Source organism: Diadema antillarum, unplaced genomic scaffold (assembly GCF_040938485.1).
Source record: "Diadema antillarum isolate AM-2024a unplaced genomic scaffold, OU_Dant_1.0 scf00000205, whole genome shotgun sequence".
NCBI lineage: Eukaryota > Metazoa > Echinodermata > Echinoidea > Diadematoida > Diadematidae > Diadema > Diadema antillarum.
The window spans coordinates 2,196,510-2,328,702 of NW_027271094.1; the positions used below are offsets into that span (position 1 = coordinate 2,196,510).

The 132,193-nt window shown below is 39.1% G+C and overlaps 4 protein-coding genes across 4 annotated transcripts; 3 read left to right on the forward strand and 1 right to left on the reverse strand.

Moving 5' to 3' along the window:
* Positions 1–6,875: 6,875 nt before the first annotated feature.
* On the forward strand, positions 6,876–41,765 carry LOC139724013 (TELO2-interacting protein 1 homolog). The gene is made up of 27 exons (XM_071635212.1): positions 6,876–7,244; positions 7,840–8,060; positions 8,271–8,410; positions 9,446–9,521; positions 11,389–11,528; positions 13,219–13,337; positions 14,053–14,064; positions 15,177–15,460; positions 15,893–16,101; positions 19,047–19,103; positions 19,797–19,922; positions 22,020–22,145; positions 24,048–24,297; positions 24,969–25,185; positions 25,747–25,832; positions 27,692–27,742; positions 30,181–30,303; positions 31,100–31,142; positions 32,144–32,277; positions 33,000–33,204; positions 33,908–34,013; positions 35,447–35,529; positions 36,237–36,352; positions 37,186–37,273; positions 39,027–39,113; positions 39,707–39,829; positions 41,492–41,765. Exons 2-27 carry the CDS (start codon positions 7,873–7,875, stop codon positions 41,552–41,554), a joined length of 3,252 nt encoding a protein of 1,083 aa, XP_071491313.1. The 5' UTR covers positions 6,876–7,244; positions 7,840–7,872; the 3' UTR covers positions 41,555–41,765.
* Positions 41,766–47,708: 5,943 nt separating this feature from the next.
* Positions 47,709–57,830, reverse strand: LOC139724014 (protein RER1-like). Its single transcript, XM_071635213.1, has 7 exons — positions 57,650–57,830; positions 54,034–54,129; positions 53,080–53,184; positions 52,332–52,431; positions 51,593–51,677; positions 50,502–50,637; positions 47,709–49,354 (listed from the first exon to the last, which is right to left on the reverse strand). Exons 2-7 carry the CDS (start codon positions 54,115–54,117, stop codon positions 49,262–49,264), a joined length of 603 nt encoding a protein of 200 aa, XP_071491314.1. The 5' UTR covers positions 54,118–54,129; positions 57,650–57,830; the 3' UTR covers positions 47,709–49,261.
* Positions 57,831–59,860: 2,030 nt separating this feature from the next.
* Positions 59,861–76,075, forward strand: LOC139724015 (alpha-enolase-like). The gene is made up of 14 exons (XM_071635214.1): positions 59,861–59,932; positions 62,335–62,441; positions 65,381–65,476; positions 66,373–66,431; positions 66,772–66,841; positions 67,268–67,401; positions 68,108–68,183; positions 68,767–68,856; positions 69,531–69,587; positions 71,541–71,686; positions 72,288–72,342; positions 74,330–74,531; positions 75,227–75,394; positions 75,942–76,075. Exons 2-14 carry the CDS (start codon positions 62,354–62,356, stop codon positions 76,009–76,011), a joined length of 1,311 nt encoding a protein of 436 aa, XP_071491315.1. The 5' UTR covers positions 59,861–59,932; positions 62,335–62,353; the 3' UTR covers positions 76,012–76,075.
* Positions 76,076–95,026: 18,951 nt separating this feature from the next.
* Positions 95,027–117,861, forward strand: LOC139724044 (mesenchyme-specific cell surface glycoprotein-like). The gene is made up of 13 exons (XM_071635242.1): positions 95,027–95,420; positions 101,688–101,906; positions 102,440–102,580; positions 107,598–107,837; positions 108,611–108,782; positions 109,390–109,534; positions 110,757–110,871; positions 112,056–112,256; positions 113,490–113,552; positions 114,179–114,444; positions 115,070–115,287; positions 117,083–117,207; positions 117,755–117,861. Exons 1-13 carry the CDS (start codon positions 95,219–95,221, stop codon positions 117,859–117,861), a joined length of 2,214 nt encoding a protein of 737 aa, XP_071491343.1. The 5' UTR covers positions 95,027–95,218.
* Positions 117,862–132,193: the final 14,332 nt, after the last annotated feature.

Genomic DNA, 132,193 nt, shown 5'->3' on the forward strand with positions numbered 1-132,193 from the left:
GATATCACGATTTGGCCATTATACCGAGGGCCTAGGCCCTAGAAACCCTTGGGTGCTCCTTGTTGTGGGAGCGTTGGGTCTGGTCGCAGTTAGCTTAGAGCCATGTGTACTACAAGAACAAGTAAATTTAACTGCTATACACTACAACTTAACCCCGAAGACCGCGTCGCAAGACTTCGTGTGGCGGCTGTAGCAGTTAACTACCTACTGACTCAGAGTCGGACTGTATCACACTACAGTATGTAAATTGCACGTGTAAGATACTTAGTCTTAGAGCACTGGCGCCACTCACTGCGACCAGCAGACCGAACACTCCCACAACTCAACTGTGTGAAGGACAGAGCTACCAAGTCTCACGCATTGTGAGTGAGACTCAAGTATTTGCTAATTAAGGGTCTGTCTCACGATCTCACGCATGACACCCATTTTTCATACGCATTGGGAGCATAACTTAAAGGATTATAGTGAGAGCTGCAATTGAAGGCATATTTCCCTTTTGTCTTTCAAAATAAGTAAAAAATAGTCACTTAAGTATGCACCAGCTTGCACCATTAAGAGCTAAAAATGGAAAAAGCTCCCTACCGTGGGAGAGCGGACACCCCCCTCCCCTCGCTCAGTCGCTTCGCTCACACACGTGTGCGCGTGTCGAGATGTGCCGAGTCATGAAAATCTCACTCATAAAATTTTTTTGACCTTGGCATCTATGGAAGGAGCGCTCCGGCCTGGGTCTAAACAGTGTTAGAATTAACGTTAGAATCATTAGTTATTATGGATGAGTTGAACCTCCAAGTGGTTGCGCAAGTGTAGAGGTACAAGGTCTAACAATTTTTTATGCAATTTACGTTATCACTTCATAAATTTCTATTTCTAGTACTAGTAAGTATTCTACAGAAAACTCATTCACTGCAGACTGCCCACTACCGGTACAGCGTCCGCATGATGAATAGCTTTTTTTAAACACTTTACTAATGTTAGAACGTAATTTTACATGTAGTGTATAAACATGGTTAACTCAATAACTGATTGAATCTAGATTTTATATCACTACCAGTATATTAGCTGGCAACCAGGGCTAAAGCCAAGTAAGGGCATGATTGATGGTTAATAGCTTCAAAAGAAAAAAAAATGAAAAGGATAAGAAATACCTTCTAGTGCAGTACCGGTAGGTACTAATTTAGTATCGGTAGGCCTACTACCGGTGATAAATTTACTCCAAGTAGTAAATAATTGGTCCATACTTCAACTTAAGAGTAAGATATTTGCTTCATTCTGTCAGTCAGTAACTTGTAAGTTGTAGCCTCTTTTGTGACTTACAGTTTGCCAACTGTTGATTATGTGCATGCCATGCTCATAAAACATGTCATCAAACAAAAGATACATTTTCTTCTCTCTTTTGTTTAACCAAATATAGCAGGAGTTCATACACAAGTTGTACACTACACGTACGTAATACTTCGTACCTGATCGGAACCAAAAGTTCTTGCACTTCCAGATGTTTGCTGGAAAGTTTCCATCTAAAAGCTGCAGCACTCGAGCAGCAGAGTGAACATCAAGTATGGAGGATAGTGACGAAGAAGTAGCTGTATACGATGTTGTTGATGTGGACAACATCGGACCTTGTGTTACGAGTGCAGTAAGAGCTTTCCGACAATATTGTGGAGCAATCGGGGCAGACTTCATATCAGCCGAGACGGATATGACAGAGGAAGATCTTTGCAACATTCTGGTGGCATTTTACCGTGACGTGCGCAGAAAGAACGGAGAACTCTATGCAAAGGGCTCGTTATTGACTCTGCGTCAGAGCTTGAAGAGACATTTTGAAAGAGTCCGTGGCATGAATATCATCGCAGATGAACAGTTTAGAAGTGCCAATGAATCTTTCCAGGCAACGGTGCAGGATCTTGAGGCTGCAGGTAGCGGCACTCCAGTTCTGAAGCGTCCCATACCTCTGGAGGATGTTGAAAAGCTTCAGGAGGTCTTGACCCAAGATATGGACAACCCTAAGGGCTTACAGAATAAGGTGTTTTTTGATGTACTGCTCCACCTGTCCTTGGGCACGCAAGGGCGGGAAAACCTGCGATTCGTCACCAAGTCAGACTTTGCTGTTGGTGTACATCCAGTGAGTGGACGGATATTTGTCTATTACGTGAATTCTCGTCGCGAAATTCTTCGTGCAGGCAAGTCAAAGATGTATCAGACACACCGCCCTGATTGTCCAGTAGCCTCATACCTTGCTTATACATCACATTTGCACCCGTCCACTGATGCATTCTTCCAGCGTCCAAAGTCGGTCATCTCCTGCGATGAAATGGTGTGGTACGAAACTGCCACCGTGGGCCGGACTGCTCTGGCGATGAAAATGCAAACCATTTCCAGTGCGGCTGGGATCTCAAGGACCTACTCCAATCACAACCTGCGTGCCACATGCCTCAGTGACTTCCAAGAGCCTAACTGTGATGGAGAAGAGACTGGTGTTGTTGGACAGAAAGCTGAGCGTGCATTCAGAACTATACGTCCTGTTCCTGCTGACAGCAGCAACACATCCAGGCAGATGGCTGGAGGAAAGAAAAGGAAAAGAAGTGCCTCTCTGCACCAAGTCTCAGCGGGTGACACGCAAGATCCTACACTTTTCCATGATGAGCTATCTCCACCGCAAACAGTGTCAGAATCCAGTGAAGAATACTTAAAAGGTACCTCTGGACGTGGCGCTAGTGAAAGCCCTGCCAGTAGCAGAGGAGGGCATGCATATGAAACCAGTTTGAGCTCTCCTAGTCCTAGTGGAGCGATCAGCGCTGTGATCCCTGCGGATATATCCGGCAGGCAGAGGATATCAGACGCAGTGGCCATGAATGATGCTGCTACTTCGGTTTGTACAACCAATAGCTCCATAGTGTGGCAATCGGCCGACATCTCTGTTCAGAGTGGTGCAACTGACTTCAAAGCAAGAATGGTCAATCCTGTACCTCAAACCAACTCAGGCTTTACAAGAGGCTGTACCAATCAGTTTGTTTGCCCATCCATTCCCCTCGTAGATGATGTATTGCCCGTTGCACCCGGTGCTGCGGGGGTGAAAGACCCGGTCCATGCAACTCCAGAAAATGCAAACAACATCAGTGAGCCTGCTGCTGCCACATACAGCATGCCACAGAACGATGCTCGCGATTCCACAGCAGACCCAAACAAATCATTTTACATTGTTTCTAACAAGCATGGAGCTCGAGGAACTGTTATAAATGAGTTCCACTTCCACAATTGCACTGTTCACATTTACAATAATTCAAAGTCAGAGCAAATGTAATTTAGCTAAAGTACAAGGTATTAACTGTCTTGGGGAGGTATCAATGTATTCATTCTGATTTTAAGGGGTATACGTCGTAACTGTAATGCTCTATATGTTAGTCTTCAACTACAAATTAGCTCATCTTACGAGCTGCATACATGCTCATACACACACATGCACACACAAAAGACTCAGCAATTAAACTCTGCATGAAGCTTGTGTGCCAATGTCCCATATAATACTAAGTAATGTTGAGGATTGTTTTCACTCAAGTGACTCCAGTAGAAAACTTTCTATCCCCATTTACATGTATTTGTACTCCTAATACTTTTTTTCTTTAGTAACACAGTTTTCCAAAAATATCTAATTCGACCTACTTTACCAAAACCATATTCTGGTGCTAGAGGTGAATGGCATGGCAGATGTAAGACTGTTGTTTCATAATTTAAAGCAATTACTCTGTGATTGTATTGATGAGATATGGACTACATTGTATACATGGGGCGTAAGAGGATGCAAGGATGTTGGAGATGTGTACATATGGGTCAATCCACGTCAAATCATCCAATTTTCGGAAAAGTTGTCACCCGACCCCCTCCGATTTTCTTTAAAATCACACCAAATGTTCCCCTAAGTGTCTGACGGAAAATCCCAAAATATTTTGCCCCAAGGTCAATTGGTTGCTAAGATACAGCCTCACATAGCAACCGGTGCGCATTCAAAAAAATTAGTTAAAAGAAAATTAGGCATTTTTGATTGATTGTGGTGGCATGGATATTTATGCAAAAGTGTTCATTTTCAGGAAATTGAGAGAACTTTATAGTCTTTGCAAGAAAAACTGACTGTGACGCGAAATTGACTTTTCGTTAACGTGCACGAGGTCACCGAAAATGGTGTTAAATGTTAATTTCCAAAATTTTGATGCATATTTAGAGGCTAATATCTTCCACATTTCATCACCTTAGGTTCTAATATATTATGCTGTTGAAGGCTTTGACTTGCTCAGTAATTTTGAAAAAAATTGGCGCATTCATACCCACCGTTTTTTACGGAGAGCGCCCTCAAAGTTGACAAAAATGAAAAATGTGCCAAATTCAAGGTCGCGGATCACCCTTCGTCCCACCTAGGAATGGCACCAATTTTTGTGTATTGATAGACATTTACCTATATTATCTTGGGTTACCAAAGAAATTTTGCTCCCGAAATGTTCAGTGGCAAATTTACCCTACTGAAAATGGTCGTAAATGGCCAAATTCCCATGTAATATCACATATTGGGTTTAGAGGACATTTCAAATGTCCAGGCTTTCAAGATAAAAAGGCCTAGCCCTGTGATATTTGCAGTAGGGATAGTCTGTTATACATATTTTAGTAATATACACCACAAAACACTTTCATTACATAATAATGACCTTGAAATTTAATCCAAATTTTGATAAAAATAATAAATTGCTCCATTTTCCTCATTGCACTGCATACAATATTATGTAATACGTGTTTTGTAACACTTTTCACAGAGCAATATTTCAAGAATTATAAAAGCTGACAGCCTACCACATTAAGGTTCTAAAGTATTTGTGCTCTTCTTTCAGATTTTGTGTCAATTTGATCATGAATGTTATACCCTTGACCTTGAAGTGCTTCTAAAAATAGCTGTAAATTTGTTAACTACAAACCTACACACATGACAGGTGTATTATGGCATGCTATATCTTGTGATTCTTTCACAAACACAAAAGCTTTTTATGGTGTAAATGTATATACTGGAATTAATCTATACATGCTTGCAAGATATGTTACAATCAATTACTTTGTTCTGATAATGACCCTCGATTTATGACCTTCAAAATCATGAGAAATGCCTATTCCTCTCCATAAAGACCTGTATTTAAGTACGTAATAATAGTTGATAATTATGGACATTGCGCCCAACATAATAAGACTCTTATTCTAGCCTGTGAAACGCACATTAAAAGGACTGAGAGTCTTCTTTTTCGGGGGATTTGTTCTGTACCTTATGAAAACTTCCAAAATCATTTCAATTCTTATGTATTTTCTTGTTTTTGGAATTTCTTATGTATTTCTTTGTTTTTCTATTTTCTACATCATAACCATTTTTTTTTTTATTGGAAATTGTCACAGCCCACTTTTCTAACATAACTACAATAGAATTAATCAATCAAAGTGATAGATAGTAAAAATGGTCAAGTTTTTATGAGTTTCACCACAAAGCACTGTTTTCCATAGGAAATGCACACAAAATCACAAAATATTACTGTCCCCTTTTTTGATTGAAATTGAGGGTCATTGTCAGAACAAAGTAATTAATTGTAACATATCTTGCAAGCATATATAGATTAATTCCAGTATATACATTTACACCATAAAAAGCTTTTGTGTTTGTGAAAGAATCACAGCTTAGTATAGCATGCCATAATACACCTTTCATGATTGTGTGTAGGTTTGTAGTTAACAAATTTACAGCTATTTTTAGAAGCACTTCAAGGTCAAGGGTATAACATTCATGATCAAATTGACACAAAATCTGAAAGAAGAGCACAAATACCTTAGAACCTTAATGTGGTAGGCTGTCAGCTTTCATAATTCTTGAAATATTGCTCTGTGAAAAGTGTTACAAAACATGTATTACATAATATTGTATGCAGAGCAATGAGGAAAATGGAGCAATTTATTGTTTTTATCAAAATTTGGATTAAATTTCAAGGTCATTATTATGTAATGAAAGTGTTTTGTGGTGTATATTACTAAAATATGTATAACAGACTATCCCTACTGCAAATAACACAGGGCTAGGCCTTTTTATCTTGAAAGCCTGGACATTTGAAATGTCCTCTAAACCCAATATGTGATATTACATGGGAATTTGGTCATTTACGACCATTTTCGGTAGGGTAAATTTGCCACTGAACATTTCGGGAGCAAAATTTCTTTGGTAACCCAAGATAATATAGGTAAATGTCTATCAATACACAAAAATTGGTGCCATTCCTAGGTGGGACGAAGGATGATCCGTGACCTTGAATTTGGCACATTTTTCATTTTTGTCAACTTTGAGGGCGCTCTCCGTAAAAACGGTGGGTATGAATGCCCCGATTTTTGTCAAAATTACTGAGCAAGTCAAAGCCTTCAACAGCATAATATATTAGAACCTAAGGTGATGAAATGTGGAAGATATTAGCCTCTAAATATGCATCAAAATTTTGGAAATTAACATTTAACACCATTTTCGGTGACCTCGTGCACGTTAACGAAAAGTCAATTTCGCGTCACAGTCAGTTTTTCTTGCAAAGACTATAAAGTTCTCTCAATTTCCTGAAAATGAACACTTTTGCATAAATATCCATGCCACCACAATCAATCAAAAATGCCTAATTTTCTTTTAACTAATTTTTTTGAATGCGCACCGGTTGCTATGTGAGGCTGTATCTTAGCAACCAATTGACCTTGGGGCAAAATATTTTGGGATTTTCCGTCAGACACTTTGGGGAACATTTGGTGCGATTTTAAAGAAAATCGGAGGGGGTCGGGTGACAAGCACTGGATGATTTGACATGGATTGACCCATATAACTTTTTCTCCCACCTGGAGTGCAAAAAAAGTCCATGGTTGTTTGCACTATAGCTGGATATCAATAGCTGGGAATCATGTGTACAGGTTTTTTTCGTGGTCAGAGTAATTTACATACAATACCTGTGGAGTGTAGCATGGCAGGTTGTAAAGTGAGCGACACGTTTAGGCATCTTTAAATCGCGTTTGGAGTTCTCTCGCTCGTCTGCAACTATTCTGCTTTGTGCTGATTGTATATGAGGAAAGGCGCAATGGCCAGTTAGGATACAAAGACATTCGTATGTGAAGAATTTGCCTCGGAGTGCCGACGGTCAAATGTTGTCTCTGCTTGACGTTTCCCGTTATTCACAGATCCACACAGATTCCAGGAGGTACAGGTGAGCTCCCTTAACTGTTACAGTTTGATGCTTTTTTCACTGCATTTTTGTTATCCTATGTCTGTGTCACTGATTGCATGGTGGCAAAATGAGATACAGTTTTTTTTTAAGTTATCTACCATATCCTCGATTTAAGCAAAGTGCGAATTGTATATTATACATGTACATGGTATTTTCATGTTTTTACAGTGATTTTGCATGTTTGCTGTGTTCCCTGTTTACCTTGTTTGATGACATCTTCTTTTTTTTTGTTCAAGCATGTAATGGTTGACTATATATATGCTTAAAACAAACCATAAATCTAAGGTTTGCCCAACATATCCCTGAAATAAAAAATAGCAGCCTCGCAGATATGGATTCAACAAGTTTATTTACAATATAAATGGAGTTGCACACTGCTTAGAATGTGAGCTTTCCTGATTTGAGGGGTTTATTTTGCCTGTTGAGTTCTGTATAACGCATTTAATATATCTCCCAGATTGCTCTTTGGAATCTTTTGTTTTTGATGTATGAATATTTGCAACCTGCAATTGTGGCCTGGTTGCAATGAAGTGCTGTACAACAATGCCAAAACAATTCTTGTCATTGAATGCAGGTCATTTGATTGGCAGTCTGCCTGCGGTCCACCATGGACCGAAACAAAGAGGCCTTCGAGGCTATGAAGCCCCTGTGTGTCGTGTTGCTGAAGGAGCATACCTTGGAACGAGTTATGGCAGTAGCAAGGACTGTGGCGGACCTGGACCCGGACGCGCTGCAGTCTCTGCAGCAGTACATCCTGTTTCCTCTGAGAGTGATGCTGAAGGACCAGGCCAAGCTGTGAGATCCCTTTCCCGTTCTTTTCAGCCATTTCAAAACCGATTTTCATCGAATAAACTTTTAATTCGTCCTAGAATTGTATGCTCTTTGATATCTCATTAAAAAAGTGGTTTCTATTTATCTTGCAAAAAGTTAAGAGTCTGGATCCCCATCTCAACCAAAATTTTACAATCCCTTTAATCTCTAGAGATTTATGCTCTTTTCCCAAAGTGCTGCAGGGGTGGGCGAGGCCGGTGTAAGGTGCATGCAGCTGGTCCTGAGCAGAACGACGGTTGGCAACTGGGAGATGTTCTCTGACCTCTTCACTGTATTGTGTGTCATGATCAGCTCCAAGGACATGTGTGGAAGAGGTTAGTATGCTGGTATCATTTATTAATCAATTAAATGTTAGTGGTATCTCTTCCCCCCTCCCCCCCCACACACACACACACACAAACACACCCTAGTAATAAAGGGAGGTAGAAGAACAAAAACGAAGGAAAAGAAAATTGGAATGGAAGACTTCTCGTACCTTTTGCAGAAATGGAGCTCTACAGAAGAGTAAAATGAGCCAAAAAACAAAAAAAGCTATCGAAACATTCCAACATTATATCCAGGAAAAACAAAAAAGGTTCAATATCATAGGTCCCTTTCCTACCCCCCCCCCCCAAAAAAAAAGATGATGAATAAGAAAGACACCCCCATAAAAAAAATGAAAAAAACAACAACAATGAAAATCAAAGAGAAGTACAATTTTTCTTGTCAGAAACTTGTACTTGATCCAGTATCTGTGTAAGATGTGGGTTGCACTTTCCTTTGTCTATTTTTTTATGAGAAGGAAATGTGATCTGCCACTTTTAGGAGGATATCATATTTGTTTGCATTGCAAGTGCAAGTTAGTATAATAAGTGTAAATATGATGTGCATATGTACGTAAATTATCTCAGACTTGAAGAGTCATAACTCCTTGGAATAAAAGCACTGTGAAGTCTTGCCCATAACTTGTACAATGCTTATGCTCATGTGTTGCTAATTCACATATATATTTTGGTTAAACAGCAATTTCTAATGGACAAGCAATAAAATTTTCCCAAGTAAGCATCAGAATGTATTTTTATAGAGATACTTTGATGTTTCTTAAACAGTGCACTCCCATCATAGCAAACATGGTTATGAAGAAATACCGGTTTTCTTATACAATGAAATAAGAATTCAGACTCCAACATTATCCACTCTACGTTTTTTATTGTTTATTTGTTCGGTTAAAACAAAATTTTAATATAACAAAAGAAAACTGCTGTTCCCGAGGACTTCGTTATAACGGGAGTTGACTGTAATTTCATAAACCAAGGTTTGCAGTTTGTACATAGATGACATGCTGTCTTCTGTCTGAATACCCAACACAGCATCTGATGCATCGGAAGAGCTGAAATTGGCCGTTGTACAGACACTGGCAGCCCTGCTAATTTCTGCAGATGCAGAGTGAGTATATGACTCCCTCAACTCCAGTGTTCTCCCTCTAGCAAATGGAAAGAAAGTATCTAAAGACGTTCTGGCTCTAGTTTCATTTCTCTCTCTATTTGAATAATATTAGTTACCCCCTGCTTTTTCATGAAATACGGGCAGATATCAATGGTCTGGTGCCATGTTCTATGAGGCCGGAGGTTGAATGGAATATGGCACCAGACCGTAGATATTTCCCGTATTTCGTAAGAACAAGCAGGGGGTAACAATTTTATCTTTTAGTGTAAGTGCTAACCTTCTTCTCCCTTATTTCCTCTCATGAATGATGTTGAAATCGCCGGCTGTCAGCCATGTTGACTTACGTCTCGCGAGCTGATCATGCGCGCATACAAATACGTACAAATACACAAACACTGTAGTAGCCAGATAACGTCTTCAAAGACAGCGCATCTCATTAATCAGGCAAAGACGCACATCACCTGAGACGTGTTGTCTTTGAAGTTGGTTGTTGCTGCTGTCGTTTGTCAAGCGTCTTTGAGTGGTCTCAGGTGATGTGCGTAATACGCTTGAGGACCGTGAGCTGTCCATTTGTTTTGTACAGGATTAGCGCGCACTTTCACACGCAGTTAGCTATGTAATATCATGGTCATCACATCACGGAATATGGAATATATTCAGTGGTGGATTTAGCTCATGCGCACAACTTGACCTTATCACGGAATACGGGATATATTCAGTGGTGATTGACCAATGAGATTACAGAATTCACGATCACTAAAAGATAATAGTTTATATGCAGTGGTTCTCTGGGACTGTGCTATTTCCAGAGGTATTTTAGATAGTAAATGTGTATAAGGGAGTTATTCTGTTCCAGCTTTGCAGTTTATACAGAAATTCCTTTGAATATTAAAGCACTATTCAAGTCTGTTTTCTTGTCAAGATCATATGAAACAGACAGATGCAATTTACCAGGGATGGATGATCAATGTACATTTACCCTGCGGTCACGCTGGGTCCCGCATTGCAGCAGGACTTGCCCATCCCAAATCATAGTATGGAGGCTAACAGGACTCAAAAGGGATTGTACAGTTTCGGTTGAGACCTAACTTTAGATTTCTAACATTTTTTGGTGAGAAAATGAGAAACTTTTTATGAAATATGAAAGAGTTGTGTACATGTAATTTTAAGAGTAATTCAGCATTTGTTTGATGAAAATTGGTTTTGAAATGACTGAGATATCAAAAAAGAGCGATCCTAATATAAGATGGGACTCAGCCTTTATCATGATTGCTTTGATTTACTTTGTTTTTGGGTGCCTCAGCCATACCAAAACCAATTTTCATTAAATAGACTTTTAATTCCTCCTAGAATGGTATTCACTGTACTATTTCATAAGCCTTTTCTCGGTATCTCGCAAAAAGTTAAAAGCCCAATTCTCATCTCCACCAGTACTAAACTATCCCTTTAAAGCCCCATTCCCATGAAGCAAGTTGTGTCTGGGGACATAGTTTGAAGGAGAGTGTGACCTTTGGTTGTAATTGATGGCAGCCAGGAGTGTAATATCAAGTGTGTGCATGCGCACAACCTGGTGTCAAATGGCAGGGCTCACCTCAAACCCCCCTTGCCCCTCCCAGTCGAGATGGTATTGTGGGCGATCAGTTGTAAAAACATTCAAATTAATGTCTTCTGATTGTCCCTGGGACGCAGAACTTCTTGTGTAAGAGCATTACAGAGTCTGCAAATTTAACCCATTTCATACAATTTTCTAAAATCTGCATGGATTTTCCATGTTGCCGGGCAGGTTTCCATGACCAATGCACTAACCAGTGATGCAAGTGCTTTGTAATGCTGATGTTTTGTTTTGCCTTCTCTTTGTTCCCCATAGCCTGTTGATGCAGCTGTACTCACCCAAGTCCATCGCCATGCTTGGACACTGTGTGTCCCTCCTCTTGAGCCTGGCAGAACACGAGAGAATGAGGGCGCTTCAGGTCGCTTCCATTGAATGCCTGACCAGATTTGTGCCTGGTAAGCTGGGTTTCGTTTCCATAGGACCAGTGGAGTTGTCTGGTAATAAAGTATGATAAAAGTTGTGCAGATAGAAATAATGAAGTAGGTAATACCATTCTTTATGTACTTGCCATTGTTACTCAAAGCTATTATGTAGTATGGTAGATCATGACAAGTGTGCAAGTCTCTTGTGAAACAAAAGTCGAAATCCACGTGCAAATTTTTGGAGGTTATTCAGGCATCTTTTCCCATCATTCCATGAAGTTTGCTTGAACATCACGACTCAAATCAGCACTTTATTGTTTTCGTTAATTTTTGCAAGTAACCTCAACATTCAAATCATTGAAATGAATACTCATTGTTTTGTTGTTGGTTTTTTTGCTGTTTTTACTGATACTACTGTATTTCAATGTTTTGCATGATGAAGCAGGTTTCAAATACACAAATGGTTGCTAAAGTAGTGTTGAGTATCTACGTAAGCTCGCTGCACAGCATCTACATTGCACAGAGTTCAAGTGCTGTGCACCTCTTGGTATTTATGCATTAAAGGGGATGGCTAGTAACTGATCAGTGGGAATCAGTGGGAATGCTGGAGGATGATTGTTCCAATCCTTGTGGGATTCATTTAAGAGTACACTATATATCTATTCTTGTGTGAAAATTATTTGCTTCAGAATGGTCTCATATTCAAGTAATGTGCAGTGTAATGTTTCCAGGTAAGCGTCCCTGGTCAGTGATGGGGCGCATTAATCTGCACATTACGCACATTACTTGAATATGAGACCGTTCTGAAGCAAATAATTTTCACACAACAGTAGATATATAATGTACTCTTAAATAAATCCCACAAGGATTGGAACAATCATCCCTCAGCATTCCCACTGATTCCCACTGATCGGTTACTAGCCATCCCCTTTAATTTCATCCCGGATGTGTTGCCATTAGTCCGTGTATTATGGCTTGCATGATGCATGGCACACACCTCGTCAAAGACTCCAAGTGGTGACTGCTACAGGGTTTTTTGCCCGAATGTCTTCCTAGAGATTACGTGATTGTTGTGGTAATGGCATGATATGAAATTTGATTTAGCATTGAGAGAGGCACCTACTTAATCCTGCCTATGGGGCACATCCTGTGAGGATTTCCTCTGGAAAATAATCCCTTATGGAACATTCTGCTTTAGAAACCTGTCACTCGTTAAGGATTTGCTATTTTTAGTTAAGAGAGCTGAATGTTTAAATGCAAAGTTTGATGGTGTGAAAACCACACCCCTATTAAAAAAGAAGAAGCAGAAGAAGAAAACAACAACAATAAACCAATAAGTTTGTGAAGTCGTTTTCGTAATAGTGAGTTTATGTGCTGTTACTTGACTGAAAATATGTACTCCACATAGAACCTTTGGATCTGCCCCAAAATGAAATAACTTGCCATTCCAAGACTTATACCTCTAAAATTCCGAGCATATCATTTGAGGTACCACTTTACATGCTATAGAGAATGAGTTTCCATTCATTTTTTACCTCTGCTGCCAGAACATGCAATAGGATGACTCCTTGTGGGCCAGAATGTTTTTGTGGACACAAATATTGCTGTTAACATGTGTCAACCACATTGGATGTGTTTAGGGTCTTTCTGCCAGCAAAAAGAGTGCAGCTACATGTACATGGGTAATAAGTGTGTATAGTGTTTTTGTCCCCCTTTATTTCAGATGATGAACAGTCCCATGCTGTGGTCTACCGAGCTGCGTCCCAGGCCTTTGCCTCGTTTCTTCCCGGTCTGTCCGTAGCACTCAGTCGAGTCATCACAGGAGACCAAAAGCAAGGACAGGTACCCAAAGACAAAAACTGAAAAACTTGGTTTCATTTTTGTAGCAACCCACATGTACATGTTGATCTCTTCACATGGATATACACATTAGACGCTGTACGAATGAAACAAGAAAAATTTCTGCTCCTAAGAAGTTAAATTAGTTTTAGTAATCAATTTACTTTCAGTGCATTTACTTAAGCAGCATATTGTGATATTACTTTATTACTTTTCTGTATATTATATATTATTATACTATTCCCTCCCCCCTCATTTCACAGTCAACCAGTGTGTGCTCCAAGATCATTTGTAATTCTCTTTTTTCATATTTTGTAGAAGAAAAATGGAAATAAATTGAGTTGAATTGGATTGATTTGAATTTTGCATTGCTGCACACAGGCACTGGTCTGACGTTTCCTGACCAGTAAAAATCACTGTCGGGACGAGTAGCTTTTTCAGGAATGGGCCAGTAAAAAATAGAAAAAATAGGTTAGTTTGCAGCCCTGATTTTCTATATTTTTCAGAGCTGCTTTTTGTAATGTAAATTAATTAATGTAAATTGTTGTTTCTTAAAGTACTCAATGACCCATCATTCTCAATAGCTTCCCTGTTAAGTCTAGGTTGCTGTTCTTTGGTTTTTTGATTTTTTGTGGAAACTTTGTCTTGAAAACCTTGCTTCATCTCTTTTTGGTTTTAATCTCTCTCTATCTTTGTCTCTCTCTTTCTCAAATTTTAGGCAGTTACTGTGGTGAGTATCATATGCTTTTTCACTGCCGTAGATAAAGGTAAAGATGTATTACAGAGGGAAAATGGAAACTAGGTATACATGATGAAACGTAAAAATAGCATCCCTGCCAAGTATATTTCACCTTGTATTCATTTTGTGTCATTTGCAAATGAAGCTGAAAAACCTCTTTTGTTCACATGACTACATTTATAGTTTTTTTTGATTGCTGAAAGTGTCCGACATATCTGTATATACATATCTGGAGTCGGAAGGGGCCTGAGCTTTCAATCCTAGCAGAATCTTTGTCAGAGGCAAAATGACCATACATATCTGATAAAATTTCAAAGTTATTCACACAAGTTCCTGATAGTCTGCATTTGAAAGCTCATAATAGTAGGCATTAGTAGATTATTCAATTTAGCAGTGCATAGTTGAGCCTTGCCAGTTACAATGCATTCTCTTCAAAATGGGATTGTGATGGACTAGTGTCTTGCAACAGGGCAGTGATTTGGCTCAGTCGGTAGCACGTCTGACTTGAGATCGAAAGGACCCAGGTTGGATTCACGAGTCTGACCAAGCAGTGTTGTGCCTAATCATACTGTCCCCTGTAATTTAAAGAGAGAAAACACTCTGTCCCTTGGATAGGACAGTACAATTGAGGTCCTGTGTGTCAGAGAGTCACAACTTGTGCGTGTTAAAGATCCTGCCTCATTCATTTATCACAGAGAGCAGGTTGTTCATGTGGTGAAGTTGCCCTCCCGCCCACCTACCCACCAAAAGCTGTGTAATCTTCAAACATGAGACTGCAATTAAGGAACCAAAAGAAGAAGAATTAGATGATGTACTTGTAGAAAATTGCACACTGGTATTTTCTTAGATCCACTGTGATTTTAGTAATAGCTTTGTGTATTTAACACTTTCTCCGTTATGCTGGGATTACTGCCTGCCTTCACTCAGAAGCAGCTTATTATGTTAAAGATTTATTTAGTTGAATCTTGATGCAGGTACTATGAAAGTAGTCTACAGATTTTCCCTCTATATATTATGAAAAATTTCTTTTCCTGTGATGCCTGGTATGGCTTTTCAAAATAAGATTACCGTGGTTATCTATGATTATCCATCCTGTATCCCAGAGTGCCATTGAGTGTTGGGCGAGGCATGTTGCCATGGTGATGGATGATGGGCTCCTTGCTCCCACCAAGGAGGCTACCCCGCAGAGGGATGCTGCTACCAAGCCAGCATCTGACAAGGGCCCCCAGTCCCTCCTCGTGGAGAAGTCGGAGTCGTGGGTGAGAGACAGCGCGGCGAAACTAGACATGCTCATCGACAAAATTGTCGCCATGGTAACCAGCCGGAGCTGGAAAGTGAGGATGGCACTGGTCTCGTTTGCCGAGCGACTCATCATGAGAACAAAAAGGTAGAGTGAAATTCTGCCAGCCGTGGTTTTCAATACAGGGAAACTCTCAGTTTGTGTAAAAAATTGGATAGAAGGGTTATGGGAATGTGACTTCCTCAATTTGAATTGAACTTTAACATCATGATTTGTTTAAGAACAAATATCAGACAATAAAAAGTGTTTGTTATTTCCACATGCTGGTCATGTAATGTAAATGAAGTTACTGTATATGTCTCGTCTCGATAATGAAAGAGGTTTGTTTAACTAGGAATGTCAAATCGTATAATAATTTATGTAATAATTATGTCCACATTTGTGTGTGTGTGTGTGGTTGGATGTTTAATTTATGGTAAAGATTGTAAACACTGTATCACCTGTTCCTACAAAGTTTGCCATTATCAATACTGATATGTTTCAGGTGTTGCATGATTGTGCTTTGATTCCTCACCCTAGCTCCATGGCGTGCAGCATGAGCAAGCTCCTGGAAGTGCTGGTCAACCTGACCCAGGACAGCTACGACCAGATCGCGAGCAAGAGTCTGACCATCCTGAGATCGCTGGCCAAGCAGCCGCTGACCGCTGAGAGCCGCCTGTTGAGCGAACTCCTGGAGGACGGCATGCACAGACTGGTCACCACCCTACCTCGGATCATCAGGACGGCAGGTGCAGTGTAGTGGTTCTAGGGCAATTACCCCCTGGGCAATTACCCCGGACCCTTCCCCTGGCCCTAATCCTAATCCTAATCCTGAACCTAATCCCAACCCTAACCCTAATCTTTTCTCTATGGAACCTTACCACAAACCAGTATATAGCCGGAGGGGTAATTGCCCTCTGGGGGTAATTGCCCAGTTAAGGGTGTAGCTTGTTCACCGACATCACATTCTTGTCAGTCCTTGTTTTCAAACCAGGCAATCAAATGTCCAAAAAGTTTAGATCAAGCACTTCTCTAAATCTTTGTGTGCCACTTTATACTGAGATGGCCACATATGAGCACTTTTGGAAGACATTCCAATTTTTTCAAAGCCGTGTAACTTTTCATGAAAGCATTTATGCTATAAATGCAGTACAGCAAAGTTGTAACAAACAATGTTGCAAGCTTTGCCGTGGTATGAATTTTGTGACAAAGCTATGACATTTTGCTGTGACACTGAATATACTGTGGCATGATTATGATTTACCAATTGGTTTGTTCATGGTCGAGCGTTTAAGCATACTATGCGAAACTAGCAAGCCGTCTACTGAGTGGAGTGTGGGAACATGGCACACAAAAGAGTTGATAGCTCAGGAGTGCCATTTTGCTTCATCTCTAACTCTTTGTTTGAAAAGAGGACCTATCCAGGTGGCAAAACAATTATGCTATGTTGTATCATTCATTGAACTCATGGGGGGGGGGGGGGGGGAGGGGGGGAACAATTTTACTGGCAATTGAAGATGCTGGTAGCATTTCTGAGATAGCTCAGGAGTGCCATTGTGCTTCATCTCTAACTCTCTGTTTGAAAAGAGGACCTAGCCGGGTGGCAAAGCAATTATGTTGTATCATTCATTGATCTCATGGGCTGGGGGGAGACAATTTTACTGGCAATTGAAGATGCTGGTAGCATTTCTGAGCATTCAAGCTGCTATTCTTTTTTTTTTTTTCTCTCTCTCTCTCTCTCTCTCAAAAGCACTTTGGAGGATATTGGACAGAATTGGGTGTCTGTTAAAAAAAAAAACTAACGACAATTGAGCAAAAGTAGTCTTTACAGACAGTAGTTTATAGGAATACTCTCCTTTTAGGTCCATTTAGGTTCTTAATCAGTGGGCCGCAATAATGGCCTAAAAATAAATAAGAAATATTTGTTGTCTATCTACCTGGGTCTTGAAAAAAAACTGATAGCTCCGATTAAAAAAGGTTGAGAAGTGTTGCTTTAGGTCACCTGCTTAATGAAAGTAGTGGACAGTGTGAGAGCTCTGATGTGTCGGTATATTATGTATGCAGCAATAGCACGTGGCGTGTGGCAAGCTACATGTGATGTGATGTCTTTTTTTGTTTTTTTACTCTAATAGTTAAGCATTTTACATGTTATCATATTTTTTTTTTTTTATTATAGATGTTGAGACCAAATTGTCAATCGTAAACGTGATGACTGGATACATCAAACTGCTTGTAACTTTTCATGAAAGCATTTATGCTATAAATGCAGTACAGCAAAGTTGTAACAAACAATGTTGCAAGCTTTGCTGTGGTATGAATTTTGTGACAAAGCTATGAAATTTTGCTATGACACTGAATATACTGTGGCATGATTATGATTTACCAATTGGTTTGTTCATGGTCGAGCGTTTAAAGGGTGTGTACAGTTCTGGTCGAGGCGAGGATTTAGCCTTTAACGTTTTGCGAGATATTCAGAAACCACTCTATGAGATGTCAAAGAGCATGCAATTCTAAGGGGTATCAAAAGTTTATTTGATGAAAATCGGTTTTGAAAGGGCTGAGATATCCAAAAACAAGGTGAAACAAAGAGATCCTAATAAAGTTGTGTCCTGTCGCCTTTTATTATTATCACTTTTTTTGATATCTCAGCCATTTGAAAACCAGTTTTCATCACATAACCGTTGAATCATTTTTAAAATTACATGCTCTTTCATATTTCACAAGAGGTTTCTCATTATCTCACTTTGGAATGTTCAAAACATGAGTCCCTCACCTCAACCAGTACTGTACAGTCCCTTTAAACATACTATGCGAAACTGGCAAGCCGTCTACTGAGTGGGATGTGGGAACATGGCACACAAAAGAGTTGATAGCTCAGGAGTGCCATTTTGCTTCATCTCTAACTCTATGTTTGAAAAGAGGACCTAGCCAGGTGGCAAAACAATTATGTTGTATCAATCATTGATCTCATGGGGGGGGGGGGGGGGGGGGACAATTTTAATGGCAATTGAAGATGCTGGTAGCATTTCTGAGATAGCTCAGGAGTGCCATTTTGCTTCGTCTCTAACTCTCTGTTTGAAAAGAGGACATAGCCAGGTGGCAAAACCATTATGTTGTATCATTCATTGATCTCATGGGGGGGGGGGGGGGGGGGGGGCAAATTTACTGGCAATTGAAGATGCTGGTAGCATTTCTCAGCATTCAAGCTGCTATTCTTTTTTTTTTTCTCTCTCTCTCTCTCTCTCTCTCAAAAGCACTTTGGAGGACATTGGACAGAATTGGGTGTCTGTTCAAGAAAACTAACGACAGTTGAGCAAAAGTAGTCTTTACAGACAGTAGTTTATAGAAATACTCTCCTTTTAGGTCCATTTAGGTTCTTAATCAGTGGGCCGCAATAATGGCCTAAAAATAAATAAGAAATATTTGTTGTCTATCTACCTGGGTCTCGAAAAAACCTGATAGGAGCCAATGTGGGCCTCTGATTAAAAAAGGTTGAGAAGTGTTACTTTAGGTCACCTGCTCAATGAAAGTAGTGGACAGTGTGAGAGCTCTGATGTGTTGGTATATTATGTATGCAGCAATGGCACGTGGCGTGTGGCAAGCTACATGTGATGTAATGTCTATTTTTGTTTTTTTTTAATTCTAATAGTTTAACATTTTACATGTTATCATATTTTGTTTTTTTATATCATAGATGATGAGACCAAATTGTCAACCGTAGACGTGATGACTGGATACATCAAACTGCTAGGTAAGAATTTTTTTTTCTCATTGCAGAGTATTTTCATTTTTTCTTTCTTTTTTTTATTTAAAAAAATCCCAACAACAACAACAAACAATGTCCCTTTTCTTGTCTGTGATATTCTCTGCTGCCTGCGATTATTCAGGTTTTCTTTGTGTCTGTGTAAGAGAAACATGACAAGTGTGTGGCATGAAATGTTCACGAATTAGAGCCGATGGCCTTTTTCGCAGCATGAAATTTTCGCGAATTACCACTGGCATTCAATGCATGTAGTGTAGACAAGAACTTCCTATGCATTTTAATTTCATGAATCTTGGCTCTGGCGAAATTCATGAAATTAAAATGCATGTGAACATTACTCGTTTTACAGTAGAAAATGGCTTATGAACTTATGTACTAAGTTCATTGCAGAAGGCAAGTCATGTCTGCATGTGTCATGGTAGTTGTAAAAAGAAAAAAAAAATTCTCTGAAGCAAAGGAACAGTTTGATGAATTATTCAAACATTAGACAACAATCTAGGATTAACAAGAAAATGCTTGTGAGACCGATTGTAAAACAAATGTAAAACGGTTATTGTGATTGAAAAGACAACAATCATAATAGTTTGTCATTTCTGTACAAATGTTAACACTTTAAAACAAACAAATTCTACATCCTGCCATCTAAAGGAAAACTTTTTTTTTAATTCCTTGAATTTCCAGGTCACAGACTAAACTGCCTGCTGTACTCTGCACCGCACCTGAAGAGATTGTCGGTAGCCTTGATTCAAGTCTTAGAGCTGGATATAAGGGATGTCTCTATTCTGGAAAGTAGAACTCTGCCAGCAGGTAAAAAGGACTAATGTAATATGCACTGATAGATCATTAAAGGACAAGTTCACCTTCATAGACATGTGGGTTGAGTGAATGCAACAATAGAATAGTAGAACACATCAATGAGAGTTTGAGGAAAATTGGACCATCCTTTCCAAATTTATGAAATTTGAAGTTCCTGCTTAGTCACGGCTTGATGAGAAGACTACTAAAGCTTGTGATGTCATATGAGTACAACTGTATAAAGAAAGTATAAAGAAAATTCAAGATATTCTCACTTTTCTCACATAATAAAAGAACACTCAACTTCTCTCTTTGAGAAGTCAGGGGGAATAATATTACCCCTAACATAAGTCAGTAACAAGTCGAAGAAATGTGCACTTCATTCAAAAAGTCAAGTTTTGTGAAATTCTTTTTATTTGCCTTATATCGTTGTACGCATGTGACATCATACACTGTAGTAGTCTTCTCCTCCAGCAGTGATTGCACAGATATTTAAAAAATTCATAACTTTTGAACGGATTGTCGGATATTCCCCAAACTTTCGCTGATGTGTTCTACTAATATTGTTGCCTTCACTCAATCCACATGTATATGAAGGTGAACTTGTCCTTTAAGTTTGCTGTTCCACAGTGTAATAGTATTTGTTCAATTCTTCATATTCTGACAAGTTATTAATATTCGAAGCATTTTGAGGTTAAAGCTTTTGTCATGTTTTCTTCATTATTGCAACATCTCATGTATTTTGTTTTCCTCTATTCCCAGTACAGTGTGTATCAGTGGCGTAACTACGGGGGGGGGGGGGGCATGTGCCCCCCCCCCCCCCCCATCCGCTGGTAAAAAAAGAAAAAAAAGAAAAAAACCCTACCAAAATGCTTGAAAATGATGTTACTGCCAGCAACTGCCAGCAACTGCCAGCAGTTCCGCCCGGTGCAACCCCCTTAATTTCCAAAGCAAGTAGCTACAAATGGCAGTTTGGGGACTGTAAAATGTCAAAATTTTCAAGCTCGCTCGCTCCACTCGCTCGCATTTAATTGTACCACTATGCAATTCTAATGTTGCTGCCATGAGGTGCCCACCCAATGTCTTGACCCACGGTACGCCACTGGTGTGTATCATATTGTGGAAGTGCTTATCAAGGGTAGTCGTGTAGCATATGTTTTTTAATATTTTGCTTTGACTGTATTACAGCTTTTTTAGCTGTGTATGATCATGATCCCATTTTTCCTGTACATATTCATGGACTGAATTAAATATTCCTGATAGGTCAAAATTATCATGACATGAAAAGAATTATAATTTTGATTTGATATTATGTTCCCTTAATAGAGCATTGATGTCAGATTGACCTGAGGTTATATTATTACCTCCGCCAAGGGAGGAGGTTATGTTTTCATTACCGATGGTTTGTTTGTTAGTTAGTTAGTTTGTTTGTTTGTCTGTGTGCAAAATAACTCAAAAAGTTGTGCACGGATTTGGATGAAACTTGCAGGGAAGGTTGAGAATGACACAAGGAACAGATGATTAAACTTTGGTGGTGATCTGAAAATTTTTATGGATTTTTTGAAAGATTTTCGACACTTTGGCAGGTGGGGTCAATGAACTGGGGAGTTCAAGCTGCGCATTTTTGAGGTTTTCATACACGCACTAAAGTGCTTGCTCTAGTTTCTGCTAGGGCGAGGCACGCCGCGCAGCTGAGGGTTTATGACGTAACAAAGGCTTCTATATTGGGAAATTGGCAATTTTTTTCAGCATGCATACGTATAGGTGGAAATCACTGATCTCTATGGAAGAGCAAGATCATCGGTGGCAAGTAGAGCTGCTTGGCGGAGGTCTGCGCTCTCAGAGTGCTTTTCTAGTATTTGTCATTGTATAGACGAGTGCATTGTACACTAATAAGTGTTTTGTGTATCATCTGATTGAAATCTATTCTATATTGTACATATTCAAGTAAGGACGTGTATTTCATATTTCTATACATGTGATTTTTGCTTAGAAATGTCAAGTTCAGTGTGTGAAAATTATGATGATGTGAGATTTGTTTGCTGATCCTGTACCCTGATACCACATATTATTGTTTATTGTTTCATATTTTTATTCCTACAGTGTCAGACAGCGCTGATTTGTCAGCTCCTGATGGCGGATTTAACAACCACTTGCTGAGAACTTTCAAGCACTTCTCCGACTTCAGAATCTACCAGCAAATTACCCATCTATGCCAGCTGATGGGGCAGTATGGTGAGTGGAATTGTGGCTCTCATTACATTTTTCATCCAATGTGTCAAATTATACCATCCCCCAGCTGTTTTTATGCCTCTGCCAACGAAGTGGCCGGAGGCATTATGTTTTCGGGTCGTCCGTCCCGTTTTGTTTTTGTCGATATCTCAAGAACCGTGAGGTGGTTTTGCATCAAACTTGGTATTAGGGTATATCCTGGGGGATGATACTTTGTTTGGATTTTAGGGTCACGGGGTCACGGGGTCAAAGGTCAAAGGTCACAGGTTATTTTGTGAAAAAAAGGTTGAAATGTCATGTTTTTCTCCATATCTCGCAAATGGTTCAAGGTATCTTCATGGAACTTAGTATATATGCATGTACCGATGGGCAGTGATTATCTAGGGAAGTTGGGGGTCATGGATCAAAGGTCAAGGTCAACTCCTCAAAATATCACTACACTCCTTACATTTATGCAATGCCTGAAGGATTTTTTTACTTGATGTATGCATGTATAACCCAATATATATTCTGTGGGAAGTTTCTTGCCAAAAGGTCAAAGGTCAAGTGAAAGTGCTAAATTGCACTTCTTCGTCCATATCTCAAAAGTAACTCAAGGTATTATCATGAAACTTACATATTTATGCATGTTCTACCGAACAGTGATTCTCTTTTGAACTGTGAGGTCAAAGGTCAAAGGCCAGGTTTAGATAATACTATTTTACCATTTGATACTGAAATTATACTTTTTCTCAATACCTTGAAAATTACTCAATGCATAAACTTATAAAAGGGTCAAAAGTCAAGTAAAAATCATCAGTTCCCCTAAATACCTGCACTCTGACATTTTAATCATTCATCCAATTGAACCTAGTTCTAGGAAAGTGAACATTCAGCATATTTGTGGCAAACCTGTCATTTTAATATTTTGCCAATTGTGTGAAACTGTCATCACACATTGTCAAGACATTGTACTATAGACCTAATAGGAGAACCATGCATTATGGCGGAGGCATACACCAGTCGCCGTAGCGACATTTCTAGTTTAAATATGCTCTACAAATTTTGCAGAGAAGTTAATTTCCTCATTTTATCAGGTGAACCATTGCTTTCTCCTGGTCAGTGTCAGAATCCTCGGTATTTAATATTGCAGAGCAGGTTGAAAAAATTCTGCAATCTCATTGGGCGAGAGCTGGGAGTTGATTTTACTACAGTAGCTGCACAAACAATCACTGTCAGTGGCCACTGGAAACATGCTATCACGCATTTGTGGCCAGAGTTTGTGCACTAAGCAAGCATACACACACTTAGTATTAAAGAGATGGCTATTTGTTAGCCAACCGTGCAACCTGACTAGTGTAAATTTACTGTGCATCCAATATGTACTGGATGTGTGGCTCAAGTAATTACTGAATGGACAGTACAGTAAGCCTTCCATCTATGGCAAGCTAAAAGGAAATGCATTCAGTAAGTTTTCCATGCATCAGTCATTATCACACACTTGATTTTAAAAATGTGATTTCTGGCAAAGAGAAAAAAAATTGTCCTCATTTCTATAAAACGGATGATGCACATTTCATTTTATGCAGCAGTAGGAAAAGTGTGCATATGGTAGCTATAGTTTAAACCCACAAGGTAAAGCCAACTGGGTTTTAACATTCCATAGTTGCCTTATGAACACATGTCCTCCTGTTGTACACAGACCTATAATGCATCATTTGTATGTATTGTCATTTTCTGTAATGTCATCATTGGTGTCTACTATTCTTCTTGCCTTCTCTAAGGGCATTGTTGTTAACCCTTATGCTGCTTTCTTTACTGACTATATGTGTGGAAACTAATTGTCAAGGAATAAAGATTACCTAATCTCCCTAATCCCTATTGCACAACCACGACTTTGTTTGGATGTCCCCTTCCTGCATGCAGGCAATGTCTCCCTTCTGGTGGACAACTTCCTGTCCTACTTCCAGGAATTGCCCTCTCACGCCCACCAGGCTGTCATGATCATCAGTGAGATCATGCGGGGCACGCTGCTTAGTGCTGCAGAGGATCATGGGAAATTCTCCATCTGGGATGGGGACAAGGGAGCGACAGAAGAGGAGGTGATGGAGGAGAAAGAGGAAGAGGAGGAGGCAGAGTGTGGAAGGAACGTGGAAGAATTGCAGTGCGTATGCAGGCAAGCACAGTCTTCTTTTACCTTTCAGTTTTCATTTGCAAAACTAAAATCATCAGCAATGTTGATATCCAAAACTCTTAAAAACTGTCTACACATGAAGAGGAATGTTTTAAAGGGACTGTCCAGTCCTGGTTGAGGTGAGGATTTAGCTTTTAACATTTTGCGAGATATTCAGAAATCACTCTATGAGATGTCAAAGAGCATGCAATTCTAAGGGAATCAAAAGTTTATTTGATGAAAATCGGTTTTGAAATGGCTGAGATGTCCAAAGACAAGGTGAAACAAAGATCCTAATAAAAAGCGCGGCTTGTCGCCTTTTATTATTATCACTTTTTTGGATATCTCAGCCATTTGAAAACCAATTTTCATCAAATAAATGTTGAATCCTTCTTAGAATTACATGCTCTTTCATATTTCATAAGAAGTTTCTCATTATCTCACTTAGGAATGTTATAAACCTGAATCCTCACCTCAACCAGTACTGTACAGTCCCTTTAACTTTAATTCTCATTTGTTTCTCTTTGCCGTAATGCATTGAATGTTTTTGCTTCTTATTAATTGTGAGATTTGCTATTTCCATTACTTTGGAATGTCTGGGTTTGTAGACAAGTCATCCAATTGTTTAAAGAGAAATGTGTCTGTGTTTCCTTGTCCCTTACGCCTTACCCCAGGATGCTTCTTGATGAGTATCGGTCACCGTCATACTGGGATCTGCCTACAAGTGTCGGCCAATCACATACGCAGACATCGTCGCCAAGGCAACATTTTGATCCCGCCCACCTGATGATGATGCCTTTGACTTCCTCGGATTCGCTGACGGTGGCCGAGATGAACAGGAACACGGTGCTCAAGTGTCTGCTACTAGAAGGGATCGCTGTGCTAGCACAGGTTAGTATCTTTCTTCTGCTCAGCAAATGCCACCCGGTGCTCTATGAAAGGCTTTAAGTCACACAGTATTAAAGTGTAGTGAGTTGGCTCAGGGGATGGTTTGTCTCCAAGGTCAATGTCTGCAAAGCAAAGTCAATGTGTCCCTCCAGTAGGACCTGAAAGTGAGGTACCGAATGTGAGAGAGTGACAATTTATTAAGTCAAAGATGCTAACAGTACTTATTGTGTGATTTTCTTACTTCAAGTACTGTCAAAATTTCTTAGAGTAGACATGTATGGTGAAACATAGGATATGTCCTTTCGTAAATAGTCTCAATTCTTATAGTGTTTGGAAAGGGCATCACAGTAGATCTTAAAGATGAAATTAAAATGCACACGAAAGCTTTTATCTACACTATATGCATTGAATGCCAGTGGCAATTCGCCAAAATTTCATGCCCCGAAAAAGGCCATCAGCTCCAATTCGCGAAAATTTCATACCGCGAATATATCATGTTTTACAGTAATGTATGACAGCTTATTTTGTACTCATTTATGATCAAACACATTCTCCCATTAATAGGTGCTTGGTCCACAATTCAACTTGATGCTCATGCATTGTCTTTATCCTGTGCTGGAGAGACTGGCCGATGACAGAAGCGTGATCTGGTAAACTCCTTTCACATGCAATATTTTACCCCTTTAACTGATATGGTCAAGTATAGAGGAGGTTCCATTGACATCATCTAACCATGGCTCAACTTGCTGAGGGGCAAAAACTGCTTATGGGAGGCAAAAGTGCATAAGTATACATGTATATTGCATCCCACGGCCAGCCGGGCATGCGGGTATGCGTACATGTACTGCACGCTAGAACTTTGCGCTTAAAGCACACATGATTTGTTTTTGCCCCTTGGACAACACATTTTTATGCCTCCGCAACGAAGTGGCCGGAGGCATTATGTTTTCGGGTCGTCCGTCCGTCCGTCCGTCCGTCCGTACGTCCGTACGTCCGTCCGTCCCGTTTTGTTTTTGTCGATATCTCAAGAACCGTGTGGTGGTTTTACATCAAACTTGGTATGAGGGTATATCCTTGGGGGATGATACTTTGTGTGGATTTTAAGGTCACAGGGTCAAAGGTCAAAGGTCACAGGTTATTTTGTGAAAAAAAATTTGAAATTTCATGTTTTTCTCCATATCTCGCAAATGGTTCAAGGTATCTTCATGGAACTTAGTATATATGCTTGTACCGATGGGCAGTGATTATCTAGGGAAGTTGGGGTCATGGGTCAAAGGTCAGGGGTCAAAGGTCAAGGTCAACTCCTCAAAATATCACTACTTTCCTTAAAATGCAATATGCCTGAAGGGTTTTTTTTTTTTCAAACTTGATGTATGGCATGTATTACCCAATATATATTTTTGGGGAAGTTTCTTGCTAAAAGGTCAAAGGTCAAAAGGTAAAAGGTCAAGTGAAAGTGCTAAATTGCACTTTTTCCTCCATATCTCGAAAGTAACTCAAGGTATCGTCATGAAACTTACATATTTATGCATGTTCAACCTAACAGTGATTCTCTTTGGAACTGTGAGATCAAAGGTCAAAGGCCAGGTTTAGATAATGCTATTTTCCCATTTGATACTGAAATTATGCTTTTTCTCAATACCTTGAAAATTACTCAATGCATAGACTTATAAAAGGGTCAAAAGTCAAGTAAAAATCATCAGTTCCCCAAATACCTGCACTCTGACATTTTAATCATTCATCCAATTGAACCTAGTTCTAGAAAAAGTGAACATTCAGCACATTTGTGTCAAACCTGTCATTTTAATATTTTGCCAATTGTGTGAAACTGTCATCACACATTGTCAAGACATTGTACTATAGACCTGTTAGGAGAACCATGCATTATGGCGGAGGCATATCAGTAGCCGTAGCGATATATCTAGTTTTATGTCACGGAACCTCGTCTATAGGCAGTGATCCTTGATGAAGTCATTTTTATGGAGTAATGATATTTCACATGAATATAAGCTGCACAATTTAGATGAGACTTGACATCACAGATATTGACAGAAGCAGTTGGTCCACCAATTTCATTGCTTGAATGATCTTGAAAAAATGTTATTCTATTGTGTACGAGCTTGTGTATTTATGATAATCATATTTTGCTTTGACTTCTGAGAGTAACACAGAAATTATTCCCACATGCATTGCAAGGGTTGGATTTTCCTTTTTCTTTATTCCGGGTGAGGTCTTTACACAGTCTATCTAGGCAATATGTTCCTTGACATTGTGTCCAACGAAATCAGTTCATTTAAAAGAAAATGCAACGTCACCACACAAGTATACATCTGAACCATCTGAAGTCATTGAAATGGAGTTCTCTCTTCTCCTGTGTTATCAGACTCGTATATTCTTTCATTTGCTGATTGTACACTAGTTGCCGGCAAGAATGTATTCAGTAGCCTATTGTTGAATATTAATCGTTGTTTCCCGTATCTTCTCTTGTCTTTTTGTTTCCACCATACAGTCAGTCTGCTCACAGTGCTCTCTTGAGTCTCTCCCAGTCATGTGGATACAGGTATCACAAGTCCTGTTTGTTTGCTTTGTTGCTTTTGTTCATTGCTTTACTTCTTCTCTATTTTTTCTTTTCATCACCACACTTAGCACTATAATCTAAATGTACTAACACAAGTATTTCTAAATGTGTTTTGATAAGAGAGAAGCAAAGTCACAATGCGATTCATGTATGTTCACCAGGCTGATGTTTTGTTCCACAAATTGCTTGCAATGGAGAGGAGATGAAGTGTGCAGTAGGTGCATTTCACTTTTCAGGTCCCTTCTATTCCATTCAATTCAATTCAGTTTAGCTGATTGTTTTTTGTTAAAGCACTAAAGCTTTAATATATTTCATGTACAAAGATCAAGTGTTGAGGAGCCCACTAAAACAAACAAACAAACAAACAAACAAACAAACAAACAAACAGACAAACAATCAGACAAAGAAACATGGTGGCTTGGGGGTTATGAGTCCCTTTTGATACAGAGATACCAGCTCGTGAGATTTGTATGAGATGAAGAGGGAAATAGCTCTGTGAGAATTGAGATGACCAGATGGGAAGGGCTTGGGGGAGAGGCAATCAAGCATGGTGGTTTCCAAAGATGGGAGTGTAGGTGTAAAATTGACTGTGACAACTATTGTTAAAAGAGTGATATAACAGTGGTAGGTGGAATAGCATGGAGTGAAGCTATGAGATTTAGAACTATGGAGCGGCCTGGGCTTTTAATCCTAGCAGAACCTTCATTATGATGATGATGATGATGATGAAACAGCATTTGTATGGCGCCATTTATCTGTTAGAAACATTCAAAGGCGCCCATTAGAGGCAAAATAATTAACTCTTTATGTGCCATGGTGGAAACCCCCTGTGTGCCACGTTATTCTGAGACACGAAGGTTAAGTGGTTGCCATGCTTTGAGAAAGATTTCTGTTTTTCCAATTTGTATAAATTCTACAAATTTCTGTTAAGGTGGACATAATAGTGAGCAAAGTTAGAGAGGAATGCCAAACTTTGTTCACATATATAATGAATGTATGACAATTCTATTTTCAATTTTTCTTTTGAATTACCAGCTGCTACATTACCGTAAAGGCATGACTTTTGCACATAAAATAGTGACAGAAACATAGAATGTACACGCAAATTTAATTTGGAACACCGCTTGATAGTCAATCACCACATAGAATGCAAGCCGTATGTGAGAGGAACAAAAGCGCGAGAAACGCTTTGATTGTACCGCTGGATTAGCGATTTATCGATTGGTTTTGGCGGCTTTGTTTGTTGAGCAGAATATGCGAAGTTGGCACGCCGTCGACTGAGCCAGACATGCGAACGTGGCACATAAAGAGTTAACAAGCAGGGAAAGCAATCACATAATCGTAAGGACTGCACACATAAGCCACACTCAGGGGAGGGCTAGGGACACAGAACAAAGAAAACAAAAAGGATGGGTTAGAAGTCAAGGGCATTGAGACGAACAAGTGAGGGAGGGGGATTAAAGCAAGAGGGTGGACAGACAAAAGGCAGGCAGAGGTAGGTCAGTGATGACGCCAAGGATCATAGGGGGCAACCTGTGAACAGCCCCCTCCCCCTTCACTCATGCTGTTGCTATTTTCCTATTGTTGTTCGTTTTTTGACATTGCCTCCCTATTCATCCTTTATCTTTCTCTGGTTGCCCCTAATGATCCTTGGGATCATTACTGACCCACCTCTGCCTTTTGTCTGTCTACCCTCTTGCTTTAATCCCCTGCCTGTTTGTCATTTCGCCTCTGATGAAGATTTTGCTAGGATTGAAAGCTCAGGCCCCTTGTGACTCCATTTTACTCCATTGGCTGCCACTATTGGATAAAGAGTTTTCAGCAGCTTTGTTTATTTATTTATTTATTTATTTTTGCTACACTTGCTAGACATAGAACTACCAAGTCAGGAAAAAAAAATATATATATATATTCAGTCGGTTAAGAAAGATGAGGGCGTTCATGCCATAGGGTTAATGGCACCTTAACATCCCTATCTTTCTCAACTGATATTCAATAGTGTTGCTGCTGTTAATTCAAAGAGTTAAATGACCAAAGTGGAGGACATTCAGATGTTTAGTGGAGGAGTGTTAAACTAAGAGCAATTATACTATGTTGCATCAGCGTTTTGAGACTGATGTTCTGTATTAAGCCAATGCTCGGTGGACTCGAGACTGCTGTGGGATATATGAATTCAATAAGGAATTACGTTATGGATGGCAGTGGGTTGATGACACATGTTCAAGAACTGATTTTATATGCAGTACTATGAGAGAGAAAGACACATGTACACACAAGTTGGCATTGTCCAGGTGTAAAAGTTAGGAAAAGGTAATGCACATAATCTCACATATTGGACATGTTGTTGCATCTTTAATCATCATATTTATGCTATGTATTATAAACTGTGAATTATGTGTTTTCTTTCGTGCACTTGATAGATGTATAGCAGAGCTTCTGTATGAAAATGTGGACTACCTAACAGACTCAGTCTCCTCTCGGCTCAGACACTACGAGTGGAATCTTAAAGCTCCTCTGGTCCTCAAGGTCACTCTACGTTACAGGTAAATTAAGAGTGGAATACAGGAGAGAGTGAAGTACACCTTGTATGTATACACTCTGCGTGCCAGCATACATAATTTTGTTGATATGTCCCAGATCATCAAAGTTTTGTAATGTCACATCTTAAGTGCAGTAATCCAAGCATTGTAAGTGTAGATAATGGTTTTCTATGTGATAATTATTGTGTGGTATACTCCCTTAGATACTATGTGATTTATCTACTGTATCTATTTATCATCCATCCACCTATCTACAGTGTGTAGCTGTCTATCTATTGATCTCTCTATCTATCCATCTATCTATCTATCTATCTATCTATCTATCTATCTATTATCTATCTATTATCTATCTGTCTATCTTGTCCATCTATCTATATACATGTGTACTATCTATTTTCTTTATCTTAAGGATTCTGCCTATGAGTCTGTCTGTTTGTCTGTCTGTCTGTCTGTCTCTTTCTATCTGTCTGTTGTATCTGTCTGTCCCTTTATCTTTCTATACATCTGTCCACCCACCTATCCACGCATCCATCTATCTATCTGTGATGCACTGTTCAGTAGTGTTGGTAATGATATATTTGTGGAAAAATTTATGTTCACTTTCTCTTATTTGCTTCCATAATGTCATGTGGATAGATTAAAGAATAGTCACTGTTGTGGATAGGTTTGATGCAACAGGCTATTCCACTGGAGATTATTTATGAAACACTGAATAACTTATCTATTTATCAGATTAGTTAATGATGGATTAACTTCCTCCATGAAATTTTTGGATCTCCCTTTTTTTTCTTCTTACCAGCAATCCAGACATACTGCCGCTTCTTCAAGACACAATAGATGAGGTAAGTTTTCATGTTTGCATATTTTAACCCGTTGAGGACGGTTTGATTTTGATGCAACACACATTTCCCATAGACACCTGCCCGAGTATACTCGGGACTCGTCCTCAACGGGGTAACTTACATTCTGCCTTTAGCTGTGGTCACACTGGCAAAACTTCGCAAAAATAAATGTCAATTTTTAAAGTTAAGTTCTCAAAGTCTTGCCAGGGTGACTGCAAACTTCCCCAAAACTTCTTGCCAAGCTTCCCTTAAGTTAAACTAGGGAAATTCCTGAACCCCACACATATTTTGTCAACGTTTGTGCAATGTGAACACTTTAGGCTGAAACTTTGCACAGTTTGTCATGTGACCAGTCTTCTTCCTGTTGGCAATGCCTCTGACTTGCGAATTCACTGGGATGTACATATGTGTGCATTATTAACTCTGTATGTGCCATGGTGGAAACCCCCTTTGTGCCACATTACTCCGAGACACCAATGTGGTCATGCTTTGAGAAAACATTCTGTTTTTCAAATCTATGTAACTTTTATAGATTTCTGTTAAGTTGGACATGTAGTGAGCAAAGATGTAGAGAAAATGGCAAGCTTTGCTTTGACGTAAATTGTATGACAAATTTGAGTCTTTTTCTATCAAATGACCGGTAGCTACATTACTGTAAAGGCATGACTAAAACAGTAAAACAGAAACTTATAATTTACACTCAAATCGAATAGGGAACACTGCTTGCTAGTCAATCATCACATAAAATGCAAGCTATATATAAAAGGAACGGAATCGCGAGAAACGCTTTCATTGTATTGTGGCATTTGGCGATTTATAGATCGGTTTAGGCGGGCTTGTGGGTTTAAGCAGATTATGCAAAGTTGGCACACCGTTGACTGAGCCGGGCGTGTGAACGTGGCACATAAAGAATTAATATTACAGTCATTAGCTATTAGACAGCATGTGACAGCTTTGATTGAGAATGTCTTCCTGTTATGATGTTTCTGATTGTGATGTAGGTGTTACTCATCCTGGACAGTTACCATGGCGACCATGCTTCATCCCTGATGAGTGTCCTCCAGGCTTTGGTTCAAGCCATCAGGAGATGGTTCCCAGTAGAGAATAGCGTCGAGGAACTGCAGACTGTGGAGAGGTAAATGTTCAAGCAAGAGATATCCCCTATGGACATCTTTACGAGTCATACAATGTAGGTATTGGGTTCGAATCCCGATGGAATCCCATTTTCTTTGCTCATTTTTCCTTTGTATCTCATTTATCATATATACTGTACTGTATCAGCAAAATTTCTGGATTGGTAGAGTATTTTTCCAACCTTTTGATTATGTGTGGACACAATCTTGGCATTTATGTTTATGACTTGAGTTTATACGTCAGAATCTACCTATTGTTCTATGCAGAGATGTTTTGGGTACCGTAGAGTGCTTTGAAGAATAAAAAAGGGAAAAAAATGAGGAAGTGATGATTTATTGCTAAGATGCAAACTATTTCATTGAGAAAACCATGGCGGAATAGCCCAAGACCAGCACAGAAACTCACTGAGATTAATTCACCGTATACTTCCTGTAGTCTTGGCTGAGTGTTCACACACTCCAAAGTGCATGCTATGAGATATCTGTCAAAGTTTTTCTATAAGAACTTCTCTGTCCAATGTACATACACGATTACAAGGCATTGCATAACAATGCTCATAGTGTAACAATGAAGCATGTGTATGCACAGCTTTAGTATCGAAATAGACACTCATCTACCCAGCGTTGATAGCAGCAAGGACAATGTAGCTGTGTTCTTTGAGGACATTGGTATGCGAGCAATTCTGTCACTCTTCCCTTTCTCCGCCTTCCTCACGTTGTCTAGCTGTGACACAGATCCTGTTGATGACATCAGAGCTTTTTTGCAAGATTACGTGGAGAAGCTGAACATCGCTGATGGTGAGGTGAGGGACTGCGACGTTGACCTGGACCAGGGGGACGTGGAAGGGGCTGGGGAGGGGCAAGAAACCAGTCCAGATAACATCGACGAACCAAAGGAACTACCGCTGCATATTAGCAACACCAAGAAGGTAATTTGGAAGATCTACTGTGTATTTGTGAAAAAAAAAGAATCAAGAAATGATATGAATAAAGGGTAAGTACATAAAAACATAGGAATGCAAATGGTCAAACAAAACCTATTTAACCATATCCTAGGTCCTTCCAATTTACATCAAATTTTGTGTGAAGAAAGCATTGTGCCAGATAATTATATGTGATGTATGATGCTATGGAGTATGTACAATATGTCAACCATCGTTATATTGATTTGGATGGTTTTTCTCATATACCGATATTTATTTTTCTCTGGAACTCTTGGCGTTTGTAATTGTGTAGGTGTAGGGGAAAAATTCAGAGACCTGCCAAAGGAATATGAAATGTTCTGCAGTGGAGCAGTGTGTGGGGCTTCTGATAGCAAAATAAAACTCCTACCATCTAAAAACACAGTAACAGTAGAATATTCCTGGGATGACTTCATGATAACCGAGTCTTTCCTGATGAAATCCTTGAAGGCTTTCATTGTGGTAGAACGTTGGATGGTAGAAGGCTTAATGGTGCACCGTATATTCTTTCTTGGTATGTATTAAAACGGCAAGAACATGCTTGCCAAAACGTCGGGAGTGGGTAGGCCCTTTTCAGGGCCACATACATACCCAAGAAAAAAATAAGTGGTGCACCGTTAAGCCTTCTACACTCCAATCTTTCCTATTACTAGATCTCCTTTTGTGGCAGGTTTTAGAGCGCTGCGTGCACCTTCTCTCGTCATCCAACCCTCGCCTGAGGCTCTGTGTTCTCTCTACTGTCAAGACTGCGGTGGAGGTGCTGGCAGCTAACCAAGGTACAGTATGCCATTACTTTACTGAGCTCCATCATCGAGGAGCAAAGATAGTGTGCACAACATGACCCACAAGAAACACTGTGTTTTAGACTGCATGTACAGGCAAAACCCATTCCATTGTAACAAAGATGGATACTATGAGGTTTCTTTAGTGTAATACCAAAGAGGATTTTATTTGTAGAATTGTCATTATTTTCCTTTATCATAGTTGTGTCCTTTTAAATGTTTATGATATTATGTTCATGATGTTTTGAGTTTATGATAATGAGACATTCTTGCTGTGCTGACCCTCTCATTATAACATGGTTCGCCTGTACATGCTTTTGTTTTTCATGGTTTGGTATGGTATTCATGATGTAATGTGCAGTGATACCCAGAGAGACACTTGCATGACAGTAGGGTAAATGACTATAATAATCAGAAGACCAAGGAAATCTTAAAGGCACTCAGTCGTGGCGAGTGGTTTGTGCGGCACGGAGACGAACGTAACACGCTGCCTCCCCCATTCTGTATCAAATGTAGTGACCCCGAATGAGAATAGCGCTGGCTCAATGGGTCAGCGAACAAAACGCATAGGCTACAAGAGCGCTCTCTGTGCTAATCTCCTAACCCAAAATGGCTGTCCGAGCGAGCCACGTGAGCTTCCGAATGGACGCACACACTCAGTGCGCATGTGCATGAAGAGAGGCCAAAAGAGCCACGCGTCTTCTGGCCTCTCTCCTCCAATCACCGCAGCTCGCGGTGACAATATTTGTGTATGATGCGTACACACACATGCACACACACACACACACGCGTCTTCTGGCCTCTCTCCTCCAATCACCGCAGCTCGCGGTGACAATGTTTGTGTATGATGCGTACGCACACATGCACACACACACACGTGTCTCAGTGGCAGCATTGTCCCACACGTTTATGGATATAGCACCGAGTCTGGCATTGCGCAATTGCATGCACAAACTTCGGTCGTTCGGAGTTTACGTACCATTAGGGATGGCGATCGGCTGCCTTTAAGTAGGCCATTGTAAGTACAAGTAATTGTTGCTGTTTCACTACTGGAACTCTTTTGGTACAGTAGTCCAATACTCTTGTGTGATTATTAAAAATAAAAAATAAAAAAAAAATAAGAGGGAAAAGCTGGTCTGTAAAAATGACTAATTTCATTAACCCGTTGAGGATGGGCTAATTTTGCCACAACATGCATTTCCTTTAGGCACCTGCCCGCATATACTCTGGTCTCGTCCTCAACAGGTTTTAAAAGAATGATTTTAAAGATATGCTGGCATACATTTGCATGTCTTAAAGTTGTTTGCTCTGTTTAGTGTTAATTGAAGATCTGGCTACAAGATAGATGTTATTTTCTACAGCAAGGTGAGAAAAAGCAGCATTCATGTTTGTGTATGTTTGTCTATCTTGTTGATTTCTTCACTCAGACGTGTTGCTGCCACTTGTGCACAAGTTGTGGCCGGCCTTTGTGAGGAGGTTCTCCGATCCTGAAGTCTTAGTTATCAATAAGGTGAACCTTTAGCTTGGAAAATAGACTGCCACTCCAGACCCATTTTTATTTGCGGTCATTACAATGCCGCATTTATCACACAGAATTGAATGTGTTACATGCACAACTATTCATATGTCCTCCACAGAGTTAAGACTCATGTCAATACATTTTGTGAATTACATTTGTTCAAGTTGTAGTAATTTCGTAAGATTTTGCAAAACCTTATATAAATCTTGTGTGTACCTGTGAAGTAGATGCATATGCTGTCCTGCTGAATTTGTAATTTCAGAAGAAAAAAAAAAGATGCTGTAACATGTATTTTATTTCTGAATGCTCTGAAAGGAGTTTTGAAAAAAAAAAAATAGCATGAGGACCAGAAGGTTACAAATCAGTGAACAGATGCAGATATCTATTCGTAGTGATTGTGCGTGAATGTTGCAGAAGAACCTTTAATACTTCATGTAATGATATTTTCTACAAATATATGTGGTGTCCTGTGAATCAAAGCATAGGCATTTTTGTATTGGTTCTGCTTCATTCCAAAACCATGCAAAATTCAAATTTCAGGACATATAACTGTAAGGACCTGCAGATTTTGCCGCACTAGTAGATGAGCTCAGCCGGCCAATTCCAAATTCACTTCAGGCTCATTTTGCTACAGTAACTTGATGGACACATACAGCCTATAAGATTGATGGTCTTGCTTAATCTGGTCCATCCCGCAGGCTTTTGAGACGCTACTGACCCTGGCAGAGACATCCAGGGACTTCATCAGGCGGAGAACGGTCAAGGATGTCTGGCCCAAACTTATTAAACTCCTGGAAGCACATGCTGAAACCAGGTACGGCACTCAAAGATATCATACGACACTTGAAGAGATTATAGCTACCCAATTGGTCAACTGCTCATCATGTGACATGCAGTGTAAAAAAAAAAAAAAAAAAAAAAAATGTTGTAATTCCACGCTGTCGTTGTGGAGCTAGCAGTCTTTGTTGATCAATTTTTGAGAATTTCTTCCTTCACAATCACACAAATTATTTTGTACCTTTAGTGAGTACTTTTGCCTTCTACTGGTGGCTTCTTCAGACTGCGTTGTAGATGACGGTATGACGCTGGACGTGAGAGAATGGGATCATATACATGTGAGAGAATATATTGGCCTGAGTCTCTGTTCATTGTGTTGGCCGTTTTCCTGATGTGAATTGCCTTATCCTTCTTGATGGGCAATGATCTTCTCTGGCAAGAATACGGCTCTCGTTCCATTGGATAGATTGATGGCAACATGATCCCCAATGGCTGATTTGTGGATGATGTTGTCTGCCGATTGTTTTCTAGATTGAGTGAAAGAGATTTGACTGATGTTTCTAACTTCTTCCCTAATCTTCCCTGCGCTCGTCTCTTCTTATGCCAAATTGTCTGCCTGTCTCTCTAATGTATGTATGAACCAACAGACTAGAATGCAGAGGGGAAAAAGAGGAGAATATACCACCGACCTACACTGCACTATGTTTTGGGCAAACGGGGATGCCGTGGCCGCCGGGAACGTGGTGTAAACGTAGCATTAGCCTTCAAATCCTTCATTCTCTGGACTTCTATTCTTAACCTGTCCTTTCTGACATTGTTTGATTATTATTGTTATTTTTTTTTGAATCCCATAAATTATTTCATATCCAGTTCTAAAGCCGGGTCCAGCTACCACCACACAGCTTACTACAAGTTACAGCATTCCATACTGAGTGGCATTGGTCAGCTATGCATACAGGTAAACCTTGTACTTACTCTCTTTTGTACCCGTAGCTTGTTACAACATTTAAAGAAATAAAACATGAAATATCAAACCACAGATAAGTGCTTTTGTTTTAATTCTTTTTTTTTTAACACACACACCAATGCAAACTAATGCCATCTTTATAACAGCACTGTTATTGAACATGTCAATTTTGGGAAAATGTGCACTGCATGTAGTTTGAAATTGGATGTAAGATATGGAAAACATTGATCAGAAAAACAACAACAACAGCAACAAAAACGATGACAAAGAAAAAGGCAGTGAAAATCTGATGATGATTGGGGTTTTTACACTCCACTTTACATCATAGATGATATTGTTGCCATAAACCATTCAGGAACAGTTTCCTAGCAAAGCAGTAATTGTTTGTCCGTATCTTGATAGTAAAAGTACGATATTCACAAATTTTGTTTGCTTGAGTGGATTTGCATTCATGCGAACATCATTATCATGCTCAACTTAAACTGAGCAGCCACAATTTTGTACTCTTGAAACTTGTACCGTATTCGCCGGCGCAAAGGCCGCAGCGCCGTATAAGCCGCACCCCCGATTTGTGCAACGCAAAAAAAAAAAAAAATAAAATACTGAAAAGAAACGTGAAAACCTGATGCTTGAAGACGAATGATGAAGACACTTTACGGTAAAAAAATACTTAAATTTACACGGAAATAAACAAGTGGGTACCATACAAAATACGATGTTCTCGCACACATTAATATTGTCACACACGTAGATACATCGTTCAATCGAAAAACTCGAACAAACACTCGAACAAAAACTCACCTCCAAATTTTTGCCAGTGAGGTAATAACTTAACAAAAATGAACAAAACATGCTCAGAAGTACGATTGTACTCTGAAAATAATGTGTAATGATACAAAAGCAAAAGAGAGAGAATGAGGGAAAGGGACAGGAGGAAATCTAACGCTAGAGAACATACACTACAGGTGTGCGAGTTGCTAGTCGATCAAGTCACATTGTATTATAGCATAGACAGGTGGTTGTCTGTACATGCAAGTCTATAGACAGATACATTGTAATATAGTAGACAGGTATTCATGTAATAGACAGGACGTGGTTGTCTGTACAGTCTATAGACAGGTACATGTACATTGTAATATAGTAGACAGGTATTCATGTAATAGACAGGTGGTTGTCTGTACAGTCTATAGACAGGTACATTGTAATATAGTAGACAGGTATTCATGTAATAGACAGGTAATCATGTATAGACAGGTACTACGGTACATTGTCATAGACAGGTTCATTGTAATAGACAGGTAACCACGTAATAGATAGGTAATCATGTAATAGACAGGTTCTGACAAACACTTTATTACTCATTATTAGTTAGCACAGCGCTACGCTTTGAGCTTAAGTTTTATTTTTGCCTCATTAAAATTTCATAGAAAAGACAAAGAGGACATACTGATGAGGAACAAACACGGAATGCAGCTTTGCTTGTAAGATTTGTATACCGGTATTCATATCATCGGGGGATGGTTGCCTCCTTGGTTGCCTATTGTGTAGTCCCATACATGTATAAATGTGCTAGTTTTTACTCCCGATTTGCTGGGTTGCAGAGACCAATTTTGGTTTTGCCGCCAGATAGGCCGCACCCCGACTTTTCACTTTTATTTTTCTGAAAAATACTGCGGCCTATACGCCGGCGAATACGGTATTTGCATCAGAGCTGTGTTCGGTGATGGTTTTGCTTTTCCAACAGGTTGATATTGCAGAGAATGAGCTGCTGTCCATGGTCCAAGCCTGTGTCCCGTACCTCCACACCGGTCAGCCACAGGGATTACAGGAGGTCAGTTTTGGCTTTTTATCAATGAGAATGATGGTCACCTATGGGAAATGCGAGTGAAGAATATATCCCTTCTAATCAGTACCTCGTCATCATGTAGGAAGGGATTTAACCCTAACAAGGCTGGGCTGATTAGGAAGATGATAGAGCCTTAGGGAGCCTTGGAGGCCCCTGCCCTCCAGATCTTGGCCGTCGACTCTGCAATCACAACAACAATTGGCACACACATTGCCTGTGATGTAATCTGCAATACTGTGGGGCAAATATTTTAAAATATTGTTTATGCTAATTTGTGCTACTTTATGCATGATGTATGCATAAAATCATACTTTTGCTATAAATCACTATCAAAGCTCCAAAAGATACGGGAGACTCAGAAGAAAAAAATTTGTGAAGCATTGCAGCAATAACAATTTGCAGTGGTGACCTATCACATGTAGTGTTGAGGGGAGCCTCATAGGCCAGATCATATCGAGTAGACTTTCATAACCTTATTAAAAGTTGGTTTTGATTTTCTACAGTAGGGTGCTTGAGTAGCATTTTGGTTGCTGTAATGATTTTCGGGCATGTGGACGTCCCTATTCTTCACCCTACAGGCATGCCTGGCGTCATTTGAATGCTTCATCCAGGCTGATCCAGACGCTGTGTGGTTCACCCTACAAGAGATTTACTGTCCGTCACCATTGCGGCCTCCCCACACTTGCTTCCCTGAAATCAAGGTACACCATTGTCGGTTCCAAGTTTGTTGTGTCTTTCATATCAGCCAATTTTTAGCTTTTTGTCATTCAGAGTTATGACTTAAGACCGATTAGGAGATACAAGCTGTATACCATATAGGTGACAAAGCAAATACTCTCAGAAATGTATCAATGCTGCAGTCCCACACATTGATTTTTTATGTGATAGGATGTACAATACCTGGCATATACGGCTGATATCCATGAATAGTTTATCTGAGAACTGTGTGTATCAAATTTGCAAACGAGGCACAGTGAGAATTAGCAAAAAAGGCATTGTTTAATGGTGTTTCCAGTTTGAAAATCTTGAGCTGCATGGTCTTACCAACATACCTCCAGTGTCTTGGACATTGTGAGGATGTGAAAATGGGGGGAAAATAAATGTTGTGGAAAACGACTGCTCAACTTTCCCAAAACAGCAAACAGCTGTTGGTGACCATACAGTTATACCATTTATGTAGTTTTCTCCTAGGTAGTACAATGTAATATTACAGTCATATCCAGCTGTATTGACTACTATCTTTGTGGCAGAATAACATTCAGTACTATTGTCTGCTTGAGTGTCTTTCCAAGCATTTAAACATATCCGTACAGCTCAGTCATCGAAGATCAAATGAGAAGTTTTTTTAACTCTTTATGTGCCATGTTTGCACACCCGCTTCAATCTGATATGGCATCAACAGTAGTCACAACCTGTCATGTTTCCCTACCTCGTCCTCCCACATTGTCTCAACCATCCTGTTGGCATATTCTACTCAATCACACAAACCCGCTCAAATTGAGCGACAAATCACCAAATACCACTGTGCAATTGTCATACAATATACATCAAAGCAAAGCTTGTCATTTTCTCTACAACATTGCTCATTACTTGTCCAGGGTAACAAAAATCTGTATAAGTTACATGTTAGATTTGAAAAATAGCATGCTTCCCAAAGCATGATTACGTTGCTGTCTCAGAATAACGTGGCACTCAGGGGGTTTTCACCATGGCACATAAAGGGTTAATGGATTAATTACAACGGTGAACAGTTCGTGTCTTTGAAAAAGGCACACGAGGGTCATGCATGCCGGACACTAGACAGATGAGTGATTGGCACACCACGACAGTACTTGATCATGTTACTGACCGTGCCCTTTTCACTCTTTTAGATGATGGTGCATTCCAACCTTCATAAAGCACACAGTGCTAATGTTAGATTAAATAGGTTACTAAAAGTGGAATTTCACTCATTTTGTGTAGCATGAAACTAGTGCAAATATAAACGTGCACAATTTGTTTCCTTTTGTAATGTGTATTATTAGTTCATATCTTTTTAATTGTAGTTTTCTTCATTAGTTCATATCTTTTTAATTGTAGTTTTCTTCATGTTCTCTAGTTGTATACTGTGCAGTGTATTTGCTATCATAATGTGGACCAGTTAGTACCTTTCCCCATAGTATGTGCTGCCAATGCGCTACATAACCTCCAGGGCAGTGCCAAGCTGCTCAAAGTGTGCACCCAATTGTTGTAACCATCTGAAAATCAAAAACATGAAATTCATCTTACCCGGCTAAGCGCTGAAAATGTCTTGAGCAAAAAATGTCTGCAGTTATTGTATTTGACCTTTAACCTTAAATACTTGTATCTGTGCTTCACTGCAGTTTGCTGGTGAATCTGTGCAAAAGAAAGAAGAGTGGGTCAATGTCCAGAAGCTTCTGAGGTGACAGTGACCACAGGACCCCAGCAACATCCAGTCCAGCCAACTTGACCGGTCAGCAGACCAGAGCAGAGACGAACATGCAGCCACTTGCAACAACCGTCTTGATATAGAACGATACAACCTGGCAGAAAGTTCGCCATTACTCTCAGTGTCCCAAATGCACGCATGTGCTGAATGTATGATCTATATATTGCAGCAGGCGCGAGTCGGTCACAATATAGGCCCTACTGTAAAATCAGAAATGTTTGTGTGCATTTTAATTTCACAAATTTTGCGAGCGCAAAGACTCTCGAAATTGAAATGCACGCCAAAGTTCTCATCTACATTATATGCATTATACTGTATGCCAGTGACAATTTGCAAAAATTTCATGCCCCCAAAATATCTTGCCTTACAGTGTATATCATGCTGAGATGCATTCCTGTGTATGTGTGTAAATAGGACACCGGAGTAATGGCGGATTTTGCTGCCGGGTTGGATTGGTCTATAAGATGCTGGAGTATGAAGAAGAATAGACTTGTTTGAGAACACATCCAAATGATATGTGTGCCTGAAAGGTATATTATAGTATTGGTTGTGATGAGGATTCAGCTTTTAACTTTTTTGCAAGATACTTAGAAACCACTTTATGGAATAATCACATTGCATACAATTCTGGGGGGAATTCAAAGTTTACTTGATGAAAATCGGTTTGAAATGGCTATTAGATATCCAAAAATAAAGTAAAACAGAGCGATCCTAATGAAAGGCGGGTCCCACCTTTTATTTGGATTGCTTTGTTTTCGATATCTCAGCCATTTTCAAAACCACTTTTTAGCAAATAAACTTTGAATTCCTCTCAGAATGATATGCTCTTTGATGTATCATGAGATGTTTCTCATCTAAAAAAACCCAACTCATCATAAAAAAAAATGCAAAAAACCTGAAGTCCCGTCCCAACCAAAACTATACCAACTTATCAGCAGTGTTTACAACTAGAAAGCTTACAGGGTCTTGCCCGATCTGGTAATGACTGATGTATGCAAACCAGATGCTATATATAAATACGGGATACTGAAATGCAGCGTTTACTGGTATTTTATTTACTGGTAGATGAAACAGCCCTTTGCTGCAATGTACACATAGGTCATCAAAGGAAAAGTTAAGATACAAAACAAAAGTACACTGGCCTATTTGATTGCATTTTTAGAAGACTGTCTGAAAGTTAAAGGAAACCAAAACTCACATATGTGACCGTGCACCTCAAAACGAACATAAAGTCGCACACACTGATTGTGCGTGAGGACTGAAAATAAGTGAAATGGGTCAACCCAGCCGAACTTTACTTTTTCATATTTTCTGAAAGAGCGGGTCTTCTTTTACATTATGCTAAAATTTGGTATCATAAAACGGGCAGGAAAGTGTTTTTTTTTAGCAGTTTATCTCGAACATTTTTGGTAGAATAGTGTGATTAGGTGTGTGTTTAGAATCCCTTTTTCATTTCTGAAAAACCTTGTCCACACTCTTCACTTTCAACTCTAATAACTTTTGAAAGGATAGTGCTACTGCTTTGAAAGTTTGCATTAATTATGGACAGAATGTGTTAATGAGGCATGCTTAATTTCAGTTTAATCTGATAATCCCTTCATTGTTGTTACTCTGGTGGTTTACTTCCTGTTTTTTGTCCCATTCATGGCACAGCCAGCACGGTTTGGTAAAGATTAAGCGCTTGATTAGACACTGCACTTCAGAGCCTCTTTTCTCAGTTCACACTTTTCCTGAGTTTGTGCTTTCTTTCCAATATTTAGATAGGTTAGGAGAGTCCATTTGATTTGGGTTATACATCATGTTAAAGCTTGAAGTCTGCTCTTTTAGAATATGGTCTTAAGTAAAAATTCATGTCTGGCGACTTTTTGTTTGTTTTGAGGTACAGGGTCACATATAAACTCGGATTTTGTTCAAGTAGCGATTTTAATAGGACACATCAGCGAAAATTTGAGGAAAAGTGATTAATCTTCTGAAAAGAATTCAGAAGAAGAATTCCAAAGAATTCCACAAAATTTAATTTTTCATGAAAAGTACACATTCCATCGACCTGTTACTGACATGTTAAGTCATTGTTATTCCCCCTGCCTTCTGAAAGTTATTATTAGTCAAGTGCTCTTTCACAATGCTTGAAAATGTGTTGTATTTACTTTATATTTTCTTCTTGTCCATACAAATGTACATGATGTCATGAACGATAGTAGTCTTCTTATCCAGCAATGATGGTACTGAAAGCTTAAATATTCATGACTTTTGAATCAATTTTCAGATTTTCCTTAAACTTTCACTGATCTATTCTACTGATATTGCTGCTTTCACTCAATGCACATTTACATTTAAGTTTTGGTTTCCTCTAAAACATGAATATACAATGCAGATTCCCTAGTACACTGTAACTGGAAGTGTTTATTGTAATGTTCTTTCACCTTAGAACGTGGATATTTTCGTTAAGGTAATTTTTTTTTTTTTTTTAACTGGGTAAGAGGAATTCCATGATTGTTATACTGCGAAATAAAAGATATGATATAACATTACATGTACATGTACATATGAAAAGGAAAAAATTTGCATGCTCTTGTTTTTGTGCTGGTTTTCGTGTCGTGCGAAATGCAAGAAAATATCTGCTTTTGATAGTGTATTCGTTTTGGGGTAGCCACTGCTCCTCACAACAATAGACCGTCTCTGTGATTTACTAAAATTCTGTACATTCTTTGTTCACTGAAGATTGCCAGAGACTTGCCCTACCTAGCAACAACTGATGAATGCCGAGTGAATTCCTATGTAATAAACATGATTGGAGGAAACAGGTGAATAAAATGTTCTTTTACAGCGCATTACAAGGCTGTAGAAAAAAAAAAAAGTTTTAATACATTACAGAAACGGTCTGTTGTATCTCGTACAGTTCAATTTTCTCTTGCCTCTTCCGATTTTTACCCAATACATTTGTATGTTTGTATGTGTTTAAGCCTGCTACTCCTTTGCTAAGGCACAAAGTTCAATTAAACTACGAATTTGATCAGTTTTGGTTAATGCTGCATTTGTGTCCATGATGGGGAATCATTGTGTGTCCTGTGAATCAATTTTTTTTTTCAGTACTTGATAGATTATGATCTGTTTGAGGTTACATTACAGAATACACTTGTTCCTGTGTAGATTACAGACAGAACAAAATGGCAAGCTTTAAATGGGTGTGTACAGTTCTGATTGAGGTGAGGATTTAGCTTTTAACGTTTTGCGAGATATTCCGAAACCACTCTATGAGATGTCAAAGAGCATGCAATTCTAAGGAGTATCGAAAGTTTATTTGATGAAAATCAGTTTTGAAATGGCCAAGATATCCAAAAACAAGGTGAAACAAAGAGATCCTAATAAAAGGCATGGCCTGTCGCCTTTTATTTTTATCACTTTTTGGGATATCTCAGCCATTTGAAAACCAATTTCCATCAAATTAACGTTGAATCCTTCTTGAAATTACATGCTCTTTCATATTTCATAAGAGGTTTCTCATTATTTCACTAATAGGAATGTTCAAAACATGAATCTCCACCTCAACCAGTACTGATTTTCTTTTTCCTTGCCCCAGAAGTTCCAGGTTCTTTCTTTTTTTATTACTTTGGAGACCCTGATATAACCCAAATTGGGATAAAGGAAAATCTGTTTGTGACTAGCTCACTTACATGCGGTACCAATTTTGATGATGTGAATTTAGCAGTCATGATTTTCCACGCCTTTATCTTAGCTAATCAATTTTCAGTACATTTACAAAGAGGTACTGGTTATAACAGGGTACATGTACATCGGCAATCCTGGCAACCTCGTCATAAGAGGGTTTTCTGTGAAGCGAATTAACTTTACTGATTTTTCATGTTACAGCGTTAAGTTTTGAGATTGTGAAAGACAAAGATTGCTGGAAAGAACTTATGCATGGATCTCAGGAGTTCTACTTGACTTGATTTGATTGATGGATGGATGGATGGATGGATGATTAGATTGATTGATTGATTGACGTCGGTGTAACTTCACTGGAAATGTTCGCTGTGTGTTACGGTGTACCCATGTACTTCAAATTGAAGTCCATGCACCAGGTTAATGCTTGTGACAGCAAAGTATAAACGGAGCCAAACCATTCATGAAGAACAAAAAATATATATATGATAATAATAATAATGGACTACACTGTCAACCGCAAACTTTAGAAGAACTGGTAAACTTTTAATACACATGTTTCTATCCATGGAATTTTCATTAACATTATGGTACATGTACAAATTATCATACACTTTCCTAATCTAAGAAATCTTTTGGGCAACTTGTTGCAGATGTCTCCTTCCCCCAACCATGCAAAAGAACAAAACAAAACAAAGCAAGAAACAAAGCAGATGTTGACACATTTGCAGAATCAGAGATTGAAATTTCACAACACTTTTTGGCCACTCAAAATAATTATGGTAACTGATGGTGTATATCAAGGCCACATTACATAAATATTCTGAGCTATATAATGTGCTATAAACTCTACAAATTGTGGCCACAAACGCTCATGTCTTCCAAGTTCCCGATTACAAACTGAAACGGGTAAGCACAAACTGAGGTGTGCTTTCTGGCAAACAAGCAGGTTACATGTAATATATCATACGCCTCTTAAAAACATCTCAATAAATACAGTATGGAGATACTTCTTCACTAATACTAAATCATTGAGCTTTTCATGAGTAATAAACTTTCAATTTGATGTGACTAGAGACTTGAATACTTGGAGACATCCTATCAAAATGCAGAAACGAGAAAAAAAAAATACTACCTTAAGATCTACCTGATGGAAATATCAGTTGTGGTTATGACACAAATATACTTCATTTCAGTGTTGCAACAATGTAACTTGTGCACAACAATTCAAGAAATATACAAAATTCATAAATTTTGGTTGATTTGATATGATAGGGTTCAAGTTGTGCGAGCATGGCCAAATGAGAATGGGTCTACGATAAGAATTCAAAATTTGAGTACAGGGGAACCTTGTTATAACAGGACATAAAAACCATGTCAATTACTTTGTTATAAAATGTGTTTCAAGGTTTTTTTAACTACCGGGGTATATCAGGGTAGAAAAGCAAAGAAATATATAAAAAGTTGGGACCTGTAAAAATCACCTAGTTACATAATATACATGTACAAGAGGGTTTTGTTACATCCAACTTCTCTCAAGATCCCCCTGAGTAACAATATCCTTTCCCTTTTACTATTTCCTATTTTCACGGTGTGTGTGTGTGTGTGTGTGTGTGTGTGAGGGGGATCTCACTGTAAAGTATACAGTAATTTTGCGACTGATATGAATAATATATAGTATGACTTGCAGCATTGCAGCACGGCACATGTTAATGTACAAACCAACAACCGCGCATCACATCTAAACTTGGATGTACACGTATTTGGCTTTACGGCCACGTAACAATCTGCTACATGTTAACTGCGTCTCGTAATGAATACACCTTTCATGGCTGAATTGAGTTTTCACAGGAGGATAAAATTTGTTATCACACTTGATTTCTTGCCATAATACCCTAGAAATGTTAATTATGTCTTGTACAAAGTATGGTCTGTTGTTTGCAGTACAAATGGTACAGTATAAAAAATCAGTTCACTAAGCAAATGCTTGTGTCAACTACAATATAAAGAAATTCTGTACAACAATGAACAAGGCAACTTACTCAATTCCTTCAAGGAAAAAGAATATAAGTCTTGCATGTTCAACGCAAAGAAGCAAACTTCCCATGGTAATTTATTTCTGTCTCTGCTGACTGGAAATTTAATACATGTATTCACATGCTCGTGGTATTCTTGATCTTGGATTTCTTTCTGCATTTCTTCGGAGACATTTTGTGCTTATGATTCGACAAAAGTTCCCTACGTCCTTTGAATGCCTTGGCACTTAAATGTGAATCATATCATTTACGTTGTCCCGATGAGAGAGGTGCTGAAATAGGGACTGCATTGATAAGACTGCTTGAAGACATTTGGGGGGGGGGGGGGCAAACAGGCAAGAGTAATTATTGGGGCAAGTGCCTGTTTTTCTTGTGAAAAAGGAAGTTTGGTTGCATCCATACAAGTCTTGTGCATTTTAAACACCCCAGACAAGTGATAAAACGGGGATTTTGTCCCACCTTTCCCCAATTGCTAAAACGGCTCTTGGTATGCACATAATTATTGAATCTGTCAGGAATTATTCTATTGAGGAGGGACCAAGCAAATCCCAGTCTTGTGTCAGAAAAAAAAAAATAGTCGTGTGACGCATTTTGGTCAATTCTCCGTAGACTCGTCTTCTGGACGACACATTTCAATGCAATGCATGGATACCAATATTTCTACACTAAAATCAGGTTCCTCCAGAGATCACGAGAGCGGGGAGGGAGACACATGTTGTTGTTGCTTTTTTTTTTGTGCACTACACGCAGCTGAACTGAACACCCTAATCAGAATGACTTTTGTATTCTATTGTCTGGAAATGAACAGAAAAATTTCAGTTACCATCGAGCCCCTGCAGAGTCAGGGAGACTCCGCAGCTTTGTTAATGCTAGAAAAAATACAGGCATAATTCCATCCTCATTACTAGTCAACGACACAGAGCTTGCACACATTTTTGCATACAAATCCTGAGCAATGCCACAGTTGAAATGCATTTGAAAAGATATTTGCTCTTTTTTTTTTCATTATCAAAGACACAATAGGGGAAGAAAAGTATCAGCAGCTATACCTGAAAGAAAAAATGCTTCAATTGTTTGTGGCAGGCAGCTGAAATAAGTCACTGCAACTACAAAAGTACATACAAAATTAATGGCAGACTAGCCAGTTCCTTCAACTTATTTAAACATACGTATCAGATTACACTACATATTGAAAAATACATAAAATAATATTCCGAGGAATATGTCCTCCCAATAGTAGCCATGAGATAATTCATCTCTTTCCCCCTTTGGACTGGCATTAGACCAGAGCTACAAAGCTAACCTGTCAACCAATGAGTCTGCAGGCAGGGAGAGGAAATTTACAGACACATCACTTTCAAATGTGTGCAACATATACATAAGATATATGTTTCAGGTCATGGTAAGCTGTACAACCAGTTGACCAACAAGAAGCCTAATTTCCTATCGCCAGTGAGCGGAAACACTTTCTTTGCTTTTCCTCTGAACTACAATGATTGACAAAATTCATGAATTCCTACTGGGTAATCATTTCACACTATCTACAGAAATGCCATCTATGTACTTAAACACAGGCACAAGTTATGTTTTTTTAAGTCAACTTTTCAGTTAACTTAATTTCGCAAAAATACATTTCCTTTAATGACAACAAAAAGATTCTAGATAGCATCACATTTGCTTATTACATGCACCTACATGTGATGAATATCTGACCAACTCCCTGAACTACGACTAGCCCGATGCACACTAAGAACGTAGTGCCTCGACAGCAATTTCATCATTCTTTTAAATAATGGAGCCCCTCTCTAAGTTTTTGTCTCGAACTAAAGCTGTAATCCTGCAAGAAATATAATGTGGCACATTTTGGAAAGATCACAACATTCGGGTGCGGCTTCCTGTTGGTCAAGCAAAGTAGACAAATGCCCAAACCCCTAGATCTGCGTGGGCGGATTAGGCGTTGTCACGGTTGCACTGCTAGCATCCTGTCATTGCCCACCAATCACGTCTCCTGTATCCTCCTTCCCCTTGTACTTTGTCTTCCCACGAGTCCAGGGCAAATACCTGTACTTTATCATGTGCTGCAAAGCAGGGGGGGGGGGGGGGGGGGGGGGGGGGATAAACAAAAAGACACAGAAGTCATACCATAGACCAATTAGTAAGAGAGCATCTACAAGTCAACCTCACCTAGGTTAAAAATTAAGGGATCAGAGAAAATTTTTTGCTAATTTCTCTCTATCTAATAAAATTAACACTTGTTTACATCCATCCGGGTAGAATTGTTCTTCAACTTTAATAGCCAATTTTTCAACTTTTGAGGTCGACTCATATGTACAATGTACGTGAGGTGGACTTTATAGCCACGTCAAATAGACTTGTAGGCACTGGCAAAGCAACTACATTAACTGCAAATACCAGTTAACTTTTGCTGATTCATGAAACCCTAAACATCACATATGTAGCCACATGAATATCTAAATACTACATGCCATATATGTTATCATAATTTTTCCACTACTTTTCTTCAGATTACTTAGATATGCCCCCCACCCCCAAAAAGCCCTCCATATCAAGATTCTGCCGGTGACATCATCCGTCAATCATTGCTAAAGTGCTAATATTATTAGCAAAAGACATTGGAATGCACCATTCCCTTGACTGAGCACAACTTGCAATTATCAAATGATTAACATAAGATATCAAAGGGAAACATGAAAGTGAAATACTCTCCAGGGATGCATTAAAGTTCACTGTAACTTTGGGTTTGACTCCGGTGACCAAGACAATGAATGTGCACAAGGCCTCCCCAAGTACCCAATATTGAGGTGGAAAGGCACTACTGTACACACCAACCACTTTTGTAATCATTATCATTGGGGAACCTCATTATAACGAGGGCCTTAAAGCCATGCTAATTACCTTGTTATCAGGCCCCCCCCCCCCCCCCCCAAGTACACAATTGAGGCAGAAAGACACCACCTTTAATACACACCAACCACTTTTATAATAATCATGGGGAACCTCATTTTAATGAGGGCCTGGAAGCCACAACAATTACCTTGTTATCAGGTTTCTCACCATATCAGGTACTAAAAACAAAGAAATACCAACTGGTATGAAGAGTTGAGTTCTGTTAAATCACCATGCTATGAGAGGGTTTTGTTATATCCGACCTCTTTATAACACAGGTTCAATTGTATTATCATCATCATCATCATATCTTCTTACCTGTATTTGTCTCCTCATCGTTAAAAAGAAGAGCAGGAAGAAGTACATGACTAGGATTGGCCAGAAGACGGGCACATTGAAGACTTCAAAGAATGTACACGTCATGGCTATTACAACCGCCTTGGTTGCCGAGTGCCTGCATCAAGAAAAGCAGCCATCGCTTAGAATGAAACACCTTCCCATTTATGATCTACTGTACTCAGCACATCATTGGTGAGGGTAGTTTTTGAACAGTATGCCCCACAGACACAAAAATATAAAGTTCTGGAGCACGAATACTAATTAAACATGTTATTTTTAAGTGTTGTTTGAAGGTTTGCATGGTGAAGTAAATGAAGGTGACACTACAATATAGTACATACACATGGTGTCACCGCAAAACTTTCTCCTTCGTGCCATTTTTAGTTTGTTACCCTACAATATATAACAGGATTAAATTGATGCTTTTAGCTGATGACAAAAAGGAAAAGAAGACATAATAAGTCCACAGGAAATAGAGAACCATAAAGGCAGGTAGTGATGTAAAGCTATCAGGTAGAGTGCACCAAATTTGTTATCTGCTTTGAGCAACACAAACACTATACAATTCTGTCATTTACGGTATGTTCTGCTGAGAAATTGCAGAGTTCAGACTGATACATAGATGAAGCACTGATAGTCACAGTTTAATCCATACTTGTGGCAGTGTTGCGTAATGAACAACACTGTGATTATCACGAGATTGTGGCAAGCATCCAAGTATCCAAGGCATGAAAACACACAAACAGTGAAAAGTAAAAACCATTACAGTGGACTCCCGTTATAGCAAAGTCCTCAAGACTGGCAAATTTCTTTTGTTATATCGAAATTTCGTTAAAACCGAATGAATAAACAATAAAAATACATAGAGTTGATACCGTTGCGGCCCTAAATTTTACTTCATTGTAAGCAGAATTTCATTATGACCGTGTTCGTTATAACGGGAGTGCACTGTAACATATCATACATATCAGTCGAACCAGCATCATATGCAACATTTCGAATAGTTCATTGCTTCTTTTTTTTTTTATTCCTTTGCACATTGAAGTCAATATTCTCATGGTAATGCTCACCAAAATTTAAACTCCGGTAACCTCCTGATAAACGGCTTGAATTCTTGGCCCGATTTTGTCGGCAATGCAGGACCATCTTCTTCTTCTGCAAAACAGAGCATGATATAAATTTTAAAAATTAGGGCAAGTGTCATTATCTTTATCACTACATCATGCCAGAAGAAGAGTCCAACTACATTTTTTACTGATAGGCAGATGCATAGACCTGTGACAACCTATGCGGGACAAAAGGCATGCAAATAGAACAAAATTGACACTTAAAACTAATGCTATTCACAAAGGAGTATCTGAGTTCCCTTGCCTGAAGTATTTTACATGAACTCTCATTCATAGATAGCCAATTACTGAAGGCAGGTAAACAGTACTATAAAGAGGCCAAGATATCACTTACAATAGATGTAAGTACAAATCTTGTAGGTTGAGTGTAGCATAAAGGAAAATTAACAACAGCACAGAAATATTCTATTCCTGAACTCATCTCGACTTCTTCATTGTGATACCACTGTATCGGAACAACTTAAATTTTGAAAATACATGGCATACTAACACGCATTGTCATGGCAAGTTCTTTCCATCCATGAATGTTGGGAGTTCTAACACATGAAGGTGATAGATAGACACACTATTGTCAGAGGGCATCTATCTAAAGTGTTTTCATCGAATCCAGACAACATAAGCAGTATGCTACAAAGAGGAAAATGGCTTGTACAGAATGCATATTAATCATATGGCCCTCTACCTTGATCATCTGTGAGAGATGGGTCTATTTTTGGAGACAGGAAGGCTATGAACAGGTTGAGGTGATAGATACCCATGGCATAGGTCACAATGTACCATCCCTGCAAGGAAAACAAAAATACCATGAAAACATATTCTACGACACTTCCTCCTATATTGTTAAGAGGAAATGAAGGATGCTGTATAGGCTGTAATTTTCGCAAGGGTTTATTTTTTGCAAATTTAACAACACACAAAAATGTTGCCCATGAGTGGTAAAATAGTGCACTTACAGTACGACAGCTTCTGTGTCAATTCACGAAAACAGCATCTCGCAAAAATGTCTATGACCTCCTCATTCGCAAAAATAACAGCTTATACAGAGCATTACAGAAAAGCAGCAGTCATCACAACTATTTATTAAGTATCTACATGTAGAAGCTATCTACAAAGTACTGTAAGAAACAATGGCCCAAGTATCTCTACAAAGTGAATATGGACATCAGTGATCATATTACCTGTGCCAACATTACAAAGAAAGCATCCAAATTCACATACACTCATAACATTCTTCATTTTCCCTAGGCTACAAACTTTTATATTGGGAAAATAGGCAATTTTCAGCATGCCTGTATACATTTAGGTGTAAATGAGCTGTTTGGTGGAGGTATGTGCTCTCCAAGTGCTTTTCTAGTTTATAATTCTTTTATCTTGTTATTTTTTTGGGGGGAGGGGGTTTACTGCAATCTGAAACAAGAGATCACTCTCACCTTGAGAAGGAATATTCTAAGTAGATATAAGATGCACAGGACAACAAAACCAACCCATCTTGGCACTGCATAAGGGACAGACCGGTCCAGCAGGGTTTGGTATCTCTGCAATACGTAAAATGGGGGATAAAAGAAAGCACAAAAGCAGACAAAAAAAATGACATCATAATCACCTCTTGCATACAAATTTCACACCTAGAAGTAAAGCACTTGGGATTAGCTACAATGTACATGCAACATTAGAGTACAACTGTATGTGTATCTGTATGCCATTGGTAGGAAAACATGGTAATTGTGACTCTGTATTTACAGTGTAGGCAATGAAACACAGTCATAAAAAGAAAGCATCACAGCTACATGAACTTTGCCTCAGGTTACTTTCAAGTGAAAACACATAAATTGATTATTTACGGTGAACTTTATGATACCATTCAATCCATGATAATGATCAAAGGATTGGTATTTTTCTTCACAACAGCAGCAGTAAGAAGATGCTGCAGCAGAGTTGGGTTGGGTCAGCTCAGTTAGCTTGAGAAACATGGCCTGAAAATTTTGTCAAGTTGCAATTTCATTCATACTACAATAGGTGGAAAAACCCAACAAAATTAGAACAACTCTATGTCTGCCATCATGCACTACATACTTGAGCCTTGGGCCCTTGACCCAATTGTCCTGCACTGCAATGCACTGCACTGCCCCTTTATATGACCTTACTACCTACCAGTAAATTTACTTGACCAGTACACTGTGTATATTATCCCTAGAAGTAGAACCAACTCTACGGCTGATTTTCGGCACCTCGCAAAATTCACATCTTTATGACCTAGTGAGAAAATAATCTTCAATGGCAGAATTCTTGTTATATCCACATGAAATTCACTGCTCACTACATATGCACATCAAAACTCTGTGGAGTTAATTTAGTGTATATTCAGTATGAAATTCTCATCAAACCTGTGATACACTTGTGCAGAGTCTTGAGACAAAACCGGGTTGTGAAAGATTTTCACTGGTGCTGTTTGTACTTGTGTCATTCATGGCGGCAGAGCTCTGGAGAAGAAGGTGAAGAGAAGGGCATATTCAAGATATCAACATTTCCACACAAATCTGCTTTTCAACATTTTCTTAAAAATCAAACACGAGCACAGTTAGTGTACATCCCAATAACCCCAGACAAGTACAGCCCAACAACAAAGGGAATCTACAGTTCCAGTACAGCCCAGCAGGGCAATCCATCCATCACAGAACAGCACCAAGTGAATTTTAACTTTAACTTTATTCAAAACAAACATTATTTACTGTATAATCCATTTTTTTTTTTTTTTTTCAAATCAGGACTTCCCATCAAAAGGCGGTGTTCTGCACCGGTCTAGCATCAGTCAAGGCTAATATGTCTTCACATTGCGCTCAACATCTCGCACAAGTCGCGCACCAACAGCATGTTAAACGTGTTCACATTGAAGCAGATCAACACTGCATGAAAGCAAATGTCAGGGCAGCATTAAAGGACATGTTCACCTTCATAGACATGTGGGTTGAGTGAATGCAGCAATATTAGTAGAACGCATCAGTGAGAGTTTGAGGAAAATCAGACAATCCGTTCAAAAGTTATGAATCTTTGAAGTTTCTGCTCAGTCACGGCTGGATGAAAAGACTAAGTAAGCTTGTGATATCACATGAGTACAACGATATAAAGAAAGAATAAAGAAAATTCAACATATTTCCATTTTTCTCGCATAGCAAAAGAACACTCGACTTCTCTCTTTCAGAAGGCAGGGGGAATAATATTACCCTTTTAACATACCGTACCTCAGTAGCAAGTCGAAGAAATGTGCACTTTATTCAAAAAGTAAAGTTTTACAAAATTCTCTTTTTATTTTCCTTATATAGTTGTACACATGTGACATCATACACTGCAGTAGTCTTGTCATCCAGCAGTGACTTTGCAGATACTTAAAATATTCATAACTTTTGAACGGATTGTCCGATTCTCCTCAAACTTTCACTGACGTGTTCTACTAATATTGTTGCATTCTCTCAATCCTTATGTATATGAAGGTGGACTCGTCCTTAGCTGATCATTATTCTGTTTATTTACAGTGTACATTGTGTGTGTGTGCACAGCCGTTAATGTTAAATGTTACCTACAATTTGTAGGCCTACCCGCCTACTTATGAAAATGTAATTTAACTTTTAAATGTAAGATTTAGAGAATGATTCTATATGATTAGAAGTGTATGGATAACATCAATAAACATATAAAAGAAATTATTTCATCTTTTTTTAAATTCAGAAATATGCTTTATTTCTATTGTTTATAAATTGGTAATTTTCGCAATTTGATCTCTCCGAACTTTATTGTGCAGCTCTAAAAATGCGCCTCTGGTGCGGACACGTTCACATTCACAGTGGCAGCCGTCTCGTATCAACACCGTACCAACTCTGCAGTCAAGCCTCGTCAGCAGGACGACTAGTTTTAGACGTTGTTGATGCGGTGCAGTGTGCAAGTCTTCACAATCTCGAATCACATTGTCATTGTAAAGTATTGACATTGGTGGTGTCATTGGTGCCGCACCAGTCGCGGCCAAGTCGAGCACTCACTGCCAAGCACTGGCACTGCATTGCATGGTCGCATGGCCAATGGCAATTCCCCAATGAGAATGCGGCGCCGGTATCACAATCACACACATGTAGGGTCTATGTAAATTTATCCATCCCACACCCACCCCACCACAGAACACTACATGGTAATTTACCGCCTTCTGCTGGAGTTTAGGCTGGGCAATCTTCATAAACTATCCCGATTGATAAACCACTTGATCGTCATCAAGTGACACTGACCCTGTGTAGTGACAGTGTTTCTTGAGTACATTTTTACTGGCTTAATTTTAATTTAATTGATAAACTAATTTCAAATTGTCAATAAAGACTACCGACACGCGTTTTGAACGTATTTTTACATGGAACTTTGAACCCAGAGAATGTCAACTGGCACTAAATCAGTCCGGGAAACCCGCTCATGAGGACCGCCCCCGCGTACGAGGATGGTCCCTCCTCATGAGGACCTCCCCCCTCCTCATGAGGCCCCCCGGGGAACGCCTCATGAGGCCCCCCCTTCACTTCTTATTCATCTCACATCTGACGTATAAATTGTCGCAACTTTGCACGGTGATTTTTTGTTACACACACATGTCCACTATCCATGATGAAAAGAAGAAAAAATCCTGTCTGTTTTTTTTTTTTAAAATCGAGTTTTAATCACCCGATGCAGAGCGCCCATCAAAACACGGGCGCCAGCGCGTTCGCACAATGCAAGACTGCCGCACCTAGCGGCCTGATCTGACTAAATATTTTCGATGCTTTTTTCTGCGGCTCTCACCTCTCCGCGCACGAATCAGCCTCGTGAAGCTGAAGTTTGACATCTTTTTACACAAATTCGTAACGAGAAAAATTAAATCAGTACTAACCTGATCTTGTCCATATATTCCAAATTACTATTCCACACTGATAGAGTAGGTGGGTAGATGACATACTCCAGTTTGTTAGCAAAATAATCACTTTGTAGGTATGACGAGTTCACTTTCTTCGTCAATTCCGCCCACGATTCCGCCGTTTGGGCGCTTTTTCTGGAATCATCCCGCGACGCGACGTACGTCGCATACATCACGCATCCAGCACATACCAGTCTGGTACTTAGTATGTGCTGGATGCATGATGTATGCGACGTACGTCGCGTCGCGGGATGATTCCAAAAAAAGCGCCCAAACGGCGGAATCGTGGGCGGAATTGACGAAGAAAGTGAACTTGTCATACCTACAAAGTGATTATTTTGCTAACAAACTGGAGTTTGTTCTATGTCATCTACCCACCTACTCTATCAGTGTGGAATAGTAATTTGGAATATATGGACAAGATCAGGTTAGTACTGATTTAATTTTTCTCGTTACGAATTTGTGTAAAAAGATGTCAAACTTCAGCTTCACGAGGCTGATTCGTGCGCGGAGAGGTGAGAGCCGCAGAAAAAAGCATCGAAAATATTTAGTCAGATCAGGCCGCTAGGTGCGGCAGTCTTGCATTGTGCGAACGCGCTGGCGCCCGTGTTTTGATGGGCGCTCTGCATCGGGTGATTAAAACTCGATTTTAAAAAAAAAAAACAGACAGGATTTTTTCTTCTTTTCATCATGGATAGTGGACATGTGTGTGTAACAAAAAATCACCGTGCAAAGTTGCGACAATTTATACGTCAGATGTGAGATGAATAAGAAGTGAAGGGGGGGCCTCATGAGGCGTTCCCCGGGGGGCCTCATGAGGAGGGGGGAGGTCCTCATGAGGAGGGACCATCCTCGTACGCGGGGGCGGTCCTCATGAGCGGGTTTCCCGGACTGAAATGGCAGTTGGTTCCTTTCTTAACACAAGTGGTTGGGAAGGAATTCGGTAATTCATAGATAAAGTTTTACGTTGTGTTGAAGATGAGGTCGACATGGTCGATGATGGAGCAGAGGAACGTTCGGGCAACAAACAGACCACAAACAGTGTAAGTTAGTACGTAAGTGAGATAAAGTTTACTTACCGCTCAAAAAGCTTTCTTCGATATCTCACAGATCTGGTACATTGGTTTTTGTGTCTTACAAAGTATGTGTTGACTACTGAAAAAAAAACCTAAATCACCATTAAAGTCATACTAGGATGTCTAATGCTGCAACAGTGAGTGCAGTAGTACTCGGCTCAAGTGTTCAGTCAATCCAAATTACTGTAAAAGACTTGCCATGTACTGCAGTGTGATGATGTGGGGTATAGTATGCGCGCCAGCATACTATACAGTATCCACACATAGTGCTAGCTAGTAGTCGAGTCATACGAGAGCGTGACAAATGGAGGCGGAACAAGTTCGACTACAAAAACTCGGCCATTAGTGTTTCATGTTCAGGACTCTACGTTCTTGTGACGCTAATTTTATTTTGCTCTTATGGGACTCGAGCTCACCAAAATGATTTTTTTTTCTCATATTTACTGATTATGTTCATTTCTGTTTGCTTTATTTTGAGAAGAAATTCTAATAACAATTATACCAGTAGTAATAGTAAAAGCAGTGTGTAGTAGTAATACAGCAGGTGATCGACAATAGTAGTCAGGTAGTTATGATAGTAGTAATAGTAGTAGTAGTTATGGTAGTAGTAGTAAAATTGTAGTAGTAGTAGTAGTACTGTAATAGTAGTAGTATTTATAGTAGTAGCAGTAATATGTAATACTACATGTAAACTGATAAAATCTGAATCCGTATCATCAATGTTAAGTATTACTAAATACGCAAAATGTGAACAATAGTTATAATAAAAATGTTTTCAGACTAAACCGTCTTCAGTTATGGCTTATTAAGAAATATACTGTGATATCTTGATTCTGTTTTTTTTTTAATCACTGCTCTCAAAGGTAAACTGAACATTTAATTTTTCTTTCTATCGAGTTTCAGGCATTGCTTGTCTTTGTGTTTGCTGGGAGGGGGTTGGGGGCATTTGAACTCTCTACATGGGCCTCACACCCTGTGTTTTTAATTTTGATGATGGCAGGCATCTAGACCCTATACAGGCCTATAACATAGTGATAACAGGTTGGCTTTTGCATTTTATGGAGTTATTTTTATTGTTCAGTTTCTCAATTGGCAGCATTTTGATCAATCTTATTTACATTGTACAATTAATCGCCACGTAATGATTGATTTGGGCTGTTTGGAAAGGTATCTAACTATAGGTTCTGATAATTTAGCGAAAAACAACCGGGGGGGGGGGGGGGAATCATAGCTATATAGGGGATTCATCAATTATTATGCAACTTTGGACCTATTCATGTATATGCACCAGGTATTTTGTCCATCTTGTAGAGGTGCTAATTGTCTAAATAACTGAAATTTGCGAAACCAGGAATGAGAAGGATGTCACTGAAATAAGAACAAAATATAATGAATTACAAATAAATAATTGAATCATCAAAATAATGTCAGCGCGAGAGTTGTTGACAATTGTTGCTGTTGACAAAAGGCGAAGTGCCTTTCAGGGCGAATTGCTTTTCTCGTGCATCCAACGTATAACGCAACTCTCTCACCGGTAACGCAGTTCCACGTTGAATAGGCTCACTCTGTATATACTTCGGACTACACGTAAATTAGTTGTATTGAAAATTATTTCCAGGTATAATTTCCATTCTAATAATAAAAACATAGTATTTTTGGTACTAATAAGATTTAATTAGCAATAAAAATATTTCCTTTTTGCTATATCAAAAGGGAAAAATAGAGACCAAAATGTCTAATCGGATGAACTTTCAACCTCATAATTTGCATAAGTCCCTGATTTGGCTGAGGTGATCGTACAAGAACGGTAAGCACTATCTGGGCACCCGTCCCGCTTCATCATGAATATTCATCATCTACATGTATCCGTAATACCGTTAAAATACATATTTTTTTCATTTCCCGGCAGCGTTTTTACATTTCTCGGCAAAACTGAACATTTTTCCATCTCCCGGCGAGACGTTTTAACATTCCCCGTTGATGCAATTTTTCGAGATTTTTACATTTCCCGGCCATACGTTTTGCACGTATCCAGCGTTCTGCCATTTACTAGTACAGTACTCAAGTATCTTACTGCCTGATGAATATTCATGATGAAGCGGGACGGGTGCCCAAATAGTGCTTACCATACTGAACGGTGGTGGGTGATCGTGATCGAGATAGGGATCACATCACGGACGAGAAGTGCAAGTGCCAATTCACTGCAACACCGTTAGCTCTGGAAGAGGTTCGACCGGCGACTACACTCTAATACAGAGATTTCAAAAGAATTTCTGCTATCTTGCTGTAAGTAGAGAAATTTGTTATTTTCTCAGGTTCAGAAGTAATAATCGAAGACAAGTTTTCCATTACGAGCGCTTATATGATTTCTTATTAATGAATTTTTATGACTTGAAGTAACTGGTGAGCGGCGAATATTCCGGAAATATGCATAAAGGTCTACGTGCATGAATGCAGCAGACGCCTGTGTCATCACCAGCGAGGTTGTGCGTGCACATCCAGGGTTGAGGTACGGATGCGCTCCCGAGCCGAGTCCAGCAGCTTTTTGCCATGCATCGTGTGCGTGCATCCTGACACGGATTCGCAGGGCAGGCATGCATGGACAGGGCAGCCGAGGTAGCTACTGCTGCACGTACAAGATGGGGCCCATTCGTGATCAACTCAAATTTAATAAATGCATTATTGATCCCAGATATAATGCGGTAACAAGCTGTACCGTCATCACAACTTCTTCGTTGCATCAAGTAATGACCGCCCCTTCCCATTCCCACACTTCAGCAAGAAGCACAATCAGTAGATTAGCAAGAAAATGACATCATATGCACTGGGCTTTGTTGGCCTTGCATTTTTTGGCCTTGCTATGGCCCTGCCATGCCACTGGCCACTGCCGGTGATGTTAGGTGAAACAGTCTTGTTGACAATTGTATTAATTAATCACGCCACCCTACCCCAGTAACGATTAAAGCATTTGTGACCCGTTACAACAAAAGGATTCGAAAGTCGGGGGAGAACAATTTTCTGAAAATTGCATGACGTTATTCCCTTTAGACTTCTACTCTTCTACTTTAATTTCATATACGGTACCGTAGTCTATTATAGTCTATAGCACAACCCATAAAAGTACTCAGTTGCGGAGATATCGACGATCTTATTAGCACATGACATGTCAAGTGGTTGAGGAAATCAGAGTTTCAAGAAAAACGCCTTCAAAGTTTTCCTTCCAACGCTATCATATTCATGATCAACGGGAGGCGATCGAGACAGTTTTCACCACTTGGCATGCTCCTAACAAAACATCCTAGCGACCTCCGCAATGTTCGATCATTCAACTTTCAAGCTTAGCGTCAGCGGTCTACGCACGGCCAATCAGTAATCAGGATGCCAGGCACTGACCAATGAGATCACTCCCTCGTTGCTAGGGGCGGAGTCTAGCTGCAGCGCTAAATCCAAATCTTCGGACACGTTTCTGTTAACAGTTACAGGTTGTACGTTAAAAGTCTGAAAATCATTGCCTAGAAAAACGCTGATTTCTTGCCTTTCCTATTATCATTTAGCTTCGAAATTTCGGCAGATGATAGACAAAACATTAGACTACAGAATTATGCCAAAAACAGAAATCCAATTGTTTTGACCAATTTTGATGATGTGACTTCAAACTCGATTTTCTCTGCTCAGCCGTCAGCAACGTACTTTAGGATCCTTTTGTTGTAGCGGGTCACATTTAGTCACATTAGCAATGTAGAGTGTAACGTACTAGACAGAAAAAGGCATCTGTTTGGAGCTGGAGAAGGTTTTTTTTTTGTGTGTGTCATTTTTTGACATTTACATTAGCTCTCCTCCATCATTGTCCATAGCAGCATAAAGACTAAGAGGGGATTCCGTGAAGCCACACATGGAACATGAATTGTACTGTACCCACGTAAAAGTGGATATTTTCGCATGACTAATTTTTTGCGCTTGGCCGTGCAAGAAGAGCTTTGAGTTTGCATGAAATTCTAATTTCCCAGAATCAAGACATCATTATTACTGGAATAGATCCTATGGCACGCAAAAATATCTGCATGCTTTTATTTCTGCTCTAGCTTCTGGTTGTGCAAAATGTGTGAAAATTTCAACACCACGAAAATGTCCACTTTTACAGTAGGCCTAGATGTGTACTGTAAAAGTGGAAAACAAATGTTCATGTGCATTTTAACTTGGCGAGGGCCAAGATTTGCGAAATTAAAATGCACGCGGAAGTTCTTGTTTACACTAACAGTAACACTAAGTGTAACAGTGTTTTTTGACGCCGTGAATGTAGAGGCAACTTGCGAAAATTTCATGCTGCGAAAATAATTCTTGAAAATTTTATGCAGCGAAAATATTGTGTTTTACAGTACCCTTGATGACCAGATAGAGACAGATCTTTCGTTCAACGTAGAGTGTAGACACGTAGATCGTGTAGATGGATATGATTCACAGTATAAATCATTCCGGTAGATGATATTCATTGTGTTTCTTTAAACTTAAAATACATACATGTATACAAGATTATGATGACACCAACACCACTACGTACTTGATTGTCAGTTCATGTTGTGTGTACTTAATACTTGCACAAATAGAGCAAAGAAAAGTATTGTGTAGGGCAGTGTATGAAAAGTGTAGTAGAACTCATGCCATTTCACCTTTTTTATATTTACTGGCAGTCTTGAACATAATATCACCATGTCGGGGATCTCCAAGATTGTAGCCCGTGAAATCTTTGACAGCCGTGGAAACCCAACTGTTGAGGTAGACCTCACTACTGCACAGGGTACGTTTCCATTGCACTGTTTTACTTGACATTTTTTATAATGACTTTGTTTTCGTCGTTTTACTTTCCATTTTGTGGATTATATGTTGTATACATGGTTGTATTAATAGCATGCAGAAATACATTATGCTATAACATTATACAAATGACCTTGTAGGCTAGTTTGATGAGTTTATTTGATGTTTAAGTGCATTTGTCACCAATTGCCATATGGCTAGAGTTCTGAACTGATTAGTTGACCTAGTGATGTTTGACAATTCCGTTTGAGAAATCGTGTATATTTCATCAAAAATGTGCATCAGATCTATAACTTCAATTCCAACAAATTCAAAAGTTCCCCTATGTGGGAGGGGAATACTTGTATATATCCTCTTTCACTCTTCTCCCCACCTACAAATGTAGTTCCTATCCATAGATTTAGTACACCTCATTGATTTACAATTTTCCAGATATTCCATTGATTATAAATGTGTATCATGTGAGATATTTTCATTTCAACACTTAACCTGCTGAGGACAGGCTGATTTTGCTACAACACGTATTTCCCATAGACACTTGCCTGAGTATACTCCGGACTCGTCCTTAAAGGACGAGTCCATCTTCTTCTCATCCAAGCTTATCCAGCAGTGACTGCGCAGATACTTTAAAAATTCATAACTTTTGAATGGATTGTCCGATTTTTCCCAGACTTCACTCAATCCACATGTTTATGATGGTGGACTTGTCTTTTAACAAATTAAAATGCAAAATCTCTCTCATGTGGGAGGGATGGGGACACCCCTTCCACACCTGACCTCATTCCTGCTATGTAAGCCTATAGTACCGGTATTGTTTCAGTCAGGCACAAGTGCCATGTCCACACTTCAATAAGTTCAAAGGGAATGGCTAGTAACCGATCAGTGGGAATGCTGAGGGATGATTGTTCCAATCCTTGTGAAATTCATTTAAGAGTACATTATATATCTACTGTTGTGTGAAAATTATTTGCTTCAGAACGGTCTCATATTCAAGTAATGTGCAGATTAATGCCCCGTCACTGACCAGGCACGCTAACTTGGAAACATCAAACTGCACATTACTTGAATATGAGACCATTCTGAAGCAAATAATTTTCACACAACAATAGATATATACAATGTACTCTTAAATGAATCCCACAAGGATTGGAACAATCATCCTCCAGCTTTCCCACTGATTCCCACTGATCAGTTACTAGCCATCCCCTTTAAATGCATGCATGAATGGATATTAAAAGGATCTTGGAAACACAGTCGACTAAATTTATATTCAATATGACCCTTCAAGTGTGACAGAATAGCTTCCGCATGTCACTGCTAGAGGGAAAGAAAGTTTTGGATGCCTGTTTGCAGCCATAGTATTTAAAAGGTGATAAGGAAGGGAAAACAATTTGATAAAAAGAAAGATTTGTCATACACAATGTGATGTATGGCCCTACCCTCAGAGCTTTCATCATGCAGTGTACTTGAAGCTCTTCTAAAATATGAAGCAACATTAAACGCTTCATGGTGCGAAGAGGACAGTGTAGGGACTTGATGAAGAGTATACTGGCCGTGTTATGAACCTGTCTGTAAATTCCATTCATGTCAAAGAGGCATGGCTTGGGTCTCTCAGCACACTCTTATATGTCAATCCATTCATATACAGGATTGAATAAGAGCTTGAATGCCAGACTTTTCATTTATAAACAATTTCAGGAATTTCCTTGCACTCCAAAAAGAGCCTATTCTACCTCAAGGGCCCGTCTAGGTCTTTGTGCAGAAAAAGAAAAGAAAAACACTCGCTGATTGCATAAAAATATTTTGAAATGGAAGATGCACTGGTGACTGTAATTATGCAATCTGAGGACCCTTGAGTCTTGAATCTTGTACTCTCCTCCCTTCCCACATTGTTCTGCAAGCTACATTGTACAACAGTCACTGTGCGTGCAGTTTCCCTGTCCTTTGCAAGCTTTATAATAAAACGCTCACTTTTTTTTTTTTTTTTTTAAAGGGAGGAATTTAGTAAGAAGGAGTGGGCGGGATTGGGCAGAGGCATAACGTGAAGGATTTCCTGCATGGTAGTACAGTACATGTAACTTCCTTGCTAAGTAAACCTAGCTTCCTCCAAGATTTATGGTTACATTCTAGAATGACATACAACGTATCTTCATAATATTACATATTTCCATCTACTTTGGAACTGACTTAAGCTATAGCTCTTATAACAGTGTACATATGACACGACACTGCAACATTTTCTTTCGGGCATGTTCATACATGACATCTGTATGCATGCAGAGGAGCAGGTTGTCCAGTGTTTATGTGATGACACACTGCCCCAAAGTGCACAACCCCAAAGCAAATTTTGCACATTTGTCCTGTCAATTTGATCCACAGTCAATGGCGGCAAGCCCTCAAGAGAAAATCCAAAGTGGGTCTGAACTCAGAATGACATACATTGAAGGGCATCACTTGTAATGCTGATAATATGATTCATCTTGAAATGAATTCCAAACTTGATGTGTTGGGAAGAGGTGATAATCACAAAAAGATGGGTAAAAAAGATTTGTCCTCTTGTCTTGCTTATCCATTTGGTGTAAGCTCATGTGTGGTATATTTTCCTGATTAGGAGTGACATATCAAAGTAGTACACACTGTTACAATCTATAATATTCTAATATACACAATACAATATTTAGATGGCATAATAAAATAAGGAAAGCTGAGAATGACAAACTTGAGGGAAAATTCTTCTTTTATTTTTTTTTTTGGAGCACTCAATCACCATTTGATGGGGTTGCAGATTCTTTAGAGATTGTGTTTGCATTCGAACTGGAAACTTTCATTGTCAAGAATGCTTCTTTTTATGCCTCTGCCACAAAGTGGTGCCGGAGGCATTATTTTAAATGTAAAGATGTTGTTGCTTGTTACTATGACCAGGAACCTTCAGAGCTGCTGTGCCCAGCGGTGCTTCCACAGGAATCTATGAGGCTCTGGAACTGAGAGACAAGGACAAGAGCAGGTTTCTTGGCAAGGGTAAGGATCCTCCGCTTTCACTCTCTCAGGGCGTATCTGGGCAATTACCCACAGAGGGCAATTATCCCCCCCCCCCCCCCCCCCCCCCCCCAGCTAAATGCTGGTTAGTGGTAAGGTTAGAGTAAAAATTAGGGTTAGGTTTAGAGTAGGAGTTTGGGTTAGGGTTAGGATTAGGTTCAGGATTAGGGCCAGGTTGAAGGGTCTGGGGAAATTGCCCAGGGAGTAATTGCCCTAGACCCCTCTCGGGGGTTGTTAGAAGTGGGTAGCTGTGTTTGCATCTGACTCCCATTCTGTTGAGTAGTGCAACCAGAAACCAGCGCAGTAAAATAAAAACATGGGAGTATTTTTGCATGTCACATGGTCCATTGATTAATGTCTTCATTCTGTGAAATTGAAAATAATGCAAAATTCATCATACCCAGCCGAGTGTGAAAAATTACTCTCGCAAAAATAACCTTTTTACAGTACAAGAGATAAGGCAGTGACTGTGTTTTGTGATTTTGTACATATTTCAAATGATAGGCAGTTACAATGTACAGTGCACAGAGGTTCGTATGTCTGCTTTATGAGATATTTGGTCATTGCCTACTGTACAACCAGGAGATTTAATCTCTTGTCACCACCTCTTATTCAAATCATCAGTTGTAGGAGTCTAGTGTTATATGTAAGGAGATTGGGAGAGTGCATTTGCCTAGTCTAGAAATCAGGTTTTATTGAAAAGAACAAAAGCTGTGTAGAAACAAAATTTTAGTATTTTGTAAGGTACAAACTGTATGATCCATCAGGAAAGACAGTGTCTGTGGGCACATATTCATATGATCATTGATTGCGCATGCATACGTCTTCACACACAACCCACAATCCTTTGACTGGTCCTCCCTTTCAATATTTTGCAGGTGTCTTGAAGGCCATCGGTAACATCAATGATGTCATCGCTCCTGCTCTCATCTCCAAGGTTAGTTTATGGTAGACATTTTTTTTTTCTACTCTCCCCACACAGTGCATGTGATACGATACCATATTCCTGTTTGTCAAGCTGCCAGTTCAATTCCTTGCCGTATTGAGAGCAGTTCCCACCATAAAATTATATTCTGAAAGTATGTGCACTTTTGCCTATTTTCATAGAAATGTTGATGCATGGTATTTGTCATTTTGTAGGTCCTGTGGAAGATGTGTCTCTTTTCAAAAATATATCTGTTTGTTTGGTTGCATGTGTGTATGCGTGTGTGTGTGTAGATTTTAAGAAACAAGGAAAGTTTGGGGAATCATTGCTGTATGGTGTTTTTTCTTTTCAGGGAGTGGATGTCACAAAGCAGGAGGAGATTGATAAAATAATGCTTGATCTTGATGGCACAGACAACAAAAGTGAGTTTTATGAAGCCCCTAGTAAACCCAGAGTATGACTATGATTTATGATTTAAAAGAATAAAGATTATACTTACAATATACTTCCACAGTCACATGTCATGTGCTCCTGAAGCGCACTGGTGAACTTTTGTTTTTCATGTCCTTCTGAAAGATATGTGGGTGAGAAGATACTTTTTTTAAAACACAGATTTATGTATTATGTATTGTTTTATAGCCATGAAGGTGAAGAAGTTTATGAGTTTCTGTAATATAAGTACAGTGTAGTGGCTTTAGCCATTGAAAAGGATTTTATAGCGGGGTATGAAATATTCCAGAAGAAAATTGTCCAGAATAAGTTGATGAGGAAATCAAATTATCTTTTCTTTAATGAGTTATGAATTGTGAGCCTGTGATAAGTTATGTGTTTGATATGTCTCTTTCCAGCTAAGCTTGGGGCCAATGCCATCCTAGGAGTGTCCCTGGCTGTCTGCAAGGCCGGAGCTGCCCACAAGGGAGTTCCCCTCTACCGCCACATCGCTGATCTGGCCGGAAACAGCACCGTCATCCTGCCATGCCCGGTAATGACATGCTTGTAGAGTACTAAAACTGTGTGAAATACTGTAAAACAAGGAATGTTCACATGCATTTTAATTTCGCGAATTTCACGAGAGGAAGCATTCACGAAATCAAAATACACGCAAAATTCTTGTCTACACAATATGCAGTGGACGCAAGTGGCAATTTTCGAAAATTTCATGCCGCGAGAAAGGTAATCAGCTCCAATTTGCAAAATTTTCATGCTGGGAATATATCTTATTTTACAGTATTTGAAAGAGAACTATGTATATTCCTAAAGTGGTTTGTGGAAAGAGCTGGTGGAGCAGCTTGGGCTGAGTACATGAGCTTGTATGTATATCATTCAAAACTTACTCCACTATGCAAGAGAGCTTCCTCAGTCCTGTGCAAAGCCCATGGAGATGTCAGAACTCTGTAGGAAAGGATTAACTGTGTGTAACATTACAGTGGAAGACATTTATACAGGCACAGTTCTAATCAGTTTACATACCAATTACTTTTTCATTTATTTCATACGTTAACATAAATTATGTATAATTGATAAAAAATAAACCAAGTAATATGGATTAAACAATGACAACAAATTGAGTATGTTGGGATTGCTAGGTTATTTGTTTCCGAGGTAATTGCACAATAACAGTGCTGTGTCGGTACAGTACCTTGTGATGTCAAGGTTGTTAGTTTGATATTTGTGTCTCTTTGTTCCAGGCATTCAATGTCATCAATGGAGGTAGTCATGCTGGCAACAAACTGGCCATGCAGGAATTCATGCTGCTTCCAACAGGTAAGGAAATTTGTATGTTACCTTTTCAGATTAATTGTTTCCATGCACCAGGCTGAGGAGTTGCTCAAGCTAATGCTGTTTAGAGAGAATTTCTGTAGTGTTGAACAGTATAATGTTGTATCACTTTTATGTTTAAATGATATAAATTAAAGCATTCTCATATGACTATCTCAGAGAATAGGAGTCCTGTCTTTATTGCAACCCCTGTGAACCCCTGTTGTGGCTTACAGTACAAGAAAGTACGAGAGGACGGCTAGAAAGCAGTTCCAAAACAGAAATGGTAGCAACTTGAGTGAGCATACCAAAGTACTGAATTCATTGTGATGATACAAGCAGCTTTTCTCAGTCATCAGCATGGAATGGATTAAAAATCCTTGTGATCTTGCACGTTTATGTTTTTATATAGATTCAAATGTATTGCTGGTGTACAGTGTATGTCGCTGTGCTGACACGCGTCACTGTGCTACATACTCCCGTTACATCCATTGCCAAAGTAGCCTTCATGCTTGCTTACTTGTAGTTGTCTTTATTTTGTGATGCATAATTTTATTTATTGAATTTTTGGCTCTTTTTCCTTTGATAGGAGCAACCTCCTTCCAGGAAGCCATGCGTATGGGAGCCGAGATTTATCAGAACCTCAAGGCAGTCATCAAGAAGAAGTACGGTCAAGATGGTAGGTGCTCATTTGTCATACACTGTATCCAAGTAATATTTTTATAGCACAGTATGTTGTTGATGTGGTCGCATCAATTTTCATGGCTGAGGAATCAACTGCCTTTTCTGTTCATCATTTGCTTATAGTTTCACATACTGTAGAACCAGAAATTTTTGCGTGCATTTTGATTTCACAAATTTCACAAGAGCCAAGATTCCCAAAATTTGATTGCACGAGAAAGTTCATGTCAACGCTCTGTGTATTGAATGATAGTGGCAATTCGCAAAAATGTCATGGTGCGAAACAGGCCGCCAACTCCCATTCCAAAAAATTTCATGCTGCAAAAATTTACTTATCGCAATGATTTTCACATTTCATGAAAAAAAATCGTGGGACATTTATGTTCCACGATAGTTGTTACATGTTGTGGTTTTGTGTCTGAATTATTGTTATTTTAGAATGAATTCAAAGTTTTACTTCTGAAGTTTGTAATAGATTAAAAGTTATACTTTTGAATTTTGTTCTTTTTTGTGATGTAGTCGCAAGAATGACCATTTACCTGCTGAAAAATAACTGCTATCAAGTCAGTGTTTTCTTTAGTGATATCTTACTGTAAACCATTCTCCAAGCTAATGTGAGATTCATGTATTGTATGTCACAATGTGTCTGTAATATTATCTTCTGCCATGTAGCCACAAATGTTGGAGATGAGGGAGGCTTTGCTCCAAACATCCTGGAAAACAAAGAAGGTGAGAAGCAAACAATATTATTCTCTGCAACATGATGAGAACTCAACAGTGGTATTACAATGAAGAATATTAGTAGCCATATATTTAGGGAGTCTAATTTTTCACGAATCAGGACTTGCCGACAATTTTGTGAGTGTTCATATTCGATAACAGTAATGAAGGGAACATATACTCATGCACATTGCATTCATGTCGAGGTCAGAGTTCGCGAATGGCACCCAACTCTTGAAATTCGCAAAAAGAAAAAAACTTGCAAAACATACATCATAGGCCTATACTGTAGTCTACTGGAAAGGGACAACTTGAAAATTTCTTTGACAGTTCTGAAGTCAGCGGGAGCAATAGAAGACATGTTTCAAGAAGGATGCATTCATATGTATGGAACAAAATTTTAAAAAGATCTGGAAGAATAGCATAATGAGAAATTTGTTGGCAATATGCGTTAAGAAAGAATGGTTACATTGTAACATGCACTTTTGAAAGAAACATTCTATTTTCATGAAGTGGTGTCACTCTGGCTGTCAAAATCATTTCATTTTCAAAATCCATAAGCAGGGAATTTTTATTGAGTTTTATTTTAGAACACATAGTGTCAAATGCTGTTCACAGCATGTCATGTCGATCTTTTTTGGAGGCATTTGTTAGTTCAGAATTGATAGGTTTATCCTGCTTTTTGCTGTATTTTCTCTCTTCTTCAAAATTGTCGCTAGGGCGACAAGACCTCATATCTACAAAATGTCAAATGTTCAGGAGAGCCGCAAAACATGGCAGCCAAAGCACTATAGCGAATGGAATAGCCTTTCCTTTGACATGCTGTGGTGGCGTCATTTTGGGGGTAAGACAGTTAGAATTTAGACAGGGCATCATTTAACCGATTATTTGACCATAAATCCAAAAACGTCATTTTCACCAATATTTGAGATACAAGGTCTTCTCACTATAGTGACATTAGTCTTGTTATTTTCAATTCTTTACTTGTATCATGTACACTACATCATTCTTGTATCAATTTTATTCACATTTTTATATCAGGGCATCCCAACACCTGTTTGTACAACTTCTTGGGACATGTCCTCCTTTATCAGTTCACTGTGTAGCTGTCATGTTCCATATAAATGTACCCCTGTATTTCGTGTTTGTGATTGATCCAACTGGCATTACTGTATCAGAATTGAAATTAGAATTGAATTTGAAATTGAAATTGATTCTGTTCATTTTGAATCTGTCAATGCCACAATGGCCACAAGTAAGCATTAATGCCAACTTGTTTCATGTTATTTTACTTTTCACAAAGTGCACTGAGAAATTTCAGTGTAATGCAAAATGACTCATTTCAACACCAAATCGCTAGGTCAAGCTTGTTCTCCCACAATCATATCCACAATCTCTACACATAATTTCTCGAAAGATTTCCTCAAGTTTGAAGTTTTTACATATGTAGCGCCGATATGTCAGTAGGCGATTGAGAGTTCACCAATATTGCAAACAAGAAATTTAAGAGTATGTCCGCAAAATTGATCTGGAACTTGGGGCTTTGGTTTGTTTGTTTGTTTGTTTGCTTATTTTCCATCTGAGTAGACAGCTGGATAGCCCACATTCAGCTACACTAAGCTGGTCTACCATGGGGTCTAGTTTGATGTGAGGCGGGACCACTTCACCAGGTTAAACACCCTGCTCTTTGCGATGAATGAATGAAGCGGGGTCTTTTACGTGCATGAGTTAATATGTGACTCTCATAAACGGGACCTCCATTTTATGTCCTATCCGAGGGATAGAGTGTTTTGCCTCTTGCTAGAGGGGACGGTATGTTTATACACAACATTGATCAGTCCAGACTCAGCTTCGAACCCGGTCCTTAGGATCGTGAGGCAGACGCGCTACCGACTGAGCCAACTCACCACCCTTTGTGGTGTGCAGTGAGTGAAGGACATGTTTTCTCTTCTTTCTCTATAGCTCTGAATTTGATCATGGTAGCCATTGAGGCAGCTGGCTACACAGGAAAAATCAAGATTGGCATGGACGTGGCAGCATCAGAATTCCACCGCGATGGCAAGTACGACCTCGACTTCAAGAACCCCAACAGCGACCCCAGTAAATTTGTGAGTATTTGTTCTTGTTTTGATGACTCGTTTTCTTCTTTCCTCTTCTTTTTCTTCTCAGCCTATCCTTGTGTGTGGTGATATGTTGTGTGTAAACACACAATTAGACCATACCTTTAAAAAGATAAAAAATAAAATCACTGTTTTTTTTTTGTGGGAGGTCAAATAGACTTATTGCAAGGGGGAACCATGTCTTTTAGGTAAGATGAGGAATGCAAAATCACAAAGTAAGAATTAAACAGTATTGTTAAATACAAGGATAAGATTTAGTTTGTGTTCTTTTGTTTTTTTAAAGAGTGATTTTCAGTTGAAATACATCCTCTTGGAGAAACAGATGAGTTTTGTTAGCTTTACCAGTCATTGTATAGACCATATTTTGTTGTCACTTGTAGATCGGTGCTGTTGATATTTCATGAGTAAGTCTTTGTGCCCCCTTGTGCTTGCACACGCTTTCTTTTTTGTACTTTGGTAATGAATTACAAATTATTACAAATCGAAATGCTGATTTCATGTAGATAATACTACTCATATTAGATGGATGCTTGTTTTTTAGTTTGTATGTGACCCCGGAGTGCCTGTATTACTTTTGTATATTTTACAGCTCACCTCAGGTCAGCTGGCCGATGTCTACCAAAGTTTCATCAAGGACTACCCAGGTATTATGGTGATTCTTTTGTGTGTGTGTGTGTTTGTTTGTGTTGTATATGTTTTTGGACCCAAATAGATCACAATGCAAGTCACTTAGAATTTTGCCACCATGGGTGACAAAACTTCAAAGGGCATTTGAATATTGACTGTAATACAGAAATTAAGACTCATAAAGCAAGAAGAAAACTAGAGTGAATCAAACTGTAAGATATGGCACAAACTTGGTGTATGCTGGACATTGTAAAAGAAACAGTGGTTATCTTTCTTTTGAATACCTGATTGAACCTTATCTTTCCTTGATTGCAAAGACTGTGTATGAAAACATTTGATTGTGTAGAAGAGATTAAATGTGAGTGATGTAGGTGATAGCGACTGTAATGGACTTCAGAATGCCTGTACTGTGATGGCAGCAGATTTGTCAATGTTAGCACTGAATTTAGGTCATCCCTAGACATACAGTGAAGCACATGGCTGGTAGAAGAGGTTTTTGGTTTGCAACCAGTCCCATGTTCTTCCATGCTAGATGTACTGCTGTGATCTTGATCTTCCCTAGGACTTCATAATGGTCAAATGGTCAAAGTAGTGGTCTTGTAGAGCACAATGATGACTCTTACTGTAGGATCACCACAACAGCAAAGGCTATCTGATGTATCGTTGCACATCAGAATCACTGCATAACATACCGGATGTCAACAACAAAACAAAAGATTACACAATCAGACTTTCTGCAATGATAAACTGTTGAAATAGTGAATCAATCAAAATGCAATTTCAAGGTATAAAACTATGACTTTATTACCTACATTAATTCAGAAAACCCCATTCACTTTACTTCAGTGGTCACAGAGAAATTTTGGTCGTTGTAGAGCATGTCAGGAATCCCATCCCTCCAAGTTTTGTCCATTGCGTTCACACCTTACAAATATGCAGTTATTCATTATGTTGTTCTCGCACAGAACTGTAATATTATGTGACATGATTTTATATTTGTATAGTTGGGTTGTACAGGACCTAGATGTAAAACAGCACTCACCTGCTGATTTTGTTACCCTGTCAAAATATGTTGAAATAAATAAATAAATGAATGAATGAATGAATGAATGAATGAATGAATGAATGAATGAATGAATGAATGAATGAATGAATGAATGAATGAATGAATGAATGAATGAATGAATGAATGAATGAATGAATGAATGAATGAATGAATGAATGAATGAATGAATGAATGAATGAATGAATGAATGAATAAATAAATAAATAAATGACATAATATCTTTAACAAGTATTTTAGCTTGTATTTTTTCATTTATAATTAACAAAATAAATAATCGACAGAAAATAGAACAGACTTTTGTTGAGCTTTCAAGTATTGGTAAAGTGTTAAAAAGTGAATGATTAAGGAAAGATACTGAAATATACCCTCATGTAGTATTCATATATCACTGTAACATCATGCACAGAATTTGATTTTATTTGTTAGTTGTCCTGTCAGATGTGAGCAAACAATATTTTCATTCATATGGATACCAACAGGATCCAAGTGTTAAACATTGGAGAACAGACCCATGACATGCTTTACCATGATCCACATTTCATTGTGACCACATAACCAGATAGAGGGGGTTTTCTGCAAGATGTAGGTAAGAAGTGATAGTTTCATACCCTGAAATAGCATTCAGATTTTTAAAGTATCACGGAATATTTTTTTCAAAGGGGGGGGGGGGGCGAAGGGGGGCATACTGTATAGATCAGACAAAAACATCTTATATCAGAAGATTACTGAACAATTTTTTTAACATTTCAAACATTTTAAAGAAACATTTGTAGACATGCTGGAAAGTCAAGGAATAAGTTTATGTCTTTCTCTTGCATTCTGCTCTAATCTCCCAACATGTCAAACTATGTCATGAAATGCAGTCTTGAGAGACAGCTTGGTTCATTGAGATGCCTGTTTTATTGAGCAAGGAGTCCTGTGATTATTGTATTCTGTAGTGGTCTCCATTGAGGATTGCTTTGACCAGGACGACTGGAACGCGTGGTCAGAGTTCTGTGGCAAAACAGACATCCAGATTGTGGGCGATGACTTGACCGTCACCAACCCGAAGCGCATCAAGCAGGCCGTGGATGTCCGCGCCTGTAACTGCCTACTGCTGAAGGTCAACCAGATTGGGTCCGTCACGGAATCCATCGAAGCGTAAGTTAAGCGTCAAGAGTCTTCACAGTTTTTCTTTTCAGTGGGGATTTCTGACTGAGTGAATATTCTGATGGCCCAGCCATAGACTTGGAGGTAGATCTCACTGTCCGCTTCTCAGTAAATTTACTCTAACCTGTTGGGCCCTCTGCATTGCACACTCTCACTTAGCAAGCTTTACATTGTATCATCAACAATTACTGTAAAACAAGGAATGTTCACGTGCATTTTAATTTCGCGAATTACCGAGCGCCAAGATTCGCAAAATTAAAATGCATGCGAAAGTTGTTGTCTACACTATATGCATTGAATGCCAGTGGCAGTTCGCGAAAATTTCATGCCGCAAAAAAGGCCGTCGGCTCCAATTCGCAAAAAAAAAAATCATGTCGCGAATATATCATGTTTTACAGTTAGTATTAAAGTAACCCCCAACCTTGACTGACAGCGCAATGGAAGGTAGACAAGGTAGTCAGATAAAACAATACAAAGGTCATTGTGATACAGCAGTAATTAGGTGGATTATGCAATAATCAATTTTTGAGAGTTCATTTCAGAACATCTGCACCAATTTGCACAGAAAGTAAGACAACATGTTTGTCATTTGATGAACTGTATGTTCATTCATTGACTCCAGTAGTATCACCACAGCAGAAATCAACATTTCTTTCTGAAGTCATCTGTGCGTCATTTCTCAACAGGTGCAAGCTGGCCCAGTCCAGTGGATGGGGAGTAATGGTCAGCCACCGCAGCGGAGAGACAGAGGACACCTTCATCGCTGACCTCGTGGTGGGCCTCTGCACCGGTCAGATCAAGACCGGTGCCCCCTGCAGGTCAGAGAGGCTGGCCAAATACAACCAGATCCTCAGGTGAGAAGCCAATTGCCTTTATGCCAGAATTAATTTTATCCAACTCTTGATCTAACTTTGGTGTGAACTGTGAACTTTCATACCTGTGCTAATAGAAATAGAGCAAGACTTGTTCCATTCTGTAGAATTTTCACTGCAGGCAGCACATAAATAAGGTGTACTTTGAATTTTCATTTTGACCATAAACCTCAGACAGTAACTTTAATTACTTGAATGTAGAAATTGAGAGAGATTTAACCTGCTGGTTGCAGTTATGTTCAGATTTGATCTTTGTGATTCAGTCTAGTCTTTAGAGATTTAGAAATACAAGCAATGGTGGTGTGCAGTTCCTTGTCGGGGTAATGCACAATTGTGCTGTTTCTTTTACATTACAATTTATTCAAATTTTGTCTGCTGAGATGATAATCAATATGTCCACATGTCCTTTAATCTTAGGCACATTATCATGAAGTCCTTACTTCTGATGGCAATGCAGTGAAATAAGAATGTAATTCCTCTGTTGAATGTCTGTCTCCGTCCTTTTCATTAATTTTCTGTGTCACCATAGAATCGAAGAGGAGCTAGGGGCCAAGGCTGTGTTTGCTGGAGAGAAATTCCGCCACCCACTCAAGCAGTAGACAGTGCTAAACTTGTGATGCGCCTGGTCAGTGACTGGCTGGAGCCGAGTGCTGGATGTCTGAAAACAATATCTTCCCATCTTTGTTTTTTTTATGACAATGCTTTGCACTAGATAGAAATTAGCCCCTTTAGGCCCATTTTGTGTATTGCCAAAATGCTGTGTAATAAGAGAGGTGACATGAAATTCTAAAGGTACATTTTGGCATGTCAATGCCTATTTTTATTATTTATACAAGTACTAAAAGTACTCTCTCAAGAGATTTGTTTATGTTGTTCAGAGTATAATCCCACAATAATATGTATAGATTGAGAAACTGCATGAGGAAATCATATTTAGGAAGTGTGGCTCCCTCTATTGGGGACCTGAGGTGGAAGTGCTGTTCGTGTTGTCAGTATTGCATGCATTGGGTAGATACTGTCTATCTGCAGTGAACAGCCCCCTCTAGTTCGGTACAGTGCAGTTATCCCTGGCAATTAGCTGTCTTGGAAGGCCAGAATCATTTTTATGTACCAGGTATATTGAATACTAATAGCTCCCTCTGTATGGCTTTGAAGGTAAATGATGTGCTTGTGTCAGTATGGTAGATGGAAGAAATCAGTGCATTGCATGTTTGCAGCATGTTAAGGAAGCTGCCTTGCAGAGAAATATTCTTCATGTAGCCACAGAGTCATTTAGGTAAATGCAGTAAAGTGAAATAAGTGATTGCATTCCTATACAATGTAAATGCTATTCACTCATTCAGTGTACCTCCAGGTGATATCACTTATATTTCTTTAACAATGTTTGTGATATTTTAAACATTGCAAATCGTTACCCCTACCAAGCCTTGTACTCATTCAACCTATGTAATCCAACCATTGCCAAAACAGAGATATTACCTTTCGTAACGAAATGTCTTGCTATATGATATATTTATAGGGAGGTGTTTCTTGATAGAGTTATGATAAGTGATTGATGTGGGAAATCAGAGTATTTGATTGTACGAGAAATCTCAAAGGAGGATCTTGGATCCAGTGTTTGTAGAATGTAGCTACATTTGTTTGATGTGCAAACAAATAAAGTCTAGATCGATTGGTGACAGGAAACGAAAGACTGTTTTGTCTGTTATGTGGGATTTAGCGTCCTTATTGATCCTTCTCCATAGCCGTATTGAAAGGGTATTGGGGGGGGGGGGGGGAGTTTATTATAACATGGACCTAAATAATCATGACAGTTACATTGTTACACATACAATGTATATCAGGTTTCAAGGTTCCACGGTAGTTAAGTTGTTGCTCATCCATCCCACTGATTAATACTAGTACTGACACTGACTAGCTGTGTGATGTTTCACGTGTTAAACAACTTGACGTTTGAATTTTCTAGAAAGCTAGTTCACATTTACAGAGTGAGCATGTGCAGATTAAAGTCACTGCAAACTTCCTTTTTCGAGTTGACTTGTACCTGAGGTACTTTAAAAAAAGGGGAATACTGTGAAGCAAGATATTTTTGTGGCATGAAGTTTGCATAAATTGGAGCCGATGCCCTTTTCACATCATGAAATTTTTGTAAATTGCCACTGACATTCAGTGCACATACACAGTAGCACATACAAGAACTTTCAAGTGCGTTTTAATTTCACAAATCTTGGCTCTCGCAAAATTTGTGAATTTAAAATGTACATGAACATTTCTTGTTTTACTGTAGGTCTTCGTGGAAACTATGTAATAGATATTCACATATCAGGAATATACGTATTTAAATTTACATTTTTAGATAGCACTTTTTGCTTGGTTGTTTTCACCTGTTCTAATTAATGATTAATCTCCGTATGGGTAAAGTCTGTTTCTCCATAAAGTCATTACAGGCCATTGCTAACTGTGATAGTAGCTCATAACCTTTTTTCCCCTCCCCACAGAACATTAACCAACAAAAAGAAACGGTCACAATCAAATGTGAACAACTCCTGCAGCTGCTACTGCTACCTATGCTCACACTCTTTCTACTACTATCACTATCAATACCGGTTCCATTACATTTTCTTTTGCGACAGTTGTTTCATGAAATATCTGCACGTGTAATAAAAGCCAAACATAAAACCTACCTACAAACATAACCCTATTAAACCGTAATCCTAATCCTCACAGTAAGATAAACCTATAACCTGATCACAACCCTAACCCTAAGTCCTTAGAGAAAATAAGACCGGAAAAGGAGCAAATGTCGTATCACCATAACTACCACTTCTACTTATCTATCTATCTTCTTCTCTTTCTCTTTCCTCTCCTCCTTCATCGCCCCTACTTTTCTCTGTCTTTTTTTAGCTCACCTGAGCCGAAGGCTCAAGTGAGCTATTGCGATCGCTCTTCGTCCGGCGTCCGTCGTGCGTCTTCCGTCGTCCGTCGTCCGTCGTGCGTTGTCCGGCGTCCGTTGTCCGTCGTGCGTACACATTTTACATTTTCATCTTCTTCTTGAGAACCCCATGACCGATTTTCACCAAACTTGGCAGGTAGCACCCCTAGGGGGGATAGGATCTCAATTTGTTCAAATGGGCACCATGGTCCACCTGGGAGGCCCCAGGGGGGCCCAAACGCACTAGAATTAAAGAATCTTTAAAAATCTTCTTCTCTAGAACCACAAGTGATAGGGCTTAGTTGATACTATGAGTAAGTACATTGATGACTGTAGTTTCAAGTTTGTTCATGGGGGAATCAGGGTTGCCCCCCTTGGGACCCAGGGGAGGGGGGTGGGGAGGGGACCTGTGGGGCCTAAATTGTACATTTTCATCTTCACTTTGAGATTGCCATGTCTGATTTTCACCAAACTTAGTAGGTAGCATCCCTAGGGGGATAGGATCTCAATTTGTTCAAATGGGCACCATGGCCCATCTGGGGGCCCCAGGGGACCCAACCCCCTAAAATTAAGGAATCTTTAAAAATCTTCTCTAGAACCAGAAGTGATAGGGCTTACATAATACTATGAGTTAGTACATTGATGACTGTAGTTTCAAGTTTGTTCATTGGGTTGGTGGAATCAGGGGTGGTCCCCCCCCCCCCCCCCCCCCTTGGAACCCAGGAGAGGGGATGGGGAGAAGTCCTACAGTTGTAATGGAGCTTGAATTGTACTTGCTCATCTTCTTCTTGAAAACCTCATGATGAATTTTGACCAAACTTAGCAGGTAGCATCCCTAGTTGTATATGTGTAGAATCTCAATTCCTTCAATGGGCACATGTCCCTCTTGGGGGCCCTCTCATCCCAATACTTGGGACGTGCACCATCTGATGGCAGGGGTCCCAATGGTCATTTCCTGCAAATATTATGCACAAACTCACAATTGCAAGACGGGTCTCGTAGAATTATGCCTCAGATTGTGTGATGGTACGATGTAGTAACTGCTGTGTGGAAAAGAATGTTCCATTATTAAGAGAGTTTCACAAGAAAAACGCCTGAAATTGTTGTATGAAACTTTTCTTGAATAATGTGTGTTAAAAGAAAACAAGTAAGAAGACGATATTTTTTTTTTCTATTTTGAATTATTTTATATATCTATATTTATTTATTTATTTGTTTATTTATTTATTTATTTATCTGTCTATTTATTTATTCATTTATTCATTTATTATTGTTATTGTTTTTTTTTGTTTTTTTTTTTTGCAAATGCTTGCTGGAAAGAGACATGGGAGACTCAAAGTTCTCTTTGTGTATGTAGATGATGCGCAATGAGGATGTGGAAAAAATAATCACCAAGCCACACACTTACTCATCACTCCGCCTGTGTCACCCGGTGGTTTTTATGCCATCGCTGAAGCACTGGGGTAAATGGAGCTCTTTTACGATGGCCAGGTCATACAAGCAAAGACAAAGAAACTACAACAATTGCGTTTTAGTGGCGCGTTAAAGGAGAGGACGCACACAATTTCCACATTAAGGTGAGATGTAGGAAACTGTTAATGGCCAAACAAAAGGTTGATGTTGCTGTTGTCGGCTCGAGACGAGTACAGGAAAGGGGGTTGGTGGTGATGGGGGTTTGAGAGAGGGGGGAGGGGGTGATTCGGGGGCAGGGACTCGAACTGTATAATGACTCGTAACCTCGCTAATACCATGGTGTCTCTGAGTCACCCAGCACGCAATTCCTGTGTAATTCCCTCACCGCTGATGCACCACAGAAGTCGTGCCCTTACATTGATGCTTGATCGTCTTTACACCGCTGTCATAGACCTAACATTTCACATCGAACCAAACTCTCTGGCCCGTATTCTGCTAAAACCTTAGACGGAGTTTAAACCCACGTCTGGGTCTAAAAGGGTTTAAACCTTGGTCTACAGTAGAATACGGGCCTCTGTGTCTCCAAACCTCATATGCTGGTTGACATACTGTTTTGAGAAATCATTGCACGTAATTTTTTTTTTTAGGGACCTGTCGTTCTTAATTTGTCAAAATATGTTCACGTATGCATCAAGGCCTAGAGGGATTTTGATGGAGATTGCCAAAATCCCAAACCCACGTGATGTGTAATGCAGCCTTTTGATAGATATCAAGCATTTGATAAAGGCAGTAAGGCACTCCTGGTTTATCCCAGCGCCTGTTGGTGTGTCGTGATGCACAGAATAATTCACTAATTCTGACTAGACCGGTAACCCATTATGTGAGCGATCTTAAACACGAGAAATGAAACCGTCCTCATTACATGTATTGTTTTGCCAAATAGGGCCTAATGGTGACGATGATGATGGTGATGATTCTAACACTGCTACTGCTATCCTGTTGGTAATGATAATAATAGTAGTACAATGATGATGAAAATAATAATATAAGATAGGCATAATAATTGTAATAGTAATGATGATGATAATAATGATGGTAATAGTAGTAATAATAATAATAATAATGATAATAATAATAACAACAACAACAGGCAGCATGATTTGCTTTAATTATCATACGTGCAGTTAAAGTGTTGATGTAAACAGTGTTAAAATGGGAGGGTATAGCGAAGGGCGATCCGAGGGTTGTGTGGAAGCCCCCCCCCCCCCCCATCAACTATACAGGACACAACCATAACATCTAAGAATCGACGTCTAGAATGTTAATCACGCTCCCTTTATTCAGCCATGTAAGCCGGATAAAATACGATAACTTTAATGAGTATTATGAAAACAAGTTATGAGGTGTTATATCAATATGGTTTTAGATTTGAGAGAAAGTGTCGACTGGGAACAAACGCACCAAAGATTCAATTTTGGCAAATGCGATAAACGTGAAAACAAAGGATGACTGCATTAGACATGTTAGGGTGAGATGCTGATGCTGTAAAAGAGTCATTACAATGTGAAGTAGAGTAACAGAGTTACAAAGTTGTTTTTTTTTTTTAAGTAGAAGTTTTATGAAGCGATATTGGTTCACCTAGGTTGTACATTATGAGGAGTAGTGAGCATGAGGACATATACCTCATAAGTTAGCAATGCATCTGTGTATCGTGAATACTAATAGGGCCTATGCATGTATATTCTGTGTACATCTTATATAGATAGATAGATAGATAGATAGATAGATAGATAGATAGATAGATAGATATGTAGATAGATAGATAGATAGATAGATAGATAGATGGATAGTTAGTTAGATAGAGAGAGAGAGAGAGAGAGATAGATATAGACTATAAAATGCAATTCTATACGGTTTATATGGTCTGTTTAGAGAGACAGACAGATCGACAGACGGAGAAATTGAGAGAGTGGAAGAGAAATATGAAATCTTGAAATTAAGAATGACTTCTATCCTTCGTGTGAAAAACTTTTTTTTTCATAGTATATGATACGGTATGTCAAGTTATTTTTATTTAAACATTGGAAAAACTTTTTAAAAAACCCAGTAACTGTGCATTATCGATGGCATTATTACACGGACTATTGGCAATTGCCTTTGCCACACAGCTTCCAGCTTGGAAATCGTTGGGCGTCTATCTTTAAACGGTCTACTTCATTGCACGTGAAAGGCAAACTCCGTTCTATAATTGTCAGTTTCCACGCGTGCGCACAGTGCTTGCTATCTCTATGCCGACGATCACTGTAGTATATTCCCCTAACTTATTCACCCCTCACTCTTACCTCTTCTCCCCGAGCGTTTCAAACGGAAGCCAGTTGTTAATTTGCTGTACATTAACAAAAAAGCAAACTGCTCACCCGGCACACATGTTCATGATTAAGGTCCCCAGACGACATGACTGACTAATTGCTTGACGAAGCAGAAATATGCCAGTTGAATGTCGATCTGAAAATATGAAATAATGCACCAACAACATGATGTTCACGTTCTCCTTGCATGAGCGTATAGGAATGAACTAGATTGATTTGTGCTGCACTAGCGTGTGTCAGGGGTTGATGTGAAAACAGAACTCTTGATAGCAGTTTTCATAATGCCAGGGGCAAGACCTTGATCCGACTAGTAGTGAAGATTATACACATGTAGTAACATTGCCAGGCATATACTGTAGATGGGTGGGTAGCTATACGCTCTAAAGAATAAAATAGTAGATCCTACATTTTAAATGTCATTCGCCGAAACTTTTTTTAAATGATAAATTTAGTACTCAAAATGTTGGGTTAACCATTATGAATAATGGTAAGTTCAACATTTTGAGTGTTATATCTAACATTTACATAAGGTTCGAGAAGCGACAACATTTAAAATGTTGAATTTACCATTTCCTCTTTTTTTGTGTGTATATTATATAGAAAGATGGACAGGTTTTTTAATCGCACACGTAATACCATTGATTCGTATATTATGCACTGAATGACTGTCACAAGCTGCATTGATGTTGCCAATTGTGCAGGGCACGATTATAAGATTATTCATCCGGTGATGAAAGGCACCTTTCGTTAGTTTTCTTCTCTACCATAGTGATATTCTGTTTTTGGTTGGTTGTGTGTGTGTGTGTGTGTGTGTGTGTGTGTGTGTGTGATTTTTTTTTTTATATATAATTATATTCTGGTCAAAAGTTTAATGATATGATAACAGTAATAGAATTTGTGAAGTAATGAGTTCAACGTTATTTGAGGCTGCCGGAATAATTTACCCTTGGTACATTTCGGACAGTACGAGGAACATTGCTGTCCCATACCCAGACTTTCCAAAGTTATGTCAAAATATATGGATAATTAAATATTTTGACTCCCACATTAACCCTATAAAGCCCAAGGGGGGGGGGGGCACATTGTGACCCCCTACCAGATTTTCATTTGCCACTCCTAGCCCTTTATCTGATTTCAACCAAATTTGGTGACTTTTCCTAAAATCTTATTGCGAACATTTTGATGCATGATTTAGCTATATTTGATGTTGCTGGCAGCCATGGCAACCAAAAACTGACAACCATGTCAGTCAGATTTTGCATCTTTTTTTCTGTTCCCATTTCATGTAACAGCATTACAGTGTATCATGAAATGCGTGTTTCTTGGCTGAAATTTGTTGAAGGAGCAAAGTAATTATGGTCCTGGAAAGTTTTTCTTATTATTTCCTTTGTTTTTATGTGACAAAGGCATAAAACAATAGATGTACTAGAGATAATTGAAAACAATGATATTTTCTAAAGATTGCGCTTCTTTTTTTTTGTGTTATTTTGATTCCTTCACCCAAGTTATGCCTCTAATATCATTAGTTTATCATATCATCAATTTGCAATCTCAAAATTCCACTATTATGCAAATATGAAATGTCATAACTGCATCCCAAACATTTCATCTCAGGTCTTATATTGTACTTCTTTATGTTGGTATGAATAGCATCCCCATGTGGTGACCTTGAGAAATTTCAACCATAATAAATAATAAGATTCTACTTGCTTATCATTTGTGGCAAGTATGAAAATGATTGATCTTTGATAAGACATATATAATGGGGATAAGGAAATTATACAGAAAAATCATGTTTTTAGCATATTTCCTATGTATTTCTTTATATTTTGGTAAATAGCGCCCTCCATGGGTGACCTTGAGAAAATTCAAATGTACGGTCATGAGTTACTCTACCCATGTGCCAAATATGACGATGATACATCAAATAATAGAATAGTTATATAGGGGGGCACAATGTGCCCCCCCCCCCTCCCCCTTGGGCCTGCGAGGGGTCAAAATAGCTTGGGCTTAATATATATAGGGATAATGTAGGCGTACGTGACACTAATGTGTGTTAGTTAAACCGGTCTATGAATGTAGGGGTGGCCTATAGACTTGTTTCGATCGGAGGTGATGTGTGTTTTTATGCCTCCGGCACGGAGTTTCTGGCGACACTTCGTGGCCGAGGCATTGTTTTTCGGGTTGTCCATTCGTTCGTCCGTCCTTCCGTAATCGATTTTGTGGACGCCGTACCTTAAGCATCATTTGAGGTACCCAAATTAAACTTCACATAAAAGTTATTATGTATGTATGAGTGGATGAGACTGTGCCTATCTGCTTTCGGGCGCACTCGCCTAAAGAGAAAGATAATACAGTGTAATAGGTGAAGGTCGAATATTTAAATCTCACTACCCCTACCCCATATCTCGATAATAGTGAAGGTATAATTCATGAAACTTACTGTATGTATTACTAGGTAGATATTCTTTACATCAAGTTTGAGGGGTAAATGGTCAAAGGCTAGTAAAATTGCTAACATTTCACTTTTTTATCCAGTATATCTCTGAAATTGCTCAAGGTATCTTCAACAAACTTAATTAGCACACACATGTATACATGTACTGCCCAACAATGATTCTCTTTAGATGTTTGGGTCATGAGGTCGAAGGTCAAGGGTCAAAGGTAAGGTGAAAATGCCAAAATTATACTAAATGGTCAAATTAAACTATTTTCTCTATACAGAGATGTATTTTAGGAATGACTTATGGTACACACTTAATCAAACCTCTGTACACTTGAAAATGATTATGCAAGGAAAGATTTCGGCAATGGGGTGAAATTTCAAGACGAAATGTTAATTTTCTGATGTGTTACGTGCGTAGTTTATGTTTTGAAGATAACTCAAAATGTCATGAAAATGAGTAAATACAGATAGTGATTATTTGAAAGTCATAATGAAACTATTGTCTTACATTAGCAATATGTTCTATAGACCTATTGGGGGAATGATGCAAAATAGCGGAAGCATACCAGTTGCCATTTTATAGCGTCATTTCTAAGTTTATTTTTTCCTCAGTTTGACCAATGTCCTGCTTCTTCGTTTATTTATCAGCTATGTCACGACGAATTGTTACACATCTTTTCTTTCTTTCTTTCTTTGTGATTAATTCAGCGAAAATTCCCAAGAAGCCTAAGTTTTGATGAGAAAATAGTAGAAAAAGGTACGAATCATCAGCGACACTGGAACGTAATTTCCATAATGGAATGGCATCTGAATGCATAGTTGTGACTTATCAAATCGTGTGACTCAGTGTTGATTGATTGAGCACTACCCTTTAGCCACGGCAGTACGAATAAAGTCGTTTGCAATCGAAAAAGGTTCATAGGCCTAGCGATTATTCAGGAGCTTACCCCTGAAAGATTATGTGGATGAGATTATGCTTAAAACCTCAATATAACGTTTAATGTCACAGTGATTACGGGTTGTATGAATCGGAGCGGTGTGCGTGAACGCAGCGCTCCGTAGCCATATAAGCATGTTAAGTCATCTTTTCGACATAGTGTTGCAATGACACTTGGCTTTGGGCATCAAACGGCTTTGGAAGTAGGTAACGATCCTGCAGTGTCAAATCGAGCAGGCCCTTTCATCATCCCTAGGGATAGGATTTACACAGAAAGTGAAAGTGCTGCTTATATTGACAGAACTTCACAAATCACTTATTCTAGTATAGTGTGTGGTACTTCAGGCCGGATTTAAAGCCTCGATTGATGTGTGATCCTTTTGATACATATGCCTGTGCTGAGCCGAGACCTTATACATTTGTAGTTGAAAGTCCCAACTGATCTTGATATAAAGTTTGGCGAATCAGTGGAACTTTTGTTGATGGGAGAACTGAATATGAAATAAGGAGGAACCTTTCAGAGTTTCACGAGCTTTGCATTCTATTTTTTTTTAAGATTAGCGAAATCATGGTTTCCAATATATTAGTATGGGAAATTTGTCTGTGAAGATGCTACCGTTCAAATTTCCGTTGTGACTGGTCGTATCAGTGTCAGCTTAGAATTTTGGAGTATGATTTGTGATGCAAAATCTGTTCAGAATTGAACTTTTAACGATGGTTATATATAACCATCGTTAAAAGTTCAATTCTGAACAGATTTTGTGTCACAAATCATTTAGCTTCTGAATCTCATTTGAGTGTCTTTCGTAAGAACTGAAATATCGTCCAAGTGAGATGTGATCCCTATAGCATAATATTCTTGTGTGAAGTACTACATGAACATAACACGAAAAGACGACGCGTAAATCAGAGACTCTTATATTATTTGTGTATATTTGTGTGTGAGAGAGAAGTTTTATTATTTCGTTAATGAAGTCAGGTATTATATTTCCGTGTGGGAGGAAAAACTCCATTATCTTGCCAAAAAAAAAATGTTTTACTGTACAATGTATTAGATTCATTCGGGATTTGTGGTGGCCTTTCGTTGCTTGGGAAGTCTTCCAGTGGGCGTGTTCCTCAAGAAGGTTTGTCCAAGGAGGATTGCATCGGACGACGAGATCATTGTACAAGATGCTATAAAGGAGTCTATACCTCCTGTGTGATAGTCAATCTCTCCTTAAATCTCATTCCATCATCTCAATCTCCTTGGTTGCTGTCTCTAAACCTCCTCAACAGAAGACTTGAGGGCGTCTTCCTGTCATACACAAGGCACGGGTTTCATCCACGGGTTATTGTACAGTGTGTTGTTCCTAGTGAGAGAACACACGTATGGAGTCCGTTTTCTCCCTTCAAAGAGTGGCTCATCTACCTCTCATATCAAAGGCACTGTACAATCACCAAAGCTGTATCCGCAAGCTACTTCCAATGATCTTTCTATGAACTTGCCAGAGACAGTGGGGTTAATCCGCGAATGATTTATTTCACATCATGATACAAACAGTGAGGTGCACTTAGAACAAGGAGTCCGTTTTCTCCTGGAGCACGTGTGCCTATAACTCTCAGTGCCAATGTACAATCATCGCGGTATTGTCCTAACCCCATTTGTCTCCGAACCTCCATGCCGGTCGAGCTTTGATGCAATCCGTTCAGTTTATGGTAGGCTTGCGTTGGTTGGGAAATCTTCCAATGGGCGTGTCCCTCACGGAGGTTTATCCAAAGGGGTAGCATTGGATGTTGAGATCATTTCGCGAGATGCTATAAAGGAGTCTATATCTCCTATGTGATAGTCAATCTCTCCTTTTAATCTCATTCCATCATCCTTATCTACTTGGTTATTGTCCCTAAACCTCCTCAACAGATGGTCTGAGCGGCGTCTTCCTGTCACAATCAAGGCACGGGTTTCATCAACGGGGCATTGTTCAGCGTGTTGTTTCCTGTGAGAGAACACACCTATATAATGGAGTCCGTTTTCTCCCTTCAAAGAGTGGCTCATATATCTCTCATACAGGCACTGTACAATCACCACAGGTGTATCCGCCATCTACTTCCAATGATCTTTCTATTAACCAGCTAGAGACAGTGGGGTTAATCCGTGAATGATTGTTTCACATCATGGTCCAAATTCAGAGATGCGCTTGGAACAAGGAGTTCATTTTCTCCTGAATAGTGCCCATCTCTCAATGCCATTGTATTACAATCATCACGGTAATGTCCTAACCCCACTTGTCGCTGAACCTCTCCATTCCGGTCGGGACACCTCTAGCACATGCCTCTGAAGGGAAGGATCACGTCTGGTTTGTCCCACACGTAGACGGTGGGCATCCACGGGGAGGTGTAGCGTGTAGACTTGCTGAAGGTAGGCCTGTCGCCGGGGTCGTGGGCGGGGTTGTAGGGGCACTTCTCGAGGAAGAACCGAGGGTCCCGGAAGCGGGTTGCCGTGGTGATAAACGGGTAGTAAGGCACCACCTTAATGAAATATAACGGGAAAGAGAGAAAGATGAGAAAGGCTACCGTTGCTTCCGTGACCGTCAAACTTGCAACATTTTACCAAAAAAAAAAAAAACCCAAACAAACAAACACACACAAAAAAACCCCAAACAAACAAACAAACAAAAAACGGGAAGACCTGTTGCGTCTTTTCAGGGTAACACTAACAGTTTTCTAAATATACAAATAAAACGTTTCTTTCCTCTGTATCAGTGATTTGGACTATCATATGTCTGCCTCTCAATTTCGTTTAATATTGAAAAGTTAAGTCCAACAAATGAAATATCATCTCTTTGTTTCTGATTTTTTTCTCACCACATTGATCTCTCTTGACATGCTTGATCAAAGGAAGGGCATGACACCAGAGGAGTTTTAAAGAGCCTACTTTGAAAGTTATAAATAAGAGCAGTGGAAGGGGTATCTATGACCCACCATAGGAGGGTCTTCTTCCACTGGCTGCACCTCCGTGACAGCATCATCAGACGCTTCATTCGTCCTCGCTTCCTGCACCTCTTCGTTTTGCATATCTGGTACCAGGCCCTGGCTGACCCGCAGCTTTCTCAGCCTCTTGGCCAGGTCGTCCATGTCAGCCAATTCTCTGGTTGTCAAGGCAAGCACCGGGTCGCCAGCGGCTTTCAGCTCCAGCCATTGTTCCATGTAAAGGGGCAAGGAGGACGTAGGGGTGGTACGTGACCCCCTCTTGAGTTCTTCCTTGTAACTTCGGGGGTCATCGTCGTTGTCATCATTTGCCACGGATTCGCCATCGAATCGAATGACCTGTGAATTAGTCCAATTGGATATCTAGAATGCAGCCTTAAAGTAATTAGTCAGGATATGAGTCTGATGCTTCAAAAATTAATTCGACATTATTTTGTTTATAACATTGGCCAACTTTTCTTGTGAATTAATGTAGATGAAAATCAGATGTTCCTGCACTTGAACCTCCAATATTTCTCCTTGGGAATTGGTATGTCGCGATTGGAGTTTTTAATGTTATCATGACCAAATTTCATATTTTTCACAGTTACGCTAATAAGGATCAAAACGAGAGAATTTCTGACCTATGCACCGAAACAAAATACACGCCCATTAGATAGTCTCCTCTCTAAACAATGAGAATAACACACCCTGTTTGCTCTTCTGCGCATATTTTCACGCATCCATTCCATATGTTGAGCAATTGACAGGCGTGGTCTCTTCTGCCAGTCGGCTGTAGTTTTCTCTTCTTTGATATACTGCTTTGGCCGTCGTGATGTGATGCGTCTCAGAAGCCCCTTCCCTTTAGAAACGGCTGAGGTCACGTCTGCGTGTGAAGATTGGTCCTTCGCACTTGGGCCGCCAAACTTTTCTCTTGCTGATTTTCCTTTCCCCTTTTCTGTAGGTGTATGCAGACATAATGTGTAAAAATTAGCAACATGTTTACTTGGCGTACTTCATGTTAGACTGTACAGTGTAAACTCTGAAAATGAGGCAATTTAATTCTAGGCTCGGTTGTCTAAGTTTCGCGTAGCAGCAGAATCAAACGAATCACTGAATGTTATGACATATTGTAATCCAAGTGAAATCCAAGTTAACAGCTATCATAAATGCTTAACAAAGAGAGGGTGTCATTACCAAAGAAGAGAAGAAGAGAACAAGGCGAAGGAGAATAAAAAGCAAACTGATACTGATGAAAAAGAAACACGTATAGTTGATAAGAGGAGGAGTAGGAGAAGAGGAATATTGTGTAAAGGCCAGAAAACATGCAGATCATGTTTAGATCTATCATTTTTAGGTAATACCTTTTGGGACTCTTTCGAATGCATCCACCCAACCAGATCTCTTATTTGGTGGACAGCGTCGATCAGTCTTTGCATTCTTTCCCATCGGCTTAGGTCCACCGACATCATTCTTCCGGCCATTCTTTGTCGCTCGAGATCGAACTTGGGATGCAATTCGAGCCCATGGCCAGTAGAAGGAGATGGAAACCCTTTGGAAAACGGAAAGGATCAAAACAAATTTTATGGAAAGTTCACCGGGGAAAATCCTCACCGTCAAAATCACAAAATATTATGAGGTTAAATTATATTACGCAATCATCTGGAAAGTATGGTTCAGCACCAATATACATGACCTACGCCCCTCGATATTCTGTAAGCCCACGAAAATAACATTATCTCTCACGTTGTAATGTCTTATGATACAACATGCTAGTATGAATGATTTTGCATGTGATTGATGTGTTGGTTACTAAAAGTCGTAATTAATCTAGAAGTCTGCAGGCAAGATAAGATTATTACACTGGGTGGATGGGGAAGAGGAGGTCAAGGAACCAAATCGAAGAATGAAGTTTAGAAAGTGCTCCTTTTCTACATATAGCGATAACAAATTAAGAGATATGCCTAATTGTACTAAGAAACGTTGTGAATTAATCAAGACATAAACAACGATACTACTTTTCTTACCGTGATTGCTTTCTCTCAAACATGATTCCGAATTCGAGTAGCAACGAGTCGCAGATGCTTGCGAGGATAACTTCAATCACGCAGTTGTAATTATCGCGAAATATATCGATTTTTAGACAACAAATGAAGAGCACAGTGGACTCATCAAGAGCTTATCACGATCTGTTGCATTCTTGGGTATGAGGTTACCATGACGGTTGTTGCGTGTGACGAAATAAACGCGCTTACCACAGATGCGCGTAGTTCAGCGCGTAATGCCTAATGCGTCACAATAAGCAGTTCGTAGTATACAGTTTAAAGAGATTTCCTTTCGAGAGATTCCCCTTTGCGCATGAGCAGATAAAAGGTAAATTGTGATAAACAGGCAAGTTGGTTGTTAAATCTATTAAGATATGCATCTGTGACGTAGGCCTTATGATTATTCATGTAATCCTTGCCAGCACCTCAGCCTTAGAGCAACAAGTTGCTTATTAAAGGCAAGTGGGAACAGTGATTTAAAAAAATGTCTACATAATACACATTGATGCATATGTGTATGTCTGTTGTATCACAAAACATCCTACCATATAAGATTTTCGCAATAAATCCTAAAACATAGGGAGTTATCACCATTTTCTCCATTATCTGTAACTGTACACGGTTTAGTCTGGCAACATTTTCTTATAACTTTTGTTCACATTTTGTGTATTCAACAATACTTAACATTGATTATACCGATTCAAATCTTTACGGTGGTTGTTTCTATCCCAATCTCACATTTTGGAACTAATTTAAAGAACTAATGCTGGGTTTTTGCTTCATCTGCAAATGGTAAATTATGCTTTAAAAGCCTACAATTGGCAATATCAATAGATAGGCTTTGTTTATTTGTCCAAAACAATGAACAAATTTGTTTCCCTAATAGGGTAAATCAACGAGCCATTCTAAGTTTAGCCTGACCTACGCAGGTTATTTCTTTGTTTGAACATGAAGTCAATAAAATTATTGTTATGTCGGGCACTAAAGATAATGCATCACTTCGTTTGTTTGGTGAAATATCAAGCAAACCTGAGAAAAACAAAACAAAGTTCGTTTGTCCAAATGTGCACATGAGCTAATTACGAACTATCTTACTGTATAGGGCTGGAGAAAAGTGAGAGATTGAAAGAGAGAGAGAGAGAGAGAGAGAGAGAGAGAGAGAGATGGAGAGAGAAAGAGAATAGACGCTATATTCCGTGATGTGTGAAAAGCTACCAAGATTAGCTGAGGATAGCAAAAAACAAGCATACACCAGCAAAATTTTGTTGCATAAGATGTTTTACCTGAACAACGAGAAGTCAAAGGCAGAATCATGGCTAGTTTTCAGTTCGTATCAAAAAATTTTCGCAGGTTACTTTTTTTAGGCAATAACCTCCAGAGAACTAAATCATTACTGAAATATTTCAAAAAAAAAATTGAGAGACATCATCCTGGGATGTTTGCTAACACCCTGACTCCTCTTGAAAGAATAGGATATACATAGTATCTCGAACACTTTTCCTTCCCAGAATCACTTGCTTTAAATCTGTAGCTTTCCAGTTTTCTGTAACACCAAAGAAAAACAGGATGCTCCAGTTAATCAGTTTTGCATTTTGTTTATGCAAGCGCAGGCACAAAGAAAATACAGGTAATAGACAAATACAGACATCTTCTGGACACTGAAACCGCAATCGGGAAAATTTGTGATATTTTGTTACTGTAACAGTCATGGAGATCTCAGTTCTAGTTTTGTAGCAAAATTCCAATAATGGTAACATTATAGCACCAGTATATAACGATTATCCCTTATATAAGAGGCCTAACAAGAATGAAGAAATGACGATCTCCTGTTACTATAGGGGTTAATATGGGGCATCCGTTTCCTTCGATAATTGCTTCTGGTGATACTTCCAGGTTCAGGGACAAGGAGATTTCAGTTTCCCCCTCACTCGGTACGTGCAGGTTGTTGTTATGTTGTATGTTACGCAAGACCTTCTATAGATGTATCATTTACCGCTTCCCCATACAGTTCATCTCCATGTTAATCATAATGGTTGTCTCAAAAATGTCTCCCCCTCTTCCAATTTACTATACTTTGATTAATGCATTACCAAGACAATACAATTCTGTGCTTTATTCTTTTAGTAGTTATGATTATGCAATACACTTTCAGCAAGCAAGGGGAATTTTTCAACAATACCATACGAAGGGAAATTTCACATGAGTCAATTTGACGTCTAACATCGATTACAAATCGAACAAACTCGAAGATTTTACATGAACACAGCGAGTCAAAAAATACATTATGTATATATATCATATATTTTTCCCCAGAAACAATGCCCCTTCACTGTTGGCCTAATTGACCACATCCAGTCACCTTATTTATGAAAAATAATGCTTTACACACACACAGATTAAGAGATTTTGTTGGCAAGTTGTTGTTGATTTATCTTATAGTTGTTGATTTATCTTATTTCTGACATTATTTAAGCACTTATTTGATAGGTATAAAGTTACCCACGTTCAGTATTACACATGTTATATACGAATGCCGAAAATTTTCCGGGCCGAAGTTAGATTTACAGCAAGGAAGAACTACGTAAAATGAAATGGAGGAAGAAACAACAAAAACAACTAGACAACAACATAAGTGCCGGATGAGCGGTTATATTTTGACATCGAGAGGGCAGTACTTACAAAAAAAAGCAACAACAAGGCTGTAGACACTTTGAAATGTATTGAAATCTTACGCTAATCTAGCGTTATATCGAATCATAATCATGACACTACTTAATACACATACTGCTACACATCAAACCCCATCCCCAAAGAATGGTTGAAACTGAACGCATCTTGCTCACCCTCAGACATAGTGTCAGACGGTCTGTGCAGGTTGTTGGTTATAACACCGTATGTAAATCTATCACCCCTCTTTCCCGATTATAAAATGTCTCTCCTTTTTCAATCATTATGTTGGTCTCAAATATAAAATATAAAAGTCATGTCAGCGTTTGCTTCACTGTGAGGAAAATTAACATGGAGGCCTGTTTTGTCGATCGGTATTTGGATATTTGTGTCATCGGTGTACTCCGTTCCCGTACTTGTAAAAACGGCCACAGCATCTTTCAATCTTAGTCATACAGCGTACAGCCCTTTTTAGTCATCATATCGGCACGAATCAGGTCAAGAGTTCAATTCAAGGTGTCCCAGGAAAAAAAAAGCGTTTTTAAAGAGACGTAGGCTTATTTAGTGCCAAGGTGGGGAATAGTGTTTAGAAAGTCTGCAAATTCTGCTCGCATGTCATTCATAAGCAGCCTCACTCCTTTCATATTATGTCTACATGGGTGGGATTAGTGAGTTTGCTACTTAGTGAGCGGATAAGCCACATTCAGATCATGCCATATAAAAGAAAAAACAACAACATCTACCCATGCAAATACACGTAGACAAAATAATTATACTGTAACGAAAAAAAAAAGTTTGCCGTGATTCACAATCAGGTTTGCAATAGTTTTGATCCCACTTTGAAAGATTTTTGTACAGTCATCGAAATGATATTTGAGCTGTCTTTGGGGAGGATTTTTGCTCGAGTGTGACTCCGACATCTCTGTGACCTGGGTGCACATAATCTTGGGTTTCCCTTCTCTCTCATTAAGGAGATTTGATTCGTATCATCCTGTGTCTTATTGGGAGCTCCGCTTCGCAGATCCGATTGGTTATGTGTGACGCTACGTCACGCTTCTTGCAAACTAGAGTAGTCTAATTCCGGAGACCTCGTTAGATACTTCTTCTTTTTCTCGTTTCATTCTGATATGACAGAAAATGTGTGCATGATATCATTTATAAGAAGTCTTATGAAAGTGGGATACATTATGTCATCCAAGATTAGAATGTTTGGTTATTGCTCCCTCTCCCCTCCTCCTCCTCCTCCTCTCTCTCTCTCTCTCTCTCTCTCTCTCTCTCTTTGAAAGCTAAGTTTTGCACGATGTTATCGTACTTTTATAAGGTCTTTAAAGTGTGTCATTCCTGTTAATCATATTTTGAACAATTAGAATCGAGTCATTCCCTGCAATAACAACGTTAAAGCAAAACACATCGGTTCCTTTAAGTTAATGAAATTCTAGATGACGAGTTATTGTTATTGCAACTGATTGAAAAATTGTTCCTTCATGGATGTAAATAACTCTGATTAATTCGATGTTTATTTATTTCGACGTAGGACAAGTTCTGTAAGAATCTACACTAAATTCTCCATTACGAAAATGTCAGGATACTTGATCTAGAAATTAGTCAAAACCGAGAATGGGCTAGATTTTCTAGACTACTTCGTTAGTTCTCCTGAGCTGTTCAAGTTCCTGTTTATCATGGATCTGACACATTTTCATACCATCATCTGGTGCTAAATCGTCTCAGGCCACTAAAACTGCTGTACACGCGGTCCGCACAAAGTGTGAGAAGCTGCATGTGTACGGATCCAGCGCAGTGTTATCAACAATCAGTTGGCCGATCTTTATCATTACGGTGTTAACTCGTGGCGGGAACAGGACATGCCGCATGATCGTCTTCTCGAAACCGCGACTGAGAGAAGAAGGGAGTAGACGGAACAATAAGCGGCCATCTAAACTTTGTATACTAAAGATTCAGGACCAGTTCTAGGTGATTGGATCTGAAGAATATCACCTTATCATAAGGGGAACTAAAAAGACTTTTAAATTCTCGGGGAAAACAGAGTCAGTACCATGGCGTTAATGTCGTCAATTCTGGCTCTATGCCTGGTCCTGGGCGTGAGTGATGCCACGATTTCTCTGAAGCCAATCTCGAGAGTCTACCTGCCCTCCGACTACGGCGGTCAAGGAGGAACGAAGTCGCTCTATCAGCTCAACAGCGGCTCCGCCCTGAAGACCGCCTACGATGTGGACAAGAAGCTGGCCTACGTTGGAGGTAAGACGCAAAATAAAGAATTAAGCAGTCTGGCCAAAGGGGGCAGTTTTGCACCTTGGGCGTACGCAATAAATCCTGTATCTCGTCTGGGATTCACGGACTTAAAGTTTGAGACCCGCGATGTTCCCCCAAAGAGCAAGCTTATGTATCGGTAGACATTTTATTCATGGAATCAGCGTGCATGTGAATGTCGAATTGATCTTTTAAAGTTCATTTTGGAGGATAACGGTTGTTTTTTTTTTCATTTTCATATTTCATTTTAAGATGTACCGTCTATACCTATAGCCGAAAGAGATCTGAGACATAAAGTAAAATGAAGTAACAGTAAAAAGTGAAACCAAGAAAAAGACTTGAATCTTCAATTTACAAAATTTCTTCGGTGGTTTCTGAGGGCTTTTATTTTTGTTTTTATGTTTACTTTCGTATGGTTTAAAGGAATCTTAGAACCAAAGAGAAACACACTTGATTTTGTTCAATAGAGGTTGTATGTATTCTTCTCTAATAATGTTTGTTCATTTATGTTACCACATTGCTTTTCCAATAAAAAGCGACAGTAAATGAATTAATGATAATGATAAATTATTTCAAAGTAATCACATGTGTGTCAGTTGGCTTATATTGTTTGATCGTTAGATATGTAGGAGGTATAATAGGACAGCAGCATTGATATCAAACAAAAATATTTAGCAAGTTTTGGAACAGAAATTAGAGAGTATACCAAAAATATGCATTCTGTTGGATTGGAAAATACCAGCTGGATTTGGCGTCAATTGACTCGTGATCTGTGTCCTATCAAACTTTATTTTGCTGAAAATATTCAATCAAAATTAGAATAATGGAAAACGGGGTTAGAAAAAAAACGAGCCGATAAAATCCTCTCATACCAGACCACCCGTTCACATTTTGATTCACTAAACAACGCCGAAACGTTAGCAAGGGCATTTGCAGAAATATGCCTTTATCTGTTGTTCTTCTATAGGTTTTTTTTTTGTTGGGTTTTTTGTGGGGCTGTTGCATATTTTTAATGTTCTTCTAAAATTTTGACTTTTAATTCTTGCTAAAGCAATGACAGAACACAATTGGTCGGATAAATGGGTCCATTGGATACTTTATGGGCGTTTCCTCTTATGACTATACATCCCTGTTCTCTATCCTAAAGACGGAAGTCCAATTGCGTTTCCTCTAAGATGACTATTATAGCCAACCCTTCCTCCGTCACAAACTGCTGAGTAATACACCCACCTCCCAAGGTTGACGGCGTCGTATAATGCATGGTAGACAACAACTAGAACAAGAACACCCACATAAGACAGTCTCTCTCTGTCGTCACACGTCGGGAATATTAATGTAGCAATGCCATGATCGTGTCGTAATTGCATTGGTCCCACCCCACTCCTTCTTTAAAGCCACGTGATCAAAGCCATCTGTGCATTTACACAATTGGGTTCGCAGTTTGTAAGTTTTGCAGTCGAAAAAAATGTTTTGTTATCTGTTAATTTGCGGATTCAAACGTGGTTCCAATAATCAATCACACTACTGCATTTTTAAGGAATGAGAGTAGACCACATGTGATAATGCACAGCATATCTGAGGCTAATATCAAATGAGATTAAAAAAAAGGGGGGGGATAATTTTCTCAATACAGGGAAAGTCACATTCAACCATCTCCAGCCACAACAGTCTGACAGTATGCGTCAGCTGCCAATGAATTTGCTGTAGCACAACAAGGATGGGCCATTGTCATTTGACTGGTTATAGACATACATCCCGACCCAGATTCCCATACATGATTCAGAACGCAGGGAACCGCAACAACTTTCCACACCCTTCAGTGTTTTAACTCGTTTAGCTCCATTCCCAGCTGCTGCTCACTTACGTGCAATGTCAATAGCATGTTTAGGTGATGGTTCTGAAAAGGTTAACCATCCCTTCCTACGTGAGGGTTTACCTGCTGGCTTATCATTTTAGATGAAACAGGTGTAATAGATACGTTGAATACATTGTTCAGGAACATCAGCGCCATGGCAGAGGACCATCATTATACTCAATGGAGTAAAATGGATAGACCTCGACTTTCCCTCCAATCTCAAGAGTGCGTATTATTTCGCGGACATGATTGGTATATACCCGGCCCCTCTCTCGCCCCCTCTCTCTATCTTTATCACTACGTATGTATGTATGTATGTATGTATGCGTGTATGTATGTATGTATGTATTGTATGTATGTGTATGTATGTGTGTATGTATGTATGTATGTGTATGCATGTATGTATGTATGTATGTATGTATGTATGTGTATGTAATTGAAGAGTTTGTTCGCAAAAACCGATAAGTCCATATTTGCCAAATGAAGATATTTGCGATTAAAGGTCAAGAAAAATAAAGAGAATAAGAAGAAAATTTTGCTTCTTTTGACCATAACTTCAAAGATGTACCTTTATAGTAGTGACCAATATATCATTTAAACGGTATTATTTTGTACTTTATGACAGAGACCGTACTTCAAGATCTTCAAAAATGGACTTGTCGGTTTCTGCGAACAAACTCTTCGTATGTTTGTATGTATGTATCTATCTATACTCTATCTATCCATCCATCTATCTATCAATCCATCTATTTATCCATCCATCTATCCATCAATCAATCTATCTATCTATCTATCTATTATCTATCTATTATGTCTATATATCTATCCATTCATCCATCCATCTATCCATGTATTATATCTATCTATCTATCTATCTGTTTATCTATCTATATTTATCTTTTCTCTCTCCCTCTCTTTCTTTGTGCCTATCCCTCTCTGTCTCTCGTGACTGCATCATGAAGGTATCGTCTGGTATAAAAGCTCCACAGGAATAAACCTTATCAGACTTAATAGGGTGTCCAATTTGCGACTGTCTCGCTAAGACTTAGGGAGCGAGTACAAAATAGGAAAACTATGTTGACGTGATTTTCGACTTTTAGTTTAAGAGATAGATAGAGAGGTTTAAAGAGGGAGAGGTCCCTTTACAGTGGCCAGAAACAGCACGGGACATTAATATTGCCGAGAGCAGTGCCTGTCAGACGATTAATCGTCAGTGATGATAATCGGGATGGATTATAGACTGGGAGGGATCTGCCTCTCATACGAAAAGAGCAAGGGAAGAGCGGATGTGTGTCATGCGGAGTTACGAGTCCTAGGACACCTTAAAGAGGGTATGGGGGAGGTGGATGGGGAGGGTTGGATTTTGGTCTGAGAAATGTTACAGCCGTGCATGACAAGATTGAGCGCAAAAGATATGTTTCTAAGATACGTCAAAATATTGTAAACCGTTGTAAATATGAAGAACAATACCGGAAGAATCAATTGCGAAAGGTATGCGACCCACTAGGCTCCCTATGAGATGCTGGAATTCCGGTAAACTTTAAACACGACTTATCAGGTTTCCCCTTGGCCAATAGATTTAAGTGGTTGTCTTGCGAGTTATCCCGACCCTGTCTCTAAGGCACAGGTATCACGCGTAATAACACTAGGACTTTATGAGAGTGATATAGAGATGGGGTAAAGAGGTAAGACAATGATGTGGGCTGACCTTGTTACAAGGCATCACGCTTAAGAGGGATCCGCAGTCTCATGTGCGTGCATTCCTTCTCCTGCGTGTTTTTATCAGATTTTTGAATCTCTTTTTATCATTCATATATCCATTGCATTGAAAAAAGTTTGCACGATACTTTCTTCAGAGGTCTACGGTGTCAGTCCTTCAACGGAAAGAATTTATCCATTCATATTAATGAATTCAGTTGGCGATGTAGGTATTATAATGTGCGCGCGTGATGTAGACATAATATTGAGGCGGATGACCCATTCTCAATAGGCCACGATGGCTGATGGCTCTACTTTCCCGGACAAATCACAGCACTTTGTAGTTCACGCAGCAGTCACTAGACTGTGACCGAGGTTGGCGATTAAGAAACAATAATTACTTATTTCCAGGAGATTATTCGCTACGAGCTACTTTATGACGATACACGACAATGATACAACAGAGCTCCTCGGAAGCTCTGGGCAGTATCACAGTGCATGCAAACTTGCTTTCATAATAATCAGATGATATGTTATTCTTTATGTTTCTTCATGATGTCCAAGTTTCATACTGATTATTCGTCCGACATGGCACACACACACGCACTCTCTCTCTCTCTCTCCTTTCGTCTCCATCTACAAAGTACTGCATCTTTTGTTGTTCTTTGTTGGTGATTTTCTTGTTTTAACCCACCTTCTTCATATGCGTATCACCTTGAGAGATATACCCCCCCCCCCCCCCCCCCCCCGATGCTGGAATGATGCTCTTACGGAGCGTACGACCCGCGTAGGTTAGGCGTTGTTGAGAATGGTGTAAGGAGATTGCCACTGCTCTTGCTATAACTTGAATGTGTAAACGTTGAATGTTTGAATGTTTTTATCAAGCAATCATTCATTCTTTGAAAGTCATCCAACGGGATCTTTAAACAGTGGGGGTGGGAGCTGGTGACATCATCAACTCAAAGTATTTGCAGAATCATGCGGTTGTGACTAATGTTACCATTGCCACAATACAAAAAAAGAATGGATTCCAGAGTTTCAAACTGTACTATTTCATGTCATATTTCACCAAATATTCTCACTTTCATTCGTTCTAGTTCACTCCAGTCAGCTATTTCGCTGGAGAAGGGTGTGGCATTGAGGAGTGCAAGGGAGAACCTCCCAGACATTGGTGGAAGCACGTCTTCATTTTACTCCTCGTCCATTTCTTTTTTCCTCTTGCTTATTCTCATTAATAGAGGGAATAATTTTACCCCTTTTAATGACAAAACAGTGAGAGTCTTGTAAGGTGATAAAATTATCAAGGTTATAGAATTTCTATAAATCTCTATCGTATTTGGGCGATCTTGGTTGAGTTTTGGTCAGGTCTATCAATTTGACTGACTTCTCATAACAGTCGATTTGAAGAACGGAGTGACACTGTACTCTAAGGTTAGAATAATGCGCGTGGCAAACGGATGGGTAAAGGAGGGGTGCAGCAGTAGTGCCTTATTCTATAGTTGCCGACGTCTTTTTATTCACGTGGAGCCAGACTTAGCCGACCCATCCTATTTACGGCTCTGCATTGATGAACAATTTCCCGTTTGCTTCTTGGTCTCGTGCAGTTTGTACGTCACCATTTCCTTCGCCTTTCTTCATCTTCCTATGTAGCAAAGATCGGCTGGTGCCAGCTTTGCAGGGAAGGGTAAACGTGATCGAATTTCGCCTAAGCCTTTTTTTTTAATTTAAGGACACATTAACTTCAGTTTAGCATTCATAATGGTATGTGAAGGAATGTGTAAAAAGTAAACGTACTCTCAAATTTGCTACTGAGGAAAGATGAAATGTCATATCGGGTATCTATTATTTGTGATCAAGCCCTTTGTCCAAAGCTCAGAACGTTTCCTGTTTCCGCCGCCTTTCTTTAAGGGTAGCCTTTTTGTGATGAGATCAGAATACCTATGGGATGCGCTGAAAGAGAGGTGTAGCTATTCTAAGTCTGGCTGTAACTGAACTACTTTTGGGCGAGTCGAAATCTATGAGATCATAGCCACGTGCTGACAGATCTCGACTATAACTATAGTGGCCAACGTTTCACATACCATTATGGCAATAGTCGTAAGTTACCATAATAGCCATTGCGATGGGGGCGGCTGTCATGTTCGCAGCTGTCAATCTATTGCCTTGCTGATGCTGTGGTAACTATACAAGCGCTGCAGGTCTCTATGGTTGCAATGTATTTCATGAAACAATGTTTCCAATTAAAAATAGAAAATGAGGATTGTTATTGACAGCGCGCACAAATAGGTTGTCCTTGGCAATGAATGAGCTAATTTGGTGGCGAGCTGGCATGTGCTCGTTGTCACTAAGCACCAAAGGAGTAGTGTTGCTTCGGTCTGAAGAAAAAAAGTCGTGTTATATGAACCTCGCAGTGTAAACGTTGAAAAAAAAACCCAAACGAACAAACAAACAAACAAACAAACAAACAAACAAACAAACAAACAAACAAACAAACAAATAAACAAAAACCAGCCAATCAACCAACCAAATAAACAAGTTTACAGCTGTGTAATAACGTTAATTGTTCGGATTTATCAGATTTTCAAGTTTTTAATCACTGTGCTAATGGACGTGCCAAAAAGAACCAATTAGTGTAATGTATTGAGTTTCTTCGAGATTACTAACGGTGTGCTATATCTTTATGTATTTCCATATGCTTTCAGGCAGGAAGTTCCTTCACCTTGTCGACTTTTCCGAAGTTGTCCAGCCGAAAATCGTCGACAAGGTTCCCGCGGAGCGACCGGTAGCTGATATCGCCGAATGTGGCGATTTGGTGGCTTATCTCCAGCCTGGCACCCAGAAGACGGAGCCGGGCATGCTCAAGATCTTCGAGAAGTACAACCCTGCAACCAAAGTCTTCAAAGAACTATGCAGCGTTCAAGGTTAGTATAGAGACGAAATACAAAAACCAGAACAACCAAAAAGAGCCCGTAGTATTTTATTAACTGTGCATCGATCGAAGAGTTTTGGTTGAACATGCAACACAAACCGGGTGACTATTAACATACTTAGTTCGTAGTGTAATTCAATGCTTAATTGTATGAAAGCAACAAAGATTTTCATTGTTTACGTCACTTTTTTCCAGTCAAGATATGAATCCTCAAGTAAATTGAGTTACAATTAGCTCCTTTCCCTCCTTCTCTTCTTGAAATAATGTATGCAGTATACAACACGAAAAATACGCACACGCATACTTCTAAACCTTTATAGTAATGCTGATCCACACAAGGGTCAACCATTCAAAAGTCTTCGTTTTCACATCTCCCATGCCTATATATATCGGATTTCTCCATGTTAAATGAAGGAGCAAATCATTAAACCAACTTATGGCTGATGTTTTCTAACAATGAAGCAATGTTTGGTGACTTTTTTCGTTGTTGACCTAAAATGTATGGATCTCGTTCCGTCCCCACAGTCGGTGCCATGCCGATCGCTGTCCGATTTGCACAGGGCTGCAGTCTCATCATTGTCGCCAACAAGGGTTCGATGGGCGCGAACTCGAACACGCAGGCGTGGGAGAACCCGGAGGGAACGGTGACTACTATACGACTGGCAGGTGAGTTATCAGGACGCGGGTATCGTGTTGGAAGCGAAGAAGCTCACCTGTAGGGCTGCTAGCGTGTGTCCGGACGTAAATATTTGTTTGGAAATCATGATTCTTGACAAGTTTTACCATCGCCCTTGAATTCGACTGTTTGAGATGAAGGTTATACTTTTGCTTTACTGGTATCTATTTCGATGACATAGCTAAGACTTAGGGAGCGAGTACAAAATAGGAAAACTATGTTGACGTGATTTTCGACTTTTAGTTTAAGAGATAGATAGAGAGGTTTAAAGAGGGAGAGGTCCCTTTACAGTGGCCAGAAACAGCACGGGACATTAATATTGCCGAGAGCAGTGCCTGTCAGACGATTAATCGTCAGTGATGATAATCGGGATGGATTATAGACTGGGAGGGATCTGCCTCTCATACGAAAAGAGCAAGGGAAGAGCGGATGTGTGTCATGCGGAGTTACGAGTCCTAGGACACCTTAAAGAGGGTATGGGGGAGGTGGATGGGAGGGTTGGATTTTGGTCTGAGAAATGTTACAGCCGTGCATGACAAGATTGAGCGCAAAAGATATGTTTCTAAGATACGTCAAAATATTGTAAACCGTTGTAAATATGAAGAACAATACCGAAGAATCAATTGCGAAAGGTATGCGACCCACTAGGCTCCCTATGAGATGCTGGAATTCCGGTAAACTTTAAACACGACTTATCAGGTTTCCCCTTGGCCAATAGATTTAAGTGGTTGTCTTGCGAGTTATCCCGACCCTGTCTCTAAGGCACAGGTATCACGCGTAATAACACTAGGACTTTATGAGAGTGATATAGAGATGGGGTAAAGAGGTAAGACAATGATGTGGGCTGACCTTGTTACAAGGCATCACGCTTAAGAGGGATCCGCAGTCTCATGTGCGTGCATTCCTTCTCCTGCGTGTTTTTATCAGATTTTTGAATCTCTTTTTATCATTCATATATCCATTGCATTGAAAAAAGTTTGCACGATACTTTCTTCAGAGGTCTACGGTGTCAGTCCTTCAACGGAAAGAATTTATCCATTCATATTAATGAATTCAGTTGGCGATGTAGGTATTATAATGTGCGCGCGTGATGTAGACATAATATTGAGGCGGATGACCCATTCTCAATAGGCCACGATGGCTGATGGCTCTACTTTCCCGGACAAATCACAGCACTTTGTAGTTCACGCAGCAGTCACTAGACTGTGACCGAGGTTGGCGATTAAGAAACAATAATTACTTATTTCCAGGAGATTATTCGCTACGAGCTACTTTATGACGATACACGACAATGATACAACAGAGCTCCTCGGAAGCTCTGGGCAGTATCACAGTGCATGCAAACTTGCTTTCATAATAATCAGATGATATGTTATTCTTTATGTTTCTTCATGATGTCCAAGTTTCATACTGATTATTCGTCCGACATGGCACACACACACGCACTCTCTCTCTCTCTCTCCTTTCGTCTCCATCTACAAAGTACTGCATCTTTTGTTGTTCTTTGTTGGTGATTTTCTTGTTTTAACCCACCTTCTTCATATGCGTATCACCTTGAGAGATATACCCCCCCCCCCCCCCCCCCCCGATGCTGGAATGATGCTCTTACGGAGCGTACGACCCGCGTAGGTTAGGCGTTGTTGAGAATGGTGTAAGGAGATTGCCACTGCTCTTGCTATAACTTGAATGTGTAAACGTTGAATGTTTGAATGTTTTTATCAAGCAATCATTCATTCTTTGAAAGTCATCCAACGGGATCTTTAAACAGTGGGGGTGGGAGCTGGTGACATCATCAACTCAAAGTATTTGCAGAATCATGCGGTTGTGACTAATGTTACCATTGCCACAATACAAAAAAAGAATGGATTCCAGAGTTTCAAACTGTACTATTTCATGTCATATTTCACCAAATATTCTCACTTTCATTCGTTCTAGTTCACTCCAGTCAGCTATTTCGCTGGAGAAGGGTGTGGCATTGAGGAGTGCAAGGGAGAACCTCCCAGACATTGGTGGAAGCACGTCTTCATTTTACTCCTCGTCCATTTCTTTTTTCCTCTTGCTTATTCTCATTAATAGAGGGAATAATTTTACCCCTTTTAATGACAAAACAGTGAGAGTCTTGTAAGGTGATAAAATTATCAAGGTTATAGAATTTCTATAAATCTCTATCGTATTTGGGCGATCTTGGTTGAGTTTTGGTCAGGTCTATCAATTTGACTGACTTCTCATAACAGTCGATTTGAAGAACGGAGTGACACTGTACTCTAAGGTTAGAATAATGCGCGTGGCAAACGGATGGGTAAAGGAGGGGTGCAGCAGTAGTGCCTTATTCTATAGTTGCCGACGTCTTTTTATTCACGTGGAGCCAGACTTAGCCGACCCATCCTATTTACGGCTCTGCATTGATGAACAATTTCCCGTTTGCTTCTTGGTCTCGTGCAGTTTGTACGTCACCATTTCCTTCGCCTTTCTTCATCTTCCTATGTAGCAAAGATCGGCTGGTGCCAGCTTTGCAGGGAAGGGTAAACGTGATCGAATTTCGCCTAAGCCTTTTTTTTTAATTTAAGGACACATTAACTTCAGTTTAGCATTCATAATGGTATGTGAAGGAATGTGTAAAAAGTAAACGTACTCTCAAATTTGCTACTGAGGAAAGATGAAATGTCATATCGGGTATCTATTATTTGTGATCAAGCCCTTTGTCCAAAGCTCAGAACGTTTCCTGTTTCCGCCGCCTTTCTTTAAGGGTAGCCTTTTTGTGATGAGATCAGAATACCTATGGGATGCGCTGAAAGAGAGGTGTAGCTATTCTAAGTCTGGCTGTAACTGAACTACTTTTGGGCGAGTCGAAATCTATGAGATCATAGCCACGTGCTGACAGATCTCGACTATAACTATAGTGGCCAACGTTTCACATACCATTATGGCAATAGTCGTAAGTTACCATAATAGCCATTGCGATGGGGGCGGCTGTCATGTTCGCAGCTGTCAATCTATTGCCTTGCTGATGCTGTGGTAACTATACAAGCGCTGCAGGTCTCTATGGTTGCAATGTATTTCATGAAACAATGTTTCCAATTAAAAATAGAAAATGAGGATTGTTATTGACAGCGCGCACAAATAGGTTGTCCTTGGCAATGAATGAGCTAATTTGGTGGCGAGCTGGCATGTGCTCGTTGTCACTAAGCACCAAAGGAGTAGTGTTGCTTCGGTCTGAAGAAAAAAAGTCGTGTTATATGAACCTCGCAGTGTAAACGTTGAAAAAAAAACCCAAACGAACAAACAAACAAACAAACAAACAAACAAACAAACAAACAAACAAACAAACAAACAAATAAACAAAAACCAGCCAATCAACCAACCAAATAAACAAGTTTACAGCTGTGTAATAACGTTAATTGTTCGGATTTATCAGATTTTCAAGTTTTTAATCACTGTGCTAATGGACGTGCCAAAAAGAACCAATTAGTGTAATGTATTGAGTTTCTTCGAGATTACTAACGGTGTGCTATATCTTTATGTATTTCCATATGCTTTCAGGCAGGAAGTTCCTTCACCTTGTCGACTTTTCCGAAGTTGTCCAGCCGAAAATCGTCGACAAGGTTCCCGCGGAGCGACCGGTAGCTGATATCGCCGAATGTGGCGATTTGGTGGCTTATCTCCAGCCTGGCACCCAGAAGACGGAGCCGGGCATGCTCAAGATCTTCGAGAAGTACAACCCTGCAACCAAAGTCTTCAAAGAACTATGCAGCGTTCAAGGTTAGTATAGAGACGAAATACAAAAACCAGAACAACCAAAAAGAGCCCGTAGTATTTTATTAACTGTGCATCGATCGAAGAGTTTTGGTTGAACATGCAACACAAACCGGGTGACTATTAACATACTTAGTTCGTAGTGTAATTCAATGCTTAATTGTATGAAAGCAACAAAGATTTTCATTGTTTACGTCACTTTTTTCCAGTCAAGATATGAATCCTCAAGTAAATTGAGTTACAATTAGCTCCTTTCCCTCCTTCTCTTCTTGAAATAATGTATGCAGTATACAACACGAAAAATACGCACACGCATACTTCTAAACCTTTATAGTAATGCTGATCCACACAAGGGTCAACCATTCAAAAGTCTTCGTTTTCACATCTCCCATGCCTATATATATCGGATTTCTCCATGTTAAATGAAGGAGCAAATCATTAAACCAACTTATGGCTGATGTTTTCTAACAATGAAGCAATGTTTGGTGACTTTTTTCGTTGTTGACCTAAAATGTATGGATCTCGTTCCGTCCCCACAGTCGGTGCCATGCCGATCGCTGTCCGATTTGCACAGGGCTGCAGTCTCATCATTGTCGCCAACAAGGGTTCGATGGGCGCGAACTCGAACACGCAGGCGTGGGAGAACCCGGAGGGAACGGTGACTACTATACGACTGGCAGGTGAGTTATCAGGACGCGGGTATCGTGTTGGAAGCGAAGAAGCTCACCTGTAGGGCTGCTAGCGTGTGTCCGGACGTAAATATTTGTTTGGAAATCATGATTCTTGACAAGTTTTACCATCGCCCTTGAATTCGACTGTTTGAGATGAAGGTTATACTTTTGCTTTACTGGTATCTATTTCGATGACATAAATATCTTTATTTATCAGAATGATATAGCTATAATGAAGACCTACTTGTAATCGACTAAAATATCCTTGAAATTATACGGTCAATATAATGGTTTTGTTTCTCATACTATTCCGTATTGATTTTCTTCAACCTCCTTACTCTATAGTTCTCATGTAATCCTCAAGTAAAAGCCCTCAAATGTTGTTAAACTAGTCTTTTACGTATTGGGGGTGACCTTCCAAGGTTATCAGTTTCATAACAGGAATGGTTTAAAGGATGATATATCAGTAAAGTAGAAGGCCAGTTGAAAGGCAACATTTGGAATTACTCTTTATAGAGTCACCACTCATTCTGCGATTATTATTCAAGTCTACACCCGTTACTCCCCCTCTCTTTGGACGCAGGCTCTGTGTCTAATGCCCCGAATCAGCAGATCGTGAACACCACGTTCGGTGTGCAGACCACTCCCGGGTTCCCGCCCTTCCCTCCGCAGGAGCCGCCAGTCAACCCCACCCCGGGCACTGGAGCAGGTGGGGCAGGAGGAGCCGGTGGAGCCGGCGGAGCTGGTGGAGCAGGTGGAGCAGGCGGGGCCGGTGGCGCCGGCGGCGCTGGAGGTGCGGGTGGTGCAGGTGGCGCCGGAACCGGTAAGAAATCAACACAAAACGCAAGCACGTGGTGTGTACCTCGACGAAAGCTTTGTGGTCCTCTCAACGCTCAAACAATCATTAATTTGGTTATAATGTGTGATGCAATCTTGCAACACTATATGATGAAGTATAAAAGTAGCGATGTGATACAACGTTGATTTGTCTTCATCTACCTCTTTCATGTCATCTGTCGATGTACTCGATCGCTGAGAAGTTGCCTGGTCGTATATATTCTAGTGCAATATAGGTTGAGTACATCTCACGTCGTAGATTCGTCTCTATATTAAAACACATCTGATGTAGAAATGGATTGAGGTATGTGTATAATACCTGACTTCTCAGTGGTCACCATAGTGAATAATATTACGAATACAACTACTCCAGTAATAAATTCTATTGTGTCCGCATTCTCACATTTTCTTGTTAGAGCGGCTGGAGAAAGATATAGGAGAAATAAACTAAAGTAAACCATTCTTCTTTACATTTCAGCAGGCCTTTTTTTGCGATGATAACCACCGTATCTGAGTTGATGTGATCTTTCATTATTAGTTTTCTGTTATTTTCATGTATTCCCCCCCCCCCGCATGTTTGTGAAAAATAACAAATTGCAAGAAAAAACATAATCATTATGAGATACATAATGATACCTATTTTTGGTGCATTATGAATGTCTTAAAACGTTACTAAGTCATTTATTTGAGACATTATCCTCTGTAAAATCCAATCATTGTGATAAAAAAAGAATTTTATCCCTCGCATTTGGCGTTAAGGTGGACAGGGAGGATTTGGTGGTACTGGCGGATTCGGCGGCACCGGTGGATTCGGAACCAACCCCGAGTACCCCATGCTCCCGACCACTCCTCTTCCCGGCACAGTCTGCACCGGCACAAACACATTGAGCTTCGTCGTCAACGAGGTCAACTTCACACAATTCAACGCGGTGTACGTTGGCTTTGCTCCTATAGGCAGTCTCGCATGCAAATGTTGGCTTGATTCACGGTGTGGGGTGGGGGAGCTGGGGTTGCTATAGGATTTTGAAGGCATACAATAAGTCTTCTATGTCGTGTATGTGGTATACACTATTCACACGGACTGTAAGGAACATTGAGTCATGAAGCATATAACTGCGATGCTTTGATTTCATTTCTAATATCTGAAGTAGCAAATTCTAGTTTAATTTGACTGGTAATTGGTATTATATGATGTTGTGAAAGAAATGTGCACTAATAACCTCTGTCTCTGCTTGCGAAAGGAAACAAGATGCATTTGTGAATAGGTCTTTCATAATGTGATCAAGTCGTATGCTGTATGTATGAAAGCAGGCTGTACAAAGTGAGAACCCACTGATTCATTGAATTCAGACAACTTACTGGAGCACGAGACTAAGTTTGATATTTCATTGGAGTTGCTGGTTTGGTTAGCCTAACTCGAGTAATGTTTTTTTCTTGAAAGGGACTCTCTTGTCCAAGTTTGTGTATGCAACATGAACATGTAACACACAGGTGCTTCCCCTCGAACACTTTACTAATTGTTTTTGTCTAATTCACAGAGCCCAGAGGTATATTTCACGCCATGTTCGCCAGCCGTACACGGGCCAGATGGGCGACCCCGGACCACACACCTTCTCACGCAGTCTCGAGCCCAAACACATTACCCTCGACCAACGGGAGCAGACAGCGTTCATCAGTTTGCAGGTAAATTCCCTCTCAGTGGCCCCTTAAAAACGTACCGAACAATATTTCATTTAAAGCTCAACTGGCTTTGGAGATCAGGTTTGTCATAAAGATAATTACCACCACCATCATCAAAAGCTATTTCAACAACCTGTTGTAGTGTAAAGCATAGATGACTCTAATTAAAAGTATCTTTGTATTATCCTGGAAAAATGTTGTAGTTTTTAATTAATCAGTTACCTGCATCAACTGTTAGACTCAAACATTAATCAAATAACTTTGTTCAATTTTACTTTGTGTTACATGTATGCATGGAAAAGAAATGCAGAAATATAATCAATAAAATCAAAGCCATCTTCTCAGTACTTCAACATCTTATGAAGACAGCCCTCATATTCATAATTGCAAAGTAATATAGTGATGATCCATACACCTTAATACATTCATGTCTTGTAAAAGAAAGGAAATGGAACGAACAATTCGCAAAACAGTTTCACTGTTCTAATTTGCAAAGCACATTAAAAAGAATGACGTCATAGCTACAGAAATTTCCCATTGGCTTAAAGTCGAAATGTTCTAGAATCACTGATCATGTCATTACTATAGCACGTATTATGACCCTGTTGGCTCAATCAAGGGACTATGATCAAGATGAATTGTAATGGAAAGTAATGGCGATGAACCAAATGCGAATTAAATGATTAAATACTCTCCCTTTAACTAAAGTAAGGAAAAAAAAGGGTTTCAGAGAAGATAATGTTTGTACGACTTGAGAAACAACGACATCAACAACTCATCTATTTTGCATAAAGTAATTGCCATGGGTATTACTATCGGGTAAAAACATATTCATGAACATTGAAGGTTTCATAATATTCTTGATGCAATCGCTTTTGGAATAGAATCGCTGTATTGTCTGTTTACTGTATAGATCAATGACTACTTTTCACTGTAGCCAAAGTAGACGATCATAATATATGCGTCCGTGGAAATGTTGCCCTTTCTTTACAGCATACGGTGCTCCTGCGTACCAAGAAAAGCATTTTCATGTCACACAACAGCATGGATAGTATGCAACTGAATCTGCGTGCAGTGACACATGGAACATATACCCGATTTTCACTCTGTGCCATAAAAAAAACCCCAAAACATCTTTTATACACTGCCAGTGCCTTTTCAAAATGGTGGATCCAAGGGAGTCAGTTCTTTATTTCCTCTTCTTACCGATGTCATTATTTTCTAGGAAAACAACGCCGTCGCGGCCATCGACCTCACAACGAACCAGGTCATCGACATCTACCCAATGGGGGTCAAGAGGTGGGAGAACCTGCAGATGGATGCCAGCCCCGGAGACGGAGGTACGTTGGTTTGTCTTTTAATGACTTTTAGTCAGTGTTATTCCTTTTTTTTTTCAGGTGATGTCCCTTATTCGGAAGGTTTTGAAATTCCGAAACTGAAATCAGGTACATAAACAAAATATTGAATTGAATTGAATGAATTGAATTGAATAGAATTGAATTGAACTTAATTGAATTTAATTGCATTGAATTGAGTTGAATTGAATTGAACTGAATTGAAATAATTCGAAAAAGGGAAAAGAAAAAAGTGAGTACTAACGAGCCTTCGGAGTTATAAGAACCTTGAAGTCGTTTTCGGAAACACTAACCTCAGGAATAACAAGCCGTCGGAATAATTTTACTAGCGAAATCTCCTTTTTTCGCCTGTTTTAGCAAATATCTAAACTAGTGATTATGATAGATATGGTACTGGTGATATGGTAAATGGAGAAAAAACAGGGAAAAAGCAAGCAAACAAATAAGTACGAACTACAGCTACAGTAGATCTCAGTGCAATATGTTCAATGGCAATGTTTAATAAAAATGTCCATTCTGGAAAAAAAAATAAACAAACTCCGAAAACAGCCTAAACTCACTCAAACCACTGTTTAAAGACACAAGTAGTATTTTCATAGGCAGATTGTTTGCCAATAATTCAGCTTTAATGGCAGAGGTAAAATCATACCCACTCGTGATTTCAGTTGGTACTGCTGAACGTGGGTGCAGTTGTAATGTATAAAAAGTTTGAATGAAAAAAGAAAAACAGGTAAACGCCATTTACAAAGTTCCTATCAAAAAGGGAAAAATGCAATGATACTACATTCGTTACATAACAAGATTTAGAATAACTTTAATCATGTTTAACGATACTGTTTGAACTATCACCTGATTTAATTTTAATTCTTTTGTTTCTTTCTGCGCATTCAATCTCAATTGTCTTAATTTGGTGGTAGAAGGCTTCACGGTGCACCACGTATTCATTCTGGAGTATGTGAGTGGCCCTGAAAAGGACCTACCCAATCCCGACGTTTCGGCAAGCATGTTCTCGCCGTTCTCGAGGGAATGTTTAGCATATTGATCACCATTACCATATCCCCAATTGTCTCAAGTTGATAGAGAGGACATATCATTTCTTGCATTTTAAAATCTGTAGCTCATACTGTTTATCATGATTACTTCCTATGTCGTTACACCCTACCGTGCAGGCCCCAAACTTGACACCTATGACGTCAACAGTTTCCCCATGCCCGACGCCATCGAGACTTACACCGACGCCAATGGAGACATGTACGTCGTGACGGCAAATGAGGGCGCTGTACCCATGATGATTGAGTGCCCACCCAGCGCTTGCCCCGGCGGTGCCGATTTTGAGGAGACGGAACTTGGGGAGGAATTCGCTGTTGATGGTAAGACATACAAGCAAGCACGCACACGCGCAATTATACACACAATTTTCTACCTCCGACTTCCCTACAACAACCTCATTCTACATGGTATCGGTACAAATTTTGTAACACCCATGACTTAAAGAAAAATTAAGCACACCGTCACCAACTGCATGCACCTGTTTAGTGATGGAATAATCATTAAGTCGTATTAACACGAGGCTCTTATACTTTGCGTAAGTTGAACAAAATCCATAGTAGCTGTGCTTGTCACTTGCCAGCATGCGATATTCTTTATTTGAATTTCATTCAATATCAGTCTCATTTTTCACGATGAAACTAACATTAACGAAAGTAAGCAGCTGCATTTTTCTTACTTGTGCTGCTTAATCACATTCTTTTTTAACATACAATAAAATATTTCATACAAATCATACCATGTAAAAGTGACATAAGATTCTGCATTTATTTCATAACACAGAAAAGTTATCCTGATCAACTTAATCAAACTAATCAATATCTGCTTCATTGCACAAACCGCCGCACTTGTATGTGTACATACATACGCATAATCAATACATACACAAACATAAATGATTACGCCCAAAATAACGTTTGGACAAAGTCCAATATGAGTTAAAGGACAAGTTCACCTTTATAAACATAAGGATTGAGAGAATGTAGCAATATTAGTAGAACACATCATTGAAAGTTTGAGGAAAATCAGACAATCCGTTCAAAAGTTATGAATTTTTAAAATGTTTGTGCAGCAACCGCTGGATGAGAAGACTACTGCAGTGTATGAATAACTTGCGTACAACAATATAAGGAAAATATAAAGAGAATTTCACAAAATTCCATCTTTTGAAAAAAGTACACATTCCCCTGACTCGTTACCAACAAATGTTATGGGCAATATTATTCCCCCTGCCTTTAGAAAGAGGCAAGTCAAGAGCTCTTTTATTATGCGAAAAAAGTGAAAATATGTTGAATTTTCTTTTACATTTTCTTTATACTGTTGTACGCATATGACTCACAAGCTGTAGTAGTCTCCTCATCCAGCGGTTCCAACACAAAAATTTTAAAAATTCATAACTTTTGCATCGATTATCCAATTTTCCTCAAACTTTCACTGATGTGTTCTACTAATATTGTTGCATTCTCTCAATCCTTACGTTTATGAAGGTGAACTTGTCCTTTAATGATATCTGATCGATCAAGCAACATTCATGTGTCTTCTTTTCCCCTTTGCAGAACTAATGACGCAGAACGTCCCTCAAGAGACTCGTGCAGACATGCTGCTGGAAGAGAGGCTAGGTGAGTATGATCACGTGACAGTCACGTGATTTGCGCTTTGTCTCTTTAACTGCCACCTTATGGGCACATTGTCCTATCATTATCATCATTGTTAATCAATGTCACTTTTCAATTACGCCGTGACAGCGACGCACTTATTACCGTATGTTAATGTCACCTCATGGAATGCGAATCAAATGATTATTTTGTTAAATTTTAACTCTTCGTGCGCCTCCATAGTCTCGAAACCTTGAAATACAATATCATTGTAAATATTACAACCAAAAGATACACATCAAGGGAAGGAGCGAGAAGAACGTACACCAATTTCTCTGGCCTTACTATTTCCCTGAATTAGTTTCATTCTCACATACCAAAAACCATATCCAATCACTTTCGAATGACAAAGTCAGTTGGTTAATGGACATAACCTTGCAACATTAGCTCTTAACTTTTATAAGTTAATTTCAAGAAGAAGAATACCAATGTACTTCCCGGAAAACTTCCTGAGACATGGCTGTGGAGCAGTTTTCTGTAACACATCCTATAATGTCCATTCCTTACTGCAATGTCTGTGCTTAGATGAGATTACACCTGCTTATCTAGCCCATGGTGCTAAATAATTATGTCTGACTTCCTTTTTTCAGCTATGTCGCGTTTCAGTTTGGTCGACGGTAACACCCCTAACGACCCGGAAATGTTCGATCAGGTGTTCATGTTTGGCGGCCGTGGCATTTCCGCTTACAAGGTTGACCCCATGAACAACACCATGACCTTGGCCTGGGACAGCGCAGACATTATCGAGAAAGAGATCCTTAAATTTTTCCCCAAGGTCTTCAATGGCAAAGCCATGGCTGGCAACCCGAGGAGGGCAGGGCCCAAGAGCACTATGGACAAACTATCTGGAGAGAGGGTTAGTCACTAGTACTTTGCAGAGACGCAAGGGGGGACTAGATGATGGAGATAATGCGAGTTTGCAGTGGTAGTATTGCGATGATGATGATAATGATGATGATGTTGATGATGATGATGATGATGATGAGGAGGAGGAGGATAATGGTGGTGGTGGTGGCGTTGATTATGATGATGATGACGATGATAATGATAATGATGATGATGATGCTCATAATGCTGCTGCTGCTTATGGTGATAATGGTGATGATGATGTTGATTATGATGGCCATGGTGATGATGATGATGATGATGATGATGCTAATATTGATGCTGCTACTGATGGTGATGATGGTGATAATGATGATGGTGATGGTGATGATGGTGATGATGGTAATGATGACCATGATGATTATGATGATGCTCATAATGATTCTGTTGCTGATGGTGATGGTGGTGACGATATATATCGTCATGATATGATGATGGTGGTGATGATGACAATGAAACTGCTGTTGATGATAATAATGGTGATGATGGCGACAATTATGACGATGATGCTGATAATTATGATTGTTGTCCGAGTTGCTACTTTTGCTTAGATTACCATCATTTTCTAATAATTTTTCTCGTGTACCTCTCACCAGGGACCCGAATGCGAGTCGCTCGCCATCGGTGACGTGCAAGGAAGAAAACTCATTTTCGTCGGCATCGACGGCGTCAGCGCTCTCGCCATATTCTCCGTCGCCCCTGGCAACAGCACGCCCGTCTACGAGTCCATCTACCGTGACGGTTACATCGACGGCACATTCCAGGCCCTTTACAACCGGAGGGAGACCGGCGACCTCTCACCCGAATCTCTTACGTAAGTTTGCTGCATTTCCTTCTGATGCATGTTAATCAGTGTTACCAAATAACGACTAATATTGCCAATGATAGTGAGTAATTTACTCTAGGACGTTTAGGTTTTCCGCGTGCCAATTATGTTATTATTATTCATTGACAACACAGTGGCATAGAGCATATCACAAGTCATTGTGCAAATTCATTTGCCTCAATTGCTTCTTGCGTGTGAAAGGTATGTTGTAATAAACTACGACAGGAGTAGAGCATGTTAATCGACTTGTCTTGCTTACACTCCAATATCATGAACCTGCTGTAAGCTGTCTATAAGCTTCCAAATGAAGAGTGTTTTCAGTGTTTTGTATAAAAGTCAAAGGCCATCAATCAGCATTCTCCGAGAATGTTCATAATATTGATCAAGGGCCATTGCACGCACAGGGTGATTGTTGTTGTTTTTTTTTACGTTTTTTTAACGATAATCTGTGAAATTTTGCGGTTCATGTGATGTCATAATATGGTCGCTGTTAATTGGACCCAACATCCTGTTACAGGCGTTGTTTTGCAAATCCTGACTCATGCTTTCCCTCGATCTCAGTGCGGCGGCCATTTTGGACCAGCTGAGAGTGCTATTTTAGTGCAATGATCTCTGGCTGACATCCATGGCTTGAATGTCAGAAATAACCCACTAACACCACCAAATATCCTCGTCTGTCAAATCGAGCCAGAGTTATCAAGCTCTTCCTGTTTGTTGCTGTAGTCCAACAGCCTATTATGGTTATCGGTCAAACCAAAATGGGCCCAGTTTCAAAAAGCTTTTCGTGAAATGATTACGCACGACTTTACGAACGACTTAAATATGACAAGCGAACTGGGTTTCCTAATCATTGTGTATTTTAATAGCTAAAGTCGAAATTTGCAGATGATAATGATTATTCTTGCATTTTAACGCACTTTTTCAGTTGAGAGTGATTTCTGCCCCAATGTAGATGAAATATTGACATACAGTCTATACTTTGTTAAAACGTAAGGGAAAGAAATGGGAACACATATTGGCACTTCATATTGCAGTCGTTCGTAAAGTCATGCGTAACATTACGAACAGCTTTATGAAACAGAGCCCAGGTTTTATTGCTATGAGCTGATATCTGTTAAATATTGATGTCATTTCATTATTTGCTCAATACTAGCATAAATGAAATCTATCGTAAACAATGACCGTAAAAGACAGGAAATACATTATAAAACTAAATTATATTATATGAAACTAAATTATATTATATATCTTACATACATACCTTATATAACTCTTTCCTTAAGTAAGAATTACGGTAAGAAAACGATCATGAAATAGCTCAGAGAGTCATAATTAGATATTTGATGTGGTCGTTGAAAGAGATTATTTGTCTGGTTTTATTCTTTTATCATTTCGTTATCATCGTTGGAAGTGTAAGAGACGTTAACATTACGTTAAGGCCTGTTATCACAACGAAAGAAATACTCCAGCTTTGATAGTCAGAAGCATACCCATGGTAATGCGCTTTGCGCGAGGTCACGATGAAAATCACTCCGTCTCATGCTCGTCGTTAAACCTCCGAAAATTGCCTTCCCAAAGTGCCATCGGTACTGTGCGTAAAACAACAACAAAAACAACAACAAAAAACAAAACAATGGCCGAGTTAAAGATGCGAGGGTGTTCAAGGGCATTCTGGCCATCTTTCACATGATTGTCATGCAAGCTGTATTAAATATTTTCAGCCTTTGACACTTTCATTGTATTTGCTCATATTATCCATCCCACTTTTTTATCATTATTTCAGATTCATCCCTCCTGAAAAGTCGTCCAGCCGGAAGCCGATGCTTCTCGTCACTGGACGCACCAGCGGGACGATCGCCATGTACGAGGTCATCGATGTGCCCTACTGGATGTTGCTCAAAACTCTTGGTAAGGAATGGTAGAAAAGTATCTCGTCGCATCGAATCCATGGAAGTGATAGGGAAGATGAGGAACGTGGCCACAAAGTTGATTGTTTTCAATTTGAATATAGCATATAAAATTCAAGCCATTAGATTTGGAGAACAAGAGAAAATATATAGAATGTCCTGTCCATTTGCTTTTTTGTTTTTGTTTTTATGGCGGGGATTTGTAAGACATACGTTTTAAGTTTTAATGATTAAGTTATTGCTGTTTATGTTTATAATAATACATTATGATGAATATATATACGTGTATCTAGAGTGTGGGAGAGACAGACAGACAAACAGAGAGATTTGTTGAGCTAAAATGTAAATGACAACGAAGTAAATACTTTTTTGATAAAAGCTGAAAGCAAGCAAGCAAACAAACTCGAACACCTTTTATATAAAGAGAACAGAATCAGCAAGAATAGTAATAATCTCTAGCAGCGGACAATGTCTTTCATTCAAGATGTAAAGATTCAAGAAATAAATGATTACGTAATTTCATCGTTCATCTTCATTCCCGCCTTCAGGAACCAAGGAAGGTCACGGTGCCGCCACATCGATTTCGTCGTCCTCCTTCAGTGTTCTTTTCGCCTTACTCACCAGTCTTCTCGCCGTGTTCTACAACAGGTCATAGGTCATAGCATGACGTCACGAACACTCACGCTAAACCAACAGTCTTTCTATTCGTTTTATTCGCTACCATCTTTCATTAGCGATTCTGTACATTATTTTCTTTTCCTTTGGTTTATCAATGTTTCCCGGCCTCCCTCAACTTGAGACTGTGTCTGAAAAACTATAGCAGATTCATTCTCAGTATCATGAGAGTGATCGAAGTATCTATGATGGCACAGACAATTACCAAATATATAATTTTCTCTAATATTTTAGTGTTTTATATGTTTCAAATTTTACATCTACCACAAGAAAAGTTAGACATAGACCCTACAAAATGACTGATTGTACTTCACGTTGAAACACGTATGCTCATATACCCAAAAATTAGATATGATTACATCTGTTCCAAAAAGGCTTTCCTAAGACTTCTGGCCAAGTCATACAGTATTCTGTAAGAATTCTGTAAAGAACAAAGAAGTAAGAAACCCAGGGTTTTCTTAAAACGAATAAGAGATCTACGGTATCTGCTGATGTAATCCTACACTTTATATTACTGAATGATTTGCGACTATTATACTTAATGTATAAATTAAAGAAGAATGAAAAAGAGATGTGCAATGTATTAGGTACCCTTGTGTATAGACAATGGAGAATTAAAACAATTGTTTACTTAACGGTGCCAGATTCTTCGCAACTTTTGTATTACTAGTGTGTAAAGAGCTCGTCAGGAGTTGATGGAATGAGAAAAAAAAAGAGGAGAATGAACTGGCGTGTCTGTGAAGTGTTTTCCATTGGGGCTTATACTCATGTGTGCCTTCACTCGAGATTTGTTAAAAACTGTAATAAAAAAAAGGTCGATGATACATCTGTTTTTAATGCAGATCGCTTAATGGTCACTTTCTCTGATTGTCATGAAAATAAAATAAACAGTCAAAGTTGCGACCAGAGAAAAACTACAGTGTCAAAACAAGAATAACCATAGCAACGATTACAACAGCTGCGATGTCAGCTTAATTATAATCATGCGATTACTACTTTAAGACATCCCCCCCCCCCCCCCCCCCCCCGCTGTCACGACATGGGACTGGCCGGCTTTGTCACGTGACTTGCAAAGTCCTCCCCGTAGAGAATCGAGGGTGGGTCTGATATGGAAGGACATCTTAATCCAGAGGCGTATTCGATTAGGTTACTAATCCCCTCGGCAACTTTAAATCTGGGGTAACCCGTGGCAACGAAACTGCATTAAACGTCTATAACTTTTTCTATCTATCTATCTTCTTTTTTTTTAAAGAGAGCTCCTGTGAGGGTTGAAAAGTACAGCGGCAATGCCGACCACAAGAGTTCGAACGGATATACAGGGTTATAGCTGTTGGGTTGAAGTTAGCTACTGGTCTTGTCTGCTGACTTATTTGTTGAGAAGCTTCACATTCAATTGGAGAAATTGTGTGCTTCTTGTCTGAAAAAAGAAAGACAAATACATGAATGCATAATAAGTAGAGCGACAATAATAATGACTGGATTGAATTAGCATTTACTTCCACTTTCTCTCTGGAAAAATAATGCCGTAATACAAACACAATGAAGGATAATGACTGGATTGAATTAGCATTTACTTCCACTTTCTCTCTGGAAAAATAATGCCGTAATACAAACACAATGAAGTTTAGAATATAAAGATTTGCACATAATTCTGTTATAAACAAGACAAGCAAAGACTCTAGTTTTGAAATAAAGCTTTTTAACACCTAAAAGATGACGTTGAATCTAGCATGACATGAGTCGAGGGAAAGAAACAGAAAATAAATGTCTATGCAATGAACTAAATCTGACTGAATTTAGTGGGAGAAACCTACTGAAATGCTCACAAACTTGTTCAGAAAAGTTTCCTCGGAAGAGAGAGAGACAAAATGAAAGGAAACTAAGAAAAACATCAAAGTAGAACACAGAAATATGAAAATGCATGTACATTATAGGAGCATATGTGCATGAATATAATACACACATAGACGATACGGCGCAGATAATACATACATTCAGCTGAAATTCCATGTATGCAAAAGACTCTGAGAAACGACAACGACACTATAACAAAACTCCCACCTATAACCGACATGATTGTGTGCATACACTCATTCAATGGGTCACTTTTGTCCGCATATTGTGGAGATGGGAAGAATGGTGATGATGGCACTTATGTATAAGGCGATGAGAACGAAAGCGATGTCAATGATGATGGTATTGATGATGCGGATGCTGCTGCTGATGATGATGATGATGTTAAAGGGGAAGGCTAGTAACTGATCAGTGGGAATCAGTGGAAATGCTTGGAGATGATTGTTCCAATCCTTATGGGATTCATTCAAGAGTTCATTGTATATCTATTGTTGTGTGAAAATGATTTGCTTCAGAATGGTCTCATATTCAAGTAATGTGCAGTTTAATGATTCCAGGTTAGTGTCCCTGGTCAGTGACGGAGCATTAATCTGCACATTACTTGAATATGAGACCTTTCTGAAGCAAATCATTTTCACACAACAATAGATATACAATGAACTCTTGAATGAATCCCATAAGGATTGGAACAATCATCTCCCAGCATTTCCACTGATTCCCACTGATCAGTTACTAGCCTTCCCCTTTAATGATTACGATTATGAAAATGTTGGTATTGGTGATGATTGTGACATCGGTTCTGATGGTAACTTGATTTTAGTTAACGGGATTTTATAATCAACTTGTCTGAATTTGTTGCTGATGATTAATGAAGATGCTTTAAGATGCTAACAGTAATGATGATAATGATGATGATGATAATAATGATGTACTAGTAATTGTGATTATGTTGACATTGGTAGTGATGGTAACTCTTGATATTTGGTAATGTTGTTTTGTGGGATTTTCTTTTAAAATAAAAGAGGCTGTTGCTAATGGTAGAGTTAAGGCGAGTGGTTGTAGATGTTGGGCAATGGTGAGGGTGATTATGATGGTGGTGATGATAATGATGATGATGAAAATAAAGATTGTGAAAGTTGACGAACGTCAGTAATGAAGAAACAAGTGCAGAAAGTAGTAATCGTTATGGTTGTGGTAGTAGAAATGATGGAGAATGTGGCCAACAGTCATAAAAAAATGCGCAGTAAAAATTTGAGTCGCCAGTGCCACACAACATGCTAAAAATTCAATCGCACATCAACTTTTTTTTTTATCGGCGACACTGAAAACTATTCCACCAAGCATTCTTCATCGTACAGAATATTTCCTGGGAGGACATTTTCCTGTATTGAGTGAATTGAGCGGTTGCTGATTCCACCTTGCTCTGTTCAGATCAGTCCGATGCGCAATCGTGCATCAATCCGTGCATTTCTTGAAGAGATACATATTCATGATGGTCACGGCTTCTACGTCACACTGCCACTGATCTAGGAAATGTCCAAATAAGGCATCACAAACCTTGAATCCCTGTATGTACTGTAGAAATACCAACAAGAACGAACAAACATGAATATAATTGCTTACGTGTACGATTCCTCCACGGAACGAAATCGACAATGCTATGGAAACTTGTTGTTAGTAAAGAATGAAATGCCCTCAAAGAAAATATCATAATTCATTCGTTCATATCCGGCAGTAAATGTATTTTCGTAAGTACATGAATAGAATTGTTTATATTCAAAATAACAATAATATTATCCAAGTTGAGAAACGGTCTTTAAAATAAGACTCGAACCGATAGCGAGCTAGCAAGATTGCCTGCGGGAGAGGGTTAGTCATATCCCCGAGGTAATTGGCTCTTCCCCTTCTCCGCGAGAGGGGCTGGGGTGGGCTTGACGTCAAAGACGCTTCTCGTAGCCAGGGGAAGATCGAGGGAGGGACCGCGTCTTCCTTTTCAAGATTAATCTTACACTGCTACTTGACATCCAGAAATGAGATAGTGAGAGGACAGGAGGAAATACGGGGGGGGGGGGGGACTGAATGGAGGGAAGAGAGCTTGCGACACGATGTGACTAAAGTCCGATTTGCAATCTCTTCAACGACAAACCCATACGCTTCAGGTGCTCAGTTTAAAATAAGATAGGTCATTGGGCACGTCGAGGAGTGCTTGCGTCTGATCGAATCCGGTCGGAAGCCAATCGCAAGACGTTGAACTGTTGGCATTCATCGGGATAATTCTGTTCCTCCGACCGACTTACCCGATGCGTTGATCGGAATTTGATGTGACACCTCCCTCTCCCTATTAAGCCCCCGTTTCACCCAAACATGACATTGACACCCGTTTTTTTAAACCGCACCAACGAATATCCAAGTCTTTAAGCTTTCACATAATATAATCCCAACACCTCTCTTAACTCATTGCTATGGGAACCTGGTACACTATGTTCCCATGGCGTAAACTCATATACGGGAACCTGGTAAACTATATGTTCCAAAACTGCAGACAAGAGCGTCTGCAGTCGTGACCTCAATTTATGTTTATTTGTGTTATGCTGACCAGAAAAATGGATTTGTTCGAAAGATTAGACTTTTTTCTATGAATATCTGTTTATTGTCTGTATCAGAACAAGAAGTATCTTTTTTCTTATTTCCCTGTTTCCAATGTTACAGTAGCAGTGTGCTTGTTTTGCTGTAAAACCCGTGTGAAGACTTACGTAGTCATCAAGGATAATCTCACTATTGTTAGACACTTATAGATTTTGACTTTCGCTGACTCCAGTCCGATATCCGGGCAGTGTATAACACAATACTCGTAGTTTGCGAGCCCATCCTAGCGAACGCTTCGCATTCACATCTCACGTTAGATTGACATTTTGCATTGTTCGATAACATAGATAGTATGCAGATGACAGCGTAAATAAGAGTCATGTTCTGCTCGCACAGGTGGATTTTAATACCAAGCTGTCCGTTCATTGTCGACGGACAAAAACGAATCTCGTTTGGAGGCCTTTGAAGGCTCTTGAAGAATTACGGGAGGAAAGGTTAAGAAAGCTGAGTATAATTAAGCGATTACAAACATCTTTGACAGTTGTCTCTGACAACTGTCTGATGTTCATGCAATCCATCGCTACGAGCAATACGTATTACTTTTGTTATTTATATTGTGTAACCGCGGCTTTTAAGGGTCTGAATAAGACGTTATCTAAGCCAACTAAAAAGAAAAGAAAACAATAACAACAACAACAACAACAACAACAACAACCGACACAACACACCTGAGGCCTGCTGCATCAAACTTTTGAGAAAAACTCTGGTAAATACTGAAAAACAAACAAACTCAGGTTAGCATGATTCTGCCGTTGACTCTCACAAAGGGAAAAGCTCTGACAAAAATACCCCGACTTTTCTCAGGTAACACATTTTATGCAACAGGCCTCTGATGCTCGATGTGAATGATGAGTAACCCAGCTCAAAACGTACGACAGCATCCAGTCGTATGTATTTATGATTGTAATTTACGTGCACATAATTATACTGATCGGTTTTCCTTAGAAAACAATATTCTTAAAATACATGTAGGTGATTTGTATTTAATAAACTAAAGAGTTTTGATGTATGACTTGAATAATTGTTGTAAAACCCTTTCCGGCAATGTACAGGTCATCACAAAACAGTCTATGCAAAGAACCATTTTCATCCATAATTCCATCGAAGGATTACGTTACAAGAACACTCGGAGATTTTCTTGAGAGCGATGCTAACTTTCATTAACAACACGAAAAGAAAACGAGAATGGAGTACGACAGATCATCGTCTAATCTTATCGCCGCATATTACAGGGCATTGAACAAGTCGCCCTTAAGTCAGCATCACTGTTCTAACCCCCCGGGGACGGCTCGTGTAATGGTGGCTTCCTGCCCCTCTCCGCCCCGAGGCGGTAAGTGGGTCAGGAGTAAGGCTAGGGCAGCACCTAGATACAAGAACGTATAAAACCGGTAGAACAGTCTAATGAAAATATTCGCATCACCTTGTTGACTGTTCGCTTAGGTGCTTTGACTAACGCAGGTGCAATATGTTCTTATATCTAGTGTTTACGTTTGAGAAAGAAAGAAAGAAAAAAAAAACAAACAATAACCGGTAGATTACAGGACGCTGTATATTTTCAACGTCGTTACTCAATTAACTTCTGTTCAGCCAGGATAAAATTGATGATTCGTGATTAATGCCCCAATGCGGCTTAAGATTGGCTGTTCAGGGCTTTTAAAACTTTTTAAATCCATCAGAAAGTAAAGAACGTGAGTCAATCCAGTTGTTCTGCATTTTTCTGAATTAAAAATTGTTACAAGGCATATTATACCATATGTTCAGAGGCCGTTGTCCAAGTCAAGCGGTTTGCTCATTGATAGCGATCTCCTCCACCTGTACACTTAAAGATCTGTAATGATATCTATGTATCATTTCACATAATTATATATTTGTAATGGGAAATTTTGTTTATATTTTCATGACTTGTGAATTATGTTCGATATTGTTCTACTTATTTTTTTTTTTGTTATGTACAAGTGGAGAAATAAAACTTACTAAAATTGAAACTGAAACTGAGGAAAATTCATCCCACTATGTAACAGGTCTTCGACGTCAAAGGCTCACATGATAAAGCTAAGTATTATTTGTTTCAAACAGATGAATATAACATTTCTGTGGACTCGATCAGTTTGTTTACATGCCTAGGGTTGGGACATCTACAAGAAAGTCGCTTTATTTTATTTTTCCGAATAGTAAATCACTTATTTGTTTATACTCGTGTTGCGAGGCATAAACAACATGGCATTATAATATCTACTTTAAACTCACTGAACTAGTTTTACTGTGATATGCTTAAGTTTGTCAGGAAGAAGGAATACATTCTTTTTTTAATCTACTGAAAGTGACTGAAAATAATTTTCGATTATCTGAATATCGAAATATATCTTGAAACATTTTGCCTTGTTCGCAACTGATGTCTTCTCTTAAATGATCCCAAGAGAATAGTAAGGAATTTTGATCATTTCATTTTCGTAAACTTCATTGCTTCTTCATCCATTCATTCATTCATTGGGGTGGCCTACTTTAACAATAAGATTGACGTTTATGATTCAGAGCGGTACACAAGCGGATATCATCACTTTGGAAAGAGAGTGCTCTAATATGACTTTAATTCAATTCGATTACTATGACTGAAACCTCTTTTCTCGCAACCTCCTAGTCGCCTGCTATTGTTTTCCCAAGGAAAAGTAGTCTTCCTTTCCATGTCATTATCAGTCCAAACAAACCTCGTCGCTAGGCAACGGATCCTTCCGGTGACATTTGCAGGAGAAAGGATGCATGCCGGGAGAGGACATGGAAAAGCCTCACCAGGGAGGCGATGGGCAGAATTCATTAAAGGCCATGTTTAAAGTTTGTGTATAAGGAACTACCATGTCAGTAAGTTGCGTTATTAAAAGGCTGAGATTGCACGCATTAGAGACCTATCATGCATGTTGAGTGACTTGTCGTGCTTATTGTGTTTCCTTATTTCAGAAGGGACTTTACTTCTAAGCTTTCAGTAAATATGACTACATTTTTACAACATGAAATTCATTAGCTGTATAGAAGGAGACAAAATGTACTGAGGTACAGAAATTACAAACAATAACTCAAAACAAAAATATATAGACTTAAGCTGATCTTGCATTGAAAGGGAACATAGATATCAGTAATGATAGCTATAGAAAGAGCAGATGTCATTTTAAGCATAGCTTGAAGGAATGGCAGGCCTTATTAAGATGTACAATGACGTGCAAGAGGGCTGTGTGATTCATTAAAGCCGCTTGACGTTTTATTATTGTAGTAAGGTGCATTGATGCTAGTGCGTCCATGTGCTGGTTGTAGGATGCACTCGTCAATGCTCGTGCATACGCAATGTTTACACCGGTATATGCATACTTAATCAGTTTCCATTGAATTGATAAGACGATAGTAAGAACTTGCAGTGATAGTAATTTGCTGAAGAAAAAAAAAACTATAAAGACGATTGTCATGGTAAGCACGAAGATGATTTAGTAGGCTAGTAGTGTCGGCAGCACTCAAAGAGAATAATTACAGCAGCGATAAAATAGTATGTAAGAATAACAATAAAGAGAATGGTAATAAGTGCCATCTTCCTAAAGTAATATAACCTTATACGGTATGTCAGAATGACATCTAGCCATTTCAGAGTATCTCAGCACGTTCTCATCTAAGCCTAGATATCACTTAGCATCGTCACGTTATGTACTGACTATCATGGCGAATCTACGTAAGATATGAAATACAGTTTGTGTATATTTCATACAAGGAACTTCGAAAACGAGACCCAAGTGAGCAAGAATGTATATTCTCAACATAAGTATGAAATTCACTATTAAGAATATTCAAAATCGACGATAATCATGTAATAGCATCATCAGAATTTTAAACAAACACAAAACAAGACAAAAGAACACAGAATACAACAAGTTTGGTGATGAAAAACATCAACAAAGAAAAAAAACGAGACGGAAGGCCCTGCGAATTTGACACATTTTTTTTTGAAATTACATACATACATACATACATACATACATACATACATACATAAATACATTACAGCAGAACACATTCATTATTACTTCTCCTTACCCGGTTGACCTTTGACACATTACCTATTGGAACTGAGTAAGTCCTTAGTCTTTAGAAATTAGTATCCTAAATCATTATAGTCTTTCGTTAGAAGTAGGTTTAACAGAGTAAAAAATTGATAGGAATTATAGATCGCATTAAGATAATTCGTCGGTGAAAACATGAACCGACGTTTCCGACCCGCAAGTGCGCAAATGTGAATCGGAGAAAAACGCGTTTGAAAATATGGACTTTTTCAACGGATGAAATCACGTAGTTATCGACTGTTAATCTAGACAAACGTTACACCACAAGAACGCCCAAGACCTGTTCTTTCTAACCATTGTAAATTTATAACATGATTATCTGCATGCAGTGAGTATTGACGTGGGGAAAATTAGGTTGAAATTTCGGACAGTGCTTTTCTGCCCGTTACAGCGCGCGAGGAGGTTTGCGTCGGTTCATGCCATCAAGTCTATTGCGCGTCTGGTTGTAAACAGACGTATACGCTTAGATACGTCGCTTCATCCGCGCACAGTAGGTGAACGCGTAGCGTAAGCACCGTCTCGTATGGGTATGCTTACACAGGCGCTCAATATGGGTCAACGAACTTTTCTGCAGACTCGAAGGCACACGTTGGTTGGGTCTTTGCGTATTACAATATTTACTGTTTTCTAACTGAAAAATTCAACATGTTTGTGATTTTAATGTACGGTGTATATACCTATGACTTTTCATATTTTATTACAGTTCACTTAGTGCCAAACAAATTACACTAAGAATTTGACAGATTGCTCTGGCAAGCGAATGTATATAGTGACATCGCTAAATGAAGCAAACGATTACTTTTACTTTTTATATGCAATACAGTATTGATCTTTATTTGTAAAGTGCTTATGTGAGGTGACTTGTACCAGTGTGTACTGGAATTTTGTCAACATTGTAAAGAAAATTATGCATCTCTTATTTCTTGCTGCTATCAACCTTGTAAAGTAGTGCCAAATTACGCCAATTTCGGGATTTTACATCGCCGGTGCCCAGCTCCCCCCCCCCCAAAAAAAAAAAAAAATAACAATAAAATAAAAAATAAATAAATAAAAAATAAATATATAATGATGATAAAATAAAAAAGGGGACACTTTATTCTTTTGTTGCCACTTCCGTGTTACATCAACTAACATGCAAAAAACAAATAATAGTAATAATCAAAAGGCCTTCAGCGGGGGAAAAAAAAGGACTTATCACGCTCATACTTTGGGTTTCATCTTTTTTCTAGTTCCACTACCGTGGTAAAAAGAAAAAGAGAAAAAAGAGAAAAAAAGTAGGGGCATAGTTGTGACACCCTATGTACATGTATTCCTATGCATCGTCCAAATAAAAAAAGAAATAATGATAAAAGTGGAGTGACATTTTTTTTCTTAAACAATTAGAAAATTTTCTAAAATTAGAAAAAAACAAAACATGTATAATACTTACAAGTTATGGTAAGCATTCAGTTACCACACCATTTACTTCATTTCCCTTTGCAATACTGAAACTGTCTTATTGTTTATCTAGCAATCTGGATATTAGTGAATCAAAATGAGAATAAAATCTCCACATGACAACACGTGCGCTCATCCATCACACACATCTTTACACATGAAACACTGTACAATTATTATCTTTTTTTTTTTGGAACACTTTTATTAACAGTAGCCGGTAGATACTAATACAAAGTTGTATACATAGTACAAATTGTGTGTCAACAATATTACTTAGGACTTACTATCATCAGAACATACAATACAGAAACATGACTGACCTTCAATTGAAATTAAAATATAAGTTGGTAGATGAAGTACATGTATAAACAGAATTTTGTTAGAGGACACTACAATGAGCTTACAGCACAAATACATGACAAATTAATTTGTACAAACAAGAGTGATGATATAACGTGATTATGTTCGTAATCTAAAAACATTACCATTAACATGGGATAGCAATAGTGTGAGCAGCATGTATCTACTGTTACAGTAGCTAAAACGAATACAGTAGCAAAGAGTATGACAAGCAGAGTAGAAAAATGGAGAAAATCACAACTGCATTTAAAATAAGAAAAATGTGCAATAAGTCTGTCAAGCAGTAGAAATCCAGCAAATGCAGCATCATTGCATTGCAAAAGCAAGTCTTAGCCACAGTTCAACAGCATGTCACAACAAAAGCATGCGGTAGAGTGTCCATTTCAACATGTGGTATCATGGCATATTTCGACTAAAAAAATAAAAAGGCAAATGCCAAGCAACATCTCACCTGCATGCTGCAGTTTGTGAGTTGAGTACATTTCAACATAAGTTTATGGACCTTTGACCTTTAATGAGTTGACGACGATGACAACAACTACAGTGACACCTATGTCTTGCTTCCGCTACGCAGGCAAGACAAAAACAACAACAACAACAACAACAACCACCACCACTCCACTGCTGGGCCCCATTGCATAAAAGTTACTATTATGGTAACTTTGCCATCCAGTGGAAACTCCCATGGAATTCTTGATTTTGATTGGCTGTTGAGTATTGTTGCCATGGTAGTTACCATTGGATGGCAAAGTTACCACAATAGTAACTTTTATGCAATGGGCCCCTGGTAATTAGAACATTCATGTCCAGGGAGCAAAAACACACTAGCTTCCCTTCCAGAATGAATTTGATAACACACAAATCTTTCAAGAGAACATAATGCACTCAACTGAAAAATCCACCAGTGGAATGTATTCCTTGATGGCCACAGAGTCACAAGAAATGAATTACTAAAGCTTCTAATTCCTACATGGATTTCTTAGAAATTTTTACAGTACTGCGCTGCAATGCATTTTACGTGTGTTCTTAGCCTTACTAGTATTTGGCTGTGTGCATGTGGGGAATAGGGAAATTTCACACACAAAACAAAAATGAATAAAAAAAAAAACATGACGAGCCACAATAAGTTCAACAAGGCAAGGGTAGGGAAAGGAAAAGAAAGCAAGAATGTTGGGTTATATTGTATCTTAGCAACATTGACATTTGTACAATAGCGCAGCCGTCAACATGAACCAATCAAAACAACACTGTACCAAATTCTAGGTAGAAATCCACTTGTACACTTTCAATTACAACGTACATTTCCTATTTAAAACAACATTATGATATTTACAGTAAAGGAGAACCAGAATTATGTTTCCAGGCTCAGCACTACTAATTAAAGAAAATTCTGGAAAGCTGGCAGCTATGCAGCAAATGAGCAATTAAAAGCATGGATGAAGTTTTGGGGAAAAAAAGTCAGGTGTGTTTTGCTGAAATGGTAAATTGACAGGCATGGAATAGATGAAGATGAGAATCATTAAAGACAACTCAAGGGCTGGTTTGATATTCTCAACTTATTTTTTGGTTTCTGAGATTTATGGCAGATAAACAAAATGCTTATGCTGTGAGGGAAATACAAAATACAAAAATTTGAATGAAGAATAAGGCTAATAAAAAATATCACTGCATTGATCATAAGAATATTGACATGGATTCATGATGAGTGCATTCTTGTGAATCTGCCAATTAAGCCCTGCTGTTCACATCTGCTACACATCATATCTTGGCAATGTCATATTTGTCCATTCTCACTATAATTGCAATTGACCTATAACATGAAAAAAAAGTAAATGCAGGAACAGATGACACCTGACAATGTGGTATCCTTGGGTAGAGTGGTACCCTTGCAGTTCCTTTGGAGGGACAATTACAGCCACTTTATTAACATTGGGAGTAGTGATCAAAAAGAAATGCTCATATTATCGCACATGTATGGTTTATTTGTGTCACGAAACACCTTAGCAACAAAAATTTTGCAACAAAACCACAAACAGGAGATAGTACTAATTTTCTCATTAAACTGTCACAGTGATGGTTTATTCTAGAAACGGTTTTTATTCAACTATTGTTAACTGTTTGTTTATCTTACAATACCCTGTACTTAACACTGATTGAATAGAGATTAATATTTTCACGTTGGTGATTTTTTATCCCTAACACATAGTTAGAAACTACTTTGAAGCACGGCAACAGTTTGTTTTCTTCATCTGCAAATGTTAGCAAGGTGTTTTAAGTGTTGCTGTAAGTGCCATTGAAGAGGTGCTCTGCACTTGAAAAAACAGTACCTGGGTGGATACCAAGTGGTACTGTTCCTGTCATTGAAGGGGTGCTCTACCCTTGCAGACCAGTGCCGTGGTGGGGACCAAGTGGTGCTGTAGCTGCCATTGAAGGGGTTCTCTCCACATGAAGACCAGTACCTTGAGTGGGACAATTAAAGTCACTTTTTAACATTGGGCGCAGTGATTAAAAATATGCTAAAATCATCACATTTGATGCACATGTATGCTTCAGTTGCACTGCAAAACACAGCATTTAAATAGTTTGCAATATTGTCCCAGTGATGGTTTATTCTAGTAACAATTTTGATAAAACTATTGTCCACATTTTTTAAATTTTACAATACCCAATACTTACCATGAAATAAATACAGATAAACATTTAAGGTTCATGATTTTCATCCCTAGCTCACATTTAAGAATTCTTTTGAAGCACTAAACCATTTTTTTTTTCTTATCTGCAGTTGTTGCCATAGAATCTGGGTGGATACCTTTTGTGGTACTATTCCTGAAATTGAAGGGGTGCTCTGCCCTTGTAGACCAGTGCCATAGTGGAAATTACATGATGATGCTGTCGCTGTCATTGAAGGGGTGCTCTGCCCTTGAAGACTAATTGCTTGGGAACAAGTGGCATTGTCACTGCCAGTGGAGGGGTGCTGTGCCCTTGCAGAGTACCATGGTAGGGAGCAAGTGGCACTGTTCCTGCCATTGACGGGGTGCTGTGCCCTTGCAGACAAGTATCACGGTGGGGACCAAGTGTTGGTATTGAAGGAGCACTGTGGTCTTGAAAACCAGTGCCATGGCAGTTGCCGATTGGTGCTGTTGTTGCCTCTGACTGGCTGCTCTGCCCCTGGTCTGTTCGGCTTGCACAAGCTGTACAAATAGTATAATCCCATGCAGAAGAGCCTGAATGTTATACATGTACATGTAATTTATGATGTACGTGGATAACAATATCAAGAAAATATAAAGGGATTACTACAAAAAATCATTAAAAAAATGAAAACAACACATTCCATCAACTTGACTGACATATGTTATGGGTAGCAATTATTCCCCCTGCTTTCTGAAAGTGGTTAGTCAAGTGGTCTTTCATTTTGATAGAAAAGTTGATTTTTGGCTCTAAGGCCCAAATTCACTAAGGTGGTTTAAATTTAGACCATGGTAGAAAATAAGCGTAAAATGGGTGTACCTTTGACAAGTGCTGATCAACGAGCGATTGTTAATGTTATTGAGCATCTGCCAGTGTATGCAAGCTGTCACATGCATTTACGCAGAGGGAATTGCATAAACCATGGTCTAAATTTAAACCACCTTCGTGAATTCATACTAAGAGTACAAGTTTTGTAATAATCTATATCCATTTATGTAAGTATACTGACACTAGAACAGCTCAAGATATCTAAAGATAAATACCTAACATCATCATTAAGATAAAACCCATTACTAAATCAAATTCTGATTGTTGATATTTGCTTCCTACATAAATTATTTGACTGTATGAACTGCAATGACACTGAAGTTGTAATCTACATATTTCTTATTCAAATGGACCTCTGTATTTAAAAAAATGTATGATCTTGAACGCAAACAAGTTAAA

Bases quoted from the DNA above. Each gene is read 5' to 3' on its own strand.
- LOC139724013 (XM_071635212.1), top strand. From the start codon at position 7,873: ATGGACCGAAACAAAGAGGCCTTCGAGGCTATGAAGCCCCTGTGTGTC. The intron at 8,411-9,445 runs GTTAGTATGCTG...TACCCAACACAG, and splicing joins CAAGGACATGTGTGGAAGAG to CATCTGATGCATCGGAAGAG. The intron at 16,102-19,046 runs GTGCAGTGTAGT...TTTATATCATAG, and splicing joins TCGGATCATCAGGACGGCAG to ATGATGAGACCAAATTGTCA.
- LOC139724014 (XM_071635213.1), bottom strand. From the start codon at position 54,117: ATGAATGACACAAGTACAAACAGCACCAGTGAAAATCTTTCACAACCC. The intron at 52,432-53,079 runs GTGAGAGTGATC...TTTTCCTTGCAG, and splicing joins TTAGAATATTCCTTCTCAAG to GGATGGTACATTGTGACCTA. The intron at 49,355-50,501 runs GTAAGAAGATAT...CCTGCTTTGCAG, and splicing joins CGATGAGGAGACAAATACAG to CACATGATAAAGTACAGGTA.
- LOC139724015 (XM_071635214.1), top strand. From the start codon at position 62,354: ATGTCGGGGATCTCCAAGATTGTAGCCCGTGAAATCTTTGACAGCCGT. The intron at 62,442-65,380 runs GTACGTTTCCAT...TACTATGACCAG, and splicing joins AGACCTCACTACTGCACAGG to GAACCTTCAGAGCTGCTGTG. The intron at 69,588-71,540 runs GTGAGAAGCAAA...CTTTCTCTATAG, and splicing joins CATCCTGGAAAACAAAGAAG to CTCTGAATTTGATCATGGTA.
- LOC139724044 (XM_071635242.1), top strand. From the start codon at position 95,219: ATGGCGTTAATGTCGTCAATTCTGGCTCTATGCCTGGTCCTGGGCGTG. The intron at 101,907-102,439 runs GTTAGTATAGAG...CCGTCCCCACAG, and splicing joins AGAACTATGCAGCGTTCAAG to TCGGTGCCATGCCGATCGCT. The intron at 115,288-117,082 runs GTAAGTTTGCTG...TCATTATTTCAG, and splicing joins CTCTCACCCGAATCTCTTAC to ATTCATCCCTCCTGAAAAGT.